General features: G+C 52.8%; 8 protein-coding genes, 1 long non-coding RNA gene and 1 pseudogene across 31 annotated transcripts in view; 5 read left to right on the forward strand and 5 right to left on the reverse strand.

The window, feature by feature from the left end:
• Nucleotides 1-21,631: 21,631 nt before the first annotated feature.
• Nucleotides 21,632-23,205, reverse strand: LOC103232836 (cancer/testis antigen 2). Its single transcript, XM_073013306.1, has 3 exons — nucleotides 22,933-23,205; nucleotides 22,135-22,269; nucleotides 21,632-21,895 (listed from the first exon to the last, which is right to left on the reverse strand). Exons 1-3 carry the CDS (start codon nucleotides 23,199-23,201, stop codon nucleotides 21,757-21,759), a joined length of 543 nt encoding a protein of 180 aa, XP_072869407.1. The 5' UTR covers nucleotides 23,202-23,205; the 3' UTR covers nucleotides 21,632-21,756.
• A 6-nt stretch (nucleotides 23,206-23,211) lies between these two features.
• Nucleotides 23,212-32,110, reverse strand: LOC140710816 (cyclic AMP-dependent transcription factor ATF-4 pseudogene; annotated as a pseudogene).
• An 885-nt stretch (nucleotides 32,111-32,995) lies between these two features.
• Nucleotides 32,996-67,157, reverse strand: LOC140710815 (NF-kappa-B essential modulator-like). 7 transcript variants are annotated; one of them, XM_073013302.1, is made up of 10 exons: nucleotides 66,110-66,210; nucleotides 56,070-56,271; nucleotides 52,043-52,254; nucleotides 49,765-49,883; nucleotides 47,859-48,011; nucleotides 46,612-46,708; nucleotides 45,435-45,578; nucleotides 44,701-44,843; nucleotides 44,422-44,483; nucleotides 32,996-33,227 (listed from the first exon to the last, which is right to left on the reverse strand). In XM_073013302.1, exons 1-10 carry the CDS (start codon nucleotides 66,125-66,127, stop codon nucleotides 33,163-33,165), a joined length of 1,215 nt encoding a protein of 404 aa, XP_072869403.1. In that variant the 5' UTR covers nucleotides 66,128-66,210; the 3' UTR covers nucleotides 32,996-33,162. The 7 variants fall into 7 exon arrangements, with proteins under 7 accessions (XP_072869403.1, XP_072869404.1, XP_072869401.1 ...); XM_073013303.1 differs by lacking the exon at nucleotides 32,996-33,227 and adding an exon at nucleotides 33,266-33,389; XM_073013300.1 differs by lacking the exons at nucleotides 32,996-33,227; nucleotides 66,110-66,210 and adding exons at nucleotides 39,980-41,067; nucleotides 67,013-67,157.
• G6PD (glucose-6-phosphate dehydrogenase) lies at nucleotides 60,802-77,491 on the forward strand. 6 transcript variants are annotated; one of them, XM_007993170.3, is made up of 13 exons: nucleotides 60,802-60,906; nucleotides 62,203-62,330; nucleotides 72,576-72,613; nucleotides 72,707-72,815; nucleotides 73,386-73,603; nucleotides 74,289-74,450; nucleotides 74,628-74,753; nucleotides 75,117-75,210; nucleotides 75,658-75,844; nucleotides 76,081-76,316; nucleotides 76,417-76,493; nucleotides 76,602-76,694; nucleotides 76,792-77,491. In XM_007993170.3, exons 2-13 carry the CDS (start codon nucleotides 62,211-62,213, stop codon nucleotides 76,880-76,882), a joined length of 1,551 nt encoding a protein of 516 aa, XP_007991361.1. In that variant the 5' UTR covers nucleotides 60,802-60,906; nucleotides 62,203-62,210; the 3' UTR covers nucleotides 76,883-77,491. The 6 variants fall into 6 exon arrangements, with proteins under 6 accessions (XP_007991361.1, XP_007991362.1, XP_007991356.1 ...); XM_007993171.3 differs by having other exon boundaries at nucleotides 74,292-74,450; XM_007993165.3 differs by lacking the exon at nucleotides 60,802-60,906 and adding an exon at nucleotides 61,135-61,354.
• A 12,920-nt stretch (nucleotides 77,492-90,411) lies between these two features.
• Nucleotides 90,412-100,650, forward strand: FAM3A (FAM3 metabolism regulating signaling molecule A). 8 transcript variants are annotated; one of them, XM_073013307.1, is made up of 11 exons: nucleotides 90,413-90,925; nucleotides 92,928-93,077; nucleotides 93,418-93,531; nucleotides 93,943-94,040; nucleotides 94,437-94,460; nucleotides 98,254-98,377; nucleotides 98,498-98,556; nucleotides 98,981-99,031; nucleotides 99,357-99,441; nucleotides 99,518-99,644; nucleotides 99,946-100,650. In XM_073013307.1, exons 2-11 carry the CDS (start codon nucleotides 92,995-92,997, stop codon nucleotides 100,039-100,041), a joined length of 861 nt encoding a protein of 286 aa, XP_072869408.1. In that variant the 5' UTR covers nucleotides 90,413-90,925; nucleotides 92,928-92,994; the 3' UTR covers nucleotides 100,042-100,650. The 8 variants fall into 8 exon arrangements, with proteins under 8 accessions (XP_072869409.1, XP_072869408.1, XP_072869410.1 ...); XM_073013308.1 differs by lacking the exon at nucleotides 98,981-99,031 and having other exon boundaries at nucleotides 90,412-90,925; XM_073013309.1 differs by lacking the exon at nucleotides 92,928-93,077 and having other exon boundaries at nucleotides 90,414-90,925.
• Nucleotides 100,651-101,467: 817 nt separating this feature from the next.
• On the reverse strand, nucleotides 101,468-111,042 carry LOC140710817 (uncharacterized). The gene is made up of 2 exons (XR_012091881.1): nucleotides 110,950-111,042; nucleotides 101,468-103,329 (listed from the first exon to the last, which is right to left on the reverse strand). It is a non-coding gene; the product is annotated as an uncharacterized lncRNA (long non-coding RNA).
• Nucleotides 111,043-111,107: 65 nt separating this feature from the next.
• Nucleotides 111,108-114,724, forward strand: SLC10A3 (solute carrier family 10 member 3). Of its 3 annotated transcripts, XM_007993151.3 has the most exons (4): nucleotides 111,108-111,179; nucleotides 111,409-111,460; nucleotides 112,954-113,451; nucleotides 113,539-114,724. In XM_007993151.3, exons 3-4 carry the CDS (start codon nucleotides 113,095-113,097, stop codon nucleotides 114,526-114,528), a joined length of 1,347 nt encoding a protein of 448 aa, XP_007991342.1. In that variant the 5' UTR covers nucleotides 111,108-111,179; nucleotides 111,409-111,460; nucleotides 112,954-113,094; the 3' UTR covers nucleotides 114,529-114,724. The 3 variants fall into 3 exon arrangements, with proteins under 3 accessions (XP_007991342.1, XP_007991339.1, XP_007991341.1); XM_007993148.3 differs by having other exon boundaries at nucleotides 112,954-114,724; XM_007993150.3 differs by lacking the exon at nucleotides 111,409-111,460 and having other exon boundaries at nucleotides 111,125-111,179; nucleotides 112,954-114,724.
• Nucleotides 114,725-115,369: 645 nt separating this feature from the next.
• On the forward strand, nucleotides 115,370-118,300 carry UBL4A (ubiquitin like 4A). Its single transcript, XM_007993147.3, has 4 exons — nucleotides 115,370-115,497; nucleotides 115,701-115,806; nucleotides 116,054-116,262; nucleotides 116,381-118,300. Exons 1-4 carry the CDS (start codon nucleotides 115,450-115,452, stop codon nucleotides 116,489-116,491), a joined length of 474 nt encoding a protein of 157 aa, XP_007991338.1. The 5' UTR covers nucleotides 115,370-115,449; the 3' UTR covers nucleotides 116,492-118,300.
• A 5,889-nt stretch (nucleotides 118,301-124,189) lies between these two features.
• LAGE3 (L antigen family member 3) lies at nucleotides 124,190-125,963 on the forward strand. The gene is made up of 3 exons (XM_007993146.3): nucleotides 124,190-124,690; nucleotides 125,026-125,154; nucleotides 125,376-125,963. The coding sequence occupies exons 1-3, from the start codon at nucleotides 124,503-124,505 to the stop codon at nucleotides 125,488-125,490; spliced, it is 432 nt and encodes a 143-aa protein (XP_007991337.1). The 5' UTR covers nucleotides 124,190-124,502; the 3' UTR covers nucleotides 125,491-125,963.
• A 3,564-nt stretch (nucleotides 125,964-129,527) lies between these two features.
• Nucleotides 129,528-135,667, reverse strand: part of PLXNA3 (plexin A3) — a 15,421-nt gene continuing 9,281 nt past the window's right edge. For 2 of the 3 annotated variants that reach the window (XM_007993139.3, XM_037988850.2), the window contains 14 exons: nucleotides 135,493-135,636; nucleotides 135,180-135,414; nucleotides 134,957-135,099; nucleotides 134,622-134,878; nucleotides 134,453-134,519; nucleotides 134,213-134,359; nucleotides 133,967-134,126; nucleotides 133,700-133,803; nucleotides 133,398-133,494; nucleotides 132,984-133,174; nucleotides 132,504-132,673; nucleotides 131,838-132,050; nucleotides 131,539-131,689; nucleotides 129,528-131,396 (listed from right to left, as the gene is read on the reverse strand). In XM_007993139.3, the coding sequence (XP_007991330.2) occupies nucleotides 131,289-131,396; nucleotides 131,539-131,689; nucleotides 131,838-132,050; nucleotides 132,504-132,673; nucleotides 132,984-133,174; nucleotides 133,398-133,494; nucleotides 133,700-133,803; nucleotides 133,967-134,126; nucleotides 134,213-134,359; nucleotides 134,453-134,519; nucleotides 134,622-134,878; nucleotides 134,957-135,099; nucleotides 135,180-135,414; nucleotides 135,493-135,636 (2,187 nt within the window). In that variant the 3' untranslated portion in view covers nucleotides 129,528-131,288. The remainder of the gene's footprint in view (nucleotides 131,397-131,538; nucleotides 131,690-131,837; nucleotides 132,051-132,503; nucleotides 132,674-132,983; nucleotides 133,175-133,397; nucleotides 133,495-133,699; nucleotides 133,804-133,966; nucleotides 134,127-134,212; nucleotides 134,360-134,452; nucleotides 134,520-134,621; nucleotides 134,879-134,956; nucleotides 135,100-135,179; nucleotides 135,415-135,492; nucleotides 135,637-135,667) is intronic. The other variant, XM_007993141.3, reaches the window with a different exon arrangement.

The raw sequence follows: 135,667 nt of genomic DNA on the forward strand, positions 1-135,667 counted from the left end.
TCTACTTCATTGTTAGAGTCAACAGACACTCTGATTCAACATATTTACTCTGCCTGCCTATACACTCAACTCCTGTACTTATTACAGGCTGGAAGCAGTTTCTGGATCACCGTCCACTTGCAGACTGTATTCATTTATTTAGAGCTGTCAGAACAAAATACCACAAACTGCATGGCTTAAAATGACAAAAATGGATTTTCTTGCAGGTTCTGGCGTCCACTAGTCCGAAATCAAGGTGTTGGCAGGGCCGCGCTCCCTCCAAAGAGGCTCCCAGGGAAAAATCGTTGCTGGTCTCTCCTAGCTTCTGGTGGCTGGTGGCATTCCTTGATGTTCTGTGGCTTTTAGACGCTTGGACACATCACTCCAATCTCCATCTCTATCATCATACGACCTTGTTCCCGTATGCGTCTGTTTCCAAATTTTCCCCCTTTTAATTAAGATACGAGTCCTATTGGATTAGGGCCCACCGTAAGGACTTCATCTTAACTTGGTTACATCTGCAAAGACCCTATTTCCAAATAAGGTTGCATCGACAGGTCCTGGGTTGACATGGCTTTTGGGGGATACAGTTCAACCCGCTACATGGAGCATCCTCGTTTTGTGAACTTCACTTTCTGTGGCTCTCATGGAGAGGGTGCAAGACTAAGTTAAAGGCAGGGGCAGCCTGTGGCTCCCTGCCTGTGAAAACACAGCGTCTTGGTGAATCACACCCACTAACTGAGAGGGGCCTGGGTTGGAAGCAAGGTTGAGTTCTGCAGCAGCTGGAGGAAGGAGAAACATCTGGCCCCACCAGCACCCCTGGAAGTCCAGCTTTCTGAGAAGTCCACAGGAGTCTCTACTCCTGCCTTATACTGGTTACATGTGGCAGCACCGTGGAAAGGGCTGGCCACTGCCGTGATCTGGCTTTCTGAGGGGGAATGTGCTGGGTCAGAGGGCACCGCCCCACCTCTCTGCTGCCATTGTCTTGGGCTCTTCACATTTTACCAGATCTCTTAGCTGGAAAGTAGAACCACAGAGAGTCTAGACTGTTTCCCTCTCTCTTCATCCTGCCTGAAAGATTGGAACACAGTGTGTCTGATGGAGCCTCCTTAACTCCCAATTTTGGTAGACAGAGACCTTCCTCTGTAAAGATGAGTGTCTTAGTCCATCTGTGTTGCTCCAAAGGAATAGCCGAGGCTGGGTCATGGATAAAGAAAAGAGGTTTATTTGGCTCAGGTTTCTGCAGACTGTACAGAAAGCATGGTGGTGGCGTCTGCTCTGCTCCTGGGGAGGGCCTCGGGCTGCTTCTACCCATTGTGAAAAGCGAAGGGAAGGTGGCATGTGCAGAGGTCACAGGACAAGGAAGCAAGAGAGAGGGGGGGTGGTGCCAGGCTCTTTTTAAGAACCAGATATTCTGGGAACTAAGAGAGGGAGAGCTCACTTGCCACCATGAGGACAGCCCCAAGCCCTTTGTGAGGGATCCGCCCCCCTGAGCAGAACACCTCCCACCAGGCCCCACCTCCGACATTGGAGATCAATTTCAACATGAGGTTTGGAGGACAAAAACATCCAAACTGTAGTAATGATCAAGCAGATGTGGCAGCTGGGATTCTGTGGGTCAAAAGAAGCAGAAAGCAACTCCACCAAGGTCAGGAAAGCATGGGACCTTCTAATGTGAATACCAGGTTTATGGGATGCGGGGTGGTTGTCTCTCAGAAGCCCAGGACAGGACTGCAGCTGAGTCTCAGGAACAAACTGAAACCAGAGACTCAGACACCATCAAGACTTCCTCCCTCCCTGTATCTTTCAGCCCTGTGGATCTGCTCCTTTCTTCCTTTTCTCTGAAGACAAATGTCTTCTGCACCTTTTCCCAGGACGACCGCAGCCAGCTCCCAAATTTACAGGTGTATTAGGCCATTGTCGCACTGCTATAAAGAAATGCCTGAGGCCGGGTCATTGATAAGAAAAGAGGTTGAATGGGCTCATGGTTCTGCAGGCTGTACAGGAAGCATACCAGCATCTGTTTCTGGTGAGGCCTCAGGAAGCTTCCAGTCATGGCAGAGGGCTAAGGTGGAGTTGGACCATCACATGGCTGGGGCAGGAGCAAGGGGGTAGGGAGTTGCCAGATCTCGTGTGAACTCAGAGAAAGAGCTCGCTCATCACCAAGGGGATGGCCCAAGCCATTCTTGAGGGATCTGCTTCCATGACCCAAACACCTCCCACCAGGCCCCACCTCCGACACTGGGGATCACATTTCAACATGAGATGTGGAGGGGACGAATATCCAAACTCTATCCCCAGGTGACAGTCAAGGTGTGGAGTAACTTGAAAACCCTCCTACTCTAAAACATCATCAGGACTATCTCTCTGAGTCTCCCATATCCACTAAGAAGGAGCCAGAAGGGCCTTCTGGATGTGGTCTGCGTTGCAGTGTTGGCCGACGAGACAGATAGGAGGGGATGATGGGAATACGGATGTTAGCCAGTTCGAGCAAAGTACCGGCTCATGTACATGACAATGATCTCCAGATGCAGTAGCTCCGTGGGGACCTTGGCCTGTCTGGCTCTCTTCTTGCCCTTCCCCTGTGGTGAAAGCTGGCTCAATGACACCACACCGTCATGCCAGGTCACCAAAAGGAGACACAAGAAGAAAGGGACATGGCATGGAAAGCCAGTCTAAGGGTAAGGAAACGACTTCCTCAGGATTGACCAGCAAACATGTAGCACCTTTCTTCTGCTGACTCTTTCCGTGTTTCTCTCTAGCCCATGAGCTCTCCAGTCTGGGACAAGCATGTGTTGAGTGGCGGCAGCTGGGTCCCTAGTGTTCCCAGGAGTTTCTGCAGTTGGGCACGTCTCTAGAGCCTGGCCCTAGTGTCTGCTGCTTCATGGATGCTAAATAAATGGTGGTTGAATGAACACATATGAAAGCCAATGTGCTAATATGGCTGTGGGGTGGAAGGATGGTGTCTTTCAGATGTGAGCATGTATCTCCAGGAAAGGCTTTCCAAACAGGACAGACACTGAGCACGGGTTTGGGAGAGAGGCCAAGTGTATTAGTCTGTTCTCATGCTGCTAATAAAGACATACCCAAGACTGGGTAATTTACAAAGGAAGGAGATTTAATGGACTCACAGTTCCACATGGCTGGGAGGTCTCACAATCATGGCAGAAGGCAAAGGATGAGCAAAGGCACGTCTTACGTGGCGGCAGTCAAGAGAGCGTGTGCAGGGGAACTCCCCTTCATGAAACCATCAGATCTCCTGGAGACTTATTCACTGTCACGAGAACAGCACGGGAAACATCTGTCCTCATGATTAAGTTACCTCCTACCAGGTCCCTCCCATGACACGTGGGAATTATGGGAGCTACACTTCAAGATCAGATGTGGGTGGGGACACAGCCAAACCACATCACCAAGTTTTGCCAAAGCTTCCTTCAGGTTCCCTGCAGCTCAGGCTGTTCCACAGTCCTGACTTGCTCTCTGCAGCGCACAGGGTGAGACCCCAGGAAACCCCTCAATTAAAACACAGGACAAGGTGCTCAGTATGCCTGCCTGTTCTTTCTCTTCCTTCAGTACTTTCTGCTCTGGCCAGAGGAGATTCCCCGGCCATCTGGACTCTCCTTCCCCTACCCTTATCTTACATCGCTGCCAACTTGCCCTCCAATATACACTGTCATCAACAGCCTATGACAGTGTTGCTAGCCTCACATCCTTGCCAAACTGATGGGAATTATTTAAATTTTCACCAATCAGACGGAAAAACAAATCATTGTTTTAATTTTTCTTTAAAAACGAAAGAAGGAGGCCGGGCGGGGGGGCTTACGCCTGTAATCCCAGCATTTTGGGAGACCAAGGCGGGGGGACCATTTGACATCAAGAGTTTGAGACCAGCCTGGCCAACATGATGAAACCCCATCTCCACTAAAAATACAAAACTTAGCCGGGTGTGGTGGCGCACACCTGTAATCCCAGCTACTCGAGAGGCTGAGACAGGAGAATCGCTTGAACCTAGGAGGCAGAGGTTGCAGTGAGCTGAGGTTGCACCAGTGTACTGTGGCCTGGGTGACAGAGCGAGACTCTGTCTCAAGAAGAAGAAGAAAAAAAAAAAACTGAAGAAGGAAATGAAAATTATTTTAAAATTGGTGAAACTGAGCATCTTTTCATGCGCTTATTTGCTTTTGTATTTCTTTTCTTGTGAGCTCCTTATTCATATTTTAGCCCATTTCTAAAATCGGGTTGTTTGTCTTGTCCTAAAATTCTCTGTTAACAAAGTTGGCTTCATCAGACTGCTGTGAATATTTTCTCGTTTGAGCGTCCTGAAAACACTTCTGAGCTAAGAAACCACAGAGAAGAAAAGTCATAAAAACGATAAAGTGGCTGCATAAAATTAAAAGTGTACGGGTAGCAAAAGACAAATGAGAAACTATTCACAACAAGTTAGAGGTAGGGATCCGCCTTTGTGTGTTCTAAATGGAGAGCCAGTTGTCCGAAACGCCATTTATTCAATGCTGCCTCTATCATTTCTGAAATTTAAATTTCTCCTTTATTATATCGCCAAATTCCCACGTGGATTAAACCCATCTATGTCTGGACTCTTAAATCTGTTTCACTGACCAGCCTTCCTGTTTCTTCTTCAACACCAAACTGTTTTTGTTCCGTGCATCTAGCTGTGTAATTCCTGTTCCCCAGGAGTTATTCCACCTGAGTACATTCAATGTCCCTGGGAGACGTGCTGGGGCTTGTCTCGGGCCCATCTCCACTTCTGCACAGAATGGGAGACAAAGTAGCCGGACCCGCCTACGCTGCCAATGCTGTGTGTGTTGTTGCTAACCACAGAATACCCCGGTATGTGCTGATACAGGACCGTTGTTTTCCAGTGTAGATGCTCCGAGAGCCATAGGGTGAGGCCTCACTAGTGGGAGTGGGGGAGTGTCGTGCTTCTTTTCTGAATGGATGCCTGCACTTAGGAACTAGGTATCCGCGTGTTCTCTCTGTTATTCCTCCAAACAACGAAGTGAGCTAGCTGCTATTATTCGCTCCACGTGAAAGAGGAAACATCTAAAGCTGAGAGAGAGAGGCTGAGTATCCTAGCTCGCCCTAAATCACACATCCAGGAAGGGGTGGAGTTGAGCTTGACCTCTGGCCATCTGTCTGGCTCCAGCTTAAGTCCATCCCTCAGTCAAGTCTTGCCCTCAGTTTTCCTTCTAAGCAGGCTGATTCTAAATGTAAGCATCCTAAGCTGACTTAATTCTGATGCTGAATTCTTAACGTCCACTCCAAGTGTTAGCCTTCCTCACAGCTGCCAGCACAGACCTGGCATAGAAGCGGCACCAGGAAAATGATGGCAGTCCGTCCCATAATTCTTATGTTTTGACATGAGAGTCACTGTTTCCCAAAAGGAACCGTGAACTCCCATGGTCGTCTTCGGTTTTGGACAAGGAGTGCAGAAATCCCATGCATTGGGCTGTGAGGTTGCAGCAGGGACTTGTTATTTGTCGTCATTCGTTGGCTCAAAGAGTCAGTCTGTTTGCTCCACCAGGGACCACACTTACAATCGTGGCTGCCCGCAGAGGGTACCCACAACTTCAGCAATAGGGTTGACAGACACCTCTAAGTGATTCCCTCGAGCCTCTCTAGCCAAGGTCCTTTTGTATTTCCTAAGACTCGGCTTAATCAGGTCAGCGGAGTTAACCCCCAAGTCAGCCCAACTTCAGGCTGAAAAGTCTGGATTGCTTTATTGAGCCACTCTGTGATCCACGTGACTCTGGAAAGTGGGTCTCTCTTCCTGGAGTGTCTCTCTTCCTAGAGTCTAGCTGAACATGTGCCAGCTGCGGCTTGGCCTCTGTCTGTCCCTAGCAAGAGGACCGGACTTTCACGTTACCTATCCTGGCTTCACTGCAGCCCCGAATCATCAGCCATGGGTCGACAGTGGAGGGCTGCAGGGTCACTTGGATTCAGGTGACTTTCTTGGCACAGCCCTGACCTCTGGCATCTTTGGCAATCTTGTACCTAAAGAGCTGTCCCTTGTGTCTGTCCCAGCTGGACCTCAGAATCTGGGTGCCAACTAGTTAGTTAGGAAATGTTGATAGTTATGGAAAAAGAGTGACATTTAGTCCACACCCCTGGGAAAGAAGAAGTACTCGGCTCTGTCCACACGCTCACTTTCTACTGCACTGCCTGCATCATCCACATGATGTCCCCAGAAGAGAAGAGTCAGTCCACTCACTCAGGCACATCTGCCTGAGGTCAGAGTTGGCCCTGATGCCGACAGGAAGAGACTGCTTCCCAGAATGACTAGCCCATCCCGTGCTCTAGAACATGGCGGAAGTCTTTCAGTGGGAGCTCGCTGGGGAGCAAGCCCCGTCAACGGCCTTGGCATGGTTGTGTGGTCTCAGTGCCTGCTCTTCAAAGCCAGGTATGCACACTGCTGAGGGCAAACAAGGTCTCTCCAAAGAATACCCAGGCACGGATAGTTTTCAATGATGAATATTTATAGTAAGCCAGAGATCATATCTTTGCAACTGATGAAACTTATGAAAAATTCCAGAAGCTAGGTTTAAAACGTGGGGTGTGTGTGTGTGTGTGTGTGTGTGTGTGTTACTCCTTCCTGCTTTCAGATGCAAATTGAAAACCACCAGGGAATAGTTAAGCTCTATTCCATCCAGTGGTTCTCAAACTTTAGAGGCGTCCGCATCAGCTGCAGGACTTGTTCAAACACAGATTTCTGAGCTCCACTCTCAGAGTCTCTGACTCAGTAGGTCTGGGATGGGACCTGGGGATCCATATTGTATTTGCCCGTTCTCACTCTGCTGTGAAGAAATACCTGACGTTGGGTAATTTATAAAGAAAAGATCTTTATTTGACTCACAGTTCTGCACGGCTGGGGAGGCCTCAGGAAACTTACAATCACGGCGGAAGGCACCTCTTCACAGGGCCAGCAGGAGACAGAATGAGTGCGAGCAGGGAAAATGCCAGACGCTTATGAAAACCATCAGATCTGGTGAGACTCACTCATTATCACGAGAATAGCACGGGGGAAACTGCCCCCACGATTCAATTACCTCCACCTGGTCCCGCCCTTGACACATGGGGATTATGGGGATTACAATCCAAGGTGAGACTGGGGTGGGGACACAGAGCCAAACCATATCACATATCTTTAACAAGTCCCAGAGGAAGCTGAGGCCGCTTGTCCACAGGCCCCACTTGGAGAGCCCCTGGTCTAAGCACACGCATCTGTCTGTGGTAACTGATGAGCCACTCATCAGTAGAGCCACTCATGAGCCAAGCGAGTCCTTTCCTCTCTGGTGCCTCCCTCTGTCTCACCCTCCTCATCCTATATTGGAATAGTCAGATTCTTACCCCACAGATGGTGAGCAGGAACTGGGGCATTCACCTTTGCATCTCCTCACACCTCTCCTCCACTCCTTGACTGGCTAGTTCCTACTCATTCTTTGTGTGTCAGCAGAGATGTCACCTCGTCCCTGATCAGAACTGGTTAGGCACCCTTCTTGGGTGCTCTCCATAGGACCTTGAGCCTACCCCGACATATGACATATCACATAAGAATTAATTGTCTGTTCTTCCGTGTCCCTCCCATCAGACTGTGAACTCCCTGAGGGCAGGGACTCTGTGCAGGAGGTTGCTCGTACTGAGACCTGGAGTGAGGTAATGAGTGCCCCAAAACTTACGAATAGAGAAGAAGGGATGGCTATACGGGGTATTGCAAAGGAAGAGTCTTCCCAGCACCCGCTCCACAGTGTGTGTGTGTAAATGCCTATTCAATTAAATGAACACATTAACAGAGCTGGTTGACTGATGACATAGGGAGAGTAAGACGGAGAAGGGATCCAACATTCAGGGAGCCCCTCATATGTGCCAGACACTGGTGGAGACGGCAAAGTCGAAAACGGCATTGGCTCCAAAAGGAACAGGACCAGATAACGAGCTCGATGTTGATCAAGTGGTATTTAAGGAGACGGCAAATGCACAAATGGAGGTACATACCTGGATAAATGGCACGGAAGGTCTGTGGATCAGTCGTAGCACAGTGGCTGGGAGCATAGACACGGGAGTCAGACACATGTCTGGGGCCGGCTTTGTCTTCTCCAGCAAGCCCCTACCAAGATGTCAGATCCCACCTTCCTGGTGCAAGGGAGGTTAATCCCTTGAAGGTTAATCCCTAGAAGGCTCGCATGGCTTTTAGGGAGCCCATCTACAAAAAGAGGTGGCTTTTTGTAGCAGTGACCCCAAGGCTAAATCCTGTCATCTATGCCCCGAGAAATAAGACTGTGCAAGCTGCTCTCCGGAGAGTAACTTGTGGGGCCAAGTCTTGATGCCCTGAGCATGTGACACCATGGTGGGTGATAGGACAGACCTATCCTAGACCTTGCCGGCAGGAGGGCTAGCGTCCTCTGCTGCAGAAAGAAATCGACGACCTCAAGGATCAACTTGGTAGGCTGGGAGGGGGGAAGACCAGGGTATATTAGTGCGGAACCTGAGGTGGTGTGGGGCTGGGGCTGGGGGTGTAACTGGCCACTCAGGGACCACCATTCCTGTGGGAGGGAGACTCTGGCAGGTCTGGCCCTGGAGGCGTCTGTGTATTTACATGACCCATCCACCTGTCCAACCTATCTAATCTGTTTGTTGATTTTAATTTTGACTTTTAATTTTTATGAGTACGTAGTAGGTGGATACATTTTTCGGGTGCCTGAAATATTTTGATACGGGCATGCAATGTGTAATCATCACATCAGGACAAATGGGGTTAGCCAATCTGCTTAGCTAATCTACCTGTCCATCCATCTGTCCGTCCATCCATCCATCCATCCATCCATCCACCCACCCACCCACCTTTAGGTAGAAATAGATCGTTTGAACCACATGTAAACTTTGCCAACAAGTCCCTGAGACCTTATTTTAGCACATTTGCTGCACACTGCACTTGCTTTTTCTAACTGCTGCTTGGTGGGGAGTGTCCATATTTTAACAGGCTCTGAGAGATTCTGATATGTACCAAAGTTTGAGCACGACTCATACATGGTGACCTTATTTAGAAAACATATCTGCCTGTATCTGGGGTGACAGGTGGGTGGGTCATTCCTGGGGCTGGACACCACCAGGTATGGATGGGGTGTTCATGTTGCCAGGTTGAGCCTGTCCCAGGGGGTGAGGGGAAGGCGTCTGTCTCCCTGTGCCTGGAATGCTTAGTTATGCCTCTCTCTGTTTCAGTGGCCACACAGTGCCTCACTGAGAAATTCCAGATCCTTTGAAGTGAATGGTGTACATTCCGTACCCTTTCCCAAGGTCTTGGCCATGTGGGACGGCTGGGGCCTGGCTCCGATGGGAGGCTTCAGTCTGACTCTACTCTCTGTGACAGGTTGAACACAGCATCTGCATACACAGAAGCAGCAGGTCCCCTTAGAGTCAAGGAGCTATGGCGACGCTAGTTCCCCCTGTTCTGCCTGCGTCTCGTCGGAAAGCCCTGCCCTGCTGCCCTGCCAATGCTTCCTCTCTTCCTGAAGTTTAGCATGGCTTTCCTCCCCCCGTTCATTGCAGTCTTAACTTAAAGTACTTCTCAGAGTATGTGGTCTGCCTTTACTCCATCAGGTCAGCCTGGGCTACCCTCTGAGCAGGAGCCCTCCAGTCTGCTGGCCATAGTGACCTGGGTCTGGGGACCCTGTGATTCTGCCCTTCCGTGCACGATGCTGTCCTTCCCTCATCTCTTCTTTCTGTGGTCTCATCATTCTCATCCGTCACCGTTATCCTCCCAACCCCTCGGCAGGAGCAAATTAGCCCCTTCCAGAGCTCGCGCCCCACTTCTCGCTCCTCCTTGGGACCTTCCTGGCTCTCCCCTCTCTTCTCTGCTGCGACAACACCTCATATCTTTCCCCTGGCTTGATGTCGGGCAACCTCTCCTGCGTGGTTATTTCAGAAGGAATTAGACAGCACAGGTGACCTAATCTTCCTTCTACTCAGGCCCGCTTCTCTTTCTAGGCTTCTTATCTCCCATCAGGTTTATGAAGAACTCCACCAGAACCTGTGCATTGTCCTCTCCTCCTTCGCCATCACCTGCCACTTCTCCTTAGTTTCAGTAGAGGGGCAGAGGCAGAAGTCACAGCACGGTGGCTTATGAATCAAAAGGGAGGGATGTGAATGTCTTCTGGTGACTCTGGCCCAACTTGGGGGAGTCTGTTCACTGGCAGTTAGAAGTGGATGGCCAAGGGCTCAGGGGTTTCACATCCTCCGTGTCCCAGCCACTGTTTCCACTGCCAGTCTGGGCCCAGGCCTCACCCTGGCCACCTATCAAGGCCCCATGTCACCCCAGACTGCCCCAGGCATGGAACGGGTGCTGCCCACTGCCTCTGGCACCTGCGGGCCTGGGCCCACACATCTGCATGCTGACACCGGCGTATCTCCTCTGCCCTTGCACATGCTCTGTTGTCCCAAGGGACTTCACCTACATAACGCAAGTTCAAATATAAAATGATGAGGAATTTCAGAGGCCACAGAAGAGCACTGGACCAAGAGTGAGGTCCTTTTGAGAGCAGGGCCCCATGCAGAGGTCCCGTGTGCAGGACGCTGGCCCTGGTCACATGGAATCATATCTAATGACGAGGGAGCCTGGCTATAAGTCCCCAGCTAGATGGTAATGTGCACGGGTAAAACTCGAGCTTTATTTCAAAAAGGAAGAAGGTGAGACTCATTACTGGAGGGTAACTTGAAGTCAGCCAGAAGGGGTAGATGGGAGACACACCGCAGTCTCTGGTTCGCAGCAATGGAACAAATCCCTCTGGGCAGGGATAACATGAGGGCTTTCCTCCAGCAGTGGAGCAAAGTCCTTGGTTATTCCATCAGGCAGCCCTTGGGTCTGTCATCTGGGAAAGAACACCTTGTCCTCACATTGCCTTCTGTGGCCACCGGCTCTGCCTTCCGGCGGTCTCTCCTTATCCATCTGTCCCCCTGGGCCACACCTGATGTGAGCATTGGGGAGTATGGCCTTCTTGGAGGTCATGCAGTGATTCAGCTCGAATGTTTGATCCCACTAAATCTCATGTTGAATTGTAATCCCCAGCGTTTGAGGTGGGGCCTGGTGGGAGGTGATTTTGGGTCATGGGGATGAATCCCTCATGAATGGGGCTTGGGCTGTCTCCTTCTTGATGCGTGAGCTCTCAGTCTGAGTTCACACGAGATCTGGTCTTTAAAAGTGTGTAGCAGACGGGCACAGTGGCTCACGCCTGTCATCCCAGCACTTTGGGAGTCCAAGGTGGGTGGATCGCTTGAGCCCAGGAGTTTGAGACTAGCCTGGGCATCATGGCGAAATCCCGTCTCAACAAAAAACACAAAAGTTAGCTGGGCGTGGTGACACACACCTCTGGTCTCAACAACTCTGGATGCAGAGGTGGGAGGAATGCTTGAGCCAGGGAGGTTGAGGCTGCACTGAACCGTGATCACACCACTGTGTTCCAGCCTGAGCGACAGAGTGAGACCCTGTCTCAAAGAAATGAACAAATAAATAAAAGTGTGTGGCACGTCCTCCCCCACTGTCTCTCTCTCTTCTCTCTCTCTCTCTCTCTCTCTCTCTCCCTCCCTCCCTCCTGTTTTCACCATGTGAAGTGTCAGCTCGATTTTGGGTCATGGGGGTGAATCCCTCATGAATGGGGCTTGGTCTCACTTCTGAAGTGCTGATCTTAACTACTTGACTGGTTCTTAAAGTCTGTATCGCCTCCTCAGGATGCTGATTCCAGGGCACCTGCGCAAATGGCTGCAGTTGGAGCTTTAGAAGTAGTTAGCTTTCTCAGCCTGTAAGGTTCCAAATGTTCAGGTTCTCATTCAACAAAGACTTCAGGTCTCAGGAGGAGAGCAACGCTCTCAGAAGTGCATCCTCTCCCAGCTCTGGCTTGCAGACTCCTAGCTCTAGTCCAAGTTCATCTTCCTCTTGTAGGACTCTTGTGGAAGTGACAAGAAGCCTTGGACACATTTCCAACAGTTTGGTTCTTTCTATCATTTCCCCCAACACTTGGCACGGTCAGTCTTTCTCATGTTAGCCCTTCTACTAAGTATGCGATGGCATCTCACTGTGGCAAGTATGATGTGGTGATATCTCAGTCTCACTGTCCATTTTCCTGATGCTAAAGGATGCCGGTTCTGGCGTAGCTGAGGATGAAGGTTGGCTACTATCAACTGGCCGAGTCATTGTGTCTACAGTGCTGGCGAGGGGGCGTGACACACACCAGCTTTGGCATCAACAGGTGCTGGGCTGGTAGCAGAACCAGCAGGGTAGGGCCTAGGGCTGGCTCCTCCAGACCAGTTGCCACTTTCTCTTGGGCTGGAGAGAAGGCTTAGGGGACAGGCAAAAGGGAGGCACTGAATTGGGAGTGGGGTCTGGCCCGCTTCTTTCCACTGGGACCTAGATAGATCTCTTCACACTCAGCTTGAGTATCTGCCACTTGGCCCTCCGGGGAACCGGATAGCCCGTGCCGAGCCACAGCCTGTGGTGTACACGTTTACAGCAGCGTCATCGTGTGCAAGGGTTGTGTTCACGCTTCTCTCCTTCCCCGCCCTGGTGACCAGCGGCCCCATGCCTCCTGGGACAGCGCCCTGGTGCTGGCCTTCCCGCGTAAGTTGGAACTTGCCTGGATGTCTCAGCTGCCAGAAACCCCAACTGGACAGTCTCTGTCAAACGTATTCAGGGAGACAGCAGTCAGCTGTGTTCTCCCTCCAAGCGACTAGCGTTTGAGACAGGGGCAAAGTCTTAGCCTGGGTACTCAATCACAGCTTCTCAAGTGAGAGTATTATTATGTATTGCATCATACAAACTTATGACACCAGGTTAGTATTTTTGGAATTTGTAAGAGTCTATGTTGTTCCTCATAATTCACTATTACTCCTATTTGGTTTTAAAACTATTTTCCATATATTAAAAAGCAACATTGAACTAAGGCTGTGGTATTCAAAAGGATTCCTGGTTTTCAACAAACGAACTCTTATAAAGAATTCTGCCATGAAAAGGAAACAGTATCTCAATATGTAAAAGTTTTGTTCAACAAGATTCAATAATTTTCGAGTCAGAAAATGTGAAGAGTGAATTTTTTCAAAGGTTCAAAGGAAAAAGCAACCTGTGCAAGCTCCATTAAACCTGTCTTTGCACACACCTCCTGAGCACTTTGAAACTGCTAACAGTTTTAAAGTTTGACTGAAAGAGGCAGTACTTAAAGGCTTCAGGAATCTTTTTTTTTTTTTTTCCAAGAAATGTACCGATAGCCATTTCAGACAGCCACCTGGGATGCTTTCTATTACATACAGCAAAATCTGATTCGCGAACAAGAAATTTCTCGCAATACAAAAAGATAAATGATAATTAAAATATCTCCTTTATCGCACAACCAATCTACATAATCCAATCCCTCCTAAAGTGTTTAAAACAATTAGGAATGGAGACACATTGTTTTGCATAAAACCTTTCCTCTTCATAAAACCCAGGGGTGAAAGATTATCATTCATGTAATAAAACCACAATTATTTCCATTTTGGTATTAAATTGTAGCTATACATTTACAAAACTTTATAAAGAAATGTGGCTGGGCGCGGTGGCTCAAGCCTGTAATCCCAGCACTTTGGGAGACCGAGACGGGCGGATCACGAGGTCAGGAGATCGAGACCATCCTGGCTAACCCGGTGAAACCCCGTCTCTACTAAAAATACAAAAAAAAAAACCACAAAAAACAATTAGCCGGGCGTGGTGGCAGGCGCCTGTAGTCCCAGCTACTCGGGAGGCTGAGGCAGGAGAATCGCTTTGACCCGGGAGGCAGAGCTTGCAGTGAGCCAAGATCGCGCCACTGCACTCCAGCCTGGGTGACAGAGCGAGACTCCGTCTCAAAAAATATAAATAAATAAATAAATAAATAAATAAATAAATAAATAAATGAGATGGTGGATGCACATAATTGTCTTCCTGAGAAAAAACCTCCAGATTCTCAAACTTCCCCGCACCAAGGAACTCAGTCCGTGGCTCGGGGTCAGGCCGAGGACTGAGAGGGTGCCACAGACACTAGGACGCCACAGGAAGCCAGATGAGAATGGCCCAAGCTGGGCTCAGGGCACGCGTTTTGAGAAACGACCCTCAAGAGGCTTCAGAAGACGTTTGATGTGGAAGTTGAGGAACGGGGTGCAAGTGGAGAGATGCAGCGGGGAATTGCCTTGCTCACCCCGTTTTTATGACTTTACCCATAGCTCCTGGGTGCGTGGGGGTGAGCAGGAGCACAGGCACATTTAGTGGGAAGTGAGGGAACGGAACGCTGGTTGCTCAAGCCTGTTATTTGTATGTGGAGGGCAGGATCTAGAAACATGGCAAGGGGAGCAAAAATAGGACTTTTCCAATATTGCCAAAGCCCTGACAATCTCGTCTTCCAGCACGCGGGAGTGGCCGTGAATGGTCCTGGCAGGACTTTGAGGGACTAAGGCCAACCAAGCAAGTTCTGCAGTGCCCGGCAGGAATGCGGCTCTCTTCCTTTTCTTATATGGGTTCCAGTCCTATAGGACCAGGGGCCTGCCCCTGTGACCTCATTCAACCTCAGTAACCTCCTTAGAGGCCCTGTCTCCAAATCCATGCACATTGAGGGTGAGGGCTTTCACATACGAATTTTGGGGGAACACAATTCAGCCCATAACACACTCTAAGCAGAACATGTTCGATCTTTTAAATTTTTCCCCATGATATGCAATATCATATCTCTGTATTGTATTTACACATACTTACACTCAGGTAGGAGGAATACATTCAAGAGATCTGTTGTATAGCATGGTGACTATAGTTAATGACGATACATTTTATTCCTGAAAAATGTTGAGAGTGCGTGTAAGTGTTCTCACCTCAAAATGACAACTACGTGAGGTAATGCATTTCTTTTTTTTTTTTTTTTTTTTTGTCTGAGACGGAGTCTTGTTCTGTCGCCCAGGCTGGAGTGCAGTGGCACTATCTTGGCTCACTGCAAGTTCTGCCGCCTCCCGGGTTCACGCCATTCTCCTGCCTCAGCCTCCCGAGTAGCTGGGACTACAGGCACCGGCCACCACGCCTGGCTAATTTTTTTGTATTTTTAGTAGAGACGGCATTTCGCCGTGTTCGCCAGGATAGTCTCGATCTCCTGACCTCGTGACCCGCCCACCTCGGCCTCCCAAAGTGCTGGAATTACAGGAGTGAGCCACCGCACCCGGCCTGCATTTCTTAATAAGTTAGATTTAACCATTTCGCAATGTATATATACTTCAAATCTTCAATTTGAAGTATATCAGGACACTCATCTGGGAAAGGATTTTATAAATAATATCACAAAAGCCCAAGCAACCAAAGCAAAAATGGACAAATGGGATTGCATCAAACTAAAAAGCTTCTGCGCAGCAAAGGAAACAATCAACAGAGTAAAAAGACAGCCAACAGAATGGGAGAAAATATTTTCAAAGTATTCACCTGTCAAGGGATTAATATTCAGAATATACAAGGAAATCACGATTCTCAACAGCAAAAATACCAAAACAATCTGGTTTAAAAATGGGCAAATGGGCTGGGCGCGGTGACTCATGCCTGTAATCCCAGCACTTTGGGAGGCCGAGGTGGGCGGATCACTGGAGGTCAGGAGTTCCAGACCAGCCTAGCCAACATGGTGAAACCCCGTGTCTACTAAAATACAAAAATCAGCTGGGCTTGGTGACGGGTGCCTGTAATCCCAGCTACTCGGGAGGCCGGGGCAGGAGAATCGCTAGAACCTGGGAGGCGGAGGTTGCATTGAGTTGAGATCGCACCGCTGCACTCCAGTGTGGGCAACAGGGCGACACTCCCTCTCAAAAAAAAAAAAAAAAAAAGAATACAAAGAAAAACAGAAATGGGCAAATGATCTGAACGGGCATTTCTCAAAAAGAGACATACATATGGCCAACAAATAAATGAAAACGTGGCTACCATCAAACATCAGCAGGGAAGTGACAATCAAACCACAATAAGGTATCACCTCACCCCAGTTAGGATGGCCAGTATCAAGAAGACTAGAGATAACAAATGCTGAGAAAGATGCAAAGGAAAGGGAACTGTTACATACTGTTCATGGGATTGTAAAGTAGTACAGCCACTGTGGAGAATGGTATGGAGGTTCCTCAAAACTCTAAACATAGAACGACCCTACGGTCCAGCAATCCCACTACTGGGAATTTATCCAGAGAAAAGGAAATCAATGTATTGAAGAGACAGCTGCACCCCTATGTTTATTGCAGCATTATTCACAATAGCCAAGGATTGGAATCAACACAAGGGTCCAACCACAAGTGAATGGATAAAGAATATGTGGTGTACATACACAATGGAATACTATTGGCCATGAAAAGAATGAAATCCTGTCATTTGTGACAACATGGATGGAACTGAAGGACATTTTGTTAAGTGAAGTAAGCCAGGAACAGAACGTTAAACTCTGCATGTTCTCGTTCATATGCAGAAGCTAAAAAGAGTTGGTCTTAGGGAGGTAAAACGGAAGATACTAGAGGCTGGGATGGGGAGGGGAAGGGAAGGATATGGAGACATTTGTTAAAGGATACAACATTATAGCTAGATAGGAGGAATGAGTTCTAGTGTTCTATACCATTGTAGAATGGCTAGAGTTAACAATAATCTATTATATAGTTTCAAACAGCTAGAATGAGGATATTGAATATTCCCAACACAAAGAAATGATAAATGTTTGAGATGATGGATATGCTAATTACGTTGATCTGTTCACTCCACATTATATGTATCAAAACTTCACTATGTACCCAATACATATGTAGAACTGGTATGTGTCAATTAAAGACATAAAAGCTATAAAAACCCATCTCGGGCCGGGCGCGGTGGCTCAAGCCTGTAATCCCAGCACTTTGGGAGGCCGAGACGGGCGGATCATGAGGTCAGGAGATCGAGACCATCCTGGCTAACACAGTGAAACCCCGTCTCTACTAAAAAATACAAAAAACTAGCCGGGCGAGGTGGCGGGCACCTGTAGTCCCAGTTACTCAGGAGGCTGAGGCAGGAGAATGGCATAAACCCGGGAGGCGGAGCTTGCAGTGAGCCGAGATCCGGCCACTGCACTCCAGCCTGGGCGACAGAGCGAGACTCTGCCTCAAAAAAAAAAAAAATAAAAAAAATAAAAAAAATAAAAAAAAAAAATAAAAACCCATGTCAATGTATATGGTAAATACATACAATTTTACATGCCAATTTTAAAAACAAATAAATTTGAAACATCTAAATTTCTAATAGGAAAGAAATAATAAAGATAAGAGCAGAAATTTAAAACTGTAAAATGAACAAACAATAGAGAAAAATCCACGAACCTGAATGCTTTTTGAAATACCAATAAAACTGAAAAAAGAATAACCAGGAAATATCAGGAACAATATTTGGAAATAAATTTGCCAATTTCGATGAAATGGACAAATTCCTTGAATGACTCAGATAACCAAAACTTGCTCAAGAGAAGTAGAAAACCTGAAAGCCTTCGATCTATGAAAGACATTTCGTATCCTAGGCTCACTCCTGTAATCCCAGTACTTTGGGAGGCCAAGGTGGGAGGATTGCTTGAGGCCGGGAGTTCAAGGCTACAGTGAGCTATAATCCCTCATAGCCTAGACAACAAAGTGAGATCTCATCTTTAAAAAAAAAGTATTTTATTGTTTTTCCTCTGACTCTGTAGATAAAACAGTTTCACGGGAGGGAAAACGAACGAGCAATACAGAAAACTATAGAGAAGAATGTAACTGTCACCCACAGCCACATGAGAGGACTGTCAGGATCCTGGTGGCCCTGCTGCCTGCAATTGCCTCTGCATATGCAGTCTCTCTCACACACACACACACACACACACACACACACACACAGTCATACGGAGAGTGCATAGCACACATGTATGCTGCATGACCCAGACACATTCATGATTGTCATGTCCCCAACCTGAGTCTCATTTTGACAGCCATGTACCTCCCCACGCTGTTCCCCCATGCCATATGCTAACGCTAGAAAACGAGGTGGGAGGATCACCTGAGGCCTCGCCCATTCCCCCTCCTCACCCACCTTGCCATGCCGGTGCCCGCGTGGGTGTGAATTGGGGGCATCTTTCAAGGGAGGGCAGAAGGAGAACCTGTTGTCTGTCTGCTCCCCACCTCAGGGAGCCCTCCCGCCCTCTTGTGTTTCCTCCTGGGCCCTTGAGGTCACTTGAGGGAAGAGAGGGGAAGCCTAACACACTGGAGACACAGCTTCGGGAAGGAAGACACAGAGCTGAGCCAAACAAAGGAGGCCGCTCTGGGAAGCTCAGGGAATGAGACCCCAGAGGACAGATGAGCATCATGGGTGAAGCAGGGTCAGATCCCCCGTGAATTCAATACTTCAGCCAAGCAAGGTTTACGTCCTAGGGCAGGAGGGGAATAGGCAGCTCCAGTTAAGGAAGGGCCGCCCTCTGGAGACAGGCCCCGGGTCACTCCGGGGGTCTCCCTGCAGAGCCTGTAGCGTTGCTCCCAGACTCAGTGGGCCAGCAGGTCCCTACCTGACAGTTACTGTGCTCCTGGATCTTCATCTTTGCTCCCTGGGCTTCTGCTTTTGTGCCCGTGATGTTGTCTGCAGGGGCCGGTGGCTCAGCGCCTGGTCAAAGTTGTCTGGACGCATTTGCCTGTCTTTGACCTCATTTGCCTGTCCAGGAGTTTCTCAGATGGATTCCTCAAGGTGGGTGGATGAAGGGGGCCAGCCCCTCCACACCTGTGGGTATTTCTCGTCAGGTGGGACGAGAGACTGAGGAAAGAAATAAGACACAAAGTATAGAGAAAGAACAGTGGGCCCAGGAGACCGGCGCTCAGCATACGGAGGACCCGCACGGGCAGCGGTCTCTGAGTCCCCTCAGTATTTATCGATTATTATTTTTACTATCTCAGTAAGGGGAATGTGGCAGGAGAACAGGGTGAGAGTGGGGAGAAGGTCAGCAAGAAAACACGTGAGCAAAGGAATCTGTGTCACAAATAAGTTCAGGGGAAGGTACTATGCCTAGATGTGCATGTAGGCCAGATTTATGCTTCTCTCCACCGAAACATCTCAGTGGAGTAAACAGTAACAGAGCGGCACTGCCACCAACATGTCTCGCCTCTCGCCACAGGACGGGTTTTCTCCTATCTCAGAATAGAACAAATGTACAATCGGGTTTTATGCCGAGACATTTCGTTCCCAGGGGCAGGCAGGAGACAGAGGCCTTCCTCTTATCTCAACTGCAAGAGGCCTGCCTCCTCAGCACAGACCCTTCACGGGTGTCAGGCTGGGGATGGTCAGGTCTTTCCCATCCCACGAGGCCATATCTCAGGCTGTCACATGGGGAGAAACCTTGGACGATACCCGGCCTTCCAGGGCAGAAGTCCCTGCGGCTTTCCGCAGTGCATTGTGCCCCTGGTTTATCGAGAATGGAGAACGGCGATGACTTTTCCCAAGCATACTGCCTGTAAACATTTTATTAACAAGGCACACTTTGCACAGCCCTAGATCCCTTAAACCTTGATTCCATACAACACATGTTTCTGTGAGCTCAAGGTTGGGGCAAAGTTACAGATTAACAGCATCTCAGGGCAAAACAATCCTTTGGGGTACAGGTCAAAACGGAGTTTCTTATGTCTTCCCGTTCTACATGGACACAGTAACACTCTGATCTTTCTTTCTTTTCCCTACAGGTGGAAGGGTATGTACATCTTTCCCTCAATAGAAAATGCCAAATAAATGTCCAGATAGAGGTTACCACCACTCCTACTGACAGCGTATGAGTCCTCGTTTCCAACTACAGCCTTGCCAAGCACTGGAGATTGTCAACTAATACTATAAATGTGCTCTGGTCCCACTGAGCAAATTCTAAAACAAAACTCAAAGGGATCAAGTTGTCTCCAAGCAACTTAAGAGCATCCCGGAACGCAGCTCAAGAATATGTCTGTTTCAGCTTGACATACAGCCCCTTTCCAATGTAGCTCTGGCCAAGATGGTGCCAGTATGTCCGCGCAGCAGACAAGGCACCTCAGCATGTCACGTAGACCCCGCAGCCGCCTGCCCCCTCCCCTGCCTACCATTCATGCCAAGTCCCCCTTTAAAAGGCCCTGCTCTCTGCCCACAAAGGGAAGCAGAGCCCTTAAAGGCAGGAACCTGTACGTCTTCCCCTAAACCAAGCATGGCAGAAAGTCTGCTTCTTCATAGCAGACATCGCTCTTGTTAATTCGATCTCCAAGAGGTGAGGGAATGAACCTGTGTTTTGGTTATATTGCGTGTACACAAAGATTTTAAATTATTTGAATTACTGTTATCATAATTTCAGAGACAGGGTCTCGCTCTGTCACCAAGGCTGGAGCTCAGGGGTGCATTCATAGCTCACTGCAGCATCCAGCTCTTGGACTCAACACATCCTTCCACCTCACACCTCAGCCTCCTGAGCAACTGGGACTACAGGTACCTGCCATCACACCCTCCACCCCTAATTTTTAAATATATATATATATATATATATATATATATATATATATATATATGTATACACACACACAGACACACACACATATATATACGTGTGTGTGTGTGTGTATATATATATATATATTTGACAGAGTCTTTTTCTGTCAACCTGGCTGGAGTGCAGTGGCATGATCTCAGCTCCCTGCAACCTCCAGCTCCTAGGTTCAAGTGATTCTCCTACGTCAACCTCCCAAGTAGCTGGGATTACAGGCACACACCACCACGCCCAGCTAATTTTTTTTAAAAATCTTTTTGAGTCGGAGTCTCGTTCTGTCGCCCAGGCTGGAGTGCAGTGGCACGATCTCGGCTCACTGCAACCTCCGCCTCCCGGGTTCACGTGATTCTCCTGCCTCAGCCTCCCGAGTAGCTAGGATCACAGGCGCTGCCGCCATGCCTGCCTAACGTGTTCTGTTTGTATTTTTAGTAGAGATGGGGTTTCACTATGTTGGCTAGACTGCTCTCGAACTCCTGACCTCAGGTGATCCGCCCTGCTCGGCCTCCCAAAGTGATGGGATTACAGGCATGAGCCACCGCACCTGGCCTTTAAATGATTTTTCTACAGACAGAATATCGCTACATGGCCCAGGGTGGCTTCAAACTCCAGGTCTCAAGTCATCCTCCTGCCTCAAGCCTCCCACAGCGACGGGAATACGGGTGTGGGCCACCATGCCCGACCCATATCACAGGCTTAACAGTGAAATGATAATGCTGGTTTTATGCATCTATTCAAGTACATGTTTTTGAAGAATTTTTTCAAAGTAAAAAAGCTCAAATGTTCAATGAAGACAATTTGGGAACAAACTTAATGCTGAGCTGGAAAAACATTATACATGCTACTGTCACATATTTAACATATAAATGCAAGCATATTGAGGAAAGTATTCTAAAATGTCCACAGTAGTTAAAGCTGAACGGCGGGACCCAGTGGCTTTTCATTTTCCCCCATTTCCCAAATTGTCTTCCATTACCTTGTGCTACTTCAATCTCTGAATCCCAGAGCCTCCCCTGCAACCCGAGGACAAGGGCACGCAAGTCTGAAGGTGCCTTCGCTCGCCGAGAAGAGACTCAGACACGGAATTGTAGCTCAGTTTTATTTTCTACAGAAACAAACATGTAAGCCGGCCTCCTCCAGCGACAAACAATCAGGCCCCCACAATGAAGTGGCCGCTCGTGCAAGGACCATCCCCTAGGGGAGGAGGCACGACCTAGGAAGGGGCGCCAGGCTGGGCTTAGCGCCTTTGTCCTGAGGGAGGCCGAGCCAAAAACACAGGCAGAAAGCACTGCGTAATCCACATCAACAGGGAAAGCTGCAGGAGACAGGAGCTGATGGAGAGCTGGAGTTGGCGGTGGTCCGCAGCAATCAGTCGGCTAAATGTGAGAGGCGAAGAACATTACATTAAAGGTGACACCTCTGCACCCATCTCCCCGGGCTCCCTCGGGTGGTGGCGGGCCTGGTGCACCAGGTCTCTGTTCTGAGACCCTGTGCTGGGGTGTTCCCAGGTCTCTAGAAACCTGACCGTGGGGTGTAGGCGGATCCCAGCCCCCACCCTGCCACGCTGCGCAGGCCACCCACCCAGGCCCCGTCCCTGTCCTGGTCCTGAACTGACATAGTCAGTATGTTGCCAGACACGGTGAACTCCTTCAGAAGCACCCCTGGCACGGGGAGCGGTGGGGCATCCCGGGCCAGGCTCCTGTGGGCCAGCTCTGCTTCCATGGGTGTCGGGAAAGGCATGGTGAGGTAGCTGGTGGGGGCCCAGTTAAGGCATCATCTCCTAGGACGTGGCCTGTGCCTCCGGCCTGCTGCTTACCCCAGGTCAGCTTTCCCCACTCCTCACCCCCACCCCCGATTGCCCAGCTCATCCCCCCCAGGCTGTCTCCCCAGGCACTGGCCCAGTAGCACATCCCACTCAGCTGTCTTGGTTCCACACTTTCCTTTGCTGCACCCCAAGGTGACTCCTCCATGCCCTTACAAGGCCCCTCCCCACCCTGCCCCCTGTCGCATCACCTGGCCCCCTCCTCGTCACCCAACCCTCCCTCTCCCCACCTCCCGCCACCCGCTCCCATCTTGCCCCCTTCCCCCCACCTCCTGATCCCCTCCTACACCCGGGTCCCCCTATCTCCTGGCCCCTGCCCCCCTTCCTGCATGACCCAGTGCCCCTAACCCCATCACCCATCCCCTCTCCCCCACCCTGCACACCCCCTACCTCCCAGCCCTTACCTGCTGCCCTCCTCACAGCTGGCCTCCCGTATCCCCACCTCCCAACTCCCACCCCCACCCCCACCCAACCCCTTACTCACATCTCCCCCGCCTCCTCCCCCACCTGGCCCTGCCCTCCCCATCTCCCGGCCCCCATCCCGCCACGAGAACTGTCTAGAACAGAACAGAACAGAACAGAACAGGATACAACTCAAGCAGGCGGCTGTCCGGCCTCCTGGTCCCGCATCTGCAGCATCCATTCAGCCATGAAGCCGGGCCACCACGTGGCCCACGAGGGACGCCTCCTCCTGGCCCTGAGGCCCTTGCTGCCGCGATGCCCTGAGTACCTCCGCCGCCCGCAGCACCCGCCTCTCCTGGGCTGCCAGCATCGCCCCCTGGGCCACCAGGATCGCCAGGGCCCCCTGGGCCATCAGCATCGCCCGCCGCGCCCCCTGTGCCCTGGCCTGAGGCCTGCATGGCTCCTGGGCCTCTGTGGCGCGCTCAGAGACAAAGTCGGGGCCCACGAGGACGCGGAGGCAGTGAGGCTGCAGGAAGTTCCGCCCCCTGGCGTGAGAGGGGCAGCCTGGGATCCTCAGGGCGCCTGCGCACAGGGGCCCTACTTCCGGCCCTGGGAGACCCCGAGCGAGCCCTGGAGCACATGACTGGTTCTCGCCAACCCTGCCCCTCCCCAAGAGAGCCCAGGCCGGAAGGTGGCCGCCATGCCAGCTTGGACCCGTCACCCCTGAGCAGCCGGCGATCCACCAGGCCCCTGTCCCGGGAGCCCTGCAGGTAGTCCGGTACCGCGGGGCCCAGCCTGTCCCGTCTCCCTGGTCTTCCTCACATCGAGGAGCAAGGCGGGCCTGGGAACACAGGGCCGGGGCCGTGCGGCCGTCGTCCCGGACCCTGCCTATCCTGCCTGTCCTTGGGGGAGCGTCCAGGACAGACCCCGGGGCCAGGCCTCTAACTGGGTTCAGCAGCCTCTGTCCCTGTCCCGGTCGCCCAGCCAGGTGGGGTAGCTGGAACCGCATGTCAGGTGGGAGTGACCTCCTGCCAGCCAAGGTCGCCCATGTGCCAGGTCCACCCAAGGTGGACGGGAGGGCCCAGCAGGACCCAGGGCCGGGTCTCACTCCTGGGTTCAACAGGCTCTGTCCCTGTCCTAGTCGCCCCGCCTGGTGGGGGAGCTGGAGCTGCGTGTGGGGTGGGTTGCGGGTGGCCTCCCAGCAGCCAGGCGCAGGTGGACAGGCGGGACCTGCTGGACCTGAGGCTGGGTTGGGCCTGGCTCCTGGATTCGGCAGTATCAGTCCCTGTCCTGGTCGCTCTTACCTGGTGGGGAGCTGGGAGGTGACCCTGTGTCTGCTGGGTGCTGATCTACTTGTGTGTCCGGAAGGGGGGTCAAATCCACGGGACAGGTACCTCTAGAGGCATGCAGGGGTGAGGGCGGCACGGCCCTGGGAGCTGGATGTCTGTGCCAGGCACACCTGTGGCAACAGGAGGTGACCGGACAGGGTCTAGCCCTGAGGAAGGGGGAGGTACTGCAATCCAAACCACTCTCCCCCACCGTCCAAATCCAGGAATCAGCAGCCTCTGCACCCGGGAAAAGCATATTGACACTCACGTGGAAACTAAAAAAGTTGATCTTTTGGAGGTAGAGCAGAATAATGGTTACCAGAGACTGGGAAAGGTGGGGAGGGTGGGGAGGTTACTGGGGACAAACATATAGTTGGATAGAAGGAGTAAGTTCTAGTGTTTGATAGCACTGTAGAGGGACTATTTATTGTATATTTCAAAATAGCTAAAAGATAGGAAATGTTCCCCCAAAAAAGAAATGATAAATGCTTGAGGTGGTGGATATCCTAAATACCCCGACTTGATCATTACATAGTGTGTGCGTCTGCATGTATCAAAATATCACATATACTCCATAAATATGTGGAGTTATCATACATCAGTTAAAAATGTTTTTACTTACAGGAAAGAAAAATTCACCCAAGCTCTTGCGTGTACCTCCAGTTCATTATTTTCACTACTGTATTTCATTGCATATATTTCATTAAATGATGAATTTTAAAAACCAGAGAACACAACTTGATAACACAATTACACCCGGAATAGCTGAAAATGAGACATAACCCACTTAGTGATTGCCATCCTTCCTGTCATCCTCTGCTCAGTCCCCATTCTCAGACAGAGGCAGGCTAAAGTTCTTACCTTCAACAGGTCAGGGAAGGGAGAGTAAAGTACACGTGACCCTGTCTTAGGAAGCAGGAAGACAGAGGGAGGGTCTCCTGGTCCCCATTATTTTCCCGGCCTATTATCACCAGATCAAGTCAAGGAAAGAAGTCCTAACTGATTGAGAGATTCCCGGAGATACTGCCACTGTCCTGGAAGTCTCAGTCAGCCACTGGGCCGGAAATCTCCTCCATCAATATTTCAGCCAGAGCAACATCTGCCACTAGATGGCATCAAACTCCAGCCGGGATCAGGACAGATTTGGATGGTCCAGTAGGCTTGCCTCGTTCACTTCATTAACCCCACAGTAACACAGTTTCACATTGTATGTGATTGGAGTTCTTGGAAACTACCTATTACATTACGGCAGAGTTTCATAGTCCTCTAATTTATCCATTCTGCTGATGATGGGCAGGCATTTGGATAGTTTCCATCCCTTGGCTATGAACATACTTGTACAGGTCTCTTGAAGCACATGTCCAAGTTTCTTTTTGGAATTGCTGTATCACAGGCAATACATATCTCGAAATTTACTAGATAATGCCATGTTTTCCCAAGTGGTTTGAGCCAATTTTCGCTTCCACCGTAATGTATGAGAGTACCTATAGCTCAACATTCTCATCAATAGTGACGGTACTAGTCTGTTCTCGCATTGCTATAAAGAACTACCTGAGACTGAGTAATTCATAAAGAAAAGAGGTTTAATTGACTCACAGTTCTGCAGGCTCTACAGGAAGCATGGCTGGGGAGGCCTCAAGAAAGTTACAATCATAGCAGAAGGCAAAGAGGAAGGAGTCACATCTTATATGGCCAGAGAAGGAGAAAGAGAAAGTGAAGGGGGAGATGCTACACACTTTTAAACAACCAGATCTCGTGAGAGCTCACTATCATGAGAATAGCAAAGGGGAAACCAACGCCCATGATCCAATCACCTCCCACCAGGCCCTTCCTCCAACAATTCAGTTGGATTACAATTACAATTCAACATGAGATTTGGGCAGGGACATAAATCCAAACCATATCATTCCACTCCTGCCCCCTCCCAAATCTCATGTACTTCTCACATTGCAAAATACAATCATCTCCTCTCAACAGTCCCCCAAGTCTTAACCCATTTCAGCACTAACTCGAAACTCCACAGTCCAAAGTCTCATCTGAGATAAGGCAAGTCCCTTCTGCCCATGAGCCTGTAAAATCAAAAGCAAGTCAGTTACTTCCAAGATACAATTGAGGTACAGGCATTGGGTAAAGACTCCCTTTCCAAAAGGGGGACATCGGCCAAAACAAAGGGGCTACAGGCCCCATGCAAGTCCAAAACCCAACAGGACAGCCATTAATTCTTTTTTTTTTTCCCATTACAAAATAATTTATTCAAACACACAGCTACAGCACGAGACTCCTGTGTACAAGCACACTGATGCTCCTGACTACCCTCAACTAGAGGACCCTTTTCTTCCCTCTTGCCTTGCAGACCTCTTCTATCGAATCTTTCATGTACTGGATCTCCTTGGCCAGGGAATCTGCCCTCTCTTTCAGAGTCTCGTTCTTCTTTTCCAGGGCTTTGCACTCACCAGCGAGGACCTCCTACTCCACCCTCTTCTTCTGGTGATACCTAGTTTCTGCTGTTCTGTTTTTGCTCCATTTTTTCAGCTTCTTATCCAGTTTCTCACCCTTTACTTGTGCTGATACCATCTTCTCCCCAGGAGGGTCATAAGGTTTGGGACAGGCAGAGCCACAGAGGACACCTGGAGATGGCAGGCTCCTACTTGGAGAGCCCCTGGAGGTAGAGGGGATGTGCTGGGGAGAGCTGAGATAGGACTCTGGGCTCATACAGATGCCACTATCATTATCTGAGGGAGTGACTTCCTCCTTTATGCACTGAGGGATCATGGAAATGTAAGCAGTGAAGTCTGGCTTCCTATCTCCTTCAGAGCTATCCGCTTCACTTCCCAGCTCTAGACTACAGGAATAATCTAGAGTGGAGGACAGGACCTCTGGGGAAAGGGGAAGAGGTTGCAAGAAGGTGAAGGGGGCAACCTGGTTGGGTTTTGTTCACCTTTCTGGGAGATGGCAATTCGGGTTCACCATCTGAGGGGGCTCCTTATTAGTCTCCTGGACTAGGGGGACAAAGAGATCACACGAGTCATCCAACGTGGCCAGAAGCTCATCTGGCATGGTTTCCAGGTCATCTATACCCAACAGGGCATTAAAGTCGAACTCCTTCAGATCCGTTTTCTCCAACATCCAGTCTGTCCCAAAGAAAGCATCCTCCTTGCCATTGTTGGAGGCACTGACCAGCCCATCCACAGGCAGCCATTCGGAGGAGTCTGCCTTAGCCTTGTTGCTGGAGAACCCATGAGGTTTGAAGTGCCTGGCCACCTCCAGGTAGTCATCTAAGAGACCTAGGCTTTCTTCAGTCCCCAAACCTGACTGGTCAAAGGGGGACATCAAGCCCCCACCAACACCTCACTGCTCAGGAAGCTCATCCTGGTCATGGTGCAGTGCTTTGCTGGAATCAAGGAATGTGCTTAATTCGAAGGTGTCTTTGTCAGTTACAGCAATGCTGCTGCTGAATGCTGTGAGAAGTGCCATGGCTTAAGCCGCCGGTGGGTGCCACTGCAGAGCCTGGTGCTGCTGCCACCACTGCAAAGACCAATGCTGCCACAGGCACTGCTACCCCTAATACGCCATGGTGGCCACGGACCCTGAAGGCCGGGAGGAGGGAAGGCACGCACGTGCGGAGGAAACTACATGTGTGGGCGGGCACAGCAGAAAATCGTCATTAATTCTTAAAGCTCCAAAATAATCTCCTTTGACTCCATGTCTTACATCCAGGCCACACTGATGCAAGGGGTGGGCTCCCAAGGCCTTGGGCACCTCCGCTTCTGTGGCTCTGCAGGATACAGCCCCCTCGACTGCTCTCCTGGGCTGGTGTTGAGTGTCTGCAGCTTTTCCAGGAGTATAATGCAAGTTGCCGGTGGATCTACGATTCTGGGGTCTGGAGGACGGTGGCCCCCTTCTCACAGCTCCACCAGGCAGTGCCCCAGGGGGGACTCTGTGTAGGGACTCCAACCCCAGGTTTCCCTTCCACACTACCCTAGTTGAGTTTCCCCAGGAGGGCTCCATCCCTGCAGCAGACTTCTGCCTGGACATTCAGGTGTTTCCATACATCCTCTGAATGTAGGCAGAGGTTCCCAAGCCTCAGCTTTTGCCCTCTGCATACCCGCAGGCTTAACACCACATGGAAGCCACCAAGGCTTACAGCTTGCACCCTCTGGGGCAGCAGCCAGAAGTGTATCTGGGGCCCTTTTAGACATGGCTGAAGCTGGAGCAGCTGGGGCACAGATAGCAGTGTCCCGAGGGTGCGCAGGCCAGCAGGGTCCTGGGCCGGGTCCAAAAATCCTTTCTTCCCTCTTCGGCCTCCAGGCCTGTGAATGTCCATCAAAAAATTAAAAATAGAACTACCATACGATCCAGCTATCCACTTCTGGGTATAGAGCTGAAGGAAATGAAATCTGTTTCTTCCTGAGTCAGTTTTCATAGTTTGTACATTTCTAGGAATTTGTCCACTTCATCTAGGTTATCTAATGTGTTGGCAAACAATTGTTCACCATCTTCTCATATAATCCTTTTTGGGGGTGGAAGAATTCAGTAACGATCAACAAAATGGAAAGGCAACTTGCAGAATATTGAGGAATAATATATTGTTCACATCTTATCAATATAATACGTGCATTTTGTGGGGGCAATAATACATGGTCTCAGTTTTTTTCCTCATCAGCTATAACAGGGTTGGGGTCTACAGTGATATCTTCTCAAGTCTCCAGCATCTGCGTCGCACTCAGGTAGCAGCACAGAGTCCCGAGTGAGCCCCTAACAGATACTCATCTCCCTTGGGACAGAAGCAGCACATGGACTTCCATCTCTGGTCATTAGGTCCCATGGCCTAGGGACCATGTCTCAAAATTAGCTTCGATGCCATAACATATTCGATCAGAATACAGGTAATGGTCTAAGCTGAAATATGAGCATTTCAGCTGAACTTCAGGCATAGTGACGGCAAATTGGAAAGAGATGCAAAGAGATTTCAAGGATCTTGGAAATTCACAATGTCATTTAAGAAGAAAACACACGTCACTCAATTCCAGTAAAGAATCACAGACTCGGCCATGCATGTTGGCTCATGCCTATAGTCCCAATAGTTTGGGAGATCGAGGTGGGAGGATCGCTTGAGCCCAGGAGTTCGGGAATCACAGACTCTTCAGCTCCCAGTCCGGTGCTCTTAACCACTACATGCTGCCAGTCATCAATATTATCCCATATTTCCTTTATTGAAATAGGATCATTAAAGCTTAGGGGGAAACATTTGATAGGAAAAGATTTCACGTATTTTTCTAGATTTTCATTTCCTCCTTTTGTTGTTGTTTTTTCTGGAGACAAGGTCTCACTGTGTCACCCAGGTCAGAGTGCAGTGGTGCAATCATGGCTCACTGCAGCCTTGACTTCCTGTGCTCAACCCATCTTCCCACCTCAGCCTCCCAAGTAGCTGGGACTATAGGTGCGCACCTCCACGCCCGACTCATTTTTTAAAATGGTTCGTAGAGATGGCATCTGACTATGTTGCCCAGGCTAGTCTCAAACTCCTGGACACAAGCGGTCCTCCCACCTCGGCTTCCCAAAGTGTGGGGATTACAGGCGTGAGCCACACTGCACCAGGCCGCCTCCATTTCCTCTTTCATATACACTCCAGTTAAATTTTTAAAAAGTAGTTGGTCGCCCCGAGGCAGAGACTGTCTTATAGTTTTTCCGTTTCCCAGAGTGCCTTGCTAAATACCCAATTGTTGACTGAATCTTTAAACTCTTCTGAGTTTACAAATTTACTGTACTGTAAAGACGTAGACCCGACAGGTACAAAATCTTTGGTCTTTCAATCAACATAGGTCCTGGAAACATCACTTCATTCCTAAATGCCAACATAATGAATACAAGAGAATTGGTTTTAAACAAACATTTTGATCAGTGTTTACTTAAATTCCCAGGGGATTCCCACCTTACTCCACTCCCTCGGCTCAGCACACGTAGTATAAGCCACACTAGTCCGCATCTGGTGTTACAACTTTCTGTCCAGTTTCAGAACACCCTCCTTTCACCAATTCATGGCCTGCAACCCTTCCACCACCATTTCCACAAGCAAACTTCAGGTCTTATTCAAGGTGAGGTGCCATACTTGCTGCAGCACTTAAGTATTTTTAGCCATTTAACATGCATAGAACTGTGCTACCATTGTTACTAGGTTCCCATCTTCTTATTTTATGTGTCACTGACAAAGGTTTTGAGTATTGTGCCCCAACCCCATTTTTCCTGTAAGTTTTGCGATTTGTACTACACAATGATTTTGAGGTACACGTATGTCATGTTATAATCATAACTCATTGTATCACTGTTTGGGGAAAAAATTAACCAATAACCGATTTATTTTTTCAAAGATAACAGGTGTGCAAGCTTCCAGAAAATCTGCTTAAGCATAAAATCAAATCAGAGAACAGTTGTTTTTCCTCCAGCATCTATCCAGTGGCTAGCTAGCACTCAAATCAGACACTAGATTTGGAACCGGAAGGACATCATTCACCTTGAAGTAGTGAACAAAAACATGGTTTTGTTAAGAAATAAAAGAGATAAAAGTCATTATAAAAACTGTCTTTTCCGCCAGACACAGTGGCTCTTGCCTGTGGTCCCAGCTACTCAGGAGGCTGAGATGGGAGGAACACTTGAGTTCAGGAGGTCGAGGCTCCAGTGAGCCGTGATCGCACTACTGCACTCCCGCCAGCCTGGGCGACAGAGCGAGACCCTGACTCTAAAAAAAGGGAAATGATCTTTTCCATCCTCAGAGCAAGCATGCAGAATATGATTGTCATCCTATTCATAGACGTGGAAACTAAACCTAAGAGAGGCTGAGTGACTGGCCCAAAGTACCATGGCTGATAGGGGTTGTAATAAATTCAAGTGGTCTTTGTCTAGGATCAGAAAAACTACCACTATATGTAATGGTGCTTGTAACTGTGACGTGTTATTTCCGATTGTCTGCAAAACACAAACATGAATAAATGAGATGAGTTGTTGGGGGAAAGTAAGAAAACGGTGACACTGTTAGGGTTACCCATCTCTCCACGTACCTCCTAACATCAGACCCTGATTGGGGCAGAAAACCCTGGCCTGTACCATGACAAATGCTTCCTGTCCAATAATAGGATGTTCAACAGCTCTTCGGTACCAACAGTGAACAAATTTTTTGCAAAAGAATATTATTGCTGCAATTGGCCAGGCATGGTGGCTTACGCCTGTAATCCCAACAATTTGGGAGGCTGAGCTGGGCAGATTGCTTGAGCTCAAGAGTTCGAGAGCAGCCTGGGCAACATGGCTGTACCTACTCTCTACAAAAAATTGTAAAATTTGCCAGGCGTGGTAGCGCACGCCTGTGGTTCCAGCTACTCTGGAGGCTGAGGCGGGAAGATGGCATTGAGCCCAGGAAGTCAAGTCTGCGGTAAGCCATGTTCACGCCACTGCACTCCAGCTTGGGTGACAAAGTGAGACCCGGTCTTCTGTCTGTCTCTATCCATCTATCTATCTATCTATCTATCTATCTATCTATCTATCTATCTATCTATCTTTCTTCTCTATCTATCTGTATCATCTATATCTATATATGTATAGCTTAGCTATAGCTGCAGCAGTGAATAGAAACCCTTTTAGCAAAGTGTTCCCAAACTCTTGCTTCTAATTCTTGACCAACTCAGAAGTAAAGGAGGAGAATGAAGTTAAAGGAAGTCATATGTTTCCGTGCTCTCATGCATACTTTTATTTCTGCAAGGTCAGTAGTAACGTGCCTACTTTCGTTTCTGATGTTAGTCCTCTCTCTCTCTGTCTTAGTCCAGCTAAATGTGTCTCCGTTGTTCTTTAAGCACTTCCTTATTTTTCTGGGACAACAAGATGATCCAGTTAATCTTGGACTTTCTCTGCCCTAGCCCTGGAATCAGTCATTTCTCTAATGAGCTCTGTTCTTTGTAATCAAGGCTGTTGTTTAGAAATCGAGACCCAGGCGCTAAGTCGACTCACTGCTATTGAGATGATCCCAGGCCTTCTAAGTGATGGAGCTGAGACATATGCATACGCACAGCCCTACATTACAGCTATGTTTATTTCTATACCTATCTGTACATTGAAAGCCATCAGTGTATTAGGCCACTCTTGTGCCGCTATAAAGAAATACCTGAGACTGGGTAATTTATACAGAAAAGAGATTTACTGGGCTCTTGGTTCTGCAGGCTCTGCAGGAAGCATAGTGCTGGCATCTACCCGGCTTCTAGAGAGGCCTCAGGAAGCTTCTACTTGTGGTGGGAGGCAAAGCGAGAGCTTGTGTATCTCATGGTGAAAGCAGGAGCGAGTCAGGGGGAGAGAGAGAGAGAGAATGAGAATGTGTGTGGGGGGGAGGGGGGAATGCCACCCACTTTAAAATGACAAGATCTCTCGAGAACTCACTATCACGAAGACAGCACTAAGCCATTCCTGAGGGATCCACCCCCGTGACCCAAACACCCCCTACCAGGCCCCACCTCCAGCCCTGGGGATTACAAGTTAACATGAGATTTGGGTGGGGACAGACATTCAGACTAGATCAATGAGTTCACACCAACAACTCCAAATCGAACCCACATTCGAGCCTTCTCCCTTTTCATATCTGCAACTCCTTTTCCAAATGGTGAGAAAGCCAGGTCCCTACATCATTCATATATTTACTGCAAAGCCAATCAATCATCTGAGCCCATCAGGTTACCACCCAACTTGGCACACGTTCCTCTCTTGGACCCCTGACCCCTCCCCAGGACACTGTCACCCTCGCCGACTCCCTTCCTTACTCCACAAAACTTCCTTGTGCCGGACACTGCTGCGCTCAGTGGAGGATCATGCTTCACACTGGTCCCCAGACGCCCTCCACACTTGCCTTGAGTGGGCCCCCAATCCCAGGGGCTTTTGGAAGAAGATGGGGAGAAGGACAGGATCCAGGAAGAGAGGCGGGAAGGAAGACCGGCAGAGCAGCCGGCAGGAAGGGCCATTGTTCCTTCTGATGCTCCATTCGTAGCCAATGGCAACTCAAACTGGTTGGCAGCAGTGTCCTCTTGACGAACGCTGTGGTCATGTCTCAAATTTACCTTCAGCAGGAGCACTTCAGTCCACAGTCTTGGTGCCAGCTGCGACGCATTAGCATTGCTTCGAAGGCTTTTCCGGGCACAGAGAAAGCAAGTAGGTAGTTTTTAGAAAGAGAAAAATAAACTGAGTTCATCACGCCTGTAATCCCAGCACTTTGGCAGGCCAAGGTGGGAGGATGGCTTGAGCCCAGGAGTTTGAGAGCAGCCTAGACAACATAGTGAAACCCCATCTCTGCAAAAAAATAAAAATAAAAATAAATTAGCCGGGCGTGATGGTACACGCCTGTAATCCCAGCTACTCGACAGGCTGAGGTGGGAGGATTGCTTGAGCCCGGGAGGTCAAAGCTGCAATGAGCTGTGATTGTGCCACTACCCTCCAGCCTGGGTGACAGAGTGAGACCCTGTCTCAAATAAATAAATAAACGAACAAATACAAAGTTAGACAGCTGTTACTTTTTGAATATATACATATTCCCTATTCCCTGCAGATATTCTCAAGCATTTATTTTTATTTATTTATTTATTTTTTTTTTTTTTTAAAGTTCAGTTGTTCTGTCATCTGTGTGGTGGCTCCAGCATCTGTTTTGAGTCTCACTCTGTCACCCAGGCTGGAGTGCAGTGGCGCCATCTCGGCTCACTGCAAGCTCCACCTCCCGAGTTTAAGTGATTCTCCTGCCTCAGCCTCCTGAGTAGCTGGGAGTACAGGCGCCCACCACCACGCCTGGCTAATTTTTGTATTTTTAGTAGAGACGGGGTTTCACCATATTGGCCAGGCTGGTCTAGATCTCCTGACCTTGTGATCTGCCCACCTCAGCCTCCCAAAGTGCTGGGATTACAGGTGTGAGCCGCTGCACCCAGCCTCCAGCATCTGAACTCTTAGTCTCGTGGTCTCTTTCCTGCCCCGGGTGTGCTTAGTTTTTATGTGCACTGCTCATTATCATTAAGAACTTCTTTCCCCAGTGCTCCTGAAGTTCTTATATTAATATATCGCTCTTTTTATTTTAAGAGCTCAGGGGTACATGTGCAGGTTTGTTATACGGATAAGCGTGTGTCATGGGGGTTTGTTGCACAGATTATTTCATCACCCACGTATTAAGCCTAGTAACCATGAGCCATTTTTCCTCATACTCTCCCTCCTCCCAACCTCCGCCCTGCAAAAGGCCCCAGTGTGCTTCATTCTCCTCTATGTGTCCGTGTGTTCTCATCATTTAGCTCCCACTTATAAGTGAGAACATGTGGGATTTGGTTTTCTGTTCCTGCGTTAGTTTGCTAAGGATAATGGCCTCCAGCTCCATCCATGCTCCTGCAAAGGACATGCTCTCGCTCAGGAACTTTTATGGAACTGCATCTCAACCCTAGGCTCCCACAAATCCACACATCCATTGGGATAACCGTTGTGGGTTGAACTGTGTCCCCCAAAAAGGGATGTTCAAGTCCTAACACCTGGGTGCCTGGGAATGTGACCCGATTTGGAAATAGGGTCTTTGCAGATGTAATCAAGTTAAGGTCATACTAGATTGGGGTGGGCGCTAATCAAATATGACTAGTGTCCTCATAGGAGAGAGAGGTAGACACACTGGGAAGATGACCCCACGAAGAAGAAGGCAAAGAGATTGGAGCGGTGCCTCTACAAGACAGAGAGTGCCAAGGATTGCCGGAAACCACCTGGAGCTACGAGAGAGGCATGGAACAGATTCTCCCACAAAGCCTCCAGTAGGAACCAAGCCTGCTGACAGCTGGATTCCAGACTTGTAGCTTCCAGAACCACGGGAGAATCCATTTCTGTTGTTTTTGGCCCCCCAGTTTGTGACCGTTTCTTATGGCAGCCCTAGGAAACTAATATGGGTACTGTCGGCCCAGGACCACCTCAGACCAAATTTAGGACTTGAGGGCCACTGAATGGCCCCACCAGGAAAACCTAGACTGCGAGTCTGCACAGAACCTGGCCCTTGGCCACAACTTTGCAGATGGGTGTTTTCCCTTTCCTTTCATCTCCTGCTTCCCCGCAGTCTGCAGAGCTGGGGTGGGGTTTCCTTAATGCAGTGAGGGCTGCTCTTCAACTCTCCACACTTCACAAAGGCTTTGGGCCTTGCCTGCTGCCTCCCTTGCCTGGACGGCCTCCAGAACCAAAACCCAAGTTTGCCCAGGTCACCCAGCGTCCTCGGGAAATAAGCAGCTTCAGTGGCGTACTTCTTCTTGGATTCCCACTTCCTCTCAGGTTTTGCTTGCTTGCTGGTTCTCAGTTGTTTTGAACAGTCTCAAACTGTTTCATTTGCAGTTATTTTCAGCAGAAATATCGGCCTCAATAATACCAGCCAGTATCACCAGAAACAGATGGCAGGTCTTGCAATGCTTTTGGGGATGGACAGACAGACCACCCTGGTCACCGCCCACTAGGTGCGGGAGAAGATTTATTTCCAGCTATAGCACACATTTATCGACTTTGGCTCTCCTAGACTCAGAAAGAAAATCCCACCCCTTCCCCTCAGGCCTGCGAAACTCAGAACCAACGCGACCGATGGAATCCCTGGATCTCCCCACTTCCTTTGCCTGCTGAGTTCTCTTCCCCCAAGGGTACAATGACATCCATCAGCTGCCTGCCCCCTGCTGACACACTCTCTGTTTGAGGGTTTGCCTCTCAATGACTATAGAGAAAGCAACCTGGGCCCAGTACAAAAGCAGCTGCTAGTTTCCTGGTTGGTACCAACCCTGAGTCTCTGAGGAAAGGACAGAGTAGGGGCACTCTGCTTCACAAGACAAAGTCAGTCGCCCATTCTCCCTGCCAGTTCTCAAGCCTGTAATCCCAGCATTTGGGGAGGCCAAGGTGGGAGGATCACTTGATTCCAGGAGTTCGAGTCCAGCCTGGGCAACACAGTGAGACCCTGTCTCTACTGTTAAAAACGTATGGAAGGAAGGAAGGAGGGAGGGAGGGAGGGGGTGAGGGAGGAGAGGGAAGGAAGGAAGGAAGGAATAAGGAAAAAAGGAAGGACGGAAGGAAGAGAGGGAGGAAGGAAGAAAGGAATAAGGAAGGGAAAGAAGGAAGAAAGGAAGGAAGGAAGGAAAGAAGGAAGGAAGGAAGGAAGGAAGGAAGGAAGAAAAGGTCACCTGTCAAACATAGCTTTAGGTGATGGTGTAAATGTTCAATGTTGATCATCTTCTGTGTCTTCATTTGCATTTTCCTTTTTTTTTTTTTTTTTTTTTTTTTTGAGACGGAGTCTCGCTCTGTCGCCCAGGCTGGAGTGCAGTGGCGCGATCTCGGCTCACTGCAAGCTCCGCCTCCCGGGTTCACGCCATTCTCCTGCCTCAGCCTCCTGAGTAGCTGGGACTACAGGGGCCCGCCACCGCGCCCGGCTAATTTTTTGTATTTTTAGTAGAGACGGGGTTTCACCGTGATCTCGATCTCCTGACCTTGTGATCCGCCCGCCTCGGCCTCCCAAAGTGCTGGGATTACAGGCGTGAGCCACCGTGCCCGGCTTCATTTGCATTTTCATGGGAGCTTACGGGAGGCGCACAGGTGTCCTAGACAGCATTTTTAAAATAACAACTTGAGGTTTAATTCACACGCTACACAATTCACATGTCTAAAGTGTACAATTGGATGGCTTTTAGTATATTAATAGATACGTGCAACCATCAGCATGACCAGCTTCAGGACATTCTCTACATCCCAAAAGGAAACCCTGTCTCTATTAGCAGTCACTCCCCATTTTCCCCCAACTCCTCCAGCCGTGGGCAACCAACCACCAATCGACTTCCCTGAGACGACGTTTTGAGCCCTTATTGGGAGGAATTATAGTCGAATGGAAAATCCAATTTGGGGCGTGGTGTAAACTGGAATTGCTTTCGTGGTTTTTCCTTGTGCCTTGGGTCGGGCACTGCCGTAAGAGCATTGCATCCATCCTTCATCAGTACTCTGCTGCACACGGATGGCATTTCTGCCCTTTTTACAGATGAGGAAACTAAGGTTCAGAGAGATTAAGCAAGGGGCAGAGTGGGGCTTGTCCATAAGACCCCAGAGTCTGTGCTCTTGCGCATACATTATCAGGCCAACGTGATCTATGCATCCGAATTCCAAATAAATAAATAAAAATGCTTATAAGAAGTCCCCCCATGCAGGGCACAGTGGCTCAGGCCTGTAATCCCAACACTTAGGGAAGCACAGGCGGGAGGATTGCTTGAACCCAGGAGTTTGAGACCAGCCCCAGCAATATGACAATATCTGCATCTCTGCAAAAATGAAACAAACAAAAAAAAAGGCAAAAAGAAGTCCCCCCAAGTTAGTCGCCATGCTCTCTACCATGGGTTTTCCGTGTTATCTCTATCACATTAATACAGTCATTTCTACCAAGCACCACTCACGGTGACAGGGTAGGGTCTACAAAAATATTGACCGAGAAATCCTGATGGAGCTTCAAGACGAGCTCAGGCCACCAAGAAATGTGTACCGAGTCTGGCGGTGCTGAGCGTCGTTCTAGGGCAGAGGTCCCCAACCCCCCGGCCGTGGACCGATACGGGTCTGTGTGGCCTGTTAAGAACTGGGCCGCAGAGCAGGAGGCGAGTGGCGGGCACACGAGTGAAGCTTCATCTGTATGTACAGCCGCTCCCCATTGCTCCCGTGACCGCCTGAGCTCTGCCTCCTGTCAGATCAGCGGCAGCCTTAGATTCTCACAGGAGCGCAAACCCTATTGTGAACTGCGTGTATGAGGGATCTAGGTTGTGTGCTCCTTATGAGCATCTAACTAATGCCTGATGATCTGAAGTGGAACAGTTTCATCCCTGAACCGTCACCCCACCCCCAACCCCCGTCTGTGGAAAACTTGTCTTCCACAAAACCAGTCCCCGGTGCCAAAAAGGTTGGGGACCGCTGTTCCGGGGGATGGTGCCTGACTGAGCTGGAGGAGGCCTCTGCTCTCCCTCTGGTGGAAGGAGAGAGAAAACAAAGCAGAATAAATGAGGCCATTTGGACTGCCAAGCAGGGAGTTAAAACAGCGCAGTGTGATTTAGGATGAGGACTTTAAGGTGAGGAAGGTGATCCACTTAGAACTGTTGAAGATTTAAACTTAGAGCTGAATGGGAAAAAGAAATCGGCCATGCAAAGATGAGGGGACAACAGGTACAAGCGCCGTGTGTTCGAGGAAGGGCCAAAATTGGCCAGCGTGTACGTGGTACGGCCAGCATGTGGTGCGGCTGGGTGCAGCGGGCCAGCAGGAGAGGGACATAACGTGAGTGCCAGTGGCGTGGGGGCTCTGGGAGCCAGGCTGTAGATGGAGTTCAGGTTTCCAGGGCAACTGAAGGGCATGGGAGGGTTTCAGCAAGGGTTTACCAGATGACACCAGCTGCCGTGTGGAGAGTAGATCACAGGGAGCCCACACTCTCCACTGTGAAAGCAGCAATGAGGTCGCCGTGATAGTCTAGGCAAAAGGTGAAGGGACTCAGGAGTTTGGATCATGAGAGGAAGAGGAATCCACTTTGGCTTAAGCAACTGGGGATGAGGGAAAGGGCAGAGTTGGCAGGGGGTGGGGGCTAAAAGTCCAGTTCTGGCTTCGACGGGCTACTGGGCTCATTTTCATGAAGGAACAGATCAGGACTGGAAGACAGAAATCTGTCATCAGCATCAAGGCCTTGAAGATGGACGAGGTCACGAAGGGGGGGCGTCAGAGCAAGGAGAGGAAGAAAATTCAGGACTCAGCTCGGAGACAAAGGAACCAGCAAGGAGCCTGCGAAGCAGCTGCCGGGGCGTGGGAGGAGAACCAAGGGGTCTGAGGAGGAGAAAATGATGGTGCTAGGAACTGCAGAACCTCTCGGCAGGCACGCTCCACTCAAACCCCTGCATGAAGACACCCGGCCACCACCTCACGGGGCCTCTGGGAGCCTAAGGCCGTGCCCCTGGGATGCCCCAGCCCCCTTTTGAGTGAGTTCCCGTCTGGAAACGCTCAGGGCTGTCCAAAGCATTTACCGTCTGTTCCGGCCAACACCTGACCTCCCTTTCTTACAGCATTTACTAGCAAGGGCTTAGCCTGTCCCTTTGAGACATCTGTGTAGCACCCACAACCCAGGGTCTTTCCCGAGGGCCCCGCAGCCACTCCTTGGAAATGGAAACCTCAGGAGGCACGGGGCCCGGTCTCCCAGTCTCCACGGGAGGGAAGAATCCCAACCTTGGTAAGCACCGGCAGCTCCCACACACGGCTGGCCTCGTGGCAAGGACGCCGGCTGCCCCGCCATCTTTCACCTGAGCCTCCACTCGCCCCCTCCCGACTCCCTCATCCTCCCTTCGCAAGGCCATGCCGCCTCTGCTGGGGCGGGAACGGAGCTCAGCTCTCTCCCCCGTGAGCAGGGGTTTCTGAAGAAAATCTCTTTTCCCAGCTTGAACAAAGGCCCGCTTTTGTGTATCTTTGTGTATCTCCGGTGTTCTTGTCAAAAGAGGAGGACAGGCACAGAGGCCCGCGGGGACAAGGCCACGGGATGACGGAGGTGGAGGCTGGAGAGGCGCCGCCGGGGGCCCCCAGCGCCGGGGAGAGGCCTGGAAGGCCGCTCCCTCATGTCCCTGGCGGGGAGCCCACCCTGGGGACACCACTGCTAGCTCAGCCTCCAGGCCTCCGGAACCGGGAGGCCACACGTTTCCCTTGCCGAAGTCTGTGGTGCTTGGTCATGGCAGCCCCAGGAGACACGGTAAGCCCCTGCCCGTGCCTTGCTGGGCGGCCCTGTCAACAGCGAGCTCTTCCCTGCCACTGGCACAGAAGAAAACCAAGCTGCGTTAACACCCGAGCGACTGTGTGGGAAGACGTATTCTGTGTGTTATCAAAGGAATGCGTGCAAATTATAAGCATTTAGGAAATATATTAACATGTAAGGGAAACTTCTCATTACTGGCCACCCAGCTACTCACGTCCCTCCAAATGTTAGCAGGGTGTGCACTCAGAGCTTTTACTTCTCTACTGGGGTCACGCTTTATCCATAAGTTTGGCACCTGGCCTGTTCACACCAACATGCTATAAGGCATGTTGCGTGTGAGATGTTCGAAATGCCAGCTGTGCTGGGCCACGTCGTTACATATGCAGCCTCTTATCTTACCCTGACCTTTGGCAGCTACAAACGATGAAGTGAAGCGCCTCCCCAAAGCCAGAGTCATCGTGAGTGCCCGACTCTCTTAGGGTTACGCACCAGGGCTGAGGACGCTGCCTATGGGCTTGCTCCATCCCAGCAAATGGCCCCCTCGGAAGGGACGGCATTGCAAGGCCTCTGTTCTGCACCTTGCCGGCAGAGCGCTCACCTAGGGCTTCATCAGTTGCCATTTTCAGATCACTTTTTGCTTGCTGTTGGACTTGGTGTTGTTTTAGTTACCGATGAGGGCGAAACACCTTCTCACTGTGCTTACTGCTCACCCGCACTGCTCTCGTGCGTTGGTTGGCAGGAGGGGGAGCGCGCATAAACACCAGAGAACGCCACAAGCTCCAGGAGGAACGGGGTTCTGGCTTGTGCATCAAGGGGCCGCAGCCAATAGGGCAGGCAGGCTGGTTCCCTCCCAAGAGTAATCCGACCAGTTGTTCTGGAAGCTCAACCTAAGTAAAGCCGAAAAGGAAAACCTCGAATGCCTTACTTCCGGGCAAATGGTATGGTTTTAAATCCTTGGTGTCTGGTATACGGTCAACCCTACACCGTGCTACCAGAGGAGGAAGGAGGCAGGGCGGTGGGTTCTTCCAGCTCCCAGGCACTGCTGCTGCATTTGCCCTCATCCGTGTGCTCTGGAGGATGTCCCCACACTGGGTGGTGTGGTGGCCCTGAAGAGATACGTGCATATCTCATGGGTGTGACCTTCTTTGGGAAAAGGGTCTTTCCAGATGTAAAGAGTGCCGAGATGAGGAGATCATCCTGGATTATCTGTGTGGGCCCTACATCCAGTGACTGGTGTCCTTTATGAGACAAAAGGGAAGACACAGACAAAGAGGAAGAGACTGTGTGATGACAGAGGCAGAGACTGGGGTGATGGCTCTATAAGCAACCAGCAGAGGCTGAGACAGAGGCCCGTAAATGACTCTCTTGGCGCCTGCAGAGGAAACCAGCCTTGCAGGATATGGTGGCGGGCACCTGTAATCCCAGCTACTCGGGAGGCGGAGGCACAAGAATTGCTTGAACCCTGGAGGCGGAAGTTGCAGTGAGCTGAGATGGCGCCACTGCACTCCAGCCTGGGTGTCAGAGCAAGACTCTATCAAAAAAAAAAAGAAAGAAAGAAAGATAAAGAAAAGAAACCAGCCTTGCTGACAACTTGATTGCAGACTCTGGCTTCCAACACTGTGAAGGAGTTCCTGTTGTTTTCAGCCCCAAGTGTGCAGTACTTTGTTACAGCAGCCACAGTCCACTCATACACCCTCCCTCCAAAAAAAAATGTAAAGTGCTCTTGTAGAAAAATTGCAAGATTAGGATTTAAGTGCAGCACCCGTGAGCAGAGAAGCTGTCTGTGCCTTTCACAGTTTCCCAAGTACAATCTGATGGACACCTGGCTTGAAGAAGGGGAAAGATCACTCCCCGCCACACCCCGCCCCCAGATGCTGAGAAAGCCCTCAGGCCAGGTTAATTTTTAGAAGGCTTCATACCCCAATTCTAGCCAGCCTCACACTGTCAAATAGCAGGAAGCCCTGTGAGGAAGCCTCGGGGTGGATTCACAACATCCCGTTCCCAACCAGGGCAGCTTGGAGGAGGGCAGGAAGGAAGGCCCGGGTGCTGGGGAGTCAACTTCCAACTTTGTTTCCTTTGCTACAATTGCAGGGTTAATGCCCAGGGCTCTGACATCCTAGGAAATTTCCAGAATCTTGTTAAACAAGTAGAGTCGTCTGTTCTTCATAATTGGGGCCAGTGTAGGAAACGGCATCACAAACTTCTGGAATGTGATGGAACAGCCACCACCGGTCACACTGAGCAGCAACACTCTTGGTGAAGATAAGAGCATGCTTCGGTGTTGGAAAAAGAAAAGTGCTCGTGTGTGAAGCATCCTTCCATCAGACCACGCGGTGGTCATGACGACTCCAAACTCCAAGTAGTAAAAGGGGAAAAAAATGGATAAATGTGACTACACAAAGAAAAAAAAAACTTCGAGGCCGAGAAGCACAGTAGTTTAGCAGGGTGTGGTGGCCCGCGCCTGTGATCCCAGCTACTCGCAAGGCCGAGGCAGGAGGACTGCTGGAGCTCGGGAGATCAAGGCTGCGGTGAGCTCTGATTGTGCCACTACACTCCCGCCTGGGTGACAGACAGAGACCTTGTCTCAAAACAAAAAACAAAGAAACACTAGTAGCAAGGTCAAAGCAGGAAAAGATATCTGCAATTTCTATCACAGGCACAAAGCTAATCCTGCTCATGGACAAAGAGTTTCTAAAAGCTGAGCAACAAAAGACAACAACCCAGTAGACAAATGGATAAAAGATATGAGCAGCCCAGCGGGGCGCCGTGGCTCACGCCTGTAATCCTAGCACTTTGGGAGGCCGAGGCAGGCAGATCACCTGAGGTCAGGAGTTTGAGACCAGCCTGGCCAACATGGTGAAACCCTGTCTCTACTAAAAATACAAAAATTGGCCGGGCACAGTGGCTCACACCTGTAATCTTAGCACTTTGGGAGGCCAAGGCAGGTGGATCACCTGAGGTCAGGAATTCGAGACCAGCCTGGCCAATATGGTGAAACCCCGTCTCTACTAAAAATACAAAAATTAGCCGAGCGTGGTGGCAGGCACCTGTAGTCCCAGCTACTAGGGAGGCTGAGGCAGGAGAATCGCTTGAACTCAGGAGGCGGAGGTTGCAGTGAGCTGAGATTGCGCCACTGCACTCCAGTCTGGGTGAGATGAGCAAAACTCTGTCTCAAAAAAAAAGGAGAAAAAAAAAAAAAAAAAAAAAAAAAAATATATATATATATATATATATGTATATGTATATACACACACAAACATATATACACATATACATACATATATACATATGATATGAGCAGCCCATTCACAAGCAGAACTAAAAAGCATCCTTAAGTCTCAGAAAAGATGCTGAAGCTCACACTTGACGGAGAACTGCATGGCCTAGCGAATGACAAAAACCCAAACGGGCTTTCCCACCTCCTCCTTGGCAAGGCTAGGGAAATAGGGGGTGGGGAGAGACGGGAAACCAAGCTCCAAGGAGGAAGGGGCTCAGGTACCATCTACCCCATCGCCCATACTCAGTGGTGTCACTTCTCAGAATCTATGCCAAAGATACGCACAACTAACGCACAAGGATTTTTACTACGCCATTATTTATGGTAACAAAAAGATTGGAAACAACCCAAATGTCCATCAATAGTGACTGGTTAAACACACATCGGTCTGGCTGCAAAATGGAATAGCATGCAGTCCAAAAGGAGAGCACCCGTGTGCACGGTACGAGGGCAGCACTCCCAGGGCACAGCGGTGGGTGGGTCGGTGTCCGTTGGGAGGAAGAGCTGCCACCCAGCTCTGCCAGGGGAAGCAGTTCTCCCTGAGAGCCCCAGGCCCCCATTCTTGACTTCCCCAGTGCGGGGTGGAGGAAGAGGGAGGGATTAGCCCGAGGCAAGTGGTTCAAGCAGACAGAAGGGAACAAAAAGAGCAGCGAGTCAGGCCTGATCAGGGCCGCATCTACCCTAAAAGAGGCGACCAGCGGACCAAGAGCTGAAGCGTAAGGCACCGCGGCCAGCTCCTGGGTGGGGGTCCAGGTGGCATCCCAGTTGTGGTCACCCAGCCCTTCATCCTGGGCTAGGCAGGTGGGAGAGGAAAGCGCAGACTGCACGGTCCCGGGCATGTCCTCGGCAGCTAGTGGCCTTGCACTGGCCGGCCCTACTCAATGCACTCCATGACATGTATCTGCAGGGTGTCCATATCAGGGGCCTGATACTGGCACTTGGGACAGCAGAAGTCAGGTGGCTCCTCAGGGGGGCTCCTCCTCTGGCTGGGCAGGGCCAGGGGAGAGGAGAGGTAGGCTGGGAAAAGAGAAGAGTCAGAGGGAAGGGGAGGATGGAAGGGGACGGAGACTTGGCAGGACTGTCAATGGCAGGCCTGGTCTCACAGGCCACTCATGTAAAACCAGGAGCCGCCGATACCACGGCACGCCTCCCTTAGCCTCGGGGAAGGGGGTGGGCTACCGATGGGGTGGCCTATACGAGCTCCCGCCGTCAAGTCTCCGGAGAGCGACAGGAAGGTCGAACTGTGACCTCCCGCGGCGCAGCACCTGCCCTCCCCACCCACCTCCTCCCACAGGCCCAATGCTCGCTCACTCACCGGGGGCGGGGGGCAAGGGGGCCTGGGAGACCTCAACATGCCGCTTCCTCATGTCCTCGATCCTTTGAAAACAGAAACCGTCCAGTCAAGGCATGCGTTTCTGTAAAGCTCCTTGGCTGGACTAGTGTCAAAGCAGCTCTTGGAAGCTCAGGTGAGAGGAGAGGGACCACAGTGAGCCCTAACCCAGAACACCAGGAGCCATCCGTCTCCTGCGGTCACCACTGGCGACCCCCCAGTGTCGCACCCACTGCTTACACGGGCACGCTCTCAGAGGCCCACCTGGCCGACTCCTGACAGCTGGCCTTCAGTTTGCTGTACTCCCTCTGCAGCTGCTCCAGCTGCTCCTGCAAGAGCTCCTTCTTCTCGGCCAGCTTCTCCCGAGCCTGCCTCTCAGCCTGGAAGTCCGCCTTGTAGATGTCCGCCTGGCAAATCCAACAGAAAGGGATGTGCCCACCACAAGCCAGCCACCCACCAGGCACTGTGCCAGGCACCACAGGAACAAAGCAGAGCCCACTGCTGTCCTCCCAGAGCCCCCAGCGGCGCAGAGGAAACAGACACGTCGGCGAGTAACGCCAAGCTCACCGAGAGGTCTAAGGAGCAGCACAAGTGGTTCAGAAGCTTACGAAAGGCCACTACAAAATGATGCCAAAGAGGCCAGGCACGGTGGCTCACGCCTGTAATCCCAGAACTTTGGAAGGCTGAGGTGGGCAGATCACCTGAGGCCAGAAGTTCGAGACCAGCCGGGCCAACACGGTGAAACCCTGTCTCTACTAAAAATACAAAAATCAGACGGGCGTGGTGCCAGGCGCCTGTAAGCCCAGCTACTCAGGAGGCTGAGGCAAGAGAATCGTTTGAACCCGGGAGGCAGAGGTTGCAGCGAGCCAAGATCGTGCCACTGCACTCCAGCCTGGACAACAAGAGCAAAACTCCATCTCAAAAAGCAAGAAAAAAAAGACACCAAAGAGGCACTCCAGGTCCCAGTGCCAGGGTGGGCCAGAGAGGAGGGCCCTCACCTGGGCCTTCAGCACCGGAACGGTCTCCATCACAATCTTGTGCTGCTCGGCCTCCTCCTTCAGCTTATCGATCACCTCCTGTTTGGCCACCAGGGCCTCCTCGGCCTGCTGGAGCTGCTGCTTGAGATCTTCCAGCTGCATTCCCTAAAGACGGGCAAGGGGAGCTGACGGAGCCTCGTCGGCCCGGGGCGAGGCTGGCTGAGAAGAACTGAGAAGGACGAAAGAGTGGCCGTGGTTGACCAAGCTGGGTGATGCCAGCCCCTGATTTGAGGGCCCATTGCAGGATCTCAGCGTGCACAGGGAGAAGACTGCGTCCTGTCACGGCCCAAAACGACAGAGGAGGAGATGCTGAGGTTTTTTTCAGGACCAAAGAGGCCGCTGAGGTCATCTGGCACAACCTTCCAGCCAGGCCGACATTCCCTTCCCAGAACCCCCAGCTGCACAGCCTTCCTCCCACCCTTCATAGGACACAGGCCACACCCACTCACAGCGAGCCGGTCCTGTGCCCGCCACGTGCACAGCTAAGCTGAGAGTCCTCAGTCCTTCCACTCTGCCACCTGGTCAGAGGTGCACTCCTCCCACACAGGCATCCCCAGCTCCCTGAGACACACGCAGACACACCCCACCAACGCTTCCCTCCAGAAATTAAGTGGCCAGTTTTGTAGCTAACTCTTCCCCACGTGACCTGGCTTCAGGCTTTGTCCTTATAAATCTCCTCTGGGTACACTTACGATTGATGGTGTCCTGCTAAAACGTGATCGCTAGCAAACTGCACCCAGCTTAGGTCTGATGAGGACAAACTAGGAAAAGGCTCCCAACCAACACTGGGGTGGAAATGTTGCCGGGCTTACCTTGGCTTGGGGGAAGCTGAGCCAGGTGCCTAGATGGCGATGGCTGGCAAGAGGGAATGTCCATGGAGACAAGATATCCCCAGCCCCACAGAGGGAGCATCCCAAGGCTCTGGCCCAGCCCCCCATTATGGTGGCCTGCTCACACTCCTGAGAGCCACATCCCGGGGTTGCCATCTCCCCACAGCTTCCCTGAGCTGTCACAGCTGCAGCCTGATAAAGGTCTAAGGCAAGTCAAGCGTCCCTCCCAGAAGCCCATTCTCAAGGTTCAGGGAAGCGGGGAGAGGAAGAGACAAGGCCAGCCCTAGAGCCCCGGCAGCCGCACTTACTCGCTTCCGCTCGCTGCCCACCAGGCTGCTCTTGATGTGGTTGTCGTATTCTTGGAAGAGCTGGTGATAGGCCACCTGCAACTGGGCCAGCTTCCGCCTGAGGAAGAGGCGCTTTTGCTGGAGAAACCACCTCATCCCAGTCCAGCCACAGTTCCTGCCTGCTTCCAACTCTACCCGCTTCCTTCCCTCCCTCGCATCACAGGCCTGGAATGGGGTCTTCCAAGGCTGTGTGAGGACTCCTGAGGCTGTCAGCTCTAAAGCAGAGCGCTGGACTGGTCACCAGGCAGTTAATGTCGTTTTCCTAAAAGCTAATATTTTAAAATGTTTATAATAAAATCGCAGCCAGATGCGGTGGCTCACACCCGTAATCCCAACGTTTTGACAAGCCAAGGCGAGAGGATCGCTTGAGCTCAGGAGTTCAAGACCAGCCTGGGCAACATGGGAAAACACCACCTCTACCAAAAATACAAAAATTAGCCAGGTGTGCTGGCCTGTGCCTATAGTCCCGGCTAGTTGGGAGGATCGCTTGAGCCCAAGAGGCAGAAGGTACAGTAAGCTGAGATAATGTGACTGCACTCCAGCCTGAACGATAGAGCAAGACCCTGTCTTGAAAATAACAATAGTAATAGTAATAATAATAATTAATAGTAATAATACAATGGAACTACCCTGCACTCTTCGAAACTGTGAACTTCACAAACAGCTCAGAAAGGCAGGGGAACTGTTCTAAAGGAGACTCAAAAGGCACGCCAAGGACAGGAACCTGAGGTCCCAGATTGGATGCCAGTAGAAGGGAGGCTTGGGGTATTTTTGTTGTCTTTCTGTTGCCCAGGCTGGTCTTGAACTCCTGGGCTTAAGCCATCCACCCACCTTGGCCTCCCAAAGTGTTTGGGATTACAGGCGTGAGCCACGGCACCCAGCCTAGATGGGGTTTTAAAGGGCAAGTCCCCTGATGACCTAGTGGCTAGGAAAAAAAAAACTACAAAAGAGGCCACGTGTGGACAGGCAGTGAGACGTGGTCTGGATAGCAGAGGGCATGCTTGTGTCAAAGACAAACCGGGTGTCATCATAGTCGCCTCTACTGTTAGCAAGGCTAAGGGACAGAATGGGCCCGCAGCCACACACAGAATCTGAAGGGCTCCTCAGAAGGCAGAAAGAACCATGGACCCAACACTTCTCGGCCTTTTGGCTAAGATCAAGTGTAGAACCACAGACCCTGTGGTGCGGCCCCGCCCCGGCTGACTCACTTCTCCTCCGAGGCAGCCTGGCGCTCCATGCGGAGTGCGGCCTCCACGCTCTGGCCCTGCATGCGCAGCTGGTCCACCTGCACGCTGTGCTGCTGCTGCAGTGCCTCACGCTCACTCTCCAGCTGCCGCGCCTGCTCGCTGGCCGCCCGGGCCCTGGCACAGGGAAAGAGCAGACTCAGGGAGGACAAACGGGGGGAGAGGAGGGGCTATGCGCAGGGCATGGGCGAGGGGGTGGGGGTCGGCTCTGAACACTCTGTGACCGTGAGCTGAAGCCAGGCAGCAGGGTGGAGGCACCGTCACCAGACACAAGGACAACTGCAGGGGGCCAGGTGGGAGCAGCAGGTGAGGAGCTTTGCTTGAGACGTGTTTGCTTCAATGTAGGGGCCCAGCAGGTGACCAAGTACAGGGTCAAGATGCCAAGGAGACCTGGAAGCCAGGGGAAGGGGGTGGTCCGAGAAAAGGATGGGGTCACCTGCATCCCGCAGTGCTGGGGCTAGATGAGAGGAGCCCTTGGAACTGCCTGTGGAGTTCCAATGGGGGGTTGCTGGGGGCCCCAGCAAAAGAAGTCTCAGTGGAGGGGTCAGGAGAGACTGTTGTTCCAAAAGTGAGAGACTGCCCACCTGGGCGTGCAAGCACTGAGCTCAATGCCGACTAGGACTCGGCCCCATCCCTGGTGCTGCCCAGAGCTCTGCTGGAGTCCCAGACCACCTGCTCGGATGCTCAGTTCCCACACCTGCCCCCCTACAGCTCCCTTAACCTCCAGTTTCCAGGGTCTGGCCTCAGCCCACCACACAGCCTCACTGCAGGGACGATGGTGGGTGCTTCTGTGCAGGTCCTGGGTGGCCTCTGGCCACAGGCAGACACGGCCCTTCTCTAGTCACCCCAACTCTGCCTGGCAGGCCTGGCTTCTTGGCTCTCCCCTCCACGCCTGCCCGCATGCTGCCCCCACACCCTGCACGGGCTCCCTCTGCCCATCAGAGCCTGGGTCGAGCTCCCCTCCCCTCTGCCCTGCCGGCTGCCCCAAGTACACCCTGACCGCCTACTGTGCTGGGGTGGCCGGGGCCCCCCTGGCAGCTGATCCATCTGTCTGGAGGGCAGAAGCAGGGCCGAATGAGAACCACAGAAACCTCCCTGCCCTTTGACCCAATGGTCCCACTCACAAGAACCAAGACCCCTTTGCCAAAGAGAGTAACCAGCAGGCCTGAGGCCACTGGTTGGCAAGGTTGGCCCTTGGCTGGTAAAGTTCCCTTGACACAGTGACACTTTCCCTAGTGGTCAGGGCGGTCCCTGCACCTGCGCCATTGGTAGGAACAACGTGGTTGCCATGAGCACCCACTCTGTTGCTGGCAGTCAGAGATTTAGGTACCTGCCTGGCAGAGGGCGCTCACAGGACCTGTCCCCGGTAAACACCCAGGGCGCCGAGTGTCTAGTGGGCATCTCTGGGCAGGAACATGGCCCGTGTGGGAGGCGCGTCTCACTGTGCCGCTCGCAGGGCGGCGGGAGGCTGGGACAGGGCTTCTCCAACTCCCCCCGAGGCTCCTGCCCTGGCGGCTCCTGCCCTGTGCCCTTTTCCAAAACTGTCATCTACCTCAGCCACGCGGGCAACCGTGCACCGGTCCCAGAAGTCCTTCCAGAGAACTAGACACCGTGGGTGTGGGCTCAGGGCCCCCAAAATGCCTCCTAAGGAAATAATCAAAACTCCATCAAAGGGTCACAGAGTGCGGAGAACTGGCTGGGACCCAGGTCCCGGATGCCTGGCCCAGACCTCTCCTGACACCTGCCCCAACGTGTTTACGCAGCCTGCCCCGGTCTAGCCTCATCAAGGAGCAGCCTGGAAACCCCTAAACCCACCTCATGCTTTTGGAAACCCTGGAAGGGGTCTCCGGAGCTGGCTCCCACGACTCACCGACCCTCCAGAGTCTGGCATTCCTTAGTGGCAGCCTCCAAGCGACTCTGGCTCTCCTGCAGCTCCCCGAGCAAGGATGTCACCTGGGCTTTCACAGAGGCCTTGTCCTCAGCCATCTGCTGCAGGAGAAAAAGCCACTTCCTGTCAGCACTGCCTTCTCCCCAGGGGCCCACTCCTGCCATCCGCAAGCCCCGGGGCAACCCGCAAGAGGCTGAGGCCTGCGCACCATGAGGCCTTTTTTCCTGCCCTCGGCACCCCCAAACCTGGGTGCCCTGGGGCCTCATGAGCCCAAGGGCCACCCAACCCTCCCCAGCTGCCCACCTTAACCCTCTGCCACAGGGTGAGACACACAGATGGGGCCAAAAGAGATCCCCAAACAGACGAAGGAGCACAAAGCTGCCTTGAGGTTGTCAACGGCTTAGTCACTGCCCCGGCAAGCAGGCCTTGAGGGCTGAAGCCGGTGGCCTTGCGGCTGCAGCCCCAGCAGGGGATCTCTCTCAGCCTCTCTGTGACTTGGGGCAAAAGGAGGTCAGGCACAAACAGGGCAAAGTAAACACAGGTCCCAGTCCACACCCGGGGCCGCTAGGATGGGAGAGTTTGTGTAAATCAAAGAGTGGACACTGAATTTTGTTAAACACTGGGAACTGCAGAACCTCTCGGCAGGCACGCTCCACTCAAACCCCTGCACGAAGACACCCGGCCACCACCTCACGGGGCCTCTGGGAGCCTAAGGCCGCGCCCCTGGGACGCCCCAGCCCCCTTTTGAGTTCCCGTCTGAAAACGCTCAGCGCTGTCCAAAGCATTTACTGTCTGTTCCGGCCAACACCTGACCTCCCTTTCTTACAGCATTTACTAGCAAGGGCTTAGCCTGTCCCTTTGAGACATCTGTGTAGCACCCACAACCCAGGGTCTTTCCCGAGGGCCCCGCAGCCACTCCTTGGAAATGGAAACCTCAGGAGGCACGGGGCCCGGTCTCCCAGTCTCCACGGGAGGGAAGAATCCCAACCTTGGTAAGCACCGGCAGCTCCCACACACGGCTGGCCTCGTGGCAAGGACGCCGGCTGCCCCGCCATCTTTCACCTGAGCCTCCACTCGCCCCCTCCCGACTCCCTCATCCTCCCTTCGCAAGGCCATGCCGCCTCTGCTGGGGCGGGAACGGAGCTCAGCTCTCTCCCCCGTGAGCAGGGGTTTCTGAAGAAAATCTCTTTTCCCAGCTTGAACAAAGGCCCGCTTTTGTGTATCTTTGTGTATCTCCGGTGTTCTTGTCAAAAGAGGAGGACAGGCACAGAGGCCCGCGGGGACAAGGCCACGGGATGACGGAGGTGGAGGCTGGAGAGGCGCAGCCGGCAGCCCCCAGCGCCGGGGAGAGGCCTGGAAGGCCGCTCCCTCATGTCCCTGGCGGGGAGCCCACCCTGGGGACACCACTGCTAGCTCAGCCTCCAGGCCTCCGGAACCGGGAGGCCACACGTTTCTGGGGCTTCGGCCTCGCCGAAGTCTGTGGTGCTTGGTCACAGCAGCTGTAGAAAACTCATCCACTTCCCACACAGGAAATCAACGCCTTAAGCCAGGCGCTCCAAGCCCTGAGTGAAGCGACGTGCACAGCCCACCATCCACGCCTTTCCCCAGGGGAGCGGAACCTGGCTGTGGCAAGTGCCAGGTACCCACCAGCAAGTTTCCTCTCCAGCACTTCTCCCCACCTTGCTCCTCAAAGGCAGCACAGCCCCTTCCTGACTAACATCGCCAGGATCCTGCAATCATCCAAGCCCACACACAAAGGCCCTGAAACCAGGGGGTCTGTGCTAACCACACGATTTATGGGGGAGCCCTGGGCCACACAGCTGGACCTCTGGTGGCTGTAGCCCGAGTGACCAGGGTTGGCCACACAGGCGCTCCACGCCTGCACAGCCCACCCCCCATGGAAACCCTGGCCGCCACGGCTGGGGTGAGCTTCCCTAGTTATGACTCCGTGCACACTGTCCCACACTGTTGCTGAAAGAAACAGGTGCTGTCGGCACAACTCCCCTGGGCGAGGAGCCACTGAAGCTCACGCCTGGTCTCTCCTGGAGCCTGTCCTGTGCACCCTGAGCCTTCGCTCACCGTGACCTGTGTCCTTTCCTTGTAATAAACCGGAACTCAGAGTGTGACCGCTTTTCTGAGTTCTGAGCCCTCCCAGCACAGCACTGAGCCCCAGGGCGCTTTGGGAGACCCCGACCACGAGTTCCCTCGTGGAACACTGGCGTCACCATGGGTTTTCAGAACCTGGCCCTGCCCCGGCTACCTGCTGGCATCTCTTCAGGTGCTCTACCTCCCGCAGAGCCTGCTCTTTCTGCCTCTTCAGGTCGAGCTTCTCCAGGCTGAGTCTCTCCACCAGTTTCCTGGCCTCTTGGAATTTGCACATGAGGAACTCCTTCTCCTCCCTCTGGCTGGCTTGGAAATGCAGAAGCTCCTCGCAGCGCTCTCGCAGCATCTGGTTGCTCTGCCGGATGGCATCTGGCGGCAGAGGGGATGGCGGAGGGGAGCTGGGCAGCCCGGCCTGCTGGGCCCTGCCTGGGCCCACATGGGCCCGAGGCTCAGGAATTCAGAGGCCAGAAGTGGGGCCACCCATCCTGGTGCCCCTCCCCCCCATAATACCAATGCAGCTTCTCTCAGGGGTGGATGGCGTCTCAACACTCCCTTTTGTTTCTTTAAACACTTCCAAAATCCATTACACAAATGCCCCTCACTTTCTACAAGAAAACAATACCAAACACATCAGCTTCACTTAATAGTATGTGTCAGCCAGGCACAGTGGTTCATGCCTGTAATCCCAGCACTTTGGGAGGCCGAGGTGGGTGGATCACCTGAGGTCAGGAGCTACAGACCAGCTTGACCAACATGGTGAAACCTCGTCTGTAATAAAAATACAAAAATTAGCTGGGCGTGGTGGCGCACACCTGTAATCCCAGCTACTTGGGAGGCTAAGGCAGGAGAATCACTTGAACCTGGGAGGTGGAGGTTGCAGTGAGCCGAGATCACACCATTGCACTCCAGCCTGGGGAACAGAGTGAAACTATCTCAATTTAAAAAAAAAAAGTAAGTATCAAATGCCACTTTTTTGAATTTTTCCTTTTGTAGAGGCAAGATCTTGCTATGTTGTCCAGGCTGGTCTCAAATTCTTGGCCTCAAGCCATCCTCCCACCTCGGCCTCCCAACGTGCTAGGATTATAGGCATGAGCCACTGTGCCTGGCCTTATGCCACTTTCTTTGTAAGTGACTCGAATTCATTTGTATTCTGGTCAGTCTGAGGTGTGCCTGCCCTCAGATGCTTGGTAGTGGTCCTTCCTGGCCTACACCTCTGCTGTCTTCTGGATCAGGGGGTCCTAATACGCCTGCAGACTCCCAGGGTCAGCCTCCCAGGCAAACGTCACTGCAGCATTGATGGCTGCAGCCTGAGAGGCCCAGAAGTCTTGGACCAGGCAAGTTAGTGGTGTCTCTGAGACTCAAAGTCCTCATCTGCATAGTGAACAGAGACAACAACATTCATCTTACAAGACGAGGAGGGTTAAACGAGAAAGCAGAAAACAAACAGGAAAAACCGCTGGTCCTCCCCTCACCAGAGCATGTGCCATTGCCAGGCAGTCAGCAGAGGCCACAGGAAGGAGAGCCCCACACCCAGGAGACACCCCAAGCAGTGAAGGAGCCATCTGAGGTGACAAAACTGGTAAGTGATATGCCAAGGTTCTAGCAACTTTATAGCAACTACAGGGCCGGATAAAATGGGGAAGGCAGTAACTACCCCGTGATCAAAACCCTCAACCAACTAACTATTGCTTGCTGATGAGCACAACATCCAACCCCCATTAGAATCCCGCTCGCTCTGCCCAAAGCTCAGCTCATCTGCAACTTGTCTTTTTTTTTTGAGACAGAGTCTCACTCTGTCGCCCAGGCTGGAGTGCCGTGGTGCGATCTCGGCTCACTGCGACCTCCACCTCCCAGATTCAAGCAATTCTCCCTGCCTCAGCCTCCCAAGTAGCTGGGATTACAGGCATGAGCCACTGCACCTGGCTGGCAACTTGTCTTTTAAAAAATGTTTTGAACTGAGGTAAAATTCACATGACATCAAATTCACCATTTTAACTAATTCAGCAGTTTTCAGTGTGTCCATCAGGTTGCGCAACCATCCACACTATGTAATTCCAGAACAGTTCCGGGACCCCATTAGCAGTCACTCCCCAGGCCCCTCCTCATCTGCATCTGCCTCTGCAGATTGGCCTCTTCTGGACAGGTCTCATAAGTGGAGTCACACACTAGAGACATGCAGTTTCTTCTGTGAATCTCCCCCTAAACATTCTAAACACAGCTTCCTCCGTGAACATAAGCATGTACATCTTCCGGGACAGGCATCTTTTGGGCCCTTGGGGGCTTGGCCCAGGGCCTGACACAAGTTTCACTTGCCACCCACAAAGCTCAGGTCAGGCAGAGCAAGGGGAGTCAATACAGCCTTGAGGCCTCCCTGTGCCCTTGAAGCCCGGGGGAAGCTGCTGCACTGAACACACAGCCTGGAAGGGAAGCACGGCTGGCCTGCAACACTCACCCTCAAGTCCCCCTCAACAGAGCACTCTCCTGGGGATGAGCAGAGGCCCTCAGTCTAGCTGTCACCTCTCTGTGCACCAGTGCTCTGAAGATCCCAATACAGTGGGTCTCACCAGGGACAACTGTATCTGCCCAGGGGTCATTCTGCAATAAATATCTGGGGATATTGTTAGCTGACACAACAGGACAGATGCTACTGGCATCTAGCAGGTACAGGCCAGGGACTCTGCTCCACAACCCACAATGCACAAGAGAATTCTCCAGCTCCAGGTGCCGATAGCACTGAGGTGGGGGACCCTGTCCTGGAGCAGGCAGGTTGTGTTGGGTCTCCGTGCTCCAGCAGGGCCTCTTCAATTCAGCCTCGCTGTCGAGCAGACCAAGCAGCCCCTTGACAGCAAGCTGACTGCACTGACCCCTTCCTCCATGGAAGGAAAGGTGATTTGCCGTGACAGGAAGAGGAGACACATCCAGGCATGGGTCTTGTCCCCTCCCACAGGGTGTTAGCCAGAGTCACTCTCTGAAGCCTACAGAGTATGTGACTTGTCAGCACAGAGCCCCACATAACATCTTGGACCACAGTCCAGCAAAGGCGGCAGGGGAGTGGGCCCATGACAGCGGCCTCTACTAGTCACAGCACATGCCACCTCGCCCAGGAGCTGCCAGCCAGCCAGCCAGGACACGGAGAGCCAACTGAAGACACAAGTGAGGTGCCAGCTCAGGGATGACTCCTGCAAGGAAGGGGTGTTGTCCTCCACGATGGGGTGGACACTTTGGCCTGAGTCCCCAGCAGGAACCAAAGGGTGAAGCAAAAGGGGCTACAGGCCCCACCACACACAATGAGCCACGTGGGGAGTCTGTGCCGCCCCTCCCTGCAGCTCTGGGACCGGCGGTTTAGAAGGCCGCCGCAGCAGAAAGGCAAGAGTGTATGGCGGGGAGCCACCTGGCCCCGCTGGGCTAACCAGGGGCAACGCAGAGCAATGGCGGGGAGAGGGGGCGAGGGGGAAGAATGGCAGGGGCTGGGGGTGCCATCACGCCCAGGGCGCGGGCAGGAGCGTGCAGCTGAGCCCTGAACCCACGACGACCTGGAGCTGAGCAGCACCGAGGGTGAGGGGCGCCCAGATGGCAGCCTAGGAGAGAACTCCCCAGTCCCAGCCGCTGGATGTGGGAAGTCAGCCTTCACCTCCGCTGAGATGTGCGCCGGGACTGCCCCAGAGGAATGTTGCCTGTGGGGGCCACACACCTTCCTTCCCAAGACAGACCACGCCCCTCTACCAGGGCATGCCCCGCCCATTTCCAGGACAGGCCCCACCCCCTCTCTGGGCAGACCACGCCTCTTCCCAGGGCCGACTCTGCCCTGTCCCAGGATGGACAGTACTTCATGAGAGCTCAGTGCAGGGACACAGAGGCCTGGACATGTTGGTCCAACCTGGAAGGTTCATTCCAGCTCCAGAGCTCCCTGTAAGGTCCAACAAGGCTGTCCTGGAGCCTACCGGGCAGTGTGCTTCTCCCTCTGCCCACCCCGGCTTCTTCCGCTGTCCCTCCTTTCCCTTCCCAGTACTGGTCCTGAGAGCACTCTAAACTTCCTCCCCGCTAATCTGCATTCCAGAGTCTACTTCCTGAAACCAAGAGGGAAGGCAGCACATCCCCACCCCAGGCCCAGGAAACACAGAGGTGCAGGTGGGGAGAAGATGCCTTCCCCTCAGCAGGGTCAGATCCCCTGACTCTTTCCTCACCTCGGAGCTCTTGATTCTCCTCCAGGCAGCGCTGGAGAGTCTCAGGAGCGCCTTGCTCTGAAGGCAGGTGCAGCATGGCTGGCTTCCCCAGAGGAGACTCTTCACCCAGCACGTCCTGATCTGCTGCCGGGCCACCACTGGGCTGCACCATCTCACACAGTTGGCTCTTCCAGAGGTGCCTGCTCATCCAACAGGGCAGGGGCTGAAAGAGAAAGGCAGCAGGGGAGTCACAGGAGACCCACATCCTTACCCAGCACAACGAGCCTATGAGTTCTGGGGCTACATTTTAAAAAGAACGCTGATAATTCGCCTAGTGTATCAGGATGCTAAAGTGGGTTTTCAGTCTAAGGGGCAGCAGATACTCCCATTCCAAAGGGAGGTGCTGTACCACCCATGTGGCACTTGGAAAGGCCTATCTCCAGGCTGGAAACAGATGAATTTCACCAGAGGTGGGAGAGTCACAAGAGGACTGTTTGTGGAGGGAGGTGTCAGTATGCTGGGAATCCTGACCCCCTACACACCTCCAAGCAGGAGAAGTGGAGGGTATCGGCCCCTCATCCAGTGTAGTGGGCTGAATGGTAGCCCCGCGAAAAGACATGCCCATGTTCCAACCCCTGGAACATATAAATGTGATTTGGGAAAAGAGTCTTTGAAGATGTAGGATCTCATGATGAGATCATTCTGGGTGACGTGGGTGGGCCCTAAATCCAACAACCAGTGTCTTTATGAGAGACAGAAGAGACAAGCCAGAGGGAGATGCAAGGGGAGGAGGCCATGTCGGGACTGCCTCGGAGACTGGAGTGAAGCAGCCACAAGCCCAGGAATAAATGGGGCCATCAGAAGCTTGGGAGAGTCAAGGGAGGATCGCCCTCTTAGAGCCTTTGAGGGTGTGGGCTTGCTAACCCTTTGGTTTTGGACTTCTAGTCTCCAGAACTGTGAGATTAAAATGTCTGGCAGGGCGCAGTGGCTCATGCCTGTAATCCCAGCACTTTGGGAGGCCAAGGCAGGCCGATCACAAGGTCAGGAGATAGACACCATCCTGGCTAACATGGTGAAACCCTGCCTCTACTTTAAAAAAAAAAAAAAAAAAATTGCTGGGCACGGTGGCTCACGCCTGTAACCCTAGCACTTTGGGAGGCCGAGGCAGGCAGATCATGAAGTCAGGAGATCGAGATCATCCTGGCTAACACGGTGAAACCCTGTCTCTACTAAAAATATAAAAAATTAGCCAGGCATGGAGGCGGGCGCCTGTAGCCCCAGCTACTCGGGAGGCTAAGGCAGGAGAATGGCGTGAACCTGGGAGGCGGAGCTGGCAGTGAGCCAAGATTGTGCCACTGCACTCCAGCCTAGGCGACAAAGCAAGACTCCGTCTCAAAAAAAAAATAAATAAATAAATTAGCAGGGTGTGGTGACATGACATGCGCCTGTAGTCCCAGCTACTCAGGAGGCCAAAGCAGGAGAATTGCTTGAACCCAGGAGGTGGAGGTTGCAGTGAGCTGAGATTGCGCCACTGCACTCCACCCTTGGCTTCCAGAACAGCCCCTTCTCCTGGTTTCCTCCCTATCTTGCTGGCTACTCCTGCCCAGGCACTCTCACTGGGTTCCCACCCTTCATGTTGGGGTGCCCCAGAGCTCTGTCCTAGGACGTCTTCTCCGCTGTAACTACATTCGCTCCCGCAGGAATTCTATCCAGTCTCATGCCTTGAACTCCAATCTTGATGCTTAATTAGACCTCTTTTCTAAACTCCACATTCATTTATCAAACTCAACATTTCTACTTGGTTATCTAGTAGTCCTCTCAAAACGAACCTCTCTAAGACCCCCGACAGTCCCCAAAACTCACATCTACCCAAGGCCTCCTTTGTTATCAGCTGATGGCAAATCCATCCTCCAGCTGTCAAGTCTTTTTTGATTCTCTCTCTCTGTCTCTGTCTCTCTCTCTCTCTCTCTCACACACACACACACACACACACACACAAAGAGCACATCTAATCCATCACACACACACACACACACACACAAAGAGCACATCTAATCCATCAGGAAATCCTGTCACAATGTATCCCCCAACCCATCTGATCACACTAAGCAATTAACATTAACTATTTTAGGTGTCATAATGATATTGTGGTTGTTTTTCAGAGTCCCGTCTTAGAGAGAGGCACACTTAAATATTTAAAGATGATGTCTGAATTCACCTCCAAATAATGGGAAAACTCCTAGGTATATACCCGAGAGAAATGAAAACACATGTCTCCACATGAATGCTTGTAGCAGCATTACTCATAGCAGCCAGAGAGTGGAAACAACCCAAATGTCCACCAACTATGAATAAACAAAATCTAGTACATCCACATGCTATAACATGAACAAATCTTGCAAATATGCTAAGAGAAATAAACAAGTCACAAAAAAACTAAACACTGTATGATTCTATTTATATGAGATGTTTATAACAAGCAAATCCATAGAGACATAAAGCGGATTAATGGTTACTGGGGAGAGCCAATTAGGGCTGGGGGGAAGATAAGCTGAGCTAAAGGGTATGGGGTCTCTTTGGGGGGTGATGAAAATGTTCTGTGAATACACATACCACAAACCATTGAATTGTACACTTTAAATGGATGAACTGTGTGACATGCTAATGATATCTCAAGCTGTTACTGAAAATAATAATGGTGGCCAGGCATGGTGGTTCACACCTGTAATCCCAGCACTTTGGGAGGTCATGGCCGGTGGATCACTTGAAGTCAGGGGGTCGAGACCAGCCTGGCCAACATGGCGAAACCCTGTATTTACTAAAAATACAAAAAAAAAAAAAAAAAAAAAAAATAGGTGGGAGTGATGGTGCATGCCTGTAATCCCAGCTACTTGGGAGGCTGAGGCAGGAGAATCACTTGAACCTGGGACATGGAGGTTGCAGTGAGCCAAGATTATGCCACTGCACTCCAGCCTGGGTGACAGGGTGAGACTGGGTCTCAAAAAAAAAAAAAAAAAAAAAAAAGAGGCCGGGCACGGTGGCTCATGTCTGTAATCCCAGCACTTTGGGAGGCCGAGGCAGGCAGATGACAAGGTCAAGAGATCAAGACCATCCTGGCCAACATGATGAAACCCCATCTCTACTAAAACTACAAAAATTAGCTGGGTGTGGCGGTGCACCCCTGTAGTCCCAGCTATGTGGGAGGCTGAGGCAGGAGAATCGCTTGAACCCAGGAGACGGAGGTTGCAGTGGGTGGAGATCACACCACTGCACTCCAGCCTGGCTACAGAGGGCGACTCTGTCTCAAAAAAAAAAAAAAGAAAAGAAAAGAAAAAGAAAAAAATAATAATGGGAGACAATTGCGAGAGGTATAAACAAAATTAGTCACAAGTTGATAACTTCAATTGTTGAAGTTGGGAGCTGTGAATGTAAGATTTACTATACTGGCCGAGCACAGCGGCTCACACCTGTAATCCCAGCACTTTGGGAGTCTGAGGCAGGCAGATCACCTGAGGTCAGGAGTTCAAGACCACACTGGCCAACATACAGTGAAACCCCGTCTCTACCAAAAATACAAAAAATAGCTGGGCGTAGTGGCGCATGCCTGCAGTCCCAGCTACTTGGGAAGCTGAGGCAGAAGAATCGCTTGAACCCAGGAGGAGGAGGTTAGAGTGAGCTGAGATCGTGCCACTGCACTCAAGCCTGGGCGACAAAGCGAGACTCCATCTCTCAAAAACAAACAAACTAAAAAGATTTACTATACTAATTTTTCTACTTGTGTACATTTTTGAAATTTTCAATAATAAAATGCTCAAAGCACTGTCTCTGAGCTGGATTACTGCAATTACCTCTTAATAGGTCGCCCTTCTTTTACCCTTGCCCACTATGGTCTGTTCTCCCCACCACTGCTAGAACGATCAGTGTAAGACGTAATTCCGATCACATTCTTTCTCTACTGAGAACCCTACCATGGCTCCCCGTTGCCTTCTGCGTAAAAGTCAACCTCCCTACAACGGCCTACAAAGCCCTGTACCATCGGGTACCCCATCCCTTCCTCTCCAACTGTGCTCCCCTCCCTCACTCTGCTCCAGCTATAGTGACCTCCGTGCTATTCCTCTAATGTGCCAGTACAGCCCATTCATTCTCAGATCACAGAAACAGTATGAGAACAGGCAGATGTTGTCTTGCAAAACGAGCAAACAGGCACATGAGATCAGACACCTAGCTGCCAAACTATATTTGAGGCATTTTCGAAGAATTTAACGACCCTGATCGAGCGCAGTCAACTTTGGAGAACAGAAAATGTCTCTGAACTAGAGAAGTCCTCGCACAAGGAGTAGGGTCAGACCCCGCAGTGGAAGAGAAGGGAGGAACAGAAACAGTCCAGCTCGCCGCCCAAGTAACCTGGGTCCTGAATCGGCCCGCCTTGGCCAGTGCTCCAGAAGCGCGCGGCAGGAACGGGCTGGGGCCCAAAACAGATGGGGGAGCCTGAACGTCCGGGGGAGTCTCGGAAGCGGCGGAACACCCACCGATGGAACCCTGTCTTTAGGGAAAAGGACCACGCCTGTCAGCAGAGTCCGTCAGACGTGAGAAGGGTGGGAGCGGCGGACTGTGAACGCAGGTAGGGCCCCGGCGCTCCGAGAAAGTTCCAGTTCCGCGGTCGCCCTTTCCTTCTCCGCTGTCGAAATCCCCGCTTCCGGCTTCCGGTGTCATAGCTGTGGGATCCGGAAGTAAAAACATACAAGCCCCGCCCCGGGAACACGGGAAGCCGGCGAGAAGTGCGAGGTCGCGGTAAGGCCGCATCCCGCTCCGGAGAGAAGTCTGAGTCAGCCAGGCTCTGCAGGCCCGCGGAAGCTCGGTAATGATAAGCACACCGGCCACTTTGCGGGGCGTCACGGCCTACACGCCCCCTCGTCTGTCGGACGGCGGCGTCTAGCCCCGGGGCGCTCGGCCGCCCCGCCCTCTCCGGGGGAGGAGTCAAGAAGAGACTGCCCAATAGGGCCGGCTTGACCCGCGAACAGGCGAGGGTTCCCGGGGGAGCGGCGCGCCAGAAGGCCCCGCCCAGGAGCCGAGGGACAGCCCGGAGGAGGCGTGGCCACGCTGCCGGCGGAAGTGGAGCCCTCCGCGAGTGCGGGAGGCCGCCGAGGCAGGCGGGAAAACCGGACAGTAGGGGCGGGGCCTGGCCTGGGCGGCGATGGGGATGCGGGAGCACTACGCGGAGCTGCACCCGTGCCCGCCGGACATTGGGGATGCGGAGCAGCGGCAGCGCGTATGGCAGGCAGCCGGCGGGCCGGCCTCCAGCGCAGGTGCCCGAGGGGCGGGGCTGGCCTGGGATGCGCGCGCACCTGCCCCGTCGCCGCCCCGCCCGCACGAGGGATGGCGGTCGAGGCCCCGCCCCGCACGCCTCGCCTGAGGCGGGTCAGCTCAGCCCAGGCGCCCGCCCCCGCCCCCGCCCCCGCCCCCGCAGATTAAATGGGCCGGCGGGGCTCAGCCCCCGGAAACGGCCGTACACTTCGGGGCTGCGAGCGCGGAGGGCGGCGGCGACGAAGCGCAGGTAACCGGGCGGGCGGGCGCCGCGCAGCCGGAGGAGCGTACTGCCCGGCGCTACGCCGCGCGGCGGTAAAACACACGCTGTTTGTTCGAGAGGGTCTTAATCAATCCGTTTATACCCCGCACCTCCTCTCTTGAGCCCCTGAGACCCCGAGAGCGAAGGGGACTTGCCGGCCGGGGTCTCCCAGCTTGGCAGGGGGAGGGCTGGAGCTGAACTCCAGCATCTGCATCATGTCCCATGGTCCAGGTCATTGTGGAGTTCCCGCTACAGTCGGGAATGAATGGTCCTGGGCGCGTAATTCCGTGCCCCACAAGGGTTTTACCTGGTTGTCCAGAATTGATGCTGTAGCCGGAATCCACCAATGCTTTGGGTAATTTTGTAATGTACACCCTGAATGAAGGTTGCCTAGGAGAGTGTGGCTGGAGCCCAGAGCCAGCAGTTTCTAACCCATCAAGCACTCCCCAATGCCCAGCCGTTCACAAGGAGTGGCTTGGGTAATCAGGTGTCATCCCGGTGAGACCCCAGAGGAACTCTCAAGAAAAGGGCTAACTTCTCAATGCTCTCCTGTTCTTCTGCCTTGTTAACGAGCCTTTCTTCTACCAGACAGCGTCATGGCAGAGCAGGTGGCCCTGAGCCGGACCCAGGTGTGCGGGATCCTGCGGGAAGAGCTGTTCCAGGGCGATGCCTTCCATCAGTCGGATACACACATATTCATCATCATGGGTGCATCGGTGAGTCTCTCCCAGGCCCCAATCTTAAAAGCCAGGAAGTGCCTGCTCCATGCCTCAGCTTTTCCAACTAATTGTTGCAGGACCACACAGGCTCTGCTAAGTTGAGCCCCTCCTCCCGCTCCTGCTAGTGTGCCAGGATCATCCCAGCTCTACCTGATGTGCATATGCACTTGCAAGACATTTCTTTTTTTTTTTTTTTTTTTTTTTTTGGAGACAGAGATTCGCTCTGGTCGCTCAGGATGGAGTGCAGTAGCCCAATACTGGCTCACTGCAACCTCGGCCTCCTGTATTCAAGCGATTCTCCTGCCTCAGCCCCCCAAACAGCTGAGATTACAAGCATGCACCACCACACCCGGCTAATTTTTGTATTGTTAGTAGAGACAGGGTTTCACCATGTTGGTCAGGCTGGTCTCAAACTCCTGACCTTAAGTGATCCGCCCGCCTCGGCCTCCAAACGTGCTGGGATTACAGGCGTGAGCCACTGCACCTGGCCACAGGACATTTCCGAACCCTGTGCCTAGCCTCTGAATGTAGCCCTTAGTCCTGGAGTTACAGGCTCTTTAGGGACTGTCTAGATGGACTTCTTGGGGAAAACAGGGAATGCTATTCATTCAGTGGTTTATTTCAAACCTCTTCATGCCTTAACAAATGAGTTCCAAAGGCAGGATCTGAGGCCTGATCTCTGCCTCTTCACTAACACTTCAAGTTCTGTCAATACAAACACTCAACCTTTCTTTAAACACTATCTCTTTGCCTCAGTTTAGAAAGCCTACCAAGAAGGTCTGCCTCACCCCACCTGGCCCCAATTGTCCAGCTTGTGGAACCGCCATTTTGCACTCATAGGAAAGACCAAAGAATAGCATAGCATGAGGATTTCCGTGGGAGGGGAAGGAGGGGTGGTCCTAGGACAACCATCACCCCAGACTAGAGCACTCTCCCCTGTGTCCCATGGGGCAGTGAGACTATGCAGGGGCTGGTGGAACAAGGGCTTCATCTCAAATTACACATGGTCTCAGTTTTCACTTTTAACCCTGGATGCACTCAAGAATCTTGTCTGCTCACTACTGTATGACCACCTTTGCCATTAACTTGCCTTGTAACTTGAGAAGGAGCTCTATCAAAACTAGTTAGCTCTGCCACGTTGTGCGCCCCTCAGTGCTGGATGAGCTCAGTGGTTCTTTGTTCACATAGACAACGCGTTGTCACACTTTGCCAAACCTACTCCTTGACACCTTTGTACTTGTGATCAGAACTTAGAAAAGGAGAGCCAAAAAGGAATGAGGCAGCCGAGGGAGAAGGGCTCTGCCAGTGGGAGAGTAAGGAGGGGCCATTGTCTTTTGACTCCCCGTAAGCCTGAGACCCAGGAGAGGTACTCAGGTGGAGCCCACAGTAGATTGGACTTGGCCTTATCCCCAGCCTCAGCCTGGTCCCCTCAGAAGAGCCATACCTGGCCGGGCGTGGTGGCTCACGCCTGCAATCCCAGCACTTTGGGAGGCCGAGGCAGGTGGATCACCTGAGGTCAGGAGTTTGAGACCAGCCTGGCCAACATGGCAAAACCCAGTCTCTACTAAAAATACAAAAATTGGCCAGGTGCGGTGGCTCACGTCTGTAATCCCAGCATTTTGGGAGGCCAAGGCGGGCGGATCACAAGGTCAAGAGATCGAGACCATCCTGGTCAAGATGGTGAAACCCCATCTCTACTAAAAATACAAAACTTAGCTGGGCGTGGTGGTACGTGCCTGTAGTCCCAGCTACTCGGTAGGCTGAGGCAGTAGAATCGCTTGAATCAGGGAGTCAGAGGTTGCAGTGAGCTGAGATCGTGCCACTGCACTCCAGCCTGGCTACAGAGCGAGACTCTATCTCAAAACAAAAAGAAAAAGGCTGAGCGCAGTGGCTCACGCCTGTAACCCCAGCACTTTGGGAGGCCAAGGCAGGTGGATCACGAGGTCAGGAGATTGAGACCATCCTGGCTAACACGGTGAAATCCCGTCTCTACTAAATATACAAAAAATTAGCCGGGCGTGGTGGCGGGCGCCTGTAGTCCCAACTATTCGGGAGGCTGAGGCAGGAGAATGGCGTGAACCCAGGGGGCAGAGCTTGCAGTGAGCAGAGATCGCACCACTGCACTCCAGCCTGGGTAACAGTGCGACTCCGTCTCAAAAAAAAAAAAAGAAAAATAACAAAAATTAGCTAGGTGTGGTGGCACCCATCTGTAATCCCAACTACTTGGGAGGCTGAGGCAGGAAAATCGCTTGAACCCAGGAGGTGGAGTTTACAGTGAGCCGAGATGGCACCACTACACTCCATCCTGGGCGACCGAGTGAGTGAGACTCCATCTCAAAAAAATAAATAAATAAAAAGAGCCATACCTTCATCGGCCACAAACCTTAACAGCTAGGACTCTGACTGTTAAGCCCTTAGTCCAAGAAGCAGACTAAAGGAGAAGGTAACTGAGGTTGCTTTCTCCTCCTTTCCCCATCCCCACCCCATGCTGCCACAAGGACACTGCAACAGAGCAACTCAGACCATAATGATGGCTTACGACTCCAGGCCTTCAGCTCTTATTAGACACCTCATTGAGAGCATGCAAGCTTGCTGTGTGACTTGGAGCAAGTGTTTTCCTTTCCCTGAACCTCAGCATTTCGTATAGCAAATGACAGCTTTTGAAAAGAGTGCCCAGGGTCCTTAGGCTTTTCCAAGCTGATTGTGTCATTTCACTGCCTTCGCCTGTGGCCAGCTTGGGGTTGGGCAACTTTGTTTTGTTGAAATCAGTAGGGTTCCTCTTTGCTCTCTTCTGCTCTGAGAGTGACAACCTGAGGCTTTCAAAGCAGAAATAGGAAGTGCCAGCTCCAGCACTGTGGGTAGGGGACAAGGGGTCCTGTCTCTGAAGAGCCTCGTGGTTTGTTTCTTCCTCTTCCTGCTGGAGGGGGAGGTGGGAGGTGGTGTGCTCAGGCAGCACCTGGAACAGCTCCCGCTCCCAGGCTCCTTCTGCTCTTGATGCCTCACTCAGTGTGGGAGGTAGGCAGGGTGGCACTTGAGGGCACACGATCCTAGAATGTGCTGCTCCAGAAAAGCAGCCCATTCTCCATTCATTCAGCAGACAGTGATTGGGTACTTCTGGGCCACAGCAGCCAGTCCCTGCCCTCCTCATGGGACCTATGTGTTATTGTGGCCAGGAAATCATGGCAAGTAAGCAGACGAGCAAGAGCACAGGCTGGCGTGTGTTTCAGAAGATACACATGGGCCGTGTGTCCCCAGCCTCCCAGAGCACATAGATCCCACGAGGAGGGCCTGGAGAGCACCCACACAGAAGGAAGAGCAAATGCCTGGAGCCCCAAGTTGGGAACAAGCTCAGCATGACCTAGAAACTGAAAGCAGGCAAGTGGCTGGCAGACCCACAGCCTGGGCAAGCGGGACACCCTGGGGCAGGCTGGACCCACGTGGCCTTCCTCTGTCCCTTCCTCCTCCCTGGCCAGCTTACCTCACACTTGCGCACACACCCAGCTTCCTTCCTGGGGGCCCTGATGGCACCTCAGAGTTACCAGGTGGGCCACTTCCCGCCTTCTCAGGACTCCCACCCCTACCAGAAAGGGAGCCGAGGTACTTACTGCCCCCTTCCAGAAAGCTCTGGCCTTGTAGACCAGTGTGCACCTGGAACAGCATCTTTCCCCACCTGATGGGACCTCGATGAGGCCGGAGAGCCTCACAGGAAGTGAGGGGAAGAGACTGGGACTGAGAGTCTGCGGGGTATTCACCTCTCTGGGCCTTAGTTTCCTCACCTGGATCACAAGGGCCATGGGCTTGGGCTTGATGGGCGTTCAGGACGCATCCCAACGATGGGCCTGTGTGAGGGATGACCCAACGGCCCCCGCCCCCGCTTTCCTCAGAACTTTTCTGGGCTGACTTCCCCATTGGTCTGATAAGATTCTTGCTGTGTCATGATGATGTTGGCACTTCCCCAAAGCCCCGGTGACTCATGAGCCCCTGGGTATAGGAGGGAGGCCCTTTTGTTGGTTTTTCAGCTGAACTAACTCAGCAGCCCCCAGGTTCTCTGGCCCCAGTGGCCAGGAACCAACTGGGCCCCTGCCAAGGCCCAGGGCTCCACCCAGGGAGTCTGGGCAGTCCTTGAACCCAGTGACCCTTGGGGATGGGATGGCCCACCCTTGCTGGTCCTCCAGCAGGCATTGCACTCTACCATGAAACACTCATGCCAAGACAAGGGCTGCAGCGATTTGGGTTTATAAAACAGACAGGTCATGTCCTAGGTCCCTTTGCCCTGGCCTAGCCAGACATCGGTAGCTGGAGATCTTCATCATGTCTTGCTTCTGCTAAATCACCTTGTGTCCTTGGGCAAATCCCTCCCTTGCTGTGGTCCTCAGGAGAGAGGAGGGCATGGGGAAGAGGAGAAGCTCCCAGCTGCTTTTCACTAAGGACCCCTTGAATTGCCCCCACCCATGTGGTGCGAGTAGACCCCTGACCAAGCTGTCAGGTTTCCCGATGTTTTTTCGTGTTTGTTCCTCCAGAAAATCCCACTAGAGCGTCGCAGCCAGCTGGGAGGGCAGGGCTACCCCTGAGCCCTCAGGAGAGCAGCTCAGTCCGGCTCAGCTTAGCTTAGCTTAGCTCCCCGTAACCATGGGAGGGAGCGGCCTGCCTTCCCCCACCCCCGCTGTCCTCCGACTTACCTCACCTCGCCTCTCAGGTGACTTGGAGTCCAGCAGATAGTCGGTTGCAGGGGCTGAGCTGAAACAAGGTGAGCAGGTTCAATCTGCAGTTAATCCCAAAAGGAGCAGCAGAAACAAACAGCCTGGAGCGTGGGGCTGCTGTGACTCAGCAGACCAGTCCACTGCCACCAGTACCTTTCTGGAGTCTGTCCCGATGCCTCCCAATCTTCTGGAATTTGGTCATGAGCAAACATGACCTGCTTTGGGTGAGGCTTAGAGATATTTGCAGGCTGTGGTTCTTACTGTTTATTTCAGGGTCCAGTTCCCAGCAAGCTGGTCCTTTCTGTGTGTGGGGCCAACCGTGAGTTGATGTGACATGGGCAGTGTTCCCCTCCCCAGCCTCGCTGATAGCAGGGTGCTGTGAGGAGCTGAGTGAAGGAGCTCCTACCCCAAGGTGAGGGGTCGTCTGCTGGACTTTGAAGGATGCAGCAGTGAGAGGTCCATGTGGCTGCAGTCCTGGCACTGAGCTCACCTGAGGAGGGTCGGAAGCAGAGCAGGGCCCCTGAAGAGCGCAAGCACACAAGGAACCCACACCATAGCAATTTCCCTCCTGGAAGCCCTCTGGTGGCTTCCTAACCGCCTGGCTCTGGGCGGGTGCATTTGTCCTGGTGGCATGGCCCCCATTCTGTAATGGTTTGCAGAAATGGACCCATCTATGGTTGCAGTGCCTGATCGCTTTGAAGAGCATGTCTTCTTTTTTCGTGAGATGGAGTCTTGCTGTCATCCAGGCTGGAGTTTGGTGGCGCGATCTGGGCTCACAGCAACCTCCGTCTCCTGGATTCAAGCAATTCTCTTGCCTCAGCCTCCCGAGTAGCTGGGATTCCAGGTGCCTGCCACTACGCCCGGCTAATTTTTGTTTGTTTGTTTATTTGTTTGAGATGGAGTCTTGTTCTTTCACCAGGCAAGCACTTCCCCTGCCTCAGCCTCCCGAGTACCTGGGACTACAGGCACGCACCACCACACCCGGATAATTGTTTGTGTTTTAGTAGAAATGGAGTTTCACCATGTTTGCCAGGCTGGTCTCGAACTCGTGACCTCAGGTGATCCACCCTCCTCCGCCTCCCAAAGTGCTGGGTTTACAGACGTGAGCCACCATGCCCAGACTATTAGTTTTTACTGTGTTTTAATGAAATATATGTCATGGGCTGGGCATGGTGGCTCACGCCTGTAATCCCAACACTTTGGGCGGCCACAGCAGCTGGATCACAAGGTCAGGAGTTCGAGACCAGCCTGGCCAACATGGGGAAACCCCATCTCTAGTAAAAATACAAAAATTAGCAGGGTATGGTGGCAGGTGCCTGGAGTCCCAGCTACTCAGGAGGCTGAGACAGGAGAATCACTTGAACCCAGGAGGTGGAGATTTCAGCGAGCCAAGATGGCACCACCGCACTCCAGCCTGGCCGGCAGAGTGAGACTCCATCTCAAAAAAAAAGAAAAGAAAATATATGTCATGAAGAACACGAATGGTGCAGGTCTAGCTTGTTGATGACTTTTCACAAACTCAGCACAGCCACAGAAACTGCTCCTAGATCAAGAAACAGAATATGCTCTGCACCCAGGAAGCCCCCTCACCTGGGGCCCTCACAGTCACTGGCCCCCAAAGGGTGATTTCTGACCCACTGCCCTCCCTCCGCTTCATTGTTGGTTTTCTTGCCCTCTTTAGTTGGTGCACAAATCTTAACTGTACAATTGGCTCTACACCCTCATCACAATAAAGGCCATTGTCATCTCCCCAGAAAGTTCCTGGGTACCCATTCCCAACCAGTCTGCCCCTGCTCCAGGCAACTGCTGATCTGATTTCTGTCACAATGGATTGGTTTTGCCTATTCCAGAACTCCATGTGAGGGAGCTCGCAGAGGATTGCATCTCTGATGCTGTGATTTCCCAGTGTTGCTGAGTAGTATCCATTGTATGAATGCACAGTTTGCTGGGTCACGTGTTAATTCAAATGTTTGACATGTTTCCAGTTTGGGGCCACTATGAACTAAGGCTGCTGTGACCATTCGTGTGCAGGTCTTTGTGTAGACTTGCGCTGTCATTTCTCTTGGGTACTACCTAGAGTGGAATGGCCAGGTCACATGCTAGGTGTGTGTTTCACTTGATCAGAGGCTTGCAGACTGTCGGGGAGCACCCACACCACCTCACAGTTCAACCTTAGCTGTTTTCATTTTCTTGCCTTACCGCACTTTTCTTGTTCCTGATTGCTTAAAGGAATTATTAATATTTCAACATTTCCCATAAGTGTGATGCTTGTAGTATTTGTAAGGATGATGGTTTTGGGCGTTTTTATTGTTTGTTTTTTTATTTGTTTCTTTTTTGAGACGAAGTCTAGCTTTGTTGCCCAGGCTACAGTGGTGCGATGTTGGCTCACTCCAACCTCTGCGTCCTGGGTTCAAGCGATTCTCCTGCCTCAGCCTCCTGAATAGCTGGGATTACAGGCACACATCACCACGCCCAGCTAAGTTTTGTATTTTTAGTAGAAATGGGGTTCCACCACGTTGGTCAGGCTGATCTCAAACTCCTGACCTCAAGCAATGCCCTGCCTTGGCCTCCCAAAGTGCTGCGATGACAGGCGTGAGCCACCGCGCCCAGCCATAATGGTATTTTATAGATGCCCTTTATCAAGTTAATGAAGTTCCCTTGTATTCCTCCTCTGATAAGAGTTTTATCATGAATAGGTAATTTCTGAAACACTTTATCTACATTTGTTGGGTTAAACAAGATTGCTAGATTTAAACAATCAAAATAGCAGTAGGCAGAGAGTTCTTAGAGGTTTTTTTTTTAATCTCCTAATACAGTGAATTTCAATGATTGATTTTTTTCCTATGTTAACATCAAACCAACTTTTTATTTACAGAATAAACCCAACTTGGTTGTGATGTGTTACCGTTTTTAACTTTGCAGGATTTGGTTTGCTGATGTTTTCTTTCTTTTTTTTAAAAAGACAGGGTTAGTGGGGCACAGTGGCTCATGCCTGTAATCCCAACACTTTGGGAGGCTGAGGCGGGCAGATCACTTGACCCCAAGAGTTCAAGACCAGCCTGGGCAACATGGGGAAACCCTGTCTCTACAAAAAATACAAAAAATTAGCTGGGTGTTTTGGCATGTACCTTTCAGTCCCAGCTACTCTAGAGGCTGAGTTGGGAGGATTGCTTGAGCCCAAGAGGCAGAGGTTGCAGTGAACTGAGATTGTGCCACTGCACTCCAGCCTAGATGACAGAGTAAGACCATGTCTTAAAAAAAAAGGGGGGGGGGGCAAAAAAGAAAAACTCCTGGGTTCAAGCAATCCTCCCACCTTGGTATCCCAAAGTGCTTGGTTGTGTGAGCTGTGCCCAGCCTGCTGATATTTCATGTGGGATTTCTGCATCTGCGTGTGTGTGTGAATGAGGCGTGTGGGTTTTCCCATGTGCCTTTCTCATCAGGTTTCCATACCAAAGCTCTGTAGGCCCCATAAGGTGGCTTGGGAAGTGTTCCCCTTTCTTCCTTCTGCAGGAAGAGTTTGCTTCAGGCTGGAATTCTCTTGTGCTTGCATTTTGGTAGAACCCACTGGCAACACTCTATGCGAGGGGGTGGTTTATGTAGGAAGATTTGTGGCCATTGCCCCCTCTCAGGTCCATTGCTCTGTTTTTTGTTTGTTTGAGATGGAGTTTCGTTCTTGTAGCCCAGGCTGGAGTGCAATGGCCTGATCTTGTCTCACCGCAACCTCCACCTCCCAGGTTCAAGCAATTCTCCTGCCTCAGCCTCCTGGGTAGCTGGGATTACAGGCATGGGCCACCATGCCCAGCCAATTTTGTATTTTTAGTAGAGATGGGGTTTCTCCATGTTAGTCAGGCTGGTCTCGAACTCCTGACCTCAAGTGATCTGTCCACCTCGGCCTTCCAAAGTGCTGGGACTATAGGCGTGAGCCACCGTGCCTGGCTGTTTGGTTGTTTTCTTGTTTTTTGTTTTTTGTTTTTCGAGACGGAGTTTCACTCTTGTTGCCCAGGCTGAGGTGCCGTAGTGCAATCTTGGCTCACTGCAACCTCCACCTCCCGGGTTCAAGTGATTCTTCTACCTCAACCTCCTGAGTAGCTGGGATTATAGGCATGCGCCACCTTGCCCAGCTAATTTTTGTATTTTTAGTAGAGATGGGGTTTCATCATGTTGGCCAGGATGGTCTCAATCTCTTGACCTCATGATCCACCCACGTCGGCCTCCTAAAGTGCTGGGATTATAGGTATGAGCCACCGCGCCCAGCCTGTTTCTTTTTTTATGGAATCTCGCTCTTTTGCCCAGGCTGGAGTGCAGTGGTGTAATCTCAGCTCACTGCAACCTCCACCTCTGGGTTTCAAGCAATTCTCCTGCCTCAGCCTCCCAAGTAGCTGGGATTACAGGCTTTATTTATTACAGGGATTATTAGCCACCACACCTGGCTGATTTTTCTGTTTTAGTAGAGACGGGGTTTTGCCAGTTGGCCAGGCTGATCTCAAACTCCTGACCTCAGGTGATCCGCCTTGGCCTCCCAAAGTGCTGGATTATAGGCGTGAGCCACTGTGCCCAGCCCCATTGGTCTGTTTTAGTAGGTTGGATTTTTCTAGAAATTTGTCCATCTCATCTAGGTTGTCAGACATGGAATAAAATTCATAAAACCCTCTCTTGTTTCCTGTCTGGGGTTTTGTCTTATTGTAACAGTTGTTTATGCCCTTTTTAAAAAGCGGCCATGCCAGACGGTTGTCTGTTTCTATTAGTCTTTTTCAAACACCAACTTCCGGCTTCGTTCATCTTTTCTTTGGGTTAGCTTTTCATTTTATTAATTTTACTTGTCATTATTTCCTTCCTTGTAATTTGGCTTGCAATTCTATGCTTTTTCTCACCTTTTTTTTTTTAATTTTTGGAGATGGAGTCTCACTGTTGTCACCCAGGCTGAAGTGCACTGGCACAATCTCAGCTTACTGCAGCCTCCGCCTCCCGGTTCAAGTGATTCTCCTGCCTCAGCCTCCTGAGTAACTGGGATTGCAGGTGCCCACCACCACACCTGGCTAATTTTTGTATTTTTAATAGAGATGGGGTTTTGCCACATTGGCTGATCTTGAACTCCTGACTTCAGGTAATCTACCCACCTCGGCCTCCCAAACTGCTGGGATTATTTGTGTGAGCCACTGCGCCTGGCCCTTTTTCTCACTTCTTAAGTGAAATGCTTAGCTCCTTATCTTTGAGCCACTCTTTTTTGCTAATGTAAGCATTTGAGGTCACATCTCATAAATTTGGCTACATGATACTTCTGTCATCCCTTAGTTCTACTGAATTGAATTTTCAGGTTTTCTTCTGGAACACAGGAGATGCGTTTATGCCTTCTGGGTCAGGGGTGGAGGGCTGGCACAGGCTTGAATCTCGGGGCTCTTCTGTCTGTATATCAGGCAAGACAGATATGCTTATGACCCAGTAGTGATCCTGAGTAGTGCCCAGATCACCAAGGGTGGAGGATGATGTATGTAGGTTGTGTCCCCAGCCACTTCTAACCACACACCTATTCCCTCTGCCACAGGGTGACCTGGCCAAGAAGAAGATCTACCCCACCGTCTGGTAAGTGTGTCCCCCCACTGCCCTTGTGACCTCCCGCCAGGGACAGGCCTGGTCCTGCCCTGCCCACACTGGTTACGGCTGTTCTGCCCTCAGGTGGCTGTTCCGGGATGGCCTTCTGCCTGAAAACACCTTCATCGTGGGCTACGCCCGCTCCCGCCTCACAGTGGCTGACATCCGCAAACAGAGTGAGCCCTTCTTCAAGGTGAGTGGCTTCAGGGCCTCCCTCGGCCTGGTTCTGCCCTCTCTGACAGCCCCCAGCATGGCCAGCTTCGGGTGGCCACCAGGGTACCTCTCCCCATCCCATCCCAGGATGCTCTCCTCGCCTCCTGCCCCGCCCCCCCCCCCCCCCCCCACTCTTGTACTTCCTTGAGACCCCCATTACCAGCTCCATGACCAGGACTCACGGGTCCTATCCTGTTGTGCTCTGCTGCGTTTTCTCTGCCAATCACAGTTAGGTGTCATGATTTTGGAGAGAGAGCTTTTTCCAGTGTATTTCTCCCAGGTCAAAATGTCCTGAAATCTGGCCTGTGTCCTAAGGCACAAGGGTCCCAGCCTGGGACAGTGTCTGTGCTGCCTGCTTTGGCCTCCCTCCCTCTGGATGTGCAGAGCTGCTGAGATGGGGCTGAACCCAGTGTGGGACGGGGACACTGACTTCTGAGGGCACCCTCCGTGGGCCTCCAGGGAAGACCCTCCACTTCCCTGGGACAACACACATGAACTCCAAGACGGGCTGACATCTGTCTCTGTCTGTCCGTCCGTCCGTGTCTCCCAGGCCACCCCAGAGGAGAAGCTCAAGCTGGAGGACTTCTTTGCCCGCAACTCCTATGTGGCTGGCCAGTACGATGATGCAGCCTCCTACCAGCGCCTCAACAGCCACATGAATGCCCTCCACCTGGGGTCACAGGCCAACCGCCTCTTCTACCTGGCCTTGCCCCCCACCGTCTACGAGGCTGTCACCAAGAACATTCACGAGTCCTGCATGAGCCAGATGTAAGGCTTGTCCTTGCCATCCCTTCCTGCCTCCCAGGCTGGCCCAGGCAGTGCTCCCCACCGCGATTGTGTCCAGGGCCGGGGATCTAGGCAGCCTGTCTGTCCCCTGCAGCATCCATGGTGCCAGGGTCATCCCCACTGGGACCACAAGATGGCAGCATCGCTCCACGAAACGCTCACCACCTGCCTGCTCTGCTTCCCCAAAGGCCTGGCCAGGCCGCAGGGTGGCAGCCTCGCTCGGCGAGTGCAGCATGGCCCACGCTGGGTGGCTTCCCAACCCAGGCAGAGGCTCTTGTTTTCTGGCTGGCTTTGAATGCAGGGGTAGTAAAGCAAGGGTCCTCTTCTCATTTTCAAACCAATGAGGAAGCCATGCCTTGGACGCCTCCTCCTTCTGCTCCCCTATGGGCCTTCAGGCTACTGCGACCCACTGGGGACCCAGCATGAGGCAGGAGGGGAACGGGCCCCCAGCAGCATGCCAGCAACACCACCCTGGCACCCAGGGTAGGAAGGCTTCCCGGAAGGTGTTGAGCCAGAGGGTCACCTGGGAACACAAGGCAGGGGAGGTGGCCATGGAGGTGAGGAGTTTCTGACCCCTACTCCCCTGGGAGGGCACCTGAATGATGCAGCTCTGACCCTCACTCCCTGAAGAGGGGTTCAAGGAGGTAACACAGCTCCGGGCTCCCAGCAGAGGCTGGAACCGCATCATTGTGGAGAAGCCCTTCGGGAGGGACCTGCAGAGCTCCGACAGGCTGTCCAACCACATCTCCTCCCTGTTCCGTGAGGACCAGATCTACCGCATTGACCACTACCTGGGCAAGGAGATGGTGCAAAACCTCATGGTGCTGAGGTGGGGCCAAGCCCTGGCTGGGGGACCAGGGTGGGGGTGGTGCTCAGGGGCCTCACCTGGCCCACTGCCTCCCCGAGGACGTATTCCTCCAGAACTTGGACAAGGGTGACCCCTCACATGTGGCCCTTGCACCACAGAGGACCAAGGGCGGTTCCTCCACCTTGCCCCTCCCCGCAGATTTGCCAACAGGATCTTCGGCCCCATCTGGAACCGGGACAACATCGCCTGCGTGATCCTCACCTTCAAGGAGCCCTTTGGCACTGAGGGTCGTGGGGGCTACTTCGATGAATTTGGGATCATCCGGTGAGAGCTCTTCCCCTTTCCTGGGAGGCTGACACAGGTGGCAGAGCCAGTAACCCTGCAGGGCTGCCCTTCCCTGTCTTGGGGAGTTCCTCCTCACCATGCAGTTCAAAACCTGAGTGTCTGAGCTGTCAGACGGGGCTGGAAAGGGCTGCACCCCAACTCAGCCAAGCACCCCAGGGTTTCATGATTCAGTGACAGCATCACCACGTCCTTCCTTGATTTAAGGGGACCTGGAAGACAAGGAGGGCCAGGAAGTGAGTCTTGCAGCTTGTCACTAGGAAGCCTTGTTTGGGGCCCCCACGCCCTTGAACCAGGTGAACAGGGCCGGGAGCTAAGGCGAGCCCCAGCCTCTTCTGTCCCCAGGGACGTGATGCAGAACCACCTCCTGCAGATGCTGTGTCTGGTAGCCATGGAGAAGCCCGCCTCCACCAACTCGGATGACGTCCGTGATGAGAAGGTGGGGGGTGTACCCCAGTCCCCAGGACCATGCCCCGTCACGGGCCCATCTGTGACGAGGCACTGAGCAGGGGTGTGCATGTAGAGCAAGTGTCCTCAACCCCGGAGAAGTCACCAGCTCTGAGCACAGCTTGGCCTCCCAGAGGTGACCTGGACTGGCGGTCACGAAGCCCAAGTTGTCATGTCCCAGGTCTGACAGTCACTGTGTGACTAGGGAAGGCCATTGCCTCTCTGGGCCTCAACTTGTCCATCAGAATAGACTTGAGATGGACCAGGGTAGTCCTGGAGGGCCCTCAGGGAGGGGCCCTGAGTTGGGCCTCTGGCAAGGTGAGCAGAGCCAAACAGGGGCCTTCTCCTGCCCTGAGGGCCGCGCATCTGTGGCCAGAGTCATCCCTGCACCCCAGCTCAACACCCAAGGGGCCCATTCTCTCCCCTGGCTTTCTCTCAGGTCAAGGTGTTGAAATGTATCTCAGAGGTGCAGGCCAACAATGTGGTCCTGGGCCAGTATGTGGGGAACCCCGATGGAGAGGGCGAGGCCACCAAAGGGTACCTGGACGACCCCACGGTGCCCCACGGGTCCACTACCGCCACTTTTGCAGCCGTCGTCCTCTATGTGGAGAATGAAAGGTGGGATGGTAGGTGACGCCTTCAAGGCCCAGCAAGGCGGAACTGGGCATGCCCTCGGGAGACACCCCTCGCTGGGGTCAGACCTGCTTACTGCTGGGCAGGGGAGCCAGCCGTGCGGGACACGGGACCCTGCTACAGTTGCTTTCACGTTTGCCTGTGTGGGCACTGGAGCTCCCACCGAGACACTCACGCCCTGGTCCACACCCCGAGAGCTGGTGCTGAGGCTGCCCTTTCCACCACGCAGGAGTGCCCTTCATCCTGCGCTGTGGCAAGGCCCTGAACGAGCGCAAGGCTGAGGTGAGGCTGCAGTTCCATGATGTGGCCGGCGACATCTTCCACCAGCAGTGCAAACGCAACGAGCTGGTGATCCGTGTGCAGCCCAATGAGGCCGTGTACACCAAAATGATGACCAAGAAGCCGGGCATGTTTTTCAACCCCGAGGAGTCGGAGCTGGACCTGACCTACGGCAACAGATACAAGGTGCCCCACAGAGAAGGAGCAGCATGGAGGGTGGGCGGCCTGGACCCGGGGGACTCAGCATGGTGGCAGGCAGTGACGTGAGACACCCTCACCCTCACAGAACGTGAAGCTCCCTGACGCCTACGAGCGCCTCATCCTGGACGTCTTCTGCGGGAGCCAGATGCACTTCGTGCGCAGGTGAGGCCCAGCTGCTGGCCCCTGCGTGCCTGTGGGGAATGGGGTGGCCTTTGCCCTCCCTCCTTCCCTGTGTGCCAGCCTCCCAAGCCCCACACCATGTACCCTCAGCGACGAGCTCCGGGAGGCCTGGCGTATTTTCACTCCACTGCTACACCAGATCGAGCTGGAGAAGCCCAAGCCCATCCCCTACCTTTATGGCAGGTGAGGAAAGAGTGGGGTCTGGGGGCAGAGCCCAGCAGGCAGGGGCGGGTTGAGGGCGGAGCTGCCTCATGCCTCTGCTCCACCCGTCACTCTCTAGCCGAGGCCCCATGGAGGCAGATGAGCTGATGAAGAGAGTGGGTTTCCAGTATGAGGGCACCTACAAGTGGGTGAACCCCCACAAGCTCTGAGCCCTGGGCACCCACCTCCACCCTCGCCATGGCCACCCTCCTTCCCGCCGCCCAACCCTGAGTCGGGAGGACTCTGGGACCATTGGCCTCAGCTGCACATTCCTGGCCCTGGGCTCCGGCCACCCTGGCCCGCCCCTTGCTGCTGCCACTACCCAAGCCCAGCTACATTCCTCAGCTGCCAAGCACTCGAGACCATCCTGGCCCCTCCAGACCCTGCCTGAGCCCAGGAGCTGAGCCACCTCCTCTGCTCACTCCAGCCCAACAGAAGGAAGGAGGAGGGTGCCCATTCGTCTGTCCCAGAGCTTCTCGGCCACTGGGACTCACTCCTGAGTGGGGCCTGGGGCAGGAGGGAGGGACAAGGGGGAGGAAAGGGGCTAGCGCCCACGTGAGAGAACCTGCCTGTGGCCTTGCCTGCCAGCCTCAGTGCCACTTGACATTCCTCGTCACCAGCAACATCTCGAGCCCCCTGGATGTCCCCTGTCCCACCAACTCTGCACTCCGTGGCCACCCTGTGCCACCCATAGGCAGCCTCCCTGTTACAAGAAAAGCAGAAGCAGCAGCTGGGACTCCTCCCAACCTCAAACCCTGCCATTAAATCTGCAAACAGCCCCTCCTGTCCCCTTGTCATTTGCTTCCCTGAGGACCCATTTCCTCGTCCCACTCCCTGAGTCACCCGGGTGCTTCCTCTGTGGCCTCCCCACCTTGGGCTCCTCACCTCTCGTTCTGACCCCATGTCCAGCCGTGACTATGCCTGGTGTCGGAGACGCTTCTTGAGTTCCCCTCCACTCCACGCATATTGTCATTGTGAGACCGGTTTGAGGTGCAAGGATGTGGGGTCACCTTCCACTCTTACTGTCCATGTCCCTGCCCCACCCAAGATGGTTTTCGGCAACACTGCCAGTCCACAGATCCCAGAAGTATTTAGGAAGGAGAGAGGGTGGGTTTTGTAACTGATATCAGAGGCCAAGGGGGATGGGATGGTCCACAGTGATACGCAGCTACGGCCCGGCCGCCCCTTCCAGGCAGAAGGGCCCAAGTTTGGGGGCTGCCAAGCCACGTAACCAAGTGCCACACACCGGGCAGCTCTCAGCATAGGCTGATTTTCCCAGTTCTGGAGGCCAGAGTCCATGTTCCAGCACTCTCGTCAGAGGCCCAAGGGGAGGGTCCTTCCTGCCCTCTCCAGCTCCTGGGGAACCAGGCATCTTGGGCTGGTGGTCACCTCACTCCACTCACTCTGTCTTCTCATGGTCTCACCATGCTGTGGCTTCTCTTCTGTGTCCTCGTAAGGATACCACTCCAGTATGACCTGCTTCTAACTCAAGTAATGATACTGCAGACCACCTATTTCCAAATAAGGTCACATCGGGAACTCCCAGGAGACATGCATTTGGGGGCCGCTGTTCAGCCCCTACACTGCTCCCCACACGGGCAGCAGCCCCTGGGTATCTCAGTGCAGCATGTGTCCTGCCAGGGAGATGGCAAGACCAGACACTATGGTGCAAGACCTGTACTCGTGGCCTCGGTTCTAGGAGGTGAGGCCAGCAGGGAACAAAATGACCAGGTGGTGCTGGGCTTTGTCCTTTGCGGAGAGCAAACCAGTGGCCTGGAAGTGGCCAGGGAGGAGTGTTCTACCTGCAGCATGGGTGAGAACGTGCTAGGCTGGAGGAGGCCTCTAGTGAGACCTGTGGCAACAGGGACACACGCTGCATCCCGGTGTTCAATTCCTGCTCTTCCTGTCCCCTGCATGGGGAGTGGCACCTCTGAGTTTTCAGAGGGAGGAAGTATATGAAGTTCACCTGGACCCTAGATAAGTAAAGGAGCTTGATGGGGACCAAGGCCAGGTCATGGGCTCTTACGGGCTCTGTGTGCATAAGATTGGAGGCCAAGCTTCGGCCACAGGGGCAGTGGCTTTAGTCCTCTGTCCTGGTTCCTGTGGGCTCCAGAAGGGGCTGTGGCAAGGCTGAAAGCTGGGTCGGGCTGGGGACTGATGGGGTGTGGCAAGGCTAAGCAGGTTAGATTCCAGGACAGGGCATGACACCCAAGTAAGGCTGGGTGCAGCAGCTCACTCCTGTAATCCCAGCACTTTGGGAAGCCAAGGTGGGCAGATCACTTGAGGCCAGGAGTTCAAGACCAGCCTGGCCAACATGACAAAAATATTTCCCTACAAAAAAAGATACAAAAATGTGCCGGATGTGGTGGCGGGCACCTGTGGTCCCAGCTACTTGGGAGGCTGAGGCCGGAGAATCATTTGAACCTGGGAGGTGGAGGACCATCCACTGGCACCCAAACTCAACAGGCAACTGTCCCTTCAGCTCTGAGCACCTACTTGGGTGGAGGCAGGAGGTCCCAGGTGAGGGCAGTGCTGGGGCCACAATGGGAGAGAGATGAGAGATCAGGCCAGGGCATTCCACTGTTGCCTCAGTTGCAGGTGCCTACACTGAGACAGGGACATAAGCCCCAGAAAACACTACAGGAGCTGTACCATGAACAAGAAGGCAGTCCTCCCCAGCCCCCTGGAGCTCACAGGAGCACTGAGGCCCTTGCCTGTGAGCCCAGATCCACCCTGGTCCATTCCACAGTGTGACTCACTCAGCCTGCCCGACCCCTGCTGACCAGTTCAAGGCTGGAGCCTTGTTTTTACCCCTTCTCTGTCTGCAATGCCAAAGAATTCAGCTGCAATTTGCTTTTTTTGTTGTTGGAGACTGGATCTCACTCTGTTGCCCAGGTTGGAGTGCAGTGGCTCAATCACAACTCACTGTAGCCTCCGCCTCCCAGGCTCAGGCATCCACCTACCTCAGCTTCCTGAGTAGCTGGGTCTATAGGCGTGAGCCACCACGCCTGGCCCGCAATGTCCTTTTTTTTCTGAGATGGAGTCTTGCTCTGTCACCCAGTCTGGTGTATACTGGTGTGATCTTGCCTCACTGCAACATCCACCTTCTGGGTTCAAGTGATTCTCCTGCCTCAGTCTCCCAAATAGCTGAGGCTAAAGGTATATGCCACCACGCCCGGCTAATTTTTGTATTTTTAGTAGAGACAGGGTTTCATCGTGTTGGGCAGGCTGGTCTCGAACTCCTGACCTTAGGTGATCCACCCGCCTCAGCCTCCCAAGCTGCTGGGATTACAGGTATGAGCCACTGCGCCCGGTCTGGCAATTTACCGGGTTTTTTTGTTTTTGTGTGGGATTTTTTGTTTGTTTGTTTTTGAGACAGAGTGTGGCTCTGGCACCCAGGCTGGAGTGCAGTAGCACGATCTCGGCTCACTGCAACCTCTACCTCCCGGGTTCAAGCGATTCTCCTGTCTTGGCCTCCTGAGTAGCTGAGATTACAGGTGCGCACTACCGTGCCCAGCTAATTTTTACTTTTAGGAGAGACGGGATTTCCCCATGCTGGCCAGGCTGATCTCGAACTCCTTACCGCGTGATCCATCTGCTTCAGCCTCCGAAAGTGCTTTTACAGGCGTGGGCCACCGTGCCTGGCTGCAATTTAGTCTTTTTTTTTTTTTTTTTTTTTTTTTAGATGGAGTCTTGCTCTGTCGCCAGGCTGGAGTGCAGTGGTGCAATCTCACCTCACTGCAACCTCCACCACCTGGGGTCAAGCGATTCTCCTGCCTCAGCCTCCCGAGTAGCTGGGACTACAGGTGCCTGCCACCCCACACAGCTAATTTTTGTATTTTTAATAGAGACGGGGTTTCACCATGTTGGCCAGGATGGTCTCGATCTCTTGACCCCATGATCCACCCGCCTCGGCCTCCCAAAGTGCTGGGATTACAGGCGTGAGCCACTGCACCCAGTCAACAATTTACTCTTAAGTGCACTCTACCTCGTGGGTCTTCAGAGGCCCTGGATTGGTATCTCATCTCTCAAGGTTTCACCCCACGTGGGAGTGGGCAGGAACTGGAAAGAGCCCCCCTGCCAGACCTCTGACACTCGCAGTGTACTCAGAGCTTCACCTCCCAGCCCAGACCTGCAAATTAAGCCAGAGGAGAATTTCAAACCTAGCCTGACCCCTTCACACTGAGTCCCAGGTGCCACAGCAGCACAGAGCCAAATGCCTTAGCTCCTCTGCTGCCAGTGTCTGACATCACATCAATTTGCGTCCAGCAACCACTGAAGCCAACAATGTGAGAAGCCCAGAGAGTACTTAAAACTCTCTCCAGCTCCTCTCCCTCCTTCCATCTGAGCCTGGCCCACTGCTCGGTGGCTGAGCCAGAAAGGGATGGGAGTGGAGAAGGCGTCTTCAGGCTGAGCTGCGTGGCGGCGACTGTTGCATCGTCTGCTCTGAGGAGCAGAAAAGGAGAGGGAGAGGCACAAATGGGGCGGGGCTGACTTGGGGCCTTTATTTTCTAGGCTCACCACTGCTCTCTCCCTGTGAGAAGCAGCCGGAAGGGATTGTCCTTCCTGTGCTGCAGGAGGAGAAGCTGAGAAACTCAGCTATGAGACCTGACCAGACTATCCCAGGACCACACCCAGACATACAGGCCAAAGCTGGGGTCCCTGAGAAGGCCTCTTGCCTCCTAGAGCTTCACTGCTTTCCCCTGCTGGAACACTTGAAGAAGCTTTGAGGGAACAAGCAGCAGACTGAATTCTGGCTTTCAGTAAGGACAGTTAGACTCTATGGCTGGACACAGTGTCTCACTCCTGTAATCCCAGCACTTTGGACATGTTGCTTGAGCCCAAGAGTTCGAGACCAGCAGGGCAACATGGTGAAACCCTGTCTCTAAATAATACAAAAATTAGCCAGGCGTGTTGGCACACGCCTATAGTCGTAGCTATGCAGGAGACTGAGGTGGGAGGATCGCTTGAGCCATGATCACACCATTGCACTCCAGCCTGGGCCACACAGCAAGACCCCGTCTCAAATTACATATGTATTATATATATAATTTGATATATAATATATATGATGTATATATAAATATAAAATATATATATAATGTATATATAAATATGTATATGCACACATATATATTTGTAAGGCCAAAATTTTCAGAGAAAACTAGGACCCCCATTATATAAATTAATCCCCAAGTTGCCTTTGCCCACCCAGGAACTTTTCCTTGACAGCCTTATAAAGCGAAGTGGACAGAAATCAAATCTTGAGGCCCCCAACTTGCTTCCCCATCATACTGAGGGTAAACCCAGAATTGCAACTGAGCCAGGGTTCAAATTCCCCGGGGTTGACCATGGAATCTTAAGCCTTTCACTTGGCTTAAGGGATCCTGGATGGGCAGTTCCCCAACGCCCAGTCTGGCAGAACCCAATGCTAACCCTCTCAGGAGAGACTCCTTCCTCATACAGGTACTTTTTAAAGCATGAGGGCAAGCACATCATCAGAGATAACTGGGCGCACCAGGAAACAACATTGCAAGAGAAACAATGAGCAATAGTGACAGATCATGCAGTCTTCCGGCGCTGGAATTGTTAGCCAGACATCATAAAATAACCGTACTTACCAAATTTAATGAAGTAAGAAGTCATGGTGGGACAGCTGCAAAGAACAGGAAACTGTATAAAGTGATGTTGCCAACTTACTCTATCTGGTAAACCCAATAGAGTATCTGAAAATTACAAATACAAGCATCTAGGCTGGCTGCAAGGCTCATGCCTGTAATCCCAGCACTTTGGGAGGGATCAAGCAGAGGGATTGCTTGAGCCCAGGGGTTCAAGGCCAGCCAGGGCAACAAAAAAATACAAAAACTAGCCGGGTGTGGTGGCAAGTGCCTGTAGTCCCATCTACTCAGGAGGCTGAGATGGGAGGATCACTTGAGGCCAGGAGGCGGAGGTTGCAGTGAGCCAAGATCAAGCCACTGTGCTCCAGCCTGGGCGACATAGTGAGACCCTGTCTCAAAAAAAGGTAAAATATGAGCTTGTAAGTTTAAAAGTAGATGGACTGGTTTAGTGGCAAATTACGCAACATGAAAGAGAGAATGCGGGAACCAAAAACTGGCTCAGAAGAAAGTATTCAGAATACAACCCAGAAAGACAAGTTCAGGGAAGACACTGAAGACAGAGGAAGAAGCCGCAAGGAGAATGAGAAGGTGTTCCGTGCATTTAACTGATTTCACAGAAACAGAAAAGAGCAAGTGAGGCAGAAGCAAAACTTGAAGATATAATGGTTGCTGGCTAGGCATGATGGTTGCTGGCCGGGCGTGGTGGCTAACACCTGTGATCTCAGCACTTTGGGAGGCCAAGGTGGCCAGATCATCTGAGGTCAGGAGTTCCAGACCAGCCTAGACAACATGGTGAAACCCCATCTCTAATAAAAATACAAATATTAGCCAGGCATGGTGACACTTGCCTGTAATCCCAGCTGCGTGGGAGGCTGAGGCAGAATCACTTGAACCCGGGAGGCAGAGGTTGCAGTAAGCCTAGATTGTGCCACTGCACTCCAGCCTGGGCAAAAGAGCAAGACTCTGTCTCAAAAAACAAAAAAAGAGCATGATGGTGAAGTGCAAACAAAAGCAGAGAATTTGCCACCAACATTTTCTCACCAAAAACTGTGTGCCTCAAGCAGAAGAAACCCAGTACTAGATGGAACAATTTGAGATGCAAGAAGGAATAATGAGCTAAAGAGGTCAATGTGCAGCTCACCTAAGTAGACATTGTCTGTTTGTAAATACGGTTTTATGGGAACCCAACCACACCCATTTGCTTACATACTGTCTGTAGTGGCAGAGTTCAGTGGAGTCTTCCCTTGGTATCTACAGGGATTGGTTCCAGGACACCTGGGGTACCAAAATCCATAGATGCTCAAGTGCCTCATATAAAATGGCACAGCATATAATCTATGCACATCCTCCTGTATACTTTTTTTTTTTTTTTTTGAGACGGAGTCTTGTCTGTCACCCAGGCTGGAGTGCAGTGACAGACTCGGCTCACTGCAACCTTCGTCTCCCAGATTCAAGCGATTATCCTGCCTCAGCCTCCTGAGTCACTGGGATTACAGGTATATGCCACCATGCCCAGCTAATTTTTCTATTTTTAGTAGAGATGGCGTTTCACCATATTGGCCAGTCTGGTCTCGATCTCCTGACCTCATGATCTGCCCGCTTTGGCCTCTGAAAGTGCTGGGATTACAGGCGTGAGCCACCGTGCCCGGCCGCTCCCATATACTTTTTAAATTTCTATTTTTTTTTTTTAATAGAGATGGGATCTTGCCATGTTGCCAAGGTTGGTCTTGAACTCCTGGGCTGAAGCAATCCTCCTGCCTTGGCCTCCCAAAGTGCAGAATTACAGGTGTGAGCCACCACACCCAACCCTCCCATATACTTGAAATAATCTAATCATTTCTAGATAACTTATACCTAATACAAAATAAATACTACGTAAATAGTTGTTTCACTGTATTGCTGCTTGGTTTTTTGTTTTGTTTTGTTTTGTTTTTTGAGACACAGTCCAACTCTGTAGCCCAGGCTAGAGTACAGTGGCCCCAATCTCAGCTCACTGCAACCTTCACCTCACTGGTTCAAGCGATTATTGTGCCTCAGCCACCTGAATAGCTGGAATTACAGGCACGCACTACCACCTGGCTAATTTTTGTATTTTTAGCAGAGACGGAGTTTTGCCATGTTGACCGAGCTGATCTTGAACTCCTGACCTCAGGTGATCTGCCCTCATTGGCCCTTCAAAGTGCTGGGATTACAAGCATGAGCCACCACACCTACCCAGTGCTGTTATGTGTTGTTGTTGTTGTTGTTGTTGTTGTTGCTGTTTTTCAAATATTTTCTATCTGAGGTTGATTGAATCTGAGGATGTGAAACCTGCAAATACAAAGGGCTGACTGTGGTCATGACAGAGACTTGTGTAACCTACAGAGCTGAGGGTATTTACTACCCAGCCTTTATGGGAAATATTTGCTTAAACAATATGATCCTGAATGACCAGTGAGTCAATGAAGAAATTAAGAAGGAAATTGAACATTTTCTTCAAATAATTCTGAGTAGCGCTGTACACAGCAAATGTCAGGGGTCTTCTTTCTGTTTTGGGTTCTTTTTTCAGATGTTCAGCCTCAGGGAGCTTTCTGGCAGGAGAATGAGACAAGATCTATCTTTTGGCCGGGCATGGTGGCTCACACCTGTAATCCCAGGACTTTGGGAAGATGAGGCAGGTGGATCACTCGAGGTCAGGAATTCAAGACCAGCCTGGCCAACATGGTGAAACCCCGTCTCTACTAAAAATACAAAAATTAGCAAGGCTTAGTGGTGTAGCAGGACGAGCCGCAGACAAAACTCCTCAGACACCGGATTAAAGAAGGAAGAGGTTTTTTATTGCGGCCGGGAGCGTCGGCAGACTCGCGTCTTAAGAGCCGAGCTCCCCAAGAAAGAAATACTTGACCTTTTTAAAGGCTTACAACTTTAAGGGGTCCATGTGAAAGGGTCGTGATAAATCGAGCAAGCGTGGGAAACGTGACTGGGGGCTACATGCATCAGCTAACAGAACGAAAAGTTTTACAATGCTTTTTTCTTACAGTGTCTGGAATTTACAGATAACACAAGTAGTTTAGGTCAGGGGTTGAGTTATTATTATTACTTTTTTTTAACTCCTAGGGCCGGGTGGTGGTGCCAAGGTTGTCTGGCTATTTATCTTACTTTTGTTTCTTTCTCTCTTTCCTCCTGTCTTGTGAACTAGGCAAGGTCAGGGGAGGAGGGCAGCAGGAGTAGTAGTGGTCTCCTTCCTTAGTGGCAGGTGCCTGTAATCCCAGCTACTCGGGAGGCTGAGGCAGGAGAATCACTTCAACCCAGGAGGCTAAGGTTGCAGTGAGCCGAGATTGTGTCACTGCACTTCAGCCTGGGTGACAGAGAAGGCTCTGTCTCGGAAAAAAAAAAAAAAATGCTGGCTGGGTGTAGTGGCTCACGCCTGTAATCCTGACACTTTGGGAGGCTAAGGCAGGCGGATCACCTGAGGTTGGGGCTTCGAGACCAGCCTGACCAACATGGAGAAACCCCATCTCTACTAAAAATACAAAATTTGCCGGGCATGGTGGCGCATGCCTGTAATCCCAGCTATTCTGGAGGCTGAGGCAGGAGAATGACTTGGACCCGGGAAGCAGAGGTTGCGGTGAGCCGAGATCACACTATTGCACTCCAGTCTGGGCGACAGAGTGAAACTCTGTCTCAAAAAAAAAAAAAAAAAAAAAAAAAAAAAAAAAAAATCCATCTTTCTCCAAAGCCAGCAATACAGTGATGTTCCAGCATCTCATGACCCATTATATGGGGTTTGATTGCCTCCTAGGGTGAATGCAGGCAGTCCTGAGGCTGACAGTACATTTATCCAGCTGATCAAGCAGCTCATTCCCATATACCATTGAAAAGCCAGCTGGGTGCCGTGGCTCACGCCTATAATCCCAGCACTTTGGGAGGCTGAGGCAGGTGGATCACCTGAGGTCAGGGGTTCGAGACCAGCCTGGCCAACATGGTGAAACCTCATCTCTGCTAAAAATACAAAAATTAGCCAGGTGTGGTGGCGGGCGCCTGTAATTTCAGCTACTGGGGAGGCTGAGGCAGGAGAATTGCTTGAACCTGGGAGGCGGAGGCTGCCAGTGCTCATTTATTTTTACATAAACACACTCTTTGAGGTTGAAGCAAATCTGACTGATTTTCAATGTGAAACTAATATATAAAAATTGTACTTGGAGTTATTTCTAAACAGAACTAACATCAGAATCATCTATTTTGGAAAAATCTGATTCATCAGATGAATCTTCAGCTAACAACTGTTGGAGAACAATGTTAACGAAATGCATAGGAATGCTACATTTTCTACGATTTGACATTTTCAGCAATCAAGAATTACTTTTTTTTGTCAATGGAAATGCCAACACTAAAAACGGAATGCTATAAATAGAATGATGTCTTTTATTTCCAAAGTCGATATACTAGAACGATGCAAAAATAATAAAAGCGAGATATTTCATAGCAAAGTTATCTTGGGGTAAATGCTGCAGCCACAAGCACCACCAGCGTATTCTCAGGGCAAAGGTACCAGTAACCTGCTTGTTGATTTAAAGGTCCAGCACCTTCTCTCTGAAGCCCAAGAATGACTTGAGGACAAGGAAGCCATGTTTTTGCTCAATTCTAGGCTGAAGTTACAGATCTGAGGAAAGAACAAGGTGCATATAAATGGAACCCATGTCTTGAAGGACATCAGAAAAGGAGCTTTCAAGTCCTTTCTTTTACAACCTAACTGTTCAAGTTAGCACACCATCATTTTAGTCTTCCTAATGGAGCTGCTTTTTTTATTTTTTTGAGATGGAGTCTCGCCCTTATTGCCCAGGCTAGAGTGCAATGGCGTGATCTCAGCTTGCCACAACCTCCACCTCCTGGGTTCAAGCAATTGTCCTGCCTCAGCCTCCCCAGTAGCTGAGATTACAGGCGCCCGCCACCACACCTGGCTAATTTTTGTATTTTTAGTAGAGACAGGGTTTCACCATGTTGGCCAGGCTGGTCTCGAACCCCTGACCTCAGGTGATCCACCTGCCTCAGCCTCCCAAAGTGCTGGGATTACAGGCGTGAGCCACCATGCCCGGCCGGAGATGCTTTTTTTAACCTTTACTATGATTCCTGCCTTTGGGTGGGTCTAGCTGGGCACAAGGGAATAAGTCCTGAGAATTTGCTGTTATAACTAGGTTTTGCCCAACTTGGTATGGCAGTTTGCCTAATGCTGGATTTCCTAGCCCAAGGAAGCATCATTCAAAGAGCCAAATTTATCAGCATACTTGAAGGAATTTTCTTGCCAGATACACCCCACTGAAGGAACCTTGAATGAATAGCTTGCTGGGGTTGGATTTTATTTATTTATTTATTTATTTATTTATTTATTTATTTATTTGAGTTGGAGTCTCGCTCTATCACCCAGGCTGGAGTGCAATGGCGCTATCTTCAGCTCACTGCAACCTCCACCTCCCGGGTTCAAGCAATTCTCCTGCCTCAGCCTCCTGAGTAGCTGAGATTACAGGTGCCCGCCACCGTGCCCAGCTAATTTTTGTATTTTTATTAGAGACGGGGTTTCACCATATTGGCCAGGCTGGTCTCTTGGCCAGGCTGGTCTCAAACTCCTGACCTCGTGATCCGACTGCCTTGGCCTCTTGGCCTCCCGGCCTCCCAAAGTGCTGGGATTACAGGCGTGAGCCACCGCACCCAGCCTTATTTATGTATTAATTTAGAGATAGAGTCTCGCTCTGTCACCCAGGCTGCAGTGCAGTGGTGCAATCTCGGCTCACTGCAACCTCCGCCTCCCAGGTTAAAGTGATTCTCCTGCCTCAGCCTCCAAAGTATCTGGTATTACAGGCGTGTACTACCATGCCCAGCTAATTTTTGTATTTTTAGTAGAGACAAGGTTTCACCATGTTGGCCAGGCTGGTCCTGAACTCCTGACCTCAGGTGATTCACCTGCCTCAGCCTCCCAAAGTGCTGAGATTACAGGTGTGAGCCACCACGCCCAGCCCCTATTTTATTTTTTTGAGACAGGGCCTTGCTCTGCCGCCCAGGCTGGAGTGCAGTGGTGTGATCGTTGCTCACTGCAGCCTTGACCTGCTGGCCTCAAGTGATCCTCCCAAATCAGCCTCCCAAATATCTGGGACCACAGGTGTGCACCACCACATGCTGCTAATTTTTGTATTTTTGGTAGCGATAAGGTTTTCCTGTGTAGTCCAGGCTGGTCTCGAACTCCTGGGCTCAAGTGATACTCCCGCCTGGGCCTTCCAAAGTGCTGGGATTACAGGCGTGTGCCACCACACCCGGCCGTGTATTACTTTTTTTTTTTTTTCCCTCACTGCAAGCTCCGCCTCCCGGATTTACGCCACTCTCCTGCCTCAGCCTCCCAAGTAGCTGGGACTACAGGCGCCCGCCACCTTGCCCGGCTAGTTTTTTTTGTATTTTTTAGTAGATACGGGGTTTCACCGTGTTAGTCAGGATGGTCTCGATCTCCTGACCTCGTGATCCGCCTCCCAAAGTGCTGGGATTACAGGCTTGAGCCACCGCGCCCAGCTTAAAGAAATATTATTTTAAAAATTCTGTCAATAGATATTTCTTTTCTTTTCTTTCTTTTTTTTTTTCTGAGACAGAGTCTCACTCTGTTGTCCAGGCTGGAGTGCAGTGGCGTGATCTTGGCTCACTGTGACCCCTGCCCTGTCTCCCAGGTTCAAGTGATTCTTCCCAATGCTCAGGGGGACTCATTAAAGCAACCTTTCATAATTGCCTGTTCTGAGCAACACGTAAACATTGACCCTGTTGCGTACTCCAGTATAGGAACTGCTGGATTCTAACCAGGGCTCTCCCATGCCCGGCTCTATAAACTTTCTCTATATTTTGCGTTGTTTCCCTGAGGGTAGGAGATTCCCGTAAGTTGGGTCAAAGGGCAGGGAGGTTTCCGTGGTTCTCATTCGGCCCTGCTGCTGCCCTCCAGACGGATCAGCTGCCAGGGTGGCCCCGGCCATGCCAGCGCAGTAGGCGGTCAGGGCACAGTTGGGGCAGCCGGCAGGGCAGAAGGGACGGGAGCTTGACCCGGGTTCTGATGGGCAGAGGGAGCCCGGGCAGGGGTGGGGACAGCGTGCGGGCAGGCGAGGAGGGGAGAGAGCCAGGCAGTCAGGCAGAATTGAAGTGACTGGAGAAAAGCCGAAGGGCCGTGTCTGCCTGCGGCTGGAGACCACCCCAGGTCCACACAGTCCGCTGGGTGCCGGCACCGCTTGGAGCCGCAGGGAAAGCCAAGCACCGCTCTTTCTAGAGCCTTCTTTTTTTCCTATTGTTAGGGAATTCACGACGTCACACTTGTTTTCAAGTGAAAAGAGTTGTGTAGGCCACGAAAGTCACGTGACTTGAAAGCTGACCCTGAGAGGCCTCAAAATAAATTCTGGTTTGCTGTGAAAGCCTCGGGTTATAGCGCTAAACTCCCCCCTCCACTGCCCCCCGAAAGTTTTATTCTCCTCTGCTTTTAGGGTGGGGTGTGGCGTAAACAACAGCTTGAGCAGCTCTGAGGGGGAGGGTGTTAGAGATCAGGCAAGAGTTTTCAAGGATGTCGAAATAGTTTGAGGCGCCCCGTCCCACTATAAAAGTGATACCAGAGACAGCAAGAACGTGCTTCTGGACAGAAAACAGACTCTAAGGAAAGGCAGCCAGAGGTTCACGCTGGATCCTGCGGTCTTCCCTATCTGCGCCTCTCTGCCTCTCCTGCCCTTACAAGGCGCATGGATCAACTTTGGAACAGGTTCTAATTCCGCCCCAGATCCATCTGCGTCTTCCCACGCCTCAGAAATCTGACCTCAGGGCGCAAGCGCAGCCCCAGCCCTCCAAGCCTAGGTAGGCAGGGTTCTCCCATCCGAGAAAGGGCCGAGGGGAGGCTTCCGGGGCGGGACCGACGCGGCCCCTCCCACTCCGCGGGCGGTGGGTTCAGCCTGAACGTACTGCGGAGGCGGGGCCGACGAGGGATCCAGGGACGGGGCAGGTTCAGGCCCCTCCCATCAGGCGGCCAGCGCGAGCGGTAGAGGCGGGTCTGGAGGCGGGGCCTGCGTGGAGCCAGACGGCGCGGCTGCTGCCGGGGGCGGGGCCGACGGCCTGTGGCCCCGCCCTTGGCCGCCATTGCCGGGCCTGTCTGGCCTCCCTGCGCAGCGACCTTGCCTCCTCTTGCCGGGCGGAGCGGGTCAGCGGGCCCGGCAGGGAGCCTTCCTGACCGAGCCCACGTCTCCCCACGGCCAGACAAGTCTCCGGCCCGGCCCGCGTCGCCAGTCCCCAGGCTTGGAGGAACGGCCCGAGCCCAGGAGAACCACATCTACGTCCCAGCCCCGGAGGCTCCTGTGGGCAAGATCGTGAGCCAACGGGTTCCTGAGGCCCCTCCTGGCCAGGCAGGGTTTCTCTGCGCGTTTCCGAGGAGCCCTGCCTGGCCGGGCGGCTGGACAAACAGGTCGTAGCACCGATCGCGCCCGCCCCCAGCAGGGGTCCTGCACAGGCTTGTCCCTGACCCCCACCCAAACCCGTTCTTCCGCTTTCCCCACAAACAGTGCACTTGCCAGCGGTCCCAACCCAGCAGGAGGAGAGTGGACATGAGGTTGGCAGGTGGGTGGCTTCCGCAGCGAACTGGAGGGAGTTGAAAAGGGCACCTGGATGGAGGCCCAGCGTCCCGACATCTGTGTCTGGAGAGGCGCGGGTGGACCACTGGGTTTGGTTTTGGAAATTTCGGAGGACTCTGTACAAACACTCATTCCTTGACCTTAAGCAAATACTTTCACCTCTGAGGACATCAGCTCCCCGAGCTATGACAGGAGGATTAGTATAGTCAGTATCTCCCAACGCAGGTAGTAGACCAGCTGCTTTTTGGAAAAATGAGTGGTGAGAGAGAGGAGGTGGGGAGTCCAGGTGGAGAGGCGTGATCTTAGAGGGGAAGTGACAAAAGTGGCTGTGGGCTTCGACATGAACGCGATGACAGCCCTAATGTCACCTGAACAACTAAGATGAAGATCCTTGGGGAGGGATAGGTTGGGGCGGGGTGGAGAGTGGAAAGAACTCAGGAATTGAACTTCAGACTTGCTAAGGTGGTAACTTTGTGGACATATCCAAGTGGAGCTGGCCAGTGAGGAACCAGCTGGCAGGGAGTGGTTTCAAGAGAGGCCACAGCTGGAACTAGAAAATAGGAAGTCATTGACACATGGTGGTTAATTAAAGAGCTGGGAATAGATGACATCATCTAAAAAGACACTACAGGCTGGGCGCGGTGACTCACACCTGTAATCCCAGCAGTTTGGGAGGCCGAGGCGGGCAGATCACTTGAAGTCAGGAGTTTGAGACCAGCCTGGCCAACATGGTGAATCCCCATCTCTACTTAAAAAATACAAAAAAATTAGCGGGGCGTGGTGGTGGGTGCTTGTAATCCCAGCTACCCGGGAGGCTGAGGTTGAGTGAGCCGAGATTGTGCCACTGCACACTCCAGCCTGGGCGACACAGCGAGACTCCGTCTCAAAAAAATAAAAATAAAAAGACAGCTGGGCGCAGTGGCTTACGCCTGTTATCTCAACACTTTGGGAGGCCAAAGCGGGTGGATCACCTGAGGTTAAGAGTTCAAGACCAGTCTGGCCAACATGGTGAAACCCCATCTCTTACTAAAAATACAAAAATTAGCCAGGCGTGTTGGCGGGTGCCTGTAATCCCAGCTGCTCGTGAGGCTGAGGCAGGAGAATCGCTTGAACCCAGGAGGCGAAAGTTGCAGTGAGCCGAGATTGTGCCATTGCATTCCAGCCTGGGGGACAAGAGCAAGACTCCATCTCAAAAAATTTTTTAAAAAAAGACACTACAGGTAGGGAGCAGAAGGCAGCCTGAGATGGAAGCCTGGGAAAGTCCAGCTTTTAAGGGGAGGGTAGAGGAGACGATCTAACTAAGGAGAATGAGGAGTGTCCGGAGAGATCGGGTCAGGAAAGTGTGCTGTCCTGAAAGCCAGCAGAGAAGTGAGTGCTTCTGTGAGGAGGACATGGGCAGCCCACTGAGAGGTCAAGGAAGATGGGGGCTGACAGGTGACCAGGGGTGGTGACACCACAAAGGTCATCAGCGGCCTTGGCAACAAGCTGATTTGGTGGGGTGGTGGAAGCCAGACCAGACTGGAGTAGGGTGGGAGGGAGTAGGAGGTGAGATGATGGAATGAGTATAGATGACTTTTGAGGGGGTTGACAGGGAAAAGAAAGGTTAAGGGAAAGAGGATGGGGATGTGGTTTTGAAGAAGAGTGTTTGCTTTGCTTTCTTAACATTGGAAATGTTGAAAATACAGGAGAAAGAGCGAGCTAGAGAGAGTGATCACTATTACAAGAAATCAGAGAAGGCTGGGGAGCTTGCATTCCAGGTCCCAGCAGATGACAGAACTTTTTTTTTTTTTTTTTTTTTGAGACAGTCTTGCTCTGTCATCAGGCTGGAGTGCAGTGGCATGATCTTGGCTCACTTTAACCTCTGCCACCCAGGTTCAAGCGATTCTCCTGCCTCAGCCTCCTGAGTAGCTGCAATTACAGGCGCGCGCCACCATGCCCGGCTAATTTTTGTATTTTCAGTAGAGGCGGGGTTTCACCATGTTTTTCAGGCTGGTCTCGAACACCTGACCTCGTGATCTACCCACCTCGGCCTCCCAAAGTGCTGGGATTACAGGCATGAGCCACTGCGCCTGGCTGGGACTGGTCTTAAAAGGGAGTAGGGACCCTTCTCCCTCAGAACAGGAGGAAAGGAGGGGCAGGTGGGTACCCAAATATATTGGTGGTTTCAGAGGCAGGAAGTTGAGGGGGTTCTTGGAAAGAGGGATGGAGCCCTTCTCGAGCAGAGAGTCCCCTCTCAGACCCGCCAGGGAGAACCAAACCCAGCAGCCTTAGGATTTGAACTCAGTTTCCTCTTTCCACCTGCCAGGGAGCTCAAGTCTCCCTCTCAGGCCTGGTGGAAGGCAACAGCTCTCCACCTCTTTGTCTTCCAGCCACTTCTTCCCAAGTGGCAGGGGAGATCCAGTCATGCAAGGCTATGGGGTCATTCTGGGGTTCGCTGGTATCTGAGGTGACCCCACCCCGCGTCTGTCCTGCCTGCAGGCCCTCTCCGCATTGTGGCCCTAGTTGTCAGTGTGGGTCTCACATGGATCGTGGTCAGCATCCTCCTGGGCGGGCCTGGCAGTGGCTTTCCTCGAATCCAGCAACTTTTCACCAGTGAGTGTGGGACCCCGCCTCATCCTTCTCTGGAGGCCACCAAGGTGGCCACATGGGCGTGTGGTTGAGGCTTGGGGTTGGGGGTTGACTTGGGTTTTCTATCTCCTCCCTGGCAGGCTACCTTTGGCTGTCCCCAGTCTGTCTCCTGACATCAGGCACAGCCTCCCCCACCACCCAGTTGCTTCATCTAGGAAAGCCAATACCCGATCACTAGAATTCTGTGCCCAACTGGAGTCAGTAGGGCCAGAGTAAGGGGCAGGGAGCTTCCACTGAACATGGGGAGTGATGCCCGGGTTGCTCCCTGTAGGCTCTGAGATGGAGAGGGGACTCTGCACCTTGTTGACTGGTAATAGGTCACCTAAGTACTTTTTTATTTGTTTGATTGAGACAGTGTCTCACTTTGTCTCCCAGGCTGGAGTGCAGTGGTGCGATCTCAGTTCACTGCAACCTCTACTTCCTGGGTTCAAGCGATTCTAGTGCCTCAGCCTCCCGAGTAGCTGAGACTACAGGTGCGCACCACCAAACCCGGCTAATTATTATTATTATTATTGTGTTTTTAGTAGAGATGGGTTTTCACCATGTTGCCCAGGCTGGTCTCAAACTCCTGGGCTCAAGCAATCTACCCGCCTCGGCCTCCAAAAGTGCTACAGGCATGAGCCACTATGCCCGGCCAGGTCATCTAAGTACTTTTTCTAATCCGTTTCCCCCTGTTCCTGGAGTAGGGAGTTTTTCATCTGAACATGACTTACACTTGAGCGGGAAGCATGCCAAGGTCAGCCTGGCTTAGCCCCCAGCCCCTGAGCCTGACTGCCTGTGTCTACACTTCACAGTGTAAGGAGGGCCAGGCTGCCCTGCTGCAGGCCCTGGGAGGCTCCACACTAACAGAAACCACTCTGTATCCACAGGTCCAGAGAGCTCGGTGACTGCAGGTAAGGCCCCTGTCACCTCCCTTCCCTTTGTGATGCCCCTGCCTGCTCCCAGTCCTGTAGGGCTTCTGTTTTCCATTTATTCCTCCCAAAACCAGCTATCGCGGTCCACGGGGCTGCTCACCACTGGAAACCTAGAAACCGAGTGACTTCCTGCCTGAGCGTGAGAGTGCGCCGGCCTAGGATAGGTACTCCCACTTGCAAAAGGGCAACTTGGAAGGAAGAAAGAGGTCACCAGTCCCAAGCAGGCCCAAAGCCCAGCAGGGCAAAATTCATTTGGTTTCAAGGCCTGAGGGGAATCAGGAATCCTCTGTGACCTGAGATTCTTTTTTCTGGGCCTGCTGGAATGACCCCATGCTCTGAAACAGGAGACAGCCCCACCCTCGGGACCACCCTTCCGTCCCTTCATCTCATCTCCGCCCCCTTCACTCCAGGTCAGCAGTGTTTCTGCTGGTATACGATTCTCAAGAGCCTTGTTGGTCTCTTGTGCAAGTTATAGGGGTCCAAGCTATAAAGCCAGAGTTTTCCTACAGACGCTTCCTAGATAACCCCATCTTCATTGCAGATTTCTGCTGAAAGGGTTGAGTGGACCCACAAGTCACATACCTCAGCTCTGGGACAAACGCTTGAACAGTCTTGCTCTTCTCTCCAGGGGACACTTTTGCAGTTTTTGTAACATGATTAGGCCGAGAATTTTCCACATCTTTGCTTTCTTGCTCCTTTGTGCTCAACAGTTTCTTCCTCATGTCTCTCCTCTTACATTTTACTATAAGCAGCAAGGAGAAGTCAGGCTATGCTCTCAACACTTTGCTTGGAAATCTCCTCAGCTGAATATCCAAGTTCAGTACTCAGCACTTACACATCCTCCTTTCCACAAAACACTAGAACACATTCAACCAAGGTCTTTTTTTTTTTGAGACGGAGTCTTGCTCTGTCACCCAGGCTGGAGTGCAATAGAGGAATCTTGGCTCACTGCAACCTCTGCCTCCCGGGTTCAAGCTGTTCTCCCACCTCAGCCTCCTGATTAGCTGGGATTACAGGCACCTGCCACCACACCCAACTAATTTTCCTATTTAGTAGAGATGAGGTTTCACCATGTTGGTCAGGCTGGTCTCAAACTCCTGACCTCAAGTGATCCTCCCACCTCAGCCTCCCAAAGTGCTGGGATTATAGGTGTGAGCCATCACGCCTGGGCCAAGTTCCTTTATAACAAGGATCAGCTTTCCTCCAGTGCCCAATAACTGAAAAACATGTCCCTCATTTTCCTCTGAGGCTTAACCAAAAGCACCTTTTTTTTTCTTTTTCTTTTTTTGTAGAGACAGAGGTCTCGCTCTGTTGCCCAGGCTGGAGTGCAGTGATATCATCCCAGTGCACTGTAACCTCAAACTCCTGGGCTCAAGCGACCCTCTCACCTCAGTCTCCCAAGTAGCTGCGACTACAGGCATGTGCTACCACACACAGCTAATGTTTTATTTTTTATTATTTATTTTTTGAATGTTTTGAGACAGGGTCTTGCTCTCTCACCCAGACTGGAGGGCAGTGGTGCAATCATAGCTCAAGTGATTCTCCTGCCTCAGCCTCCTGAGTAGCTGGGATTACAGGCATGCACCACCACAGCTAGCTTATTTTGTATTTTTTGTAGAGATGGGGTCTCACTATGTTGCCCAGGCTGGTCTTGATCACCTGGCCTCAAGTGATGCTCCTGCCTTGGCCTCCCAAGGTGCTGGGATCACATGCGTGAATCACCACACCCAACCCAAAAGCATCTTTAACATTCATGTTTCTAGCAACGTTTTGTTCATGATGATGTTTGTATTCTCTAAGACCACAGAGGCTGTGTCTATTGCTCTCCCCTCCTCTCACCAGAATTACCTTTAATATCCATACTCCTACCAACAGTCTCTTAAAGGCAATCCAGACCTTTTCTAACATGTACCTCAAACTTCTACAGCCTTGATGTGGTTTAAATGTTGTCTCCAAAACTCATGTTGAAATGTGTCAATGTCATCCTGGCTAACACGGTGAAACCCCGTCTCTACTAAAAAATACAAAAAAACTAGCTGGGTGAGGTGGCGGGCACCTGTAGTCCCAGCTACTCGGGAGGCTGAGGCAGGAGAATGGCGTAAACCCGGGAGGCGGAGCTTGCAGTAAGCTGAGATCCGGCCACTGCACTCCAGCCTGGGCGACAGAGCAAGACTCCGTCTCAAAAAAAAAAGAAATGTATCAATGCGTTGGTCTTGAGAGCAGGACCTTTTTGAGGTAGTTAGGTCATGAGGGCTCTGCCCTCATGAATGGATGAATGCCATTATTATGGGTAAGTTAATTACCTTGAAGTTCAGCCCCCTTTTTTTCTGTGTCTCATACGCTTGCTTCTGCCTTCCACTTTTCTGCCACAGGATGACCCTTACCAGATGCCAGCGCCATGCTTTTGGACTTCCCAGCCTCCAGAATCATGAGCCAAATGAATCTGTTGTCTTTATAAATTACCCAGTCTGTGGTATTCTGTTATGGCCACAGCAAATGGACTAAGACAGGCCTCTACTGACTACCTAGTTCCAAAGCCATTTCCACATTTTTAGGTATTTGTTACCTAAGCATGACACTTCCTGGTGCCAAAACCTGTTTCCATTTCCTGGAACTGCCATTTCAACTGGGTGGCTTAAACAACAGAAATGGATTCTCTCCCCATTCTGAAAACCAGAAGTCTGAAATCAAGGTGTCACTAGGGCGGCACTTACTCTGAAAGTTCTATAGGAGGGTCCTTCTGACCTCCCCAGGTTCCAGTGGCCCCAGGCATACCTTGGCCTCTGGCTGTATCACTCCTGTCTCTTCCTCCAGTGTCCCATGGCTGTCTTCCCTCTGTGTGTCTTTGTCACTTCCGTTCTTTTTTTTTTTTTTTTTTTTTTTTTGAGGCGGAGTCTCGCTCTGTCGCCCAGGCTGGAGTGCAGTGGCCAGATCTCAGCTCACTGCAAGCTCCGCCTCCTGGGTTCACGCCATTCTCCTGTCTCAGCCTCCCGAGTAGCTGGGACTACAGGCGCTCGCCACCGCGCCCGGCTAGTTTTTTGTATTTTTTAGTAGAGACGGGGTTTCACTGGGTTAGTCAGGATGGTCTCGATCTCCTGACCTTGTGATCCACCCGTCTCAGCCTCCCAAAGTGCTGGGATTACAGGCTTGAGCCACCGTGCCCGGCCTCATCACTTCCGTTCTTATGAGGACATCAGTCATGTTGCATTAAGGCCCCACCTACTCCAATATGACCCCATCTGAATTCATTTCTCTGCAAAAGCCCTATTTGCAAACATCCCATTTTGAAGTACCGGAGATTAGAACTTCAACATATCTTGAGAGGACAGAATTCAACCCATAAGGGAAGCCATCCTGCTGCAGTCCTCCCAACCAACCCCCATCAAAATCGGGAGACAGGCTGCACCCCTGCCACACTGCCCCTGCCACACTGCCTTTGCTCTGGTTGGCCTCATCCATGCAGCTAGGTCCCCAGCCTGACTTACTTCACCCCTGCTTTGTTCCTGGCTGTGCAGTGGCCCAGGCCAGCCCTCAGCATCCTTTCTTTTCTCCCACCAGTAACAGAAAATCCTTCTGTCTTGGGTCCCTGTGGCCTCACCAGTAGGACATAGAGTATGGAAGTGTCCTCAGCCTTGGCCTGAGCCACATCCCCCTATTTGTTCCCTGCTCTGTGGTCACTTGTTCTACCATGTGTGCTGGTCCTGACCTCCCCTTCAGACCTCAGGTGACCTCAGGGCCAGGCCCATGGGTAACACCTGCTATCCCTGCCCAGCGCCACGGGCCAGGAAGTACAAGTGCGGCCTGCCCCAGCCATGTCCTGAGGAGCACCTGGCCTTCCGTGTGGTCAGCGGGGCCGCCAACGTCATTGGGCCCAAGATCTGCCTTGAGGATAAGATGTGAGCTCCCTGGGGTGAATGGGGATCAGGGAGGGAGTGGGGGATCCAGGGCCGGGTCTGCAAGGGAGAGTGGAGCAGATGTGCCCATGTGGGATCTCCCCATCCCCCGCCCCTAACTAGGCTGATGAGCAGCGTCAAGGACAACGTGGGCCGTGGGCTGAACATCGCCCTGGTGAACGGTGAGGCCCCTGGCTGAGTGTGGCCTGCCGCCCTCCTTCCCTGCTCCCTCCCCAGGAGGCCTCTGGGTGTTTGCCCTCCCTTCCCCTCCCCTTCAGGATCTCCCAGGGAGGCCCAGGAAGGAGTCTGTGCAAAGCCGAAGGCTCCACAGAGGAGTGACCCAATGAACAAAAAGGCACGATGGCAAAAAATAAAGCACTGGGGAGGGTTCTGGGAGGGCGGGGGTGCTTCATGGAGCCCCCAGAGGGCCTCAAATGCCAGACAGAGGTACCATGGCTTGGGGTGGGATGCAGCTGCCTGAACAAATGAATGAATATTGGGGGACTGTTGGAAAGCTTCCAGAAGGGCTGCCCCCCCGTTGCTACCCGCCTGCCGTGCCCTGAGGCTGGCCTGGCTCACCCAGCAGGGCCCTCCCTCCTGACACAGGGGTCAGCGGCGAGCTCATCGAGGCCCGGGCCTTTGACATGTGGGCCGGAGGTGAGTTATAGCGCAGCATCTTGCATTTTGACTGCAGCAAAATGACCTGGGCAGCTTCCCCGGAGACACTGCTCGCTCTCTGTCTGTACTCGGGGCTTCTCAGTCACCTCCTTGGGTTCAGAAATGACAGGGGCATCACCCGCTTGCTCTAGAGGCTGTGGGAGGCCATGGGGATGCCTCAGCTTCCTATGCCAGTCTGTCCCTTGGCGGGGCATGTCCCAGGGCAAGCCCTACTTCTGTTTCCTTGTTTGGAGAACAGGGGCTGGTGGGAGGGTGCTCAGTGGTACCTGATGACCCCTGTTCCGTGGCATCTGTCCCCCGCCAGATGTCAACGACCTGTTGAAGTTTATTCGGCCACTGCACGAAGGCACCCTGGTGTTCGTGGCATCCTACGACGACCCAGCCACCAAGTAAGTACTTGGGGAGGCGAGCCTCAGCCTTGCCCTTCTGCAGCAACAGCTGACACCTCTTCCTCCCATGCTGCAGGATGAATGAAGAGACCAGAAAGCTCTTCAGTGAGCTGGGCAGCAGGAACGCCAAGGAGCTGGCCTTCCGGGATAGCTGGGTGTTTGTGGGGGCCAAGGGTGTGCAGAACAAGAGCCCCTTTGAGCAGGTATGGTGGGTGCTTGGCATCACCCCCACCAGCACAGGGCAGCCCGTCGCCCCTTCTGCCTACATGCCACGCGGCTCCCCGACTGCTCATGCCCCAGCAGGGGACCATCCCCAGTCCAGCTATGAGGGGTGGGCCAGCGCAGCTGGTACCATGTTTCCCTGGGATGGGTGGAGGGGCCGAGTGCCCTGAGAGTGCACTGTTGGCCAGCACAGCACAGGTGACTGAAAGCCTGGGCCCTGGTCCACTCCTGTCCCCTGTCCCTGAGGGCCAAGGTCATGACTTTCTGCTCCCCTCCCCACAGCACGTGAAGAACAGTAAGCACACCAACAAGTACGAAGGCTGGCCCGAGGCACTGGAGATGGAAGGTTGCATCCCACGGAGAAGCACGGCCAGCTAGCACGGCCAGCGCCAGGACCAGGCTGAGGGAGGCCAGGCCAAGGGAGGCACGCGCGCTGCCAGGCAGACGGAGGCCGAGGCCCACACCCCACGCCTGGGCAGGAGTGCTCTGTGGCCCCAACACATTGGGGCTCTGAGGCAGTGACCAGAATGTGGTCTCAAGGTGGTGGAGGATATGGGGGCTGCAGGGGCTAGCTCTGCCACACTTTGTCACGGGAGCCCAGGGTACCCGCCTCCTTTTCGTAACACCGTTCCCCCGGTCAGCCCATCTAGCCCTGTCCTTCTCCATTCTTCACACCATCTCCGTCCCCATCCTGAGTCCTGGAACAGCCCTGGGTGCCCGCCCCTCACTGTGCAACTGTGGGAGCAGCCCCCGGCAGGTTGGGACATCTTCCAGAACCTCTTCCTTCTGGAACCACCCTCTGCACTGCGGGCTAAACATGTTTCCAATGTGATTCCTTCCAGTGAGCCAAACCCGGTGGCTGCTTCATGAGCAGGCTGGCCCGGGGTGGTAAAGCAGCTGGAGCCTGATCACGGTCCCGCCCGCAGTTTGTCAGGGGGCCCACCTTCTAGATGACCCCTTAATAAAGTGATGGCCCCACAGAAGAAATGCCTTCAGATGCTGTTGTCAGTGCGGAGTCAGGGGTGATGGTGTCCTCTGGGGTGTGGGAGGACAGATTCCAGAGTCTTAACCAACCTGCTCCCACAGCCCTAGCAGACAGCCTTTTGTCTCAAGGGCTCCTGCCACCAACAGGCCCTGCTGTGACTGAGATGTGACTCAAGCAGTGATCAGAGCGGCCCCAGGTAGTGCCACCATGGCTTTGTCTGGGAGACATGATTCCACATTCAGGGGCTGCAGGAAACTCAACAACTCCCTCTGACCCAGTGCAGGCCTGTAGGGACAGGGACAGGGATTAACACCAGCCCAGGCCCCCCCGCCACACCCCCATCATCATCCAAGAGCACGTGTCGCCCACAGACTTTGACTGCCTTTGAAGTCAGGGTTTGAGGGGTCGAGTCACTTGGGCTTTTCGCGTGTCTCGCAGGTTACAGTTAATACCTCCCTTTGCTGAGCGAGAGCCAGCAAGTTAGAAGCAATTTTGCTGGAATAAAATCCAGAGGCCCAGAAGCAGTCTGAGTTCAGCGAAAGGAGAGAAGGCAGTTCCTAGATGGGAGGCACTGTGGTGTCCTTGACAGGGCCACATTAGGGGCGATGGACTTAAGAGCCGACCCCAGGAAGAGTGTAGAGCTCAGACAGAGCCTCAGAAGACAAAAGTGCTTCCGGAGCAGGCACATGTGGGGTTGGAGGCACAGGGGTGCCCTGGAGGAGACTCACCAGGCAGGAAATGATGGTGATTCCAGGACTGAAAAGATCACACAGCCAACACCCAGTCCTGTCTGCACCAGGAACTTTCTACATGTATTCCCCTTTTTTTTTTTTTTTTTTGTAAATGTTCTTTCTTAGAACCATTTTAGGTTCACAGCAAAACTGAGTGGAAAGGTCAGAGTTCCTGTGTGCCCCCTGCCAGCCTCCAGCGTCCCATCTGTTGCTGTCAATGAACCAGCATTGGTGCTCACATGAGGCTTCACTCTGCTATTGGACATTCGATGGGTTTGGACAAAAATGTGTAATGATGGATCCACTGCAGGATCATACATACTTCACTCTTTAGATTTTCTATGGAAAATTGCAAACATCTCCAGAAGGAGACAAACTAGCATACAGTCAGCCCTTCATATCCATGGGGGTTCCATGTCCACAGATTCAACCAACCACAGATTGGAAATATTTGAAAAAAATAAAAATACAAGAATAAAAAATAGTACAAGTAAAAAACAATACAGTGGCCGGGCGCAGTGGCTCACGCCTGTAATCCCAGCACTTTGGGAGGCCGAGGAGGGTGGATCACCTGAGGTCAGAAGTTCAAGACCAGCCTGGTCAACATGGTGAAACCCCATCTCTACTAAATATACAAAAATTAGCCAGGGGGGCTGGGCACAGTGCCTCACGCCTGTAATCCCAGCACTTTGGGAGGCCAAGGCGGGCAGATCACAAGGTTAGGAGATCGAGACCATCCTGGCTAACATGGTGAAACCCTGTCTCTACTAAAAAATACAAAAAATTAGCCAGGCGTGGTGGTGGGAGCCTGTAGTCCCAGCTACTCAGGAGGCTGAGGCGGGAGAATGGCGTGAACCCGGGAGGCAGAGCTTGCAGTGAGCCGAGGTCGTGTCACTGCACTCCAGACTGGGCGACAGAGCGCGACTCCGTCTCAAAAAAAAAAAAAAAAAAAAATTAGCCAGGCGTGGTGGCAGTAATCCCAGCTATTCAGGAGGCTGAGGCAGGAGAATCACTTGAACCCGGGAGGCAGAGGTTGCAGTGAGCCAAGATCATGCCATTGCGCTCCAGCCTGGGCAACAAAAGCAAAACTTCATCTCAAGAAGAAAAAAAAAAAACAATACAGTGTAGGCTCTCACAGTGGGTCACGCCCTATAACCCAGCACTTCGGGAGGCCAAGGTGGGCAGGTCATTTGAGCCCAAGCATTCGAGACCAGCCTGGGTAAAACTGAGACCCCATCTCTACAAAATAAATAAAGAAAATTAGCCAGGCATGGTGACACGCATCTGTAGTCCCAGCTACTTGAGAGGCTGAGACAAGAGGATCACTTGAGCCCAGGAGGTCAAGGATGTCATGAGCCAAGATCACACCACTGCACTTCAGCCTGGGCAACAGAGTGAGATCCTATCAAAAAACAAGAAACAATACAGTGTAATAGCTATTTGCATAGCATTTGTATTGTATTAAGCATGATAAATAATCTAGAGATGGTTTAGATTCTATGGGACTAGGCTTGGTAGCTCATGTCCGTAATCCCAGCACTTATGGAGGTTGAGGCAGGCGGATTGCTGCAGTCCAGCAGGTTGAGGCTGCAGTGAGCCATGACGGTGCCACTGCACTCCAGCCAGGGTGACAGAGCAAGACCTTGTCTCAAAAAAAAAAAAAAAAAACAGGCCACGCACAGTGGCTCACACCTGTAATCCCAGCACTTTGGGAGACTGAGGTGGGCAGATCATCTGAAGTCGGGAGTCTGAGACCAGCCTGGCCAACATGGTAAAACCCTGTCTCTACTAAAAACACAAAAATTAGCCGGGTATGGTGGCACATGCCTGTGATCCCAGCTATTCAGGAGGCTGAGGCAGGAGAATCGCTTGAACCTCGGATGTGGAGGTTGCAGTGAGCCGAGGTTGCACCATTGCACTCCAGCCTAGGCAACAAGAGTGAAACTGCATCTGAAAAAAAAAAAAAAATCTGAGATTACTATGTGGTCAAATCACTATTCTTGCAGGCAAAATTTGATCAAAGTAAACTTATTTGACAAACAAATTTGTATTACTCTGATTATCTTTAGTAAAAATCAGGATGACCTTAGAGAGAAAAAGTTGTTTCTTTTTCTTTTTTCTTTTTCTTTTTTTTTTTTTTGAGACAGAGTCTCACTCTGTTGCCCAGGCTAGAGTGCAGTGGCGGGATCTCGGCTCACTGCAAGCTCCACCTCCTGGGTTCACACCATTCTCTTGCCTCAGCCTCCCGAGTAGCTGGGACTACAGGCACCTGCTGGCACGCCCAGCTAATTTTTTTTTTTTTTTTTTTTTGTATTTTTAGTAGAGACAGGGTTTCACCATGTTAACCAGGATAGTCTTGATCTCCTGACCTCGTGATCCGCCCATCTTGGCCTCCCAGAAATAGTTGTTTCTAAAGGAAAAACACTAAAATATGCCTGTTATTAGATTGCAGCCCTTTGCATTGTTTCTTATCTACATGAAGACAGGACTAGACCCCAAATCCTCCTAATTTCCTCTAATATTTGGCTAAAACTCTCCAACTAAGAAAAAAAAAATGTTATGTTGCTAAAGGCCTTGAAGCTGGAGCTAGAAAACTTGGTATAAATATCAAGGGACAAGTCTCATGCCTAATGTATGGGTCACACAGAAAGTTCTCCAAACCACCTGATGCCATAACCAGAGACATTCAAACTGCAGACCAGAACAAGAAGTTGAGATTTTTGGCTGGGCATGGTGGTTCATGCCTGTAATCCCAGCAGTTTGGGAGGCCGAGGCGGGTGGATCACTTGAGGTCAGGAGTTCGAGACCAGTCTGGCCAACATGGTGAAACCCCACCTCTACCAAAAATATTTTTTAAAAATTAGCTGCGTGTGGTGGCACGCACCTGTAATCCCAGCTACTCGGGAGGCTGAGGCAGGAGAATTGCTTGAACCCGGGAGGCAGAGGTTGCAGTGAGCCGAGATCATGCCGCTGCACTCCAGCCTGGGCGACAGAGCGAGACTCTGTCTCAAAAAAAAAAAAAAAAAAAAAAAAGAAGTTGAGAGCTTCACCCATCAAAATGAAAATCTTGTCACTCTTAATTTTTCCTTTCTTATGTCTGCCTTTTCGTTGACAGGATAATGGTGTAATTGAAACTGCACAATCAATAGCTTCTATCGGTAACCTCACAGAACCTGACCTAAGAGAACCTTCAGTATCTATTGGTTAAATCAGGAAATATCTGTTCTATTGCTAATAGCACCTGCTGAACCTGGATAAATTTCCCTGGAGAACTTGAGGCCCCATATACACTAAATTACAAAACATAGGTTATAACAGGTCACATAGGTTATAATGGGTCTCACCTAATTCCCCATGGTCATTTGATTTATTCACTTGATTGCCTTTAAGCCTAGGTTCATAGCTCAAAACCATTATGAAAACTGGGGGTATCATATTACTATTAATATTAATTTGTATTTTCCTTTTAACAATTTGTACTTATTACTTGTGAAGCTTCTGCAGAAGTACAGCTGCTAACAGAATATGCTGGCCTAGGGCTTCCAGATGATGGCCAAAAGACCACGGAACACAAAAAATTGAACGTAAAGATGGACTTCAGGTAGACTTAGTCTGAGTGCAACTCTCCCCGAATTTCCAGTGTTGCTCAGATGTGCCTAAAGGGGTTTTAACACTGACTCCTAGTTGTCAATCACTCCCTCTTATCTGGAACCAGACCAACAGCCCAGGACAGGTCCGTCCCAGTACTGAGGGACAATCCAAACCCACTGCTTTTGAAGAAAGATCACGATCAAAAAGGGGAAATGTGAAAGTTGCCAGAAGCAAAATGGAGTCACTTGTATTAAAAACAAAACAGGTGTGGTGGCTCATGCCTATAATCCCAGCACTTTGGGAGGCTGAGGTGGGTGGATCACTTGAGGTCAGGAGTTTGAGACCATCCTGGCCAACATGGTAAAACCCTGTCTCTAGTAAAAATAGAAAAATTAGCTGGGCGTAGTGATGCAGGCCTGTAGTCCCAGCTACTCAGGAGGTTGAGGTGGGAGAATTGTTGGAACTCGGGAGATGGAGGTTGCAGTGAGCCAAGAGCGCACCACTGCACTCCAGCCTGGGTGACAGAGTGAGACTGTGTCTCAAAAAACAAAACAAAACAAAACAAAACAAAACAAAACAAAACAAAAAATCCCTGCCAGGTGTGGTGGCACATGCCTATAGTCCTAGCTACTCAGGAGGCTGCAGCAGGAGAATTGCTTGAGCCCAGGAGTTCTGGGCTATAGTGTGCCATGCCAATCAGGTGTCCACAAAAAGCTCAGCATCAGTATCCTGGGAGTGGAGGACCACTAGGTTGTCTAGGGAGGAATGAACCAGCCCAGGCTGGAAATGGAACAGGTTAAAACTTCCATGCTAGGCCAGGTGCGGTGGCTCGCCCCTGTAATCTAGCACTTTGGGAGGCTGTCGTGGGAGGATCCCTTGAGCCTAGGCATTCGAGATGAGCCTGAGCAACATAGGGAGACCCTGTCTCTACAAATTTTTTTTTTTTTAATTAGCCAGGCATGGTAGTACCCACCTGTATTCCTAGCTACTGGGGAGGCTGAGGCAGGAGGATCACTTGAGCACAGGATTTCTGGGCTGTGGTATGCTATTCTGATCTGGTGTCTTCACTAAACTCAGCATCAATATGGTAACTTGCTGGGAGCAGGAGACCACCAGGTTTCCTAAGGAAGGGTGAACTGGGCCAGCTCAGAAACAGAGCAAGTAAACACTCCCATGCTGATCAGTAGTAGGATCGCTCCATGAAAAGCCACTGCACTTCCAGCCAGGGTCACATAGCGAGACCCCACCTTAAAAAAACAAACCTGAAAACCGGAGATGGGGAAGGCCATGAAGAGAAGGTTCTCATGCGTGATGCCTGACAGCAAAACCCACCATGAGACTCTGTAAAAACTATAACCCCGTACAATGGCTATCATCACCTGACACAGAGAGAATACTTCTGTGAAGACATCTACCCAGCAACTGCCTGTCCAAACTTGGACTGATGCCACCTTTGTTATTAATCCTTGTAGCCAAGGATAATTACCTGAAAACAATTATGTAATTCTCATTTTTTCTTTAAAAACCTTTGTTGGCCAGGCGCGGTGGTTCACACCTGTAATCCCAGCACTTTGGGAGGCTGAGGAGGGCGGATCACCTGAGGTTGGGAGTTCAAGACCAGTCTGACCCACATAGTGAAACCCCGTCTCTACTGAAAATACAAAATCAGCTGGGCATGGTGGCCCACGCCTGTAATCCCAGCTATTCGGGAGGCTGAGGCAAGAGAATCGCTTGAACCCGGGAGGTGGAGGTTGCAGTGAGCCGAGATCGCGCCATTGCACTCCAGCCTGGGAAACAAGAGCCAAACTCCATCTGAAAAACAAATAAACAAAAACACCCCTGTCAGCCTGCTGTCATGGCTCATGCTTGTAACCCCAGCACTCTGGAAGGCTGAGACAGGAGAATTGCTTGAGCGCAGGAGTTCGGGACCAGTGTAAGGCAACATGGTTAAACCCCATCTCTACAAAAAATACAAAAAAAAATTAGCCAGGCATGGTGGCACATGCCTGTAGTCCCAGCTACTTGAGGGAGCGGAAGTGGAAGGGTCACCTGAGTCTAGGAGGTGAAGGCTGCAATTAGCCAGTATCACACCACTGCACTCCACCCTGGGCAACAGAGTGAGACCCTGCCTTAAAAACAAACAAACAAACAAAAAACAACCACAAAAACCTTTTTCTCCCTTCACCTCCCTGAATATACACAGTTTACTACAGCACACACATTCCCATTGCAATACCCATTCCAAATAAATATCATAATATCATTTTCTTTTAGTTTCCCTCTCTGTGGCGTAGGATGGCATTCCCAACACTTCAGTACAAGTCCCTGGGGACTAACCCTCATTGGTCCAGATTGGATTATGGCATTATGTTTGCATCAGTCTGAGTGGCTGGCTGGCTGCATCTGCTTATGTGCCCACTCCAGGGCCCAGCGTTGGGGCCATCCACATGTAAACCACGCATACTGAGAGTGGAGGACGGATGGTTCCCCCAAAGAAAACTAAGGTGCTGCAACCTGATGCCCGGCAGGCAAAAGTGACAGGTGTCATTATACTTCCCTGTGGATACTCAATGTACCTCATACTTACACTAGCATATGCCTTCCATGCCTTTTAAAATATTTTTTAATCTGTTTATGTAGAAATAGGATCTTCCCATGATGCCCAGGCTGGTCTCAAACTCCTGGGGTCAAGCAATCTTCCCCCCTCGGCCTCCCAAAATGCTGGGATTACAGGTATGAGCCACCTCGCCTGGCCTCCTTATTTATCAAATACTGTTTCTGGGCCAGGCACGGTGGCTCATGCCTGTAATCCCAGCACTTTGGGAGGCTGAGGCGGGCAGATCACGAGGTCAGGAGTTTGAGACCAGCCTGGCCAACATGGTGAAACCCCATCTCTACTAAAAATACACAAATTAGCTGGGTGTAATCCCAGCTACTCGGGAGGCTGAGGTAGGAGAATCACTTGAACCCGGGAGGCAGAGGTTGCAGTGAGCCAAGATTGTGCCACTGCACTCCAGTCTGGGCGATAGAGTGAGACTCTGTCTCAAAACAAAAAACAAACAAACAAAAAAAAACTGTTTCCGGAGGTCCCTGCCTCAAGAGTTGTTGCTATCATTTGTTCCATCTGTTTTTTCAGTCCAAATGACTTCTCTTTGGGCACTAGGTATCCTCACCTCTTCCTCCTTCTCTTCTAGGGTAAATAATAATAATAATAATAATAATAATAATGATTATTATTATTATTATTTTGAGACAAGGTCTCACTTTGTTGCCCAGGCTGGAGTGCAGTGGCGCGATCTCAGCTCACTGCAGCCTCCATCTCCCCGGGTTCAAGTGACCCTCCCACATCAGCCTCCCGAGTAGCTGGGACTACAGGCGCATGCCACCACGCCAGGATAATTTTTGTATTTTTTGTAGAGACGGGGTTTTGCCATGTTGCCCCAGCTGCTCTTGAACTCCTGAGCTCAAGTGATCCACCCGCCTCGGCCTCCCAAAGTGCTGGGATTACAGGCGTGAGCCACCGAGTCCTGGGGTAAACTACTGATTCCCTAAACCAACTAGGAACATTCTCTTGCCTTTAATTTAGCTATTCCCTTTTCCTGCAGACAAAGCCACCAATTCTTCATGTCAGATATTCCACCTGCCCACTCGGGCTTTTCAGGGAAGGCTGAAGTGATTGACAATAACAGACAGCAGTCTTCTGACTGCATTTGCTCTCCTTGACCTCTGGCAAAAACAAGAATTGGTGGCTGCCAAGTGGTTAGTTCCAGGTGAGTTTCACTGACAGCGTCAGGTAGGCCCAAGAGCACAGGCAAGTAGAATACAAAAATTCACATTTCCTTCAAAAAGGACAGAACTTTTTGGTTTTCCTTCTTTGGGTTTTCCAACTGACTCCTTTCTCCCTCTGGCCAATTTTACCCCATCCTCAGACAGTCCCTACCCTTACTGCCCTTTTCCAAATTGCAGTCTTCAGCCCCAGCATGTGCCAAGTCAAGCCCTCTCACCTGTTCTAGTCTAAATACTGTCTACTTCCATCAGGACCCTTCAACCCCATTTGAAAGGGACAGAACAACCTTTCCAGAACACCAAGTACAAACACACAAATCACTTCTGCCTTACTGATCCCTGGAGGCTAAAGAATGGCTGAGAGTTACGGTTGCAAATGTTTTTGATCATCCACACATCAAACCCTTATAAGAACTTTCAGCATATGTATATTTGCTCATATTATGTGCACATACTAACTTGAACTTTGTAAAACACACACAAAAAACTTTTTTTTTTTTTGAGATGGAGTCTTGCTCTGTCAACCAGGCTGGAGTGCAGTGGCATGATCTCAGCTCACTGCAACCTCCGCCCCACCCCGGGTTCAAGAGATTGTCCTGCCTCAGCCTCCCAAGTAGCTGGGAATACAGGCGCACACCACCAGGCCCGGCTAATTTGTTTGTACTTTTAGTAGAGGCGGGGTCTCACCGTGTTATCCAGGATGGTCTCGATCTCCTGACCTTGTGATCCACCCGCCTCAGCCTCCCAAAATGCTGGGATTACACGTGTGAGCCACCGCACCTGGGTAACAGAGTGAGACCCTGTCTCTAAATAAATAAATAAATAAACTTTTAAAATAAATTTAAATATCAATAAATTAATTAAAAGTATATTATTTGGCTGGGCGCAGTGGCTCACGCCTATAATCCCAGCACTTAGGGAGGCTGAGGCCGGTGGATAGTTTGAGGTCAGGAATTCGAGACCAGCCTGGCCAACATGGCAAACCCTGTCTCTACTAAAACATATAAAAATTAGCCGGGTGGTAGTGGCGCATGCCCGTACCTCCCAGCTACTCAGGAGGCTGAGGCAGGAGAATCGCTTGGATCCGGGAGGTGGAGGTTGCAGTGAGTCAAGCTTGGCCCACTGCACTCCAGCCTAGGCGACAGAGCGAGACCCTGTCTCAAAAATAAATAAATAAATAAATAATAAAATGAAATGTATATTATTTATTTGAAACATTAGAGACATGGGTGGTTTTGTTCAGTTTTGTTTTTTTTTTCACATCTGCAACCATGTGTCTTGTGCACCTACCCGGGGCAAATACCTCCGACTCCATCAGTCTTGACAAGAGGTTGAAGTGTGCAGATTGATTCCAGTTGCCCCAACAAGCTTTGGGAACATATGATCCCCCTTCGCTCTGCACCTCTGTACTGTCTTCCGACACTCTTTCTACACGTTCCCATCATATTTTTCCCCAACCTTCTGCCTTCTATTCCTTTACCACGAAGCCTCCGCACCTTGCTAGTGGCGCCAAAGTTTGGAAAGGCAGACAAGTTCACTTAATGTTCCACGATATAGAAATTGGCCCTCGCCGGGCGCAGTGTCTCACGCCTGTAATCCCAGAACTTTGGGAAGCCGAGGCGGACTCACGAGGTCCGGAGTTCGAGACCAACCTGGCCAACATGGTGAAAGCCCGCCTCTACTAAAAATACAAAAATTAGCCGGGCGCGGGGGCGGGCGCCTGTAATCTCAGCTATGCGGGAGGCTTAGGGAGGAGAATGGCTTGAACCCGGGAGGCGGAGGTTGCAGCGAGCCGAGATCGTGCCACTGCACTCCAGCCTGGGCGACAGAGCGAGACTCAGTCTCAGAAGATAAATAGAAAAAGGCGCTCGGTCAATGCTTGAACGAAAGGAGGAACTCCGCACAGAACCCGGCGTCCAGGTCGGTCAAACTCAGCCCTGGAGCCTCAGGGCTGGGCACGCTGATCGGCAACGTGGCCAAAACCCTAACCCCGGGCTCCCAGCCCTAGCGGCAGCCCACGGGCGCCCCAGCCCTGCTAACGGCTAACCCTCTGTCCCACTGCCTTTAGAGGTCGCAGCGTAATCGGGAATGCCTGGGGCTCCCTCCCAGAGCGGGTCGCCCCAGCAATCACAACAAGTTCAGATGCGCTGCCAAGCGATTGGTCCACGCAGCGCCGGGCGCCGACCAGCTTACCCGCACCACGCCCGCGCCCGCGCGGGCGCGTCATTCCCAGAGACGTCACAACCGGTCGGAACCCAGCGAGCCGCTGGAGTTGAGCTGGACGCTGAGGGAGGGGTGGGGCCCTGACGCGCTGGGCGGGGAAGGGCGGGGCCTCGGTGGGGCGGGGCCCTGACGGGCCGAGCTCGCGGGCGTCTGCTGGCCCCGGCAGACGCTGCAGCTGAGCTGCCCCGTGGCTGTGGCAGGTGAGAACCTCCGGAAGGGAGGCGGCCTCTGGCCCCGACCCCGCTCCGCGATCGCCCACTCGGGCGCCCGGTCGGGCCTGGCAGGGAAGGGCCGCCGCCGCTCGTTCGCGAGGCCTGGCGGGGCTGCGGGGCCCAGGAATGTCGTAAGGTGCTCCCCCAGACCCCGAAGCGGCCCGAGTGGGTCGCCGCCTGTGGGACGGCGGCGTGCCCTTCCTTTCCTCCCTCCCAGGTCCGCGCCAGAGCTCTGCTAACGACCCGTCCGACAACTTCCGGACTCCCAGGTAGGGAGGAGCCCTTGCCAGTTACCCCGAATACCTGGCCGGTGTGGAAGGGCCGGGACTCCCTCCCCTGACTTGGGGGTGCATCTGCTCAAACTCTGTCGGCCCCTCAAGCAGAAATGGTGTAGGATCTGGGCCAAACCCCTCTTGGAGTGAGTCAGAGCCACCAGCCCTACTGGAGGGATGGGGCATGGAGTGAATGGCCCCTAGCCTTTCCCTTCTGACTGGTTCGTATCACCCTGGTGGCTTCAGCCCTGGTGCCTTCATCTTAGCTCCTCTACTTTGCTTCTCCCACCCCACTGGTTTTCCTGCCTCCCTCTTCAGAGATAAGACACATGGCTGGACCAAGGCCTCCAGGGTAAGTGACCCGAACTTCAAGCCAGCAGAGGCCATGTCATCCTAAGCTAGGGATAGGGGAGGCTCGCCAGGATGAACTTTTGGCTTAACCTAACCTCTGCTCCCTACTTCTGCCTTTCACCCCAGTCTCAGATGACGGGAGGCCAGTGCCAAAGTGATAGGATCTACAGGCCGGGCGCGGTGGCTCAAGCCTGTAATCCCAGCACTTTGGGAGGCCGAGACGGGTGAATCACGAGGTCAGGAGATCGAGACCATCCTGGCTAACACGGTGAAACCCCGTCTCTACTAAAAAATACAAAAAAAATTAGCCAGGCGAGGTGGCGGACGCCTGTGGTCCCAGCTACTCGGGAGGCTGAGGCAGAGAATGGCGGGAACCCGGGAGGCGGAGCTTGCAGTGAGCCAAGATGGCGCCACTCACTCCAACTGGGTGACAGAGCAAGACTCCGTCTCAAAAAAAAAAAAAAAAAAAAAAAAAAAAAAAAAAAAAAAAGGATCTACAGAGGCAGTCCTCTTCTAGGACCGGGACACAACAGTGCATGAGGCAACTGACAGGGGTGATGTAAAGCTGTTGTGTCTCCAGCCTGGTTGCCCCAGTTCTAGCAGGTGATGTGACACTACAGTGGTCCCTGCCCAAATTGAGAAATGGAAGGAGGTGCTGCTGGTCCCTAGAAACACTCATAGTTCCATTGGGAGTTTGAGGCTCTGGTAGCCGCGCATGTGAGCATGGAGGGGAGCCCCGGACTCTGAGCACAGCCTCTCAGATATATCACAGTGGCACTGGGAGTCTCAAAGTCTGGGACCAGTGGGAGCTCTGACAAAAGAAGAAAGCCCCCCAGTAGACATGTGGCTCTGTCTGATCCATTCCTGCTGCCCATTCTGGCAACTTCCCTGGGGAGGGAGGACCTGCTTCCCAGCAGGACCCTCATCAAGTCACTGTAGGGGCAGGTAGAGCAAGCCAGGGAGCCACAGCCAAATGGCACTCAAGGGCCAGCACTAGGCATTGCCTCTCTATTCCTGAGTGTGGGGCAAGGGTCCCTGCTGAGTTTTACTCTTAGCAGCGGGTTTCCAGATCCCCATGCTCCTGGGTTCTTGACTGCACGCCCTCACCAGCTGCCTCTCTGTGTCCCTTACCTCCTCAGGGAGAGCCCTGCCATCAAGGAAGGCAGCACAGGACTGGGACCCACCCATGAATCCTTCTCAGGACAACCCAACAGCACCAGTGGGGATGTTCTCCTAAGCCACAGAGGGCCTGGGCACGCATCGGCCCTCCAGGAAGAGCCATGGTGTTAATGCAGGGCAGGGGCAGCTCTCAGCAGTGGCCTGGTCTGGGAGGCGAGGATGGTGGCACAGGTCCCTTAGGCATGCTCAGAGCTGCCCTGCTGCTCATCAGCCTGCCGTGGGGGGCCCGAGGGACAGCCAGCAGCAGCCTCAGCACTGCTGGGGGTCACACTGTGCCGCTGACTGGGGGCCGCTACTTGAGCATTGGAGATGGCTCTGTGATGGAGTTTGAGTTTCCTGAGGAGAGTGAGGGCATCATTGTGATCTCCAGCCAGTACCCAGGCCAAGCCAACAGGACGGTGCCCAGCCCCATGCTCAGGGTTACATCCCTGGACACAGAGGTGCTGACCATCAAGAACGTGAGTGCCATAACCTGGGGAGGTGGGGGTGGCTTTGTGGTGGGCATCCACTCAGGCCTGGCTGGGCTGGCCCCACTCCACATCCAGCTCCTGGACGCCCATGAGGCCCCGCCCACACTGATTGAGGAGCGGAGAGACTTCTGCATCAAGGTCTCCCCTGCTGAAGACACCCCTGCCACCCTCAGCACCGACCTGGCCCACTTCTCGGAAAACCCAATACTCTACCTGCTCCTGCCTCTTATCTTTGTCAACAAGTGTTCGTTTGGGTGCAAAGTGGAACTCGAGGTTCTGAAGGGGCTCATGCAGAGCCCCCAGCCCATGCTGCTGGGCCTCCTGGGCCAGTTTCTGGTCATGCCCTTGTACGCTTTCCTCATGGCCAAAGTCTTCATGCTGCCCAAGGCCCTGGCTCTGGGCCTCATCATTACCTGCTCATCGCCTGGCGGCGGAGGGAGCTACCTCTTCAGCCTCCTTCTTGGAGGGGACGTCACCCTGGCCATCTCCATGACTTTCATCTCTACGGTGGCTGCCACTGGTTTCTTGCCTCTGTCTTCAGCCCTCTACAGCCACCTGCTCAGCATCCATGAAACACTCCATGTGCCCATCTCCAAAATCCTGGGCACTCTGCTGTTCATCGCCATCCCCATAGCAGTGGGCGTGCTGATCAAGTCCAAGCTCCCCAAGTTCTCCCAGCTGCTGCTGCAGGTCATCAAGCCCTTCAGCTTTGTGCTCCTCCTGGGCGGCCTTTTCCTGGCCTATCGCATGGGGGTCTTCATCCTGGCAGGCGTCCGGCTACCCATTGTACTGGTGGGTATCACAGTGCCCCTGGTTGGCCTGTTGGTGGGCTACTGCCTGGCCACATGTCTGAAGCTGCCGGTGGCCCAGCGGCGGACGGTCAGCATTGAGGTAGGGGTGCAGAACAGCCTGCTGGCCTTGGCCATGCTGCAGCTATCCCTCCGCCGCCTTCAAGCTGACTATGCCTCCCAGGCCCCCTTCATTGTGGCGCTGAGCGGCACCTCCGAGATGCTGGCCTTGGTCATTGGCCACTGCATCTACAGTAGCCTGTTCCCAGTTTCCTGAGGCCTCTGGGTCAAGCTTTCATCAGCCCCAGCCCCCACACTCCACCAAAGTTCTCATGCACTATGCACTCAGAAAAATCCAGGCTTATTTTTTTTACTGATTTTTTATTCTCCAGCTTTCAGTGCCACAGTGGCCATGCTGAGTTAGGTAGGTGGGCGCTGCCCAGAAAATATATTTCAATAAAACAGAGAAGCAAGCTTGGGTCTCTTCTAATCTTTGCCTTTTGGGGCCTGGGCGTGGGGGTAGAAAGAGTGTGCTGGGTAGGTGTGGACCAGGGTGGAGGGCCAGCTTGGGTGACACGGTGACCCACCCCTGCATAGGCTTTATCAGCCCTCCCCGGGCGTGTCCCCACTGTAGGAGAGGTGGGAGGATGAGGGCAGAGGCTGGCCCCGTTACCCCCTCTCAAGCTCAGTGGGGTGTTTCGCAGCCAGACCAGAAAGGAGGAGCCAGAAAGCCAGCAGGCAGGGAGCCGGGGCGGGCCGTCTGTGGGTACGCAGGGCCAGGTTCCGCCAGCAGTAACGGCGCGTGGGGTGGTCCAGGCAGTCTGCGGGGGCGAGCGTACCTTCTGGCCCTTCCTTCTCCATTCCCTAGCTCCCAGATGACGCCAACCTGGCCCGACTAGTTCCTGCTCCCAACTCCCCGGCGCTGTTGCTTTGGGAGGGGTCCGCCGGCCAGGGCGGTCGCTGCGCGTGTGCTAGGCGGGACCCCAGGGGCACTCCTCCCGGGCTGCAACTGGGCCGGGGGGCGGGGCCGGGGCGTGGACGAGGCAGGAGGGCGGGGCCGGGAAGCGCGGGCGGCGGGCGCGCCCCTCTCGCTGCTTCCGGCGGCGGCGGGCGGTTCCAGCGCGCGCCCGGGGCGGCGGCGCGCGCGGGGGGGTGGTTGGGGTGCGCGCCGGCCCGAGTGGACGCCGTCGCGACCGCCATGCAGCTGACGGTGAAGGCGCTGCAGGGCCGGGAGTGCAGCCTGCAGGTAGGGTCCCCTGGCCGGGCGGCCGGGTCCGGCGCGCTCTCTCGCCGGCTCCTGGCAGGGTGACCAGCAGGGCCAAGGGCGGGCACGGGGCGGCCGGGCCGGGGACTGGGAGCCGGGAGAGCTGCCCTCGGGAGCGGACGCGTGGGCTTCGCCGCCTGGGGACCGCGGCCTCAACCCTTGCCTCCCACCCTCCGCGCGGCCAGGTGCCGGAGGACGAGCTGGTGTCCACGCTGAAGCAGCTGGTCTCCGAGAAGCTGAACGTCCCCGTGCGCCAGCAACGGCTGCTGTTCAAGGGCAAGGCCCTGGCAGGTACCCAGGGAGAGGAGACGCCCAGGGAGCCCCGCAGGAAGCGGGACTGGGGTGCGCGGGCCGAGGCCGGCAGCCGTGTAACGGGTCGGGGTGCCGGCGCCAAGCGCCACATGACCCAAGGGAGGCGGCCGCATGCCTCACTGCCGGATGCCGCAGCGCTCCGCTCCCGCCGCCCGAGGCGGTCTCGCGTCCCGGGCCACCCCCACGGCGGCGGAGGAGGAGGAACCCATCGATCTGTCTTTGGCAGATGGGAAACGACTCTCGGATTATAGCATCGGGCCCAACTCCAAGCTCAACCTAGTGGTCAAACCCCTGGAGAAGGTGCTACTAGAAGAAGGCGAGGCCCAGAGGCTGGCCGACTCCCCACCCCCGCATGTCTGGCAGCTAATCTCCAAAGTCTTGGCCCGCCACTTCAGTGCGGCAGATGCCAGCAGGGTCCTGGAACAGCTACAGAGGGTGAGAAGGGTAACCCTGGGTATCCTCTCCAGGCCCAGTTCCTCCCAGCCCCTACCTCTGTTGCAGTGTATGGCTCCCCACTGGTAGCCCCTGAATCTTCCTGTCCTTCTCTCCCCAGGATTACGAGAGGTCCCTGAGCCGCCTGACGCTGGACGACATCGAACGGTTGGCCAGCCGCTTCCTGCACCCTGAAGTGACTGAGACGATGGAGAAGGGCTTCTCCAAATAGCATTCTCGGAGCATGGGGAGGTGCCCAGTGCCAGGCCACAGCAGCATGTCGCACTAAGTGTGTTCACCTGTTGCAGTTGGGCTCATAATAATAGCTGGCATGTACCTGGCTCTGGCCACGTGCTAGGCACTCCTCACAGCTTGACGAGGGTTTGCTGCCACACCCTCAGAAGAGGTGAGCCAGCACAGCAGAGGCACTGGCGATGAAGTGGCGGAGCCCCAGTTGGAATCCAGCGGCTTCTGAAAGTGCCTTGGTGTGAGAAGGAGGAAGGGGCTGCTTGGAGAGCTGGGCTCTGGCATGTCATGTTTAGCCCACTGAGAATATACCCTCAGGTGACTCCTTCCCAATCCTGAAAGGGAAAGCAGCTGTCACCTGACCTCTGGCGGGTCCAACATAGCCTTCAGCTTACCTCTGCAGGAGGCCAAGTGACAGCCAGCCCTGGAACCACCACACCCCCACCAGCTGCTGCAGCCAGTGTGCTTTCGACAAATGAAAAAGCAGGTTGGGGCCAGGGAGTCAGCAAGTCACCGCAGCTCTGTGATGTGACTTCGGGGGAGTCTCAGTGCCACTTTGGTCCCCAGCCACGGACTTTATACAGTGAGGGCCACTCCCCGACCTGAGTCAGTGTCCTTCGTCTCACAGTGCCCCCCTCCCTTCTGTTCAGTAAACAAACTGAAGCCAAAAGCGAAGCAGTGGCCAAGTGTGACCCAGAGATGGGGTGTCCTGGCCCTTAGTGACACAGCTCCTCTCTGGGCACCCTGTCTGCTTGTCTCCTCCAGGAAGCGTTAGGGCTGATGGGTGACTCAGCAAGGCAATGTCAGAACTGGGACTGGGCATAGGCCTTTGTCCTCGTCCCCAGCGCTCGCCTCCCTGTGGAACATGAACACATCCCAGCCACCTGTGTACAGGCGCTCACTTCGTGTGCTCCTTGTTGCCTGAGAGAAAACCTTGGGGTGCCAGGGTGGGGACAGAAACATGGGCTGGGTTCCAGTTCCTTCTCCACTGTGCCCTGTGCGTGGGCACAAGAGGACATCTAGCCACCTGCTCCTTGGAGGCCCCAGGGGTGGGAGAGGCTAGAAGGAAGCCGCAGCAGGAGGACGCCACTCTGGGCCCTCCACCCTTGCCAAGTGAGCCGCTCACAGTGTGGTCGGGGCTGCACGTGCTGGAGGCCCTCCTGCCTGGGCCTGATGGGGCAAATATTGGGTCCCTGGGCTGGAAAGATGGACAGAGGCCCAATGGGTGAAGGCTTTGAAGAGCACACAGAAGCCCCTGGCTCCCCACGAGAGCTGGAGAGCCATGTATATGGCTTCAAAGCCACCTATGGCAGGGACACACTTGTGAGCATGGGCGGCCTGCAGCTCAGGTGATACATTTACCAGTGCTCTTGTTTGCGTGGTGCCAGGAAATTGATTTTGGAAAATGAAATAACATTAAAGGTGAATGTGAGACTTCCACTTTTATCCAAAAGGAGCTATATTAGCTAGGCTGTTTCTGATATCCAATCATTGGTTTAACAATAAAGGCAATTTGTTTAATCAGCAACGGAAATTTCTTGGCTTACGAAAGTGAGAAGCCCAGTGGGATCGGCATTGGCAGCAGGGGAGCAATTCATCCAGTGTCTTCCTGCCTCCCTCTGCATTTGTGTCTGCCACATCCCAGGCCACCACCTCCAAGGATGAAAAGATGGCTGCTTGCAGCTTCCACAGAATCCCTCCCTCACTGCCTCACTGCCAGAGCAGCACCTTCTCTGTAGCACCTCTGCTGTCTCAGATGCCTCCAGCAAATAAACACCCTTCTTGTTGGTCGGAACTGGATTGTGCGTCCAATCATTTTGGCCGGGGTAGGGGGTGATTATCCGTCAGGGCTGGCTCCCTGGAGCTAGGCATGGGGTCACTTCCCTGGACACACATGGGCTGTGCAAGGGACAGAAGGCTCTGGGGGAGGGCTGGATGAATGGATGTCCTCAATGGTGGCAGCAAATGGCAGCTGTCCACTACAGGGGAAATGCATGTGTCATATCGGTCACCTTACAGGTAGTGGAGGACAGGGCTGGAGGCATCAAGATCACACAGGGGAAGCATTTCCTGAGGCTTGGGTTAGGGAAGGCACCAGAGAGAGGAAACACTGCAGGGATGGGAGACAGGAAGTGGGGGGATCATTAGAGGACACTGGGGACTCTGCATGAAGATGGAGCAGCCACAGGGTGCAGCCCCCCAATGCTAAGATCCTTTAACGGGGGTCAGAATGTTTACTGCAGGTGCTGTGCCCCTCTGAGCCAACTGTCAGCCCTGAAAGGTAGCGCCAAGTCATCCACTGCCCGGTGAAGGGCCCTGAGATCCACCACCTGCCCCTCAGGGAGGGGTCTCGGGACAGTTTCTGACCCTGCGGCCATAGTGTGACTACAATGACATCGGGAGATAGCAGCTCTCTCTGTATCACTTCTTGGGGGAGCTCATCTAGCTTTGTTTCTATTTCTGTGCTTCACTCCTATGTATATGTCTCATCCCAGCCCTCTCTCCTGAGCTCCAGCCCATGTCTTCCAGACAGCGCCTGACTTTGCTGCAGACAGCCTGCTCATCACTGAGTGCCCCCTGTGTCCCAAGTGCTGGCAATCCTGAGACTGGACGACGCAGTCCCTTCCCTCCTGGCACTCACGTCCAGCACTGGCCAGCTCCTCAGCACACACATTTTCTCCATGGCCCACCTGGATGAATGGCAATGTCACTCAGCCAGGCTTCTGAGGGAGCAAGAGGCCATCTTTGCCTCTCCCAACTAGCCATTCTCCACAGGTAATCAGGCAAGAATATTTTTGGAAGCATCCAAGGCAGCTGATACTGTATCCTTTCCTCCTCTGACCACACTCACCCCCAGCCCCGCATCTGGCGGCTGGCAGGGTCAGGCTGCCCCACTGCTGGGGAGGCTGTTTGATCACATAGCCCAGGTGGCGGCTGCCAGATCTCTCGCCTGTAAAGATGCAGTTTCCCTTCCTGATTCACAGGTAATTTGGGGTAATATTTTGAGACTTTGTGAATATCCTGTCCCCAACAACCTTTCAGCTAATGCATTTGCCATCCAGTGACAATCCTTGCCTGAATCAAATTTTTTTTTTTTGAGACAGAGTTTCGCTCTGTCGCCCAGGCTGGAGTGCAGTGCAAGCTCCGCCTCCCAGGTTCACGCCATTCTCCTGCCTCAGCTTCCCGAGTAGCTGGGACTACAGGTGCCCGACACCATGCTCAGCTTTTTTTTTTTTTTTTTTTTTTTTTTTTTGGTATTTTTAGTAGAGACGGGGTTTCACCGTGTTAGCCAGGATGGTCTCGATTTCCTCACCTCATGATCTGCCTGCCTCGGCCTCCCAAAGTGCTGGGATTACAGGCGTGAGCCAATGTGCCCAGCAATTTTTTTTTTTTTTTGAGATGGAGCCTCACTCTGTCACTCCGGCTGGAGTACAATGGCGTGGTCTTGGGTCACTGCAATCTCTGCCTCCTGGGTTCAAGAGATTCTCCCGCCTCAGCCTCCTGAGTAGCTGAGACTACAGGTGCACGCCACCACACCCGGCTACTTTTTTTTGTACTTTTGGTAGAGATGGGGTTTCAGCGTGTTGGCCAGGCTGATCTCAAACTCCTGACCTCGCAATTCACTTGCCTTGGCCCCCCAAAGTGCTGGAATTTCAGGCGTGAGCCACTGCACCTGGCTATCCTGAATCAATTATTAAGTTAATAACAATTAATTATTACATTAATGATAATGGTTGCAAAATGGTAATTTTCTGATAGTTTTTTCTACAGCTATTACTCGCCATTTCCCTATAAAAACCTTTCCTTTATCTCTGCTTTATTTCCTGAACATCATGGACTTTTTCGTTTGTTTGTTTGATTGAGATAGAGTCTCACTCTGTTACTTATGCAGAGTGCAGTGGCTAGATCATAGCTCACTGTAGCCTCGACTTCCTGGGCTCAAGAAATCCTCCTGCCTCAGCCTCCCTAGTAGCTGGGACCACAGGCACATACTGTCACAGCCGGCTAATTTTTTTTTTTTTTTTTTTTTTTTTAGACAGAGTTTTGCTCTTGTTGCCCAGGCTGGAGTGCACAATAGCGCAATCCGGGCTCACTGCAACCTCCGCCTCCTGGGTTCAAGCGATTCTCCTGTCTCAGCCTCCCGAATACCTGGGATTACAGGCTCCTGCCACCACAACTGGCTAATTTTTGTATTTTTAGTAAAGATGGGGTTTCACCATGTTGGCCAGGCTGGTCTCAAACTCCTGACCTCAGGTGATCCATCCATCTTGGCCTCCCAAAGTGCTGGGATTATAGGAGTGAGCCACCATGCTAGGCCTGGCTAAAATTTAATAATTTTTTTTTTTTTTTTTTGGTAGAGACCGGGTCTCACTATGTTGCTCAGGCTAATCTTGAACTCCTGGCCTCAAGTGATCCTCCTCCCTCAGCGTCCAAAAGTTCTGGGATGACAGGCTTGAGTCAAGACACCTGGCCAAGCCAATTCATTTTTTTGGGGGGTGGGGGGTGGGTAGAAATACTATGTGGTGGGGCACGGTAGCTCATGCCTTAATCTCAGTGCTTTGGGAGGCTGAAGTGGGTAGATCACTTGAGCCCAGGAGGTGGAGACCAGCACAGGTAACATAGTGAAAACCCACCTCTACCAAAAAATACAAAAATTAGGGGTGGGGGAGAAAAAAATTACAAAAATTAGCTGAGCGTGCTGGCACACAGCTGTACCACACCTGTAGTCCCAGCTACTCGGGAGGCTGAGGTGGGAGAATCGCTTGAGTTCAGGAGGTGGAGGCTGCAGTGAGCTGAAATCGCGCTGGTGCACTCCAGCCTGGGCAATAGAGTGAGTCTCTGTCTCAAAAAAAGGAAAGAAGGAAGGAAGGAAGGAAGGGAGGGAGGGAGGGAGGGAGGGAGGGAGGGAAAGAATAAATACTATATAGTAAATTGAAATGGGCAAATGTGATGAAGAATGCCTGCGGGTACTGAGTTACACTGGTGATCCTGAAGGCCTCTTGGAGGTGACATTGGAGACAAGGTCCTGATGACGAGGAGAAGCTAGCCCATGGGAAAGTTTGGGGACAGTCTTACAAATAGAAGAGTAAGTGCAAAGGGCTGGGGTCAGGCTGCCCTTGGTCGGAAGCAGAGAGAAGGTCCCAGCGGCCACAAAGAATGAGGGAGCAGGCAGGTGGGGTAAGAGGCAAGGGAAGGAGCTGGGAGTTAGGTCACACTGGACTTTTAGAAGATAGATCAAGGAGTTTGGACTTTAGTCAAGTGCAAAGGGAAATCATTTTAGGGTTTTAAGCAGGGATGTGATCCCATGCATTTTTTTTTTTTTTGAGGGAGTCTCACTCTGTTGCCCAGGCTAGAGTGCAGTGGCACAATCTCAGCTCACTGAAACCTCCACCTTCTGGGTTCAAGTGATCCTCCTGCCTCAGCCTCCTGAGTAGCTGGGATTACCGGCGTGCACCACCACACCCAGCTAAGTTTTGTATTTTTAGTAGAGATGGGGTTTCACCATGTTGGTCAGGCTGGTCTGGAACTTCTGACCTCAAGTGATCTGCCTGCCTTGGCCTCCCAAAGTGCTGGGATTACAGGCATGAGCCACGGCGCCCAGCCCCATGCAATTTAAATTAGAATTAAAAAGTCACTCTTCGGTGTGGTGAATAGGTTGTAGAGGGGAAAGTGTAAAAGAGAATCAGCCAGGAAGCTGTTGAGGGCGGTCAAGGAAAGATGCTGACTTCCACTGCAGACTAGCAGTGGAGAGCAAGAAGTGGGCTGATGTGGAACCTATTTCAGAGGGAAACCCAACAGGATTTGCTGATATAGTTCAGTGTTCAATCTTTCCTTATGACTGCAAAGGAGGAAAATAGGTTGTCCAAACATGACAAACACTGTTGGAAATTTTATGTCACTTCATTTATTCATTTTTTATTTGCATTATTTTTCTTTTTGAGACAGAGTCTCCCTCTGTCGCCCAGGCTGGAGTGCAGTGGTGTGATCTCGGCTCACCACAACCTCCACCTCCCGGTTTCAAGTGATTCTCCTGTCCCAGCCTCCCAAATAGCGGGGACTACAGGCTCGCACCACCACATGCAGCAAATTTTTGTAGTTTTAGTAGAGACGGGTGTTTCACCATGTTGGCCAGGATGGTCTTGAACTCTTGACTTCAAGTGATCCACCCGCCTCGGCCTCCCAAAGTGCTGGGATTACAGGCATGAGCCACCGTGCGTGGCCTGATGTCACTTTAAATACTTTTTTTTTTGTATTGTAAATGTCATAAAAGACCACTTTGGAAAAATTGGAGGGAAAACACCAAAAGGAAATTAAAATCACCCACCGTACTATTAGCAGAGATCATGAGGACTTACACGTTGCTGCATTGTTCTAGGATTTCTCTACATATGTACTGTAAGAGACTAAGTTGGCATTTTTTTTTTTTTTTTTTTTTTTTTTTTTTTTGAGACGGAGTCTCGCTCTGTCGCCCAGGCTGCAGCGCAGTGGCTGGATCTCAGCTCACTGCAAGCTCCGCCTCCCGGGTTCACGCCATTCTCCTGCCTCAGCCTCCCGTGTAGCTGGGACTACAGGCGCCCGCCACCTCGCCCGGCTAGTTTTTTGTATTTTTTTAGTAGAGACGGGGTTTCACCATGTTAGCCAGGATGGTCTCGATCTCCTGACCCTCGTGATCCGCCCGTCTCGGCCTCCCAAAGTGCTGGGATTACAGGCTTGAGCCACCGCGCCCGGCCTAAGTTGGCATTTTCTTTTATTTTTTGAGGCAGGGTCTCCCTCTATCAACCAAGCTGGAGTACAGTGGGGCGACCATGGCTAACTGTAGCCTCCGCCTCCCGGGCTCAGGTTATCCTCCCATCTCAGCCTCCCTAGTAGCTGGGACCACAGGTGTGCACCATCACACGCAGGTCATTTGTGTATTTTTTGTAGAGGCAGGGTTGCCCAGGCTGGTGTCGAACTCCTGGGCTCAAGCAATCAACCCTCCTCAGTCTCCAAGAAGCTAGTTCTACAGGCACGCTCCACTGCGCCCAGTTAATTTTTAAAATTTATTTTTGTATTTTTTGTAGAGATGGGGTCTCACTATGTTGCCCATGTTGGTCTTGAACTCCTGGGCTCAACTGATCCTCCTCCCTTGGCCTCCCGAAGTGCTGGGATTACAGGCTGGAGCCACTTTGCCTGGCCTAAACTGGCATTTTCATACTCAGAGTTGTGCAGTCTGATTTTTCACGTTATATTAGACCTAGACCCACTGCCAGTACTTTCGTTCAAGGCCTTGTCATTTTTCGCCTCCGTGCAGGCCTTCTGCTGACAGGTTCCCGCTCTGCACAGCCCACCCACTCTAAAACGCTTCCTGTAAAATGCAAATCCAATGCTTCACAATCCATGGTGAAGCCTCCTTGGTTGGGCAATGGGGTCGAGGGCGAGCAGTATCCTTGGGGGTTACCCGACCCTGCCACCCTCCCTCCGCGAATCGCAGCATGGATGTTGTGCCACATCTCCTGCGGATCTTGGGTCCAGGTGAGAAACAGGGCGGGAAGCATCCAGGCACCACGGCCTCACTGGGGCCCCCAGGGCCGAGGCGGCAGGCCCTGCCAGCGCAGGCGCGCTAGGGTCACAAGGTGCGGTTGGGGCGGAGCCTCGCGGGGTGCGCCTCTGGGCTAGGCGTCCACGGTGTCTTCAAAAGCCCCATCAGGGCTGGCTTCCTGGGGCCTGACCGATTGTGGGTCAGTTTGCACCAGCGCCCTGGGTTCGAGTTACAAGCGAAGGGGCAGAGTTTCTGGAGGAAACCGCAGCCTCTCAACCGCTGACCGGGTCTCAGAAGGCCCCAGGCAGGGCCGCTTGGCGGGAACTGACCACGCGCCAGGCAGACTCTCCAGGGACCTGCGCAGGCGCGTGTGGAGCGAGTCGTGCGCAGGGGGAGGGGCTTCAGGAAGGAGCCACAGAAAGGGCGGGGCGTGGGGCCTGCGCTTCGTGGGTGGAGTCGGAGCGGCGCGGTGGCAGTCATGCGGGACGCGGAGGCAGACGCAGGCGGAGGCGCAGATGGCGGGGATGGCCAGGGTGGCCACAGCTGCCCCGGGGGCGCGGACACAGCTGCAGCTCCGGCCGGTGGAGCTCCGCCACCGCACGCGCCAGGTCCCGGCAGAGACGCCGCGTCTGCGGCCAGGGGGCCAGGAATGCGGCCGCACATATTGTGTCCTTTCCGAGGGGAGGCCAAGGAACGGTCTGGGGGCTGCTTGCGGCGGGGCGAGGGCAGGTCTCGGGGAGAAAGAAAGGAGGGAGTGGCAGGGGCCGACGGAAAGGGAAGCAGGGGGACCAGGGGCTGGGGTATACGGTCAGGGGTGGTTGGAGGAGGGGAAGAAATTGAAATGGAGGAAGAGAAGCTCTGCCAACGGTGGCCTGGGCGAGGTAAGGGGTGAAGCGGGTGATGCTGGGCAGGGTGACCTGAGAGGGGGCTTCAGAGGAGCAAGAAGGCCTGAGACATAGGCAAAGTCGTATCAGATGGCACCTTAACCGAATGACTCCCAGCACCCTCAGCGTGCCTTTCCCAACCCCCTTGGAGGCGGAAATCGCCCATGGGTCCCTGGCTCCAGATGCCGAGCCCCACCAAAGGGTGGTTGGGAAGGATCTCACAGTGAGCGGCAGGATCCTGGCCATGTAAGTTCTGAAGGGGACCGGGGTTGGGGGAGGCGGCCGACAGAGACATGGGGAACACCCAAGGATGAGCCCTAAGGAGCGCCAGGTTCGCTGGGCTGGTCTCTGCCTGAGGGGCTGTGTAATGACAGGGCTCCCAAGGGTTTGCTGTAATGGGTGCCTGAGGGGCAGAGCGAGGGACCAGGAGTTGCTACCTCCAATTTGATTTTCTTTTCCCCTTTTAGCCGCTGGAAAGCTGAAGACTGCCGCCTGCTCCGAATTTCCGTCATCAACTTTCTCGACCAGCTTTCCCTGGTGGTGCAGACCATGCAGCGCTTCGGGCCCCCAGTTTCCCGCTAAGCCTGGCCTGGGAAAATGGGGCGAGGTCTCACTTTACCTCTCCTCCTAGGCAGTGCATCATCCATCCTTCCCTAGGGCAGGAATTCCCAGTTGCTACTTTCTTGTGAGGGCCTCATGGTCGGCTTGTACTGGCCTTTGGGTGCTCAGGGGCCCTTTGTTTTATCTGGTTCTTAAATGTTTGTTACTACAGAAAATCAAACTGAGCTACTATTCCAAGTCTGAGTTTCTTTTCAGCTGCAGCACCTCCCAATATTCTTGTCGTTGTGCTTGGGTTGCAGGGGAGGTTCCAGAATTCAGATATTCAAGGAGTACGAGGAAATTAAAGACAATTTAGGAAATGGAAGAAAATGAAAATCAATTGGGTTCTGTCATTCGGGATTAACGACTGTCAACATTTTGGAATACTTCCTCAGTTTTACAGTTGCATTGACGTAGTAAATGTGTAACTAATATACACCACATAATATTTGCAAGTTTAGTGTTAAATTTTTTTTCCTTATTTTCAAATCTAACATGAACTGTTTTCCTGTAACGATCAGTGAAGAAAGTGCTGGGGCAGTTGACTAGTGTCTGGGGCAAGGATTTGGCTCCCTGGAAAATACAGTGTCTCCAGCCTTGCTAAACTCAGTCTTAGGGCTCTTTCATAGATTCTATCAGATTTTCTGAGTGGAAAGGAAGAAATACAACTGCTTTTATTCTCAGAAAACATGGAAATGGTTTGATCCTTTTGAATCTTGTTTTGAAGATGTGCTGTGTGGGACCAGAGCAGCTCTTACTGTAGGCTTCAGTTTCCCTCTACGGAAGCAACAAACACCATTCTGGGCACCCTGGCCAATGCTCCCTAGGTGAACATGAGCTTCTCTATCCTGGTGGATGGGGACAGCTGCTAGTCCCTGTCCTGCTTGCACACTGGAGTTACCATTCATCCTCTCCTGCTGGGGTGATGGCCTTCCCTGGCCTTGGGTAGCTTCCTCATGTGCCTGTGCTCACCAGTAGTCGTAGTCTGCTCAATACTGGAGCAGGAGCCTCTGTGGATATCCAGGGTTCTTTCCCTGTGCAGCTCTCTTCTCTCTGGTTCTCCGCCCTGCAAACACCAGCTGCTGGGATTCTCTGAATCAGAGTTTCAACTCCTAAAGTCCGAGTGTCTGCCAGGCTCCACCAGGAAACTCCACACACGACACTGGGCCAGCCGCATGGCTTACCTTGTTTCCCAGTTCACACACCTCACTGTCCCTCACTGGCCCACAGCCAGTTTCTTTACACTCTGCATTCCATATATTTTGTCTGGTTTGGGGGGGGGTTCTTTCATGTGGCAGGACATATTCAGTCCCTATTACTCCATATGGAGGAACAGTTTCCCTTTGTAGAATCTGGGGAGCTCTGCCAGTGGTGACGTTGGCACTGGTCTTCAGCTTATGAAGATGACACTTTCCTCTCTCCCTCTCTTTTGCTCTTATTCCTTTCTTCCTTTCTTAATATTTTTTAGATATTAATTATTGATGAATAGTTGACAGTATAGATCTTTCACTTTTTTTTTTTTTTTTTTTTTTTTTGAGCCAGAGTTTCACTCTTGTTTCCCAGGCTGGAGTACAATGGTGCGATCTTGGCTCACCGCAACCTCTGCTTCCCGGGTTCAAGCAATTCCCCTGCCTCAGCCTCCCAAGTAGCTGAGATTATAGGCATGCACCACCATGCCCAGCTAATTTTGTATTTTTAGTAGAGATGGGGTTTCTCCATGTTGGTCAGGCTGGTCTCGAACTCCTGACCTCAGGTGGTCCACTGGCCTTGGCCTCCCAAAGTGCTGGGATTACAGGCATGAGCCACCACGCCCAGCCAATCTTTTTTTTTTTTTTTGATACAGGGTCTGGCTCTGTCACCTAGGCTGGCACAATCATGGCTCACTGCAGCCTTGGTCCCCCAGGCTCAAGCAATCCTCCCACCTCAGCCTCCTGAGTAACTGGGACCACAGGCATGCACCACTACGCCAGGCTCATTTTTTATTTTTTGTAGAGAGAGGGTCTCACTATGTTGCCCAAGCTGGTCCTGAACTCCTGGGCCCAAGTGATCTTCCCGCCTGGGCCTCCAAAAGTGCTGGGATGACAAGTGTGAGCCACCACACCTGGCCCCAATTTAGTTCTGTTCCCCTTCCTCTTCCTCTCATGATGCTTCTGTTAGATTCCATTAATTTCTGAAGGATTTCCCCTGAGGTTAAAAACTGTCTTGTTTTCCTGTGGCTTAGTTGTTATTATCATATGATGGTAATATTTTCAACCATCTCCCTTACCTCTGTCCCCTGTCCAGATGGTTCTGTCTGGGCCGATGGCACAGCTGTCATCCCACAACTTCTCTTTATCCTGGGCTACAATCCAGTCCTGCGTCACACGTCCATCTCTTTATTATTTTACTCCTTATTTGTGTAGTTGGTTGTTACGTGGACGTGTCTAGTTTTGGTAAATACCTACAGTCCTGTAACCACCACCACTGTCTGGCACTGTGGCCCCATAGCTGGACAGCTGGAACTGGCAGCTTTTAAAGCCAACTCAGGTGGCCTCCAAGCTGTCCAAGCCACCCTATTTAAAATTGCATCTCACTTGGCTGGGCAGAGTTGCTCACAACTGTAATCCCAGCATTTTCGGAGGCCAAGGCAGGAGGATCACTTGAGCCCAGGAATTCAAGACCAGCAAGACTCCATCTCTACTAAAGAAAAAAAAAAAAAACAGCTGGGTATGGTGGCAAGCACTTGTAATCCTAGCTACTCAGAAGGCTGAGGCAGGAGGATCACTTGAGCCCAGGACATCAAGGCTGCAGTGAGTTGATTTTGCCACTACACTCCAGCATGGGAAACAGGGCAAGATCCTGTCTCAAAAAAAAAAAAAAAAGGCCAGGCATGGTGGCTCACGCCTGTAATCCCAGCACTTTGGGGTGCCGAGGCGGGCGGATCACGAGGTCAGGAGATTGAGACCATCCTAATACAGTAAAACCCTGTCTCTACTAAAAATATAAAAAATTAGCTGGGTGTGGTGTTGGGCACCTGTAGTCCCAGTTACTCGGGAAGCTGAGGAGGAGAATGGCGTGAACCCGGGAGGTGGAGCTTGCAGTTAGCTGAGATCATGCCACTGCACTCCAGCCTGGGCAACACAGCAAAACTCCGTCAAAACAAAACAAAAAACCATAAAAAGTAAAAATAATAAGATTCCATCTCACCTGGCCAGACACAGTGGCTCATGCCTGTAATCCTAATACTTTGGGAGGCTGAGGGGTGAGGATCACTTGAGGCCAGGAATTCAAGACCAGCCTGAACAACAGTGACACCCTATCTCTATTTAAAAAAAAAAAAAAAAAAAAAGGCCTGGCATAGTAGAGTGTACTTACACACCCAGCTACTCAGGAGGCTGAGGTGGGAGGCTCACTTGAGCCCAGGAGTTTGAGACTGCACTGAGCTGTGATCTTGCCACTGCACTCCAGCCTGGGCAACAGAGCTATACTCTGTCTCAGAAAAATAAATAAATAAATAAATAAATAAATAAATAAATAAATTGCATGTCACCTTCCCCCCACCTGCATTACTTAACAGGCCTGGGAGTAAGACTTTGGTAGGTGTACCATGATGGGTGCCACAACCTTGACAGTACATAATTGTCAGGTTTTGAAGGAGTTGGCCACAGCTGAAACCACTGGAGGGTTCTAAACAGTGAGGCAACATGATCCACCTTATATCATAACAGGATCTCTCTGCTTCCCACGCTGAGAACAGGCTGGCGAGAGCCAGGGCAGAAGCAGGGAGACTGGCATCCAGGCAGAGATGATGGCAAGGGAGAGCTGGGTAGGGCTGGTGGAAGGGAGGAGAATCTATCTATCTTGAATCTGTCTTGAAGGTAGAGCCACCGGGGTTTGCTGATAGGTCGGGCATGGCCCTAGACCTCCCCAGACCCTCTGGGACCCTGCAAGGAGTGGTCCTTTCTCCCATAATGCAGCTCTAGCTCATGCAGCATCCACAGGTCTACTGACCTGGCCCAAAGACAGAGCCCCACATGGACGGCATTTTCTCAACATTTAATTAGGAAACAACATTCCATGAACAAAGAAAAACTCATGCAACTAAGAGGAGAGAATGGGGGGTCTGGGACCGTGAGACAGGGTCAGATTCCTCAGAAGAGGCAGAAGACACGGAATAGTAAGGCACGGCCGCCTGGGCCCCTCAGGGCGGGCGCTGGACGGAGCGGGCGCTGAATGGGGTGGCTGAGTGAGTCGGAGCAGGCGCAGACCACACTGAGGACATTTAGCAGTAGGCTCAGGAGGAGCAGCATTCTGGGGCCCCTAGGCCTAAGTCAGGCCCTGGCACAAGCCTGGGTCCAGTCCTCCACATGCTCACGAGAAGACGGCCCCAAGGTGCTTGAGGGGGACCCTGTGGCCCAGTGTGGCACAGCCACAATTCTGAGGAAGCTTTGGAGACCTCACCCCAAGTGCCACTGGTACCGTGACCCCGCCTTGGAATGGGTGGGGTCAGCCATGGCAGGAGTGAGGTGCCAGAGGCCAGACCAAGGCTGATAATGCTACACAAAGGAGCCCAGACGGGTGGCAGGGCCCAGGACAGCTCAAGAACAGGCAGGTGAGTGAGGCTGGCGACATCCCGTGGGGGACACATATTTACAGATGGAGATGGAGGCGAAGTGTGATTCAATAAATAGGCAGAGGGATATAAATAGCAGGGAGGGCGGGTCTGTCCCAATACCTGGGCACAGGGCAGGAGGGTGGGGTATTGCTGCTGCTGGGATGGGGGCTCATCCTGTCACCCCTCCCCCTGCAGGGCCCAAAGCAAGGCACTAATGAAGGGGGCCTGGGTGTGCTGGGGGCATCCTGGCCAGGGTGACCTGCTCCATGATACCCAATCCAGGGCTCAGCCCGGGGACCCATGTTTGAGCCAGCCACTCCCCTGGATGGGAGGACGGCTCAGGACTGAGAAGCCCCTCCTCACCAATTCCACCACCCTTAGCTGTCACTGGACACGAGGTTGATGATCTGTTCCAGTTTCTGCCGTAACTTATGCTTCCGACAAGAGGCATCTCGTTCCAGAGCCGTGAGAATCTGGGGGAGAGGAATCCCCTGGAGCTGGGCTCTGTAGGGGGCGCAGCTCCTGCCCTGCAAAGTCCCCACTTCCCAGCTGGGCTCCTCCCTCCCACACGCCTCACCCCTCCGTCCTCCCCCGCAGCCCCTGTACAAACCCACCAGCTCTCCTCAGCCCCAAATGCCCCTCCGACAACAGCACTTTCTCCTCCTCTCCACAGCTAGGGTGCGGCCTGGACTCTGGACTCGCTGTGCTGGATTCCCCCTCCCATTACCTCCTAGCCCAAGCCTCCCTCACCAGGCCCCCATGACCCTTGCCAGACCCAGTGAGTGTTCTGCAGGACACCATCCTTCACCAGCAGCAGCGCTGGAAGACAGAGCTGGCCACTGCCACTCCCTGACCTGTGAGGGGTCCTCACTGGCTCAGGTTGCCAGACCCCACCAGGCGTCTCGGGCATCCTCCCTGCTGGCTGCCGCGCCTCCCCTCCCCTCCCCTCCACTCTTTGTGTCCTGGGGCCCTGGGCTCAGTGCTTGGGCCGCTTCTCCCTCCACACCCACTTGTGGCTTCCCTGTGAGCTCATCCAGGCTCAGGGCTTTAAATGCCATCCACAGGCTTGCAAATGTGTCTGGCCCAGACTCCATCCTAAAGTCCACACCTCTATGTCCTCCTGCCTCTGGCCATTTCTCATCACAAAGCCTGGCCCATCCCTTCCAGTGCTCAGGCCCTTTAACTTTTACCCAGTGGCCACTTTGTACCCAGCCAGTGGCTTATCTCCTGGGTCCCTCAAATTCCAGCATCTACCTGTGATCCCAGAGAGCATCACCTGTGCCGGCCCCGGGCCCTGGTCAGGGGAGAGACCGTGAACAATCTAAGAAATAGGCTCTGTGTCCCTTCTGTCCCCAACCCTCACCAACCCTCCTGCCTTTGTCACTGACTGCACCTTCAGGACCAAGTAACTGGGAGTCTGTGGGGATGACACACACCTCCTGGCGGTACTTGGTGACATAGAAATAGAGCTCGCTGAGTGCACTCAGGACATTGAAGTCGCTGGCATGGAGGCGGGACTGCTCCACCAGGTAAGCATCCATGTCCTGGTCGCTGATGGGTGCCATCTTTGCAATGTCTCGATAATACCTGTTGGGACCCTGAGTATGTCACTCGGGCGATGTCACAAAAACTAGAACCCCTGCCCTCACTGCCCGGCCAGCCCCCGGGCTTTCTCCCTGCAGCCCAGGGAGGGGCAGGTCCTGTCCTCTGCCACCCACAGCAGGGCAGAGCCCACCTCTCCACCCAGCTCTTGTAGTTGGGGATGTCCTTGGCATAGAGCAGTTTGTTGGAGGGCGAGTCCTTCCCCAGGCGGTGCTCGGATGTGGAGCAGGAGTCCATGAAGGTCTGGGCTACCACCGACAGGCAGGCATCCGTGATGCTGTTCTTGTGGATGTCGAACACGAACTGCGGGTTCTTGATCACATTCACCCAGAAGCGCAGTGGCAGGCTGTGGACAACAGAGGGTCACGCCCCTGAGGCTCCCTAGTTAGCCCGGGGGGCCCCTCCCATGTGCACTTCTCTTTCCTGTCGGGCCGGCTCACATCTTGTCCAGAGGTGGTGAGAGCAACACATTTAGGGTGAACGGCCTTTCCTCAAAGTCTCAACCCCCTCCGCAGCTTCTCCTGTCACTGCTCTCACCACCAGCAGCATCTCTACCTGGTGTGAGACCCCAGAGCACAAAGGCCCCACCACCACCATCCCACCCACCCGGGCAGCCCCGCTCCAGGACCGGACGCAATGGGCCCCTTGGCTTGATGGCACTGTCAGTGTCAGCCCCAGGCCAGGCCTCATTCCCTCCTGCCTGGATGCTACTCCAGGCCCTGGGTCTCAGCAGAGCCACCAGCATCTTTCGCCCAACCATCTCCAGACAGGTTGCTGGCAGCCCAGCACAGGGCGATACCAGTTGCTCTTCCAGGTGTGGCGCACGTCGGGGTCGCTGATCTGGCGCTGGTCGGCCTGCTCGTCCAGGAAGTCGAACATGTACTTGATGGCCAGGGGCAGGGCTGAGCCCCGGTGGGCTGTGCTGAACACTGTCTCAAAGAGGTCATCCACGAACTTCTGCAGTGTGCCCTGTGTGGGGCAGAGAGGTCACAGGCTATGAGGGAGCCAGGCTGGGATGTCCCCAGAGCAGGACAGATGGAGGCAGAAAGGTTTGGCAAAGAGCGGGGCTTCCCTACAGGGCCAGTGGCCTCTCAGATAGACCCGGCCTTGATCTAAGGCTCAGAGTTCCCATAGCAAAGACCCTAAGAAAGGCCCATGGGACCCAAATGATCCATGGTCCCCTCCCCTGTAAGGCCGGGACAACCTCTGGGCCGAGGCCAAGGCAGAAGGCATCTAAGCATCTGTGCAGAGGCCAAGGTGGCAAGAGGCAGGCCCACACCTTGGTGGCCAGCAGCCGTGTCAGGTAGATCTCGGAGACCATCTTGCTGCCACGGTCCCCCTCACGATGGTCAGCATGGTCGTGGTTTTTCACCAGGTGCCACAATTTGGTGCCTGTCTCCTGGTCAGGCGTGATCATGGGTGCCCGTGAGCGGAGGCTATCAGGGCTGCTGGCGGTGCGGAGCAAGCTCTCTGGAGCAGAGAATGCATGTGACCCTTAGGCCAACACCTGGCCCCTGCCCCACTCTCCCAGGAGCCCAGCAGCCTGTGGGGACCCATCTGCCCTCACTGGCCGACCCTCCGTCTACACTCCACAGAATCACAGACCTCCCGATGGCACTTGGAAGGGGGGGATTCCCTGGGACGGCTTAAGCAGCCTCGAAGGGCACACGGCCACCACAGTGAGTACACCTACCGTAGCGGCTGAGGGAGCGGGTGAAGGTGAAGGAGTTGGCCATGTTATAGGCAGATACTTGTTTGGGCACCAGTGCCACCAAGGAACCATCTGTCACCTGGAGGCCCCAGAGACAGAGGGGGGCAGTGCAGGAAGCTAAGAAGCCAAGGAGCCCCCACCCACCCATACCCAGGAGGGGAGCCCACGAGTCCAGGGAGAAGGGCAGGGGGAGCGAGGACCACTGCTCCTGTGTCCTGCTACAGCTCAAGGCAGGGTCCTGGCTCCCAGGTGGCCCTGGGGGTGAATGGGCCCCAACCCCTCACCTGGTAGTGGGCCAGTGAGTTGAGCCTCTTCCAGTCACACTCGATCTTGGTGGTGACATCCTCATCCTGGAGGATGATGCGAGTCATGCGGCCCTGGCGCCACTCTGTGGGCCACAGACAGCCCTTAAGATTATGCTGGAAGCCCCCAAGTCCCTGGCCCACTCCTCTTAGAGAACAGGGTTCAGGTGGGGAGTGGGAGAGCCCACGGAGGTCACATGGCACAGGAGGGTATGAGTAGGAGCCAGGAGGAGAGGGCGGGGACCTCACCCAGGTCCATGTCCTCAGCTTTGGGGCGCTGGGAGTACGGAATGCCCTTGTACACAGTGTCCAGCAGCTTATCTTTGGCCTGGGTGATGCTGTCACAGTTGAGAACCTTCACTGGGACTTGGGCACTGCCCTCGTTCTCCGGACACACGCAGTGCAGGGTCTGAGGGGAAAGCGGACCCCAGCGTCAGTCTAGGATGAGGCCTCTCTCTGCGCCCACACCTCTGGCCCGCCTGGCCCTGGGCTCACCAGTGTCTTGTAGTCGATCTGCTGCCGGATCAACTTGTCCTCACTCAGGGAGTATCGTGCCTCGCCCGTGATGGCATCGATTGGGCCCTTCTCCATCTGCTGCTTGATGGCGCAGTAAAGCAGGAAGAGAGGCTCCCCAGCACACTCCTGCAGCCAGTGACAGGTACACAGCTGGCTGCCTGCCTTACCATCAGCTGGTCCTCTGCCACCACCTCCCTGCCGCCCACCCACCTGGCGCACCTTCAGAAACTTATGCAGCAGGAACGTGAACCAGTTGGTAAGCATCTTCTCAGCCACTGACTCTGTCCTAGGGCAAGAGAGGGATGCTTGGGCCTGACAGAGGTGGGGCTTGGGCAGGGGGAGGGCCAGGCAGGACAAAGGCGTGGCCTGGATAGAGCGAGGCAGGTACCTGCGTAGCAGCAGCTTGGGATGGTTCTTACTCTCCAGGTTTTTCTCGATGAGGTCAGCCAGCAGTTGCTTGAGCAGCCCCGTGGCATAGTCGAGCCGGCTCTGCAGGGCCACCATGGTGAGCGAGGCCACGGTGCCACGGTCGCGCATGGAGAAGCTGCTCTGGGCTTCCAGCGTGTGGATGAAGGTAAGCACGAAGGCGCGGCTGTGCAGCAGCTGCCCGAAGAGGCGCAGGGCCTTCTCCATATTGGGTGGCGTCTGTGGGGAGCAGGAAGTCTCAGAGGGTGGGGTCAGCCCTGAAGGGAACTGGTAGGGGCAGGCGAGGCAGAGGCTCACGTCCAGCTCCTTGAGCACCGGGTGGGCCTCGATGCCAGGGAAGAGCACGCGCACGGCATAGGTCCGGTAGTCCAGGAAGGGGATCTGCACCTCGTCCATGTGGTTAGTTAGCTCGTTGATGTCTGTCTGCAGCTCTGCAAAAGCTGGGGGGTGGAGAGAGGGAGTGAGTGGGCAGGAGGGAGGTCCCCAGCTTCCACACCACATCCCGCCCCACCTCAGGCACCTTCCTTGCACTCCAGAGCCACACGGGACTCCAGGTTGTCCATCTGCAGCTGCAGGCGCTTGAGGGTGCGGTCCGCGTCCTGAGTCTTGCGCTTGTAGGCCACCAGCACAGCTGTGATGGCCAGCAGCAGGAGCCCGCCCCCCGCCGCCAGCCCCATCATGGCCGGTAGGGTCAGTGCCCGCTCTGCCGAGATGTGCAAGGTGCCCAGCCAGAACTCCAGGCCACCCACCAGCACCTGTGGGGACAGGCCTGAGGTGAGCTGACCACCACGTCCACCCTGGGCTGCCCAGGGGGTTTCCCTATCCCCACCTACCATGACAGGCTGCCGGCCAGTCTGGCTGGGTGAGTCGCACAGGAGTTGTGTGTCCGAGACAGTGAGCGCACATGGCTGGCCTCCTATCAGCACAGTGTAGTTGAGGCGGGAGCTGCCGGCTGCTGCGGGAATCAGGTTTTTGCCCTGGGGGTGGAGGACAGTGTCAGCCCAGGGC

The sequence above is a fragment of the Chlorocebus sabaeus genome, chromosome X, assembly GCF_047675955.1.
Source record: "Chlorocebus sabaeus isolate Y175 chromosome X, mChlSab1.0.hap1, whole genome shotgun sequence".
In the NCBI taxonomy this organism is placed as follows: Eukaryota; Metazoa; Chordata; class Mammalia; order Primates; family Cercopithecidae; genus Chlorocebus; species Chlorocebus sabaeus.

Coding starts and splice junctions, on each gene's coding strand:
- FAM3A (XM_073013307.1), top strand. CDS start 92,995: ATGAGCCACTGCGCCTGGCTGGGACTGGTCTTAAAAGGGAGTAGGGAC. Junction 93,078..93,417: donor CAGGAGGAAAGGAGGGGCAG/GTGGGTACCCAA, acceptor TCCTGCCTGCAG/GCCCTCTCCGCATTGTGGCC. Junction 99,442..99,517: donor TACGACGACCCAGCCACCAA/GTAAGTACTTGG, acceptor CCCATGCTGCAG/GATGAATGAAGAGACCAGAA.
- UBL4A (XM_007993147.3), top strand. CDS start 115,450: ATGCAGCTGACGGTGAAGGCGCTGCAGGGCCGGGAGTGCAGCCTGCAG. Junction 115,807..116,053: donor CAAGGGCAAGGCCCTGGCAG/GTACCCAGGGAG, acceptor TGTCTTTGGCAG/ATGGGAAACGACTCTCGGAT. Junction 116,263..116,380: donor TCCTGGAACAGCTACAGAGG/GTGAGAAGGGTA, acceptor TTCTCTCCCCAG/GATTACGAGAGGTCCCTGAG.
- LAGE3 (XM_007993146.3), top strand. CDS start 124,503: ATGCGGGACGCGGAGGCAGACGCAGGCGGAGGCGCAGATGGCGGGGAT. Junction 124,691..125,025: donor GGAATGCGGCCGCACATATT/GTGTCCTTTCCG, acceptor AATGACTCCCAG/CACCCTCAGCGTGCCTTTCC. Junction 125,155..125,375: donor AGCGGCAGGATCCTGGCCAT/GTAAGTTCTGAA, acceptor TTCCCCTTTTAG/CCGCTGGAAAGCTGAAGACT.
- SLC10A3 (XM_007993148.3), top strand. CDS start 113,095: ATGGTGTTAATGCAGGGCAGGGGCAGCTCTCAGCAGTGGCCTGGTCTG.
- LOC103232836 (XM_073013306.1), bottom strand. CDS start 23,201: ATGCAGGCCTCAGGCCAGGGCACAGGGGGCGCGGCGGGCGATGCTGAT. Junction 22,270..22,932: donor GACAGCCGCCTGCTTGAGTT/GTATCCTGTTCT, acceptor GGCCCCCACCAG/CTACCTCACCATGCCTTTCC. Junction 21,896..22,134: donor TCTGGCAACATACTGACTAT/GTCAGTTCAGGA, acceptor TCTCACATTTAG/CCGACTGATTGCTGCGGACC.
- LOC140710815 (XM_073013298.1), bottom strand. Junction 52,255..56,069: donor GGAGAATCAAGAGCTCCGAG/GTGAGGAAAGAG, acceptor CTCTGCCGCCAG/ATGCCATCCGGCAGAGCAAC. Junction 45,579..46,611: donor TGGGCAGCGAGCGGAAGCGA/GTAAGTGCGGCT, acceptor GCCCGTCTTTAG/GGAATGCAGCTGGAAGATCT.
- G6PD (XM_007993165.3), top strand. CDS start 61,243: ATGGGGATGCGGGAGCACTACGCGGAGCTGCACCCGTGCCCGCCGGAC. Junction 75,211..75,657: donor ATGACGTCCGTGATGAGAAG/GTGGGGGGTGTA, acceptor GCTTTCTCTCAG/GTCAAGGTGTTGAAATGTAT. Junction 76,695..76,791: donor ATCCCCTACCTTTATGGCAG/GTGAGGAAAGAG, acceptor GTCACTCTCTAG/CCGAGGCCCCATGGAGGCAG.